General features: G+C 32.2%; 4 protein-coding genes and 1 long non-coding RNA gene across 7 annotated transcripts; 2 read left to right on the top strand and 3 right to left on the bottom strand.

The window, feature by feature from the left end:
- Nucleotides 1-6,377: 6,377 nt before the first annotated feature.
- LOC134720747 (D-aspartate oxidase-like) lies at nt 6,378-17,984 on the bottom strand. Its single transcript, XM_063583232.1, has 10 exons — nt 17,547-17,984; nt 16,399-16,519; nt 11,219-11,289; nt 10,566-10,631; nt 10,295-10,349; nt 9,252-9,353; nt 8,676-8,737; nt 7,682-7,799; nt 7,039-7,137; nt 6,378-6,589 (listed from the first exon to the last, which is right to left on the bottom strand). The coding sequence occupies exons 1-10, from the start codon at nt 17,750-17,752 to the stop codon at nt 6,464-6,466; spliced, it is 1,026 nt and encodes a 341-aa protein (XP_063439302.1). The 5' UTR covers nt 17,753-17,984; the 3' UTR covers nt 6,378-6,463.
- A 1,676-nt stretch (nt 17,985-19,660) lies between these two features.
- Nucleotides 19,661-50,175, top strand: LOC134720739 (mdm2-binding protein-like). Of its 2 annotated transcripts, none has more exons than XM_063583210.1 (20): nt 19,661-19,748; nt 23,185-23,288; nt 24,724-24,818; nt 25,253-25,311; nt 26,244-26,292; nt 30,712-30,922; nt 31,547-31,636; nt 32,738-32,838; nt 33,448-33,508; nt 35,003-35,126; nt 35,639-35,923; nt 38,710-38,868; nt 41,112-41,243; nt 42,315-42,406; nt 43,096-43,187; nt 43,672-44,094; nt 44,621-44,837; nt 45,367-45,480; nt 47,930-47,995; nt 50,065-50,175. In XM_063583210.1, exons 1-20 carry the CDS (start codon nt 19,715-19,717, stop codon nt 50,113-50,115), a joined length of 2,559 nt encoding a protein of 852 aa, XP_063439280.1. In that variant the 5' UTR covers nt 19,661-19,714; the 3' UTR covers nt 50,116-50,175. The 2 variants fall into 2 exon arrangements, with proteins under 2 accessions (XP_063439280.1, XP_063439279.1); XM_063583209.1 differs by having other exon boundaries at nt 25,250-25,311.
- A 2,207-nt stretch (nt 50,176-52,382) lies between these two features.
- LOC134720757 (uncharacterized) lies at nt 52,383-60,174 on the bottom strand. Of its 2 annotated transcripts, none has more exons than XR_010107787.1 (4): nt 60,069-60,174; nt 56,576-56,972; nt 55,075-55,187; nt 52,383-54,183 (listed from the first exon to the last, which is right to left on the bottom strand). It is a non-coding gene; the product is annotated as an uncharacterized LOC134720757 (long non-coding RNA). The 2 variants fall into 2 exon arrangements; XR_010107788.1 differs by having other exon boundaries at nt 52,383-54,174.
- A 17,058-nt stretch (nt 60,175-77,232) lies between these two features.
- Nucleotides 77,233-81,894, bottom strand: LOC134720753 (magnesium-dependent phosphatase 1-like). The gene is made up of 6 exons (XM_063583238.1): nt 81,808-81,894; nt 80,125-80,185; nt 79,037-79,147; nt 78,560-78,667; nt 78,084-78,169; nt 77,233-77,410 (listed from the first exon to the last, which is right to left on the bottom strand). The coding sequence occupies exons 1-6, from the start codon at nt 81,842-81,844 to the stop codon at nt 77,325-77,327; spliced, it is 489 nt and encodes a 162-aa protein (XP_063439308.1). The 5' UTR covers nt 81,845-81,894; the 3' UTR covers nt 77,233-77,324.
- Nucleotides 81,895-81,918: 24 nt separating this feature from the next.
- LOC134720742 (ankyrin and armadillo repeat-containing protein-like) lies at nt 81,919-112,925 on the top strand. The gene is made up of 7 exons (XM_063583212.1): nt 81,919-82,062; nt 87,206-88,824; nt 96,247-96,491; nt 103,895-104,051; nt 108,791-108,938; nt 109,358-109,477; nt 110,449-112,925. Exons 2-7 carry the CDS (start codon nt 87,243-87,245, stop codon nt 110,720-110,722), a joined length of 2,526 nt encoding a protein of 841 aa, XP_063439282.1. The 5' UTR covers nt 81,919-82,062; nt 87,206-87,242; the 3' UTR covers nt 110,723-112,925.
- The last annotated feature ends 3,019 nt before the right edge of the window (nt 112,926-115,944 follow it).

The raw sequence follows: 115,944 nt of genomic DNA, 5'->3' as shown, positions 1-115,944 counted from the left end.
GGTTGTGGTTGTTGTTGGTTGAATCGTTCATGTTTGTCATATTTGTTTTTCGTAAACTCTTTTGTTGTTAATTAGGCCTTTAGTTTTCTCAAGTGAATTATTTCGTATTTTCATGGTGAGTCCTTTCATAGCCGAACTTGCGGTATGGTTTTCTTATTATTGAAGGCCTTACGGTTGCCTTTAATTGTTTACATCCACTTCATTTGACTTCTGTTGATATATAGTTGTCTCATTGGCAATCATACCACGTCTCCTTATTGTTGATAATGAATAGAAAAGGAGAGAATAAAATATCTTTTATTTCCAAAAGAGGTACCCTTTAAGGGACAAAATGCATTTTCATATGACAATATAGAGTTACAATTACAAATACAATAAGGCAGAACAGCAAAAAAGTATAGTAAAGTTAGACATTTTCAATATTGCTAACAGTATCCCAAAGTTATATAATAAATGTTTACTCAAAGCAGGTGTTGTTATAAAATATTGTACAAACATATGGAAATCATCAAATACCATTTCAATTTTTTAGGATATCCTCAAACTCAATACCTATTCTCAAGCAAATACAAGAAAATGCCTGGAAAAAAAGATGAACTAGATGGTTATTTGCTTTTAATATGAATCAATAAAATAATCTTTATAATAGCAAATGTTAAACTGAAAACAAATTCCGAAGAAAAAACTATAACGTCTTTGAACAAAATTAACAAATATCTTTTTGATTTTTAACCAAATAATTAATGATTTTCGTTTTTTTTTTTTTAAGCCATTCCAATTAAAAAGTTTTTTGGATTACGACCAGAAAAGTACAGTTTGACATATGATGATGACGACCACATGGAACAGAAAAGTTAAACTGCAAAAAGAAATTAAAAAAAAATGTGCCGTCAAAAACAATTAAAACATGTCGATTATCAACAATGTTTATTTCAAAAAGTTTCAAAAACGTCAAGCATATTTTCGAAAGACAATCATACCGCATCCTCTTTTTTATACTATCTAATTTTGATGGGAAAAGATTTGGATTACATTAAGAGTTTTAAATATGCCTATATGGACATTTCAAAATATGATTAATTAAACTTTTCATTAATTATTAATAACAAATTTTGATATGTAAATAATGTTGTATTTTATCAAACAGTATGCCATTCTATTTAAAATAAAGTTTTATGATTTCATAAAAAAATTATGGAATGCCTGAAACAATCTTCCTCTTACAGAGAGTACATTTTATTATTTGTTGATGTCATTCAACAACCCTAACAAGTCTACATAATACATTTCTTCAAATTTCCTATTTTGTGAGCCGTATACGGAAATGGTGGTGGCATTTGTACCTGTCCCCTTCATGTGGTAGATCGTACTGGTCGCCTTGATGTGGTAGATCGTACTGCTCGCCTTGATGTTGAAGATCGTCTTGGTCCTCTTGGTGTGTTAGATCGTCTTGTTCCCCTCGATGTGGCAGATCAACAAGGTTCTTTTGTTTTTAGAAGCAGGTTGCTAATTTGGATCACTTTTTTGATTCCTTGGAATGTTAGTTCCACACATTTAATAAAAAGTATCTTTTTCATCTAAGACAGCAATCCCAACACAACTGACTGTTTTGACGCCACATCTTTATTTTGTCCCATTGGCGAATTAATAGACAATAACGGTTTATCAGAATGAGATAATAACTTTAGATATCAGCTGTGATTGTACGAGACTAAGAAACCCACATTACTCCTGTTTCGAGTCGAGTGCAAGCTGACTTAGTAGTTTCCCGAATTGAACTGCTTCCTCAAAAGCGAAAGAAATTCGTTCACCAAAACTTAATCTATTGTCCAATAGTGATCTCGGGCGGATCGTAACCCTTGTCTAGCGAAGATGTAGACGACCGTGCGTGCATCGCCAATTTCTTTTTATTTCTTGATCGATGAGACTTTTCCCATTTCTACTTTTTTTTTGTAGAAAACCAAACATAGACCTATTCTTCCGGTACGCATAAAAATGGGTGAGCTCGACTGGTTGGTGTTGCTATCACATTGAAGGAGTGAATGCTATATTTGTTACAGATGAACAGTGTGTGAGTCTCTATACCGGGCATCCTCTTTGGCGAGAACATGAGTATCTTCTAATCCCTTCACTGTTCTTACTCCTGCAATAAACAATGTATTAATTATTATTAAGATGGAAGATATAGTAGCAAAATAAAAATAAATAAAACTTGGCAACACACAAAAAAGAAAAAAAGAATGATTATGTTTCATTGAAAACAACCTCCCACATTTTTGTTTTATTTAACAAATATTTTCCATGTTAAACATATTCGGACACTGGGTAAGAGAGTTATTAACAATATTATATATTTACAGTAAGTTTGTAAATGCTTGCGATTTTTTTAGCCTACAATACAATCTTAAAAAAGTTTATGTTATCAATCTTATCGATTCTTTTTGAAAGTTCGCTTATGTTTCAATCATGCTACAAATCTGGTTTTAAACAATTATTTATGTCTAGTATTTTCTTTATTTATAGTTTTAACATACTTAACTAGTAAAGTAAAATATTTATTTACCAATACAAATAAATGGCCAAAAAAGACTTACCATTTCGCGTCTTTATTCCACAAATATTCGTTCCAATTCTAAAAACAAGTTTTCGCAGACTCTCCTTTATATGAAACGTTGACCACGTATGTGCCGTGTTTTTGCATTTATCAATTGTTAAGTGACAGGTTCACAATCAGTTTTGACATAAAATAACTACATGATGCATGGTCGGGTATTATTAATATGATAGACAGTGTTTATATGAAAATAGCTGTTGAATCAAAGGCTTGCACTTGACGGGTTTATGGACCACTTTTAATGTTATTCTTTCAGTTTGATATCTAAGAGAGACGCATTCATAGTTTTCATTTTTAATTATAGATCTCGGTTTACATATGGTGTCATTTATTCAAATTTAGAATATTAAATGTTGTTGCATTTTCATGTTTTGTCATATTCAAGATTTTGTGACCAAACTGACGTTTTTAGACGACCATGTGCATGTATATTTGATTGATTTTATCAAGGACGTATTTATAACTGATATACGTCCTAGATTTTATGAATCTCATTTAAAACTTGGAATCATGTATCTTATATATTGAATATTGATACATTGCTGCATTTTGCCTTCAAAGATTAACTTATTTTCTTTTATCTTTTATAGATATCAGTTCGAAATTCAATATATATTTCTTAAGAGCTCAAGATAATTTCTCTTATGGTGGTTTTTTTTTTTAAATTTACTGATATTTTTTACATGGTGTTAAAGACGTAATCACATGTTTGGTTAATGTTGATACTGTAATTTATTGCTTTAATAGACAAGTTTATTTTACACCATGTAAAAACATAATAGTATTCATTGCATAATTTTCCTCAAATCATAATTTTATAATAGCATATTCATCACATAAATGTGCTCGATCAAAGCTGTCTCGGGTGACATATTTTTGAAAGGTTATGTTATATGTTTTTATATATTGATGTTTTACAACAATACATTGCATAATTTCCTCAAGTTATGTAATTCACTAAAAAAATTGAAATGTCAAAATTTCGAGTTTTGAAAAAAAAAATTCAATGAATAATTTTAATATTACTATGCACCTATTACGCTTCTATAAAGATATGGGTCTATGGGTACATATTAATACAGTTTTTTTAAGTTATATTTTATGAGACACGTCTTGCTCGAAAGCTTATATTGTAACCCATCGGTATAAGTCATTATCTATCAACACAATCTATTTAAATTAAAGATCAGAGTTCCAATGTTCCAGCGGTGCACTTATTTAATTTTTTCCAAAGGTATAACTCGTTAAAAAAAGAACTTGTTCGAGATATTTCTGATATTAACCTATAGTATAAGTTTTATAAATATCTGGAAAGAATTGTACCCGTGAGAGCGTTAACGAGGCCATTTTCCATAAATTTAATATATATCTATATATGGGCGTTTTTCAATAAAAGCGTTATTTTCAGACCTAAAAAAAATGGAAAATCAACTTGTCTAAAATTCAATTTCAAGAGTTATTTTGAATACCTCTATAATAGACCTGTTTGTAAACAAAAAGTGCAATCTTAAATATTCTTTAAAATGATATTATTTTCATAATTTGTGTACTGTTTCGTAGGGGACAGTTGTCCCCTACGAAACTTCTTCTAAACACACATATTTTTGCAATTTTAAATGTTTCCTATAGACATTTCAGTTAGTTTACTTCAAATACTAGAAAACTCATTTTTTTCTGAATTGGAAAACCATTATTATCGATAAAGATTAGACAGTACTCCACATATGAAGGTTCAACTCATGTTACGTAGTGGACATTTCGATGCGTTTCGTAATGGACAAAACCGTTTCGTAGTGGACAAAAAATTTCGTAGTTGACATCAACCCTATTATATGTTAATTAAAACACATAATAAAAATTACATGAAACTAACCCTTGTTATTTGTTTTGCACGAATATAATTGAAAAAAGGTTAAAAAAAAGACTGCATGGTAGTGGTAGTGTCCACTACGAAACGTTTTTCTCCCATACTTGTTTCGTAGGGGACCCTTCGTAAGGGACGTATTCGCATGTTTTATTTTTTTCCCACAATCCCTATATTGCAATAGTAACAAGACTGATTGTATTCATCAAAGCATTTATCAAGCTATACACTGATATTTTTTTCATAATTTTAAAACCAGATACTGCAGGAGATTTGACCCGTTTCGTAGTGGACAATAACAAAAATACGGTATCACTCTGGTCCATTTGATGTGCTCAATTTTTCTTACCAACAATTTAATTGCCGTTATAAAAGCATCACTTCTTTTGTAAGACCCTAATGTTTATATCTCTTGCAAACAAAAATCACATTGATTTTATAAAATTGTTTATTGGCAAATTTTAATGACTTCGTTTCGTAGTGGACATTTTGTGAGGGACACACCTTCTGAAATTAAGAAACCTATATTGAAAGCTGTTTATTAAAATATGTTGGCTCTGAACATACTTTTGAATTATTAAAGAACTTATGTAAAGTAAAAAACCCATTTATTTCTTCCTTTTTTTTATTAAATTTTAGAGTATGAATGTTGAACAGGCGATTAAAGGACATGCCATTTTGGTTGTTTTGGACCATTCAAGAGTCAATATCTTATCAATCCCTCTAAAAAATAACTATTTCTTTCCTTAAAAATGTTAAATCTAATTCAATGTACTGACTACACAAAAAATTACTTGCAAAGATCAAACACATTTTTTTTAAAGTGGCTGGGACAAGAAAATACGTTTTTATTGAAAAACGCCATATACAAGGGACATAACTCTTTTTACAAAAAAAGAGTCAATCGAGTCAATCATCCACCTTGATATTAGAACTTGTCAGAGATACTGCAGCGGTGCTGATATTAATATATAATATAAGTTTTATAGAAATCTGGTAAGAATTGCACCCGAGAACGCCGGCTAACATGACCGGACGGACGGACACACGGACGACGTCCGGTATTGTCATGTCCCTTTTTGCAATTAGTTACGCGCAAGATGGTAGTCACTTTTTTTTATTTTGCTCACACCTTACCTTGAGTTTCAGGATTCAATATTTATATCACACTCTTATATGCCCTTATATTTGCAACTGTACGATGCAATTATAAAAAAAGTGTGCACAATATTTATACACATAAAGCGGAAGAATGTGGCAATATGGACCAAAAATCGTAGGATGATCTGAGGTAGTTAACTCATCCTGCTCCGATTTTTTTTAGTGATACCTCACGTTACTCAGGTTAAGTACTATAATTCCGTAATAGTCTCAAATGGTGAGTGTATGTTTCATGTTACAATGGTTGTTGAAATATAATTTTTTGATAAAATATTTTATAGGATGCTTATATTGGAAAATTGTCTTTTATCCTATAAAAGTCATTTATTTTCCCAAATCATTATGAAAACTTCTGGTCGAAGGGAGACAATTCATTTACAATCATACATCTTTAGCAAATGGTGCTAAATCTACTGGGTATTTTATCAGTAGGTGAGTGTTGTAGATCTATTGAGAACAATCTCCTTTAACTGTTCCAATTTTATTTTGAACATAATTTTTTATTTGTTGTTAAGGAATCATCTGCTGTGCATGTTTTAAAATGTTCAGCATCAAAACTAAGACCTAGCATGCCGGTATACTAGTTAGCTGTTATGTCATTTGTATTATACGTAGTACATGTATATAGACATATTTTTCAGGTAAAAAAAAATATTGTGGTGCATTGTGAGTATGCCTCATGTGAGCCTATATACTATAGTACATAACAATACAATAAATTATTTACATTGGGAAAAATCATTTTCACATGACTTTTTATAGAAACAAAAAATACATCTATCAACAGGTTATTTGTATAAAACATAGATTTGATTTGATTTAGTTTATAATTTTGATCTTGAGATTGCGTCATCTGAGTAAAGAATCTGTGCAACTAGTTTGGCAGCAGATATCGCACTCCCCCAACTCAGGGCGACACCATCTCCTCCGTGTCCGACATTGTGAACTACCTGTATCAAGAAATAAAATAATTAGTTAAGAAACATATGCTGAGGAAAATAAAAGTGCACACACGTTTTCGTTAGTATAATTTACGAGTTTGAAGAGAACTTTTGTTGACATCAAGTAACTGTGACAAATCAGAAAATTTAAATCCGCATCTGCGTTACAACTGTGTCAAACAGAAGTGTTTCTCGTTCTCATTTTTAGACTCTTGGTTTTCCTGTTTGAATGGTTTTACATTGATCATTTTTGGTGCCCTTTATAGCTTGCTGTTCGGTGTGAACCAAGGCTGCGAGATGAAGACCTATTAGATTAATGGTTTACTTTTGTGACTTGGATGTATAGAGTTGACTCATTGGCACTCATACCTCATGTTCTTATATATATCTATATCAAGAATGTATGAATGCACATCCGATTAAATCGATACTATTTTTTCTGTCTTTCTATAGTATACCTTCATGATATGACTTCCAACCTTTTTAAGTTCTATCTCCGTTCGGATTGATGTCCGATGTGGTCTTATTCCCACCCATTTTCTCACAATTGGAGCACTCTGTAAAAAAATAGATACTATTAATTTATACCGCGCTCGATACAAATAGACAGAGACAACAAATGTGTATCATCACTCCATTTATCTCACCAGAGATTCTCGTAATTTATTCTCGAAAAAAAAATAATGAAGTATTGGTAAAATGTTATGCTCATTCTGTGAAAATTTCATTGATTTTCTCTTCCAAATGGCATGTTTGCTGAAAAATATTAGGAGATGGATAGTATAACGACGTTCTTTGATAATTAACATATATTAATACATTCCATGGACGTTAACGATGCTTAACCAAAAATATTCGAAGAGACAAGAAACACAGAGACATGTACTGGCTCAGACAAGAAACACAGAGACATGTACTGGCTCTCTAAGAAACAATACAGATATATAATTGTATCCACTAATGAGTTCCTAAAGAAGGATAAATGTAATCAAAAATTGTAATTATAAATTAAACAAAATCAGGAGCAGATAAGCCATTTTAAAAAGGGGGACTCAACATTATGAAACGTTCACATACTATTCTTAGTAGTTCAGAACTTACCTTAAGACCTGGTAATATTTGACAACATCTGTGTAAGACGTCGTTAAATGTCTCTTCATTGTAATCTAAAGACTCCTCTCCTACATGTCTTGTCCCTCCTAACACAACATCGTCTTGTCTGCAGGGAAAATAAGGATATATGATGTTATTATCGTTATGTATATACATATACTAGTAAAGTGTTTTGCGGACGTCTATTCATAATGATGTCACTGCCAAAATAAATGAAGATTGATTGGTTGTTTTAAATCCAGATCAACCAATTCGGAAATATTCAGGAAGAGAACACATTAACAAAATAACAATGATAACAACTGAATAACGGGTGGACTGCATCAGGTCAAATACTCATGTCTGCGACGAGAGAGAAAAAAACAATGGCGCGATGGATACAGTAAGATACTAAATTAAAAAGCCTGGCAAATTGTTACCCATATAATATAATATGAAGAACACTCGTTGTGGTGTGGGTTCTTGTGTGAGTTTGGTATTTTCCAAAACGACCCAAGGTTGCATTTAGCAATTCAACTCTCTTCCAACAGGCATGACTGTATGTATATACTTCAAACAGCCAAAATGAATTCCCCTTGAGCATGACCGTAGTTTCAATCGAAAGAAGTCTATAGGTAGTCGAAAATAACAAAAGAAATACCCAACGGATTATTAAGTTTATGCATTTCTATACGGTACTGAAGTACGCGCAATTTAAAAGGAAAAGGAGACTTTGTTGACAGCGTTGTAATCTTTATGTGCTTGCTATTGTGTTAGTGTCTTTCTTTGAGTAATCAAATTGTTGTTAATATCGTGCAATTTGAAAATAATATAGTGCAAGTTGTAATCAAGGAAATACATAAGTTACAAGAAGGGAGAGAACAAAAATACTTAAGGACATGCAGGATTGTAAATTATTTGAAATATTCAAGAAATAAAGTGAAAATTGACCTCATTTTCCTTGTATTTTGATAATCTAAGTATGTATAAAAAAAATTCTTACCCGGGATATATGTATGTTGAGATGTCCGCAAAATAAGCATTCTTCACCCATGGTGCTTGTACCTGGTAAAACATATTTTTACATTTTAGGTTACAAAAATGCATCCACTTTCTCAACAGAAAATACACTGTTTTGTATAACATATAGAACTCGCATCAATATTTTATCGTTTCTCTGAAACATTAAACTGAGAATATGTGGTTCTTTTGTTTGATATTATTGTATATATCTTATTCTTTGCGGTTTTTTCAGAGCTTTGGTGTTATATGTGGAAATCACAGAGAGTTCCAACCAGTCTGCAATATTGATATTTGATACAATATATAAAACACTTTATCACACCGTAGAATGGCCTGTTCAAAGACTTTTAAAGGTGTCCATTCGGTATAGGATTGTCTCATTGTTGAAGGCCGTAAGGTGTCATAAAGTTGTTAATTTATGTGCCATTTTGTCTCATGTCAAGAGTTGTCTCATTGGCAATCATATCGCATCGTCTTTATACTCGTTTTAATTACTTTCAAATAAAATATATACAAACATCTAAACAATGTCTTAAAGAAAAGTATAATTGTTTACTCTTATGAGATGTCCTCTGACAGGAAACATTTCTTTGTCTTCAAACAATTCTCTGGCACCCAGTCCAAGACAGTTGACGTAAATATCGTACTGGTTTACAATCTGAAATCACATTGGTGTACATATATAGCTTCAAAAACATTACTGTTCAAACAATAACTTTGTTAACATAAATGTTCAAATAATTACTTTGTTAACATAAATGTTCAAAATGTTCAAACAATTACTTTGTTAACATGAATGATCATACAGCTACTTTGTTTACATGAATGTTCAAACAATTACTTTGTTAACATGAATGTTCAAACAATTACTTTGCCAAGTTAACATAAATATTCATACAGCTACTTTTTGTACTCTTTTCAACGAATACATATGGACCAAAATATTTTGAAAATTGAACTGAATTATGATCAATTATTCATGACTTAAGTATTTTTTTCATATCAAGATTTTGTTGTGAAAACATCTAAATGAGCCGATATATATTCTACTAACAGGTTTGCTACGAGGCTGGGAGGAGGAGGAGCAAACCTTAAGAAAATTCTAGAATACTTTTGAACGACACAGTACCCGGATTGATATGAACGAATCTGAGATTTGTTATATATAACCATGACACATTGTGCTGCTGTAGGAATAACAAAATGTAAACTGACTGACCAGAAAATTTAAAATCCTTGGCCCCATCCAGGCACATTTGGTCGGAATGGTTCAATACTCTGTAAAGGGAGAATTTCACGCACTCTTGTCTTTATTGCATACAAATGATACTGTTAGTTTAGACCGTCTTGAAAAAATACCACTTGCGTTGTCAGCAGATGCTAACTACAAATCATTTGTATGTAATATTTGCCACTGGACTTCAACGGCAACCAATAATCAATAAACAGTCTGATATAATTATGTTTCATATGTCTACAAATATTGAAAGTCTCCAAATATATATACTTCTACAGAGCTCTGATTTGTCGTTTTAATGAATATTCATCACGTACAGTATCTAAATATTCAAGACATACAGTATGAAACGGGAAGCTTACTTGTGAAAGGGACTCTATTTTCTCGACTCTTGTTTTTCCGCCATTTTTATGAAACCTGAAATGCAATGTTTATTTAGCACATACTCAATATCATGAAAACTGGTTAATAACTTTTATTTTTTAAATATAACTTAACATTAGAAGTGTAAAGTAGAAAGACAGTGTGAGATTATAGTGAAAAGAATTTCATTTCAAATTATAAACTGAAATTGAAAAAAAATGAATTTGCAAATAATCAATGCATGTAAAATGCAAAGGGAAGAAAACATACCATTGAAGTAACCATGGCAAATACCGTCGACATTCAATCATCAAGGTGTCACTAAAATATCCATATCTGAAAAAATAAACAAGGAACTTGACTATAATTTAATTCAGTATCATCCCTTTTTATAGTAGGACAACCATGATATAAGCTATGTTTTCCTTAGCATGTCGGTTGAGGTAACGTTTTACATTATGGTCAAGTGTATAAGATTGAGTCAAGGCTCCGTGTCGAAGGCCGTAATTTGACCTATGATGGTTTACTGTTACAAATTGTGACTTGGATGGAGAGTTGTCTCATTGGTACTTATTCCACATCTTCCTACATCTTTCTACTGAAAACATCTTATTTTTTAACATATATATTGTATTCAATTCGTAGATGTTGCCAACTTTCAACCTGTCCATTGTCGGATAGGGCGGATCCATCCATGTTTAAATTAAATATATGTCAAAATTCAAATGCCTTGATCGTAAAAAAGGGGGTCCTAACTCCGACGCCCTAGATCCGCCACTGTTTACCTGCAGCAATTATTAATTAAAATCAGCCAACGAAATCTATTGTCTCTGGTTTTATATCGATGCTAAACAAATACAGGCGATTGAAGTCTCTGTTTGTCTCTTAAACTGAATTACTTGTTGATATCCACAAATACGAACCTTGGGTCGCCTGTAAGACCGCTTAATTCATCTTTTGACAACTTTCTTGTCTCATAACAATACAAGGGTGTCTGTAAAATTGATTTAAAATTAACATGAGTGGTTACATTCTATACATATCGTCATTTTTATACTGTCCTTCCTTTTTGTGCCTATATATTTTACCGTTGTGCAAATCTTTAGACTGATATATATATATATATATATAAACGAGTCTAAATTGAAAACTACGTTCAAACCTATGACTGCGTTGGATAAAAACCGCAATTTTTATACGTGTGCATGTCAAACAAATTTCGTTGTAGAAGGGTCTAAAAACAGCACAAACAACATTTTCCAAAAGACCAAAAGCGTGAAAAAGTATATTTAAACAAAACGCATTTGACTAGCAGGTCGAACAACTGATGTTCTTTAACCCTGCTGACTGCCATTGACGATTGCCAAATAAAATTGATCACAAGATGTTAATATCAATTTAATACGTCACAGAAAAAAAAAATGTTAACTTGTGGACAGGATGTTGTGCCACAAACATTCGGTGTCAATATTTCTTTAGTACACCATATCCGGATTTCGACAATAAATGTCTCTTCAGTGATGTTAGGGATCGAAACGGTATTTGGAAGGCCATATAAAAAGTACCCTCATTTTTTAGAAAAAGTACCCTCATTTTTAGATTAACTCTTGAATTTTAAGAGTCAATATATAGGATGAACGGATCATATAAACCGGAGGGAAAATATGATACATGCCCAAACAAAAAATATAAACGAGTCTAAATTGAAAACTACGTTCAAACCTATGACTGCGTTGGATAAAAACCGCAATTTTTATACGTGTGCATGTCAAACAAATTTCGTTGTAGAAGGGTCTAAAAACAGCACAAACAACATTTTCCAAAAGACCAAAAGCGTGAAAAAGTATATTTAAACAAAACGCATTTGACTAGCAGGTCGAACAACTGATGTTCTTTAACCCTGCTGACTGCCATTGACGATTGCCAAATAAAATGTTAATATAAATTTAATACGTCACAGAAAAAAAAAATGTTAACTTGTGGACAGGATGTTGTGCCACAAACATTCGGTGTCAATATTTCTTTAGTACACCATATCCGGATTTCGACAATAAATGTCTCTTCAGTGATGTTAGGGATCGAAACGGTATTTGGAAGGCCATATAAAAAGTACCCTCATTTTTTAGAGAAAGTACCCTCATTTTTAGATTAACTCTTGAATTTTAAGAGTCAATATATAGGATGAACGGATCATATAAACCGGAGGGAAAATATGATACATGCCCAAACAAAAAATATAAACGAGTCTAAATTGAAAACTACGTTCAAACCTATGACTGCGTTGGATAAAAACCGCAATTTTTATACGTGTGCATGTCAAACAAATTTCGTTGTAGAAGGGTCTAAAAACAGCACAAACAACATTTTCCAAAAGACCAAAAGCGTGAAAAAGTATATTTAAACAAAACGCATTTGACTAGCAGGTCGAACAACTGATGTTCTTTAACCCTGCTGACTGCCATTGACGATTGCCAAATAAAATTGATCACAAGATGTTAATATAAATTTAATACGTCACAGAAAAAAAAAATGTTAACTTGTGGACAGGATGTTGTGCCACAAACATTCGGTGTCAATATTTCTTTAGTACACCATATCCGGATTTCGACAATAAATGTCTCTTCAGTGATGTTAGGGATCGAAACGGTATTTGGAAGGCCATATAAAAAGTACCCTCATTTTTAGATTAACTCTTGAATTTTAAGAGTCAATATATAGGATGAACGGATCATATAAACCGGAGGGAAAATATGATACATGCCCAAACAAAAAATATAAACGAGTCTAAATTGAAAACTACGTTCAAACCTATGACTGCGTTGGATAAAAACCGCAATTTTTATACGTGTGCATGTCAAACAAATTTCGTTGTAGAAGGGTCTAAAAACAGCACAAACAACATTTTCCAAAAGACCAAAAGCGTGAAAAAGTATATTTAAACAAAACGCATTTGACTAGCAGGTCGAACAACTGATGTTCTTTAACCCTGCTGACTGCCATTGACGATTGCCAAATAAAATTGATCACAAGATGTTAATATAAATTTAATACGTCACAGAAAGAAAAAAAATTTTAACTTGTGGACAGGATGTTGTGCCACAAACATTCGGTGTCAATATTTCTTTAGTACACCATATCCGGATTTCGACAATAAATGTCTCTTCAGTGATGTTAGGGATCGAAACGGTATTTGGAAGGCCATATAAAAAGTACCCTCATTTTTTAGAAAAAGTACCCTCATTTTTAGATTAACTCTTGAATTTTAAGAGTCAATATATAGGATGAACGGATCATATAAACCGGAGGGAAAATATGATACATGCCCAAACAAAAAATATAAACGAGTCTAAATTGAAAACTACGTTCAAACCTATGACTGCGTTGGATAAAAACCGCAATTTTTATACGTGTGCATGTCAAACAAATTTCGTTGTAGAAGGGTCTAAAAACAGCACAAACAACATTTTCCAAAAGACCAAAAGCGTGAAAAAGTATATTTAAACAAAACGCATTTGACTAGCAGGTCGAACAACTGATGTTCTTTAACCCTGCTGACTGCCATTGACGATTGCCAAATAAAATTGATCACAAGATGTTAATATAAATTTAATACGTCACAGAAAAAAAAAATGTTAACTTGTGGACAGGATGTTGTGCCACAAACATTCGGTGTCAATATTTCTTTAGTACACCATATCCGGATTTCGACAATAAATGTCTCTTCAGTGATGTTAGGGATCGAAACGGTATTTGGAAGGCCATATAAAAAGTACCCTCATTTTTTAGAGAAAGTACCCTCATTTTTAGATTAACTCTTGAATTTTAAGAGTCAATATATAGGATGAACGGATCATATAAACCGGAGGGAAAATATGATACATGCCCAAACAAAAAATATAAACGAGTCTAAATTGAAAACTACGTTCAAACCTATGACTGCGTTGGATAAAAACCGCAATTTTTATACGTGTGCATGTCAAACAAATTTCGTTGTAGAAGGGTCTAAAAACAGCACAAACAACATTTTCCAAAAGACCAAAAGCGTGAAAAAGTATATTTAAACAAAACGCATTTGACTAGCAGGTCGAACAACTGATGTTCTTTAACCCTGCTGACTGCCATTGACGATTGCCAAATAAAATTGATCACAAGATGTTAATATAAATTTAATACGTCACAGAAAAAAAAATGTTAACTTGTGGACAGGATGTTGTGCCACAAACATTCGGTGTCAATATTTCTTTAGTACACCATATCCGGATTTCGACAATAAATGTCTCTTCAGTGATGTTAGGGATCGAAACGGTATTTGGAAGGCCATATAAAAAGTACCCTCATTTTTAGATTAACTCTTGAATTTTAAGAGTCAATATATAGGATGAACGGATCATATAAACCGGAGGGAAAATATGATACATGCCCAAACAAAAAATATAAACGAGTCTAAATTGAAAACTACGTTCAAACCTATGACTGCGTTGGATAAAAACCGCAATTTTTATACGTGTGTATGTCAAACAAATTTCGTTGTAGAAGGGTCTAAAAACAGCACAAACAACATTTTCCAAAAGACCAAAAGCGTGAAAAAGTATATTTAAACAAAACGCATTTGACTAGCAGGTCGAACAACTGATGTTCTTTAACCCTGCTGACTGCCATTGACGATTGCCAAATAAAATTGATCACAAGATGTTAATATAAATTTAATACGTCACAGAAAAAAAAAAATGTTAACTTGTGGACAGGATGTTGTGCCACAAACATTCGGTGTCAATATTTCTTTAGTACACCATATCCGGATTTCGACAATAAATGTCTCTTCAGTGATGTTAGGGATCGAAACGGTATTTGGAAGGCCATATAAAAAGTACCCTCATTTTTTAGAGAAAGTACCCTCATTTTTATATTAACTCTTGAATTTTAAGAGTCAATATATAGGATGAACGGATCATATAAACCGGAGGGAAAATATGATACATGCCCAAACAAAAAATATAAACGAGTCTAAATTGAAAACTACGTTCAAACCTATGACTGCGTTGGATAAAAACCGCAATTTTTATACGTGTGCATGTCAAACAAATTTCGTTGTAGAAGGGTCTAAAAACAGCACAAACAACATTTTCCAAAAGACCAAAAGCGTGAAAAAGTATATTTAAACAAAACGCATTTGACTAGCAGGTCGAACAACTGATGTTCTTTAATCCTGCTGACTGCCATTGACGATTGCCAAATAAAATTGATCACAAGATGTTAATATAAATTTAATACGTCACAGAAAAAAAAATGTTAACTTGTGGACAGGATGTTGTGCCACAAACATTCGGTGTCAATATTTCTTTAGTACACCATATCCGGATTTCGACAATAAATGTCTCTTCAGTGATGTTAGGGATCGAAACGGTATTTGGAAGGCCATATAAAAAGTACCCTCATTTTTTAGAGAAAGTACCCTCATTTTTAGATTAACTCTTGAATTTTAAGAGTCAATATATAGGATGAACGGATCATATAAACCGGAGGGAAAATATGATACATGCCCAAACAAAAAATATAAACGAGTCTAAATTGAAAACTACGTTCAAACCTATGACTGCGTTGGATAAAAACCGCAATTTTTATACGTGTGCATGTCAAACAAATTTCGTTGTAGAAGGGTCTAAAAACAGCACAAACAACATTTTCCAAAAGACCAAAAGCGTGAAAAAGTATATTTAAACAAAACGCATTTGATATATATATATCCCATAGTAGTCTTTGGTTTTCGCTCAAAATAGTGATTCGTTTTCATGAACCATTTGCAACGAAAAATATCAGTCATTACTTAAAGAGAAAAAATAGGGAGGGAGATAGGGACAAAAACATTAAACATTTACACCCCTCTGTTGAGTCACGCAATAATGAAACAAAATCGATTGGTGTAGTATACCGTGAGTTGCTGTCACATCTCCTTTTATTAATATGGCATATATCCTTCTGTTTTTTAATCATATTCTAATGTAAAAGTGCAGCATCTCATATTATCAATTTCTAATATTGTCAACGGAAGTTATTTTTTTGCGTCCGTAAATATTTGATAAAAAGCTATGCAAAGTTTACTCACATGAGCCTCACATTCTTCTCTTCCATACACATATCCTCCAACACGATGCACTCCTGCCTTAGGAGCTTCCTCGGACTTCCAGATACTATGATACCATTTGAAAGAATCTTTACACCATTTCCTTTTTAAAAGAATGACAGAAGCTGAATTAAATTTGAAAACGTTAACAGAATGTGTTCTTCACAATTAAGTCGAAATTTGCTGTATAACATTGAAAAAGCAAGACGAATTTTAATTCAAGATGCGGATTAAGGGGTCAGGGAACGTGTCTCCAATTATGAAACTACATATTTGGTTAATGCATAGACTAGAAACATGTCCCACTCCAAATGTTGTCTAGTTTGCAACCCCCCCCCTTTTTTTTAAATCTTGGATCTGCATCTGAGATTGACGGCGGACTTTTTCATTGAATGGGTAGTAAGCAGACTACTGTTCAAATGTATTTAACATTTGTAAAACAATCTATTCACGTTGTGTTTGCACATCCACAGTTTACTCTATTGTCAGTGTTATTTAAGTGCACCTCATAAATAAAGAAGGCTTATCGCAAAAAGATTAATCTGACTCGAAAATAAACGGTTGAATAAAAAAAAAATGGAAATTGAATATAGATTTATAGTATTGATGTTCTGATTATTAAACCCCTACATTCAGATTTATGGTGGCGGTCTTTCTTTTCTTTTCATTTAAAAAAAAGGGGGGTATCCGTTTCAAATGCGCAGAATAAATAAAATTATCCTATTCCGAATCGTATCACGTATACATGTGTAAATTATCTAACAAATTAATGACATTTTTGGTTGGATTTATTTAGAGTGGAAATGTAAATACACTGAAAGCATATTAATTGAACCTGTGAGAACGATGCAATTGGAAGATGGTTCAAATGATGCTAAAACGTTGATTTTCTTTCCTATCCTTTTTACATAGTGTCACCTCAGCTCTGTCAATTATTGTAGTCCTACTCAAATTGAAAAATTTATGAAGATTAGCATCTGAAATCAACCTTGCACCTAGACCACGCATTAATCGTGTGCAGGTTATAAATATATGATATTGTTTTAGTTATATAATTAGACAAGAACGAGTGCAATGTTATATTGTCCTTGAATATTCTCTGCCAAAGTCAAAATAATTAATAAACCTACCTAATTATTGCCAAATCCCCATTAGTTTTGATACTGGTTGGTCTAAATATTCCTGCAGCCCCATCACTTGTCGTTTCATAATTGAATTTGTTAGCAATAATGGTCACCTCTGCCCGGGGGTAGAGTTTCTGTATATTGATCGCCGTAGACAAACCTACGACACCGGCTCCTAAAACAGCGATCGATTTTCTCTGATAGTTATCCATGTCTTCCTTTCAACGATAGAACATTAATCTTTTACACAGAGCAGATTTATCTCACTCACAAGGCGATCACATACAAAAGTACGTTCACCGTATCGTATATTTTAAGTTATGTAAACAAAGAAAGGGAAAAACGTTTATCCTATTGAAATAATCTCTAATGGTCAGATGTCATAGACTGGACATCGTCCATAAACAGGATCAGTTTTCATTTCCAATATAATTATCGTACTGTCGAAATGATGACAAAAATACAGTCAACATATATCATCTTATACTCGGCTCGTTATGCTGTTTGGCAGTTATTCTGACTCTCTCTTCGACGTGTCTTTTTCTTTCTCTCTTCGATGTGTATTTTTCTTTCTCTCTTCGGTGTGTCTTTTTCTTCTTTCTTCGGTGTGTCTTTTTCTTTCTCTCATTTCTGTGTGTCTTTTTCTTTCTCTCTTCTGTGTGTCTTAATTTTTCTTTCTCTCATCGGTGTGTCTTTTTCTTTCTTTCTCTCATTTCTGTGTGTCTTTTTCTTTCTCTCTTCGGTGTGTCTTTTTCTTTGTGTTGCTATCAAAGTCATTATCCTGAACATACAACAGTTACTATTCAGTGTTCTTAGTATTGTGTTGCATTTTATTTTATTTTTATTTCATTGTCATAACAAAAAGCATTCACGGTTCGATTTGTGCTATCAAAATACCGGGTCTAAAGACATTTATTTTTCTTATTGCCAAAAATTATACTTTTTCAGATATTGTCTCATATAAGCATATTTTAACCTGTATATATTATATTTAAATTTGATTGGACTTAATTCCAATTACAATTGTACAATATACAAACAAAGCAAGCAAGCTAGCCAAAGTCTTGCTTTACATGCATTATGAAATTAGCTGTAATAGTTCACTGAGTTTCAAATGCCTGTAAATCTTCGGTGATTGTCGATCCACCGACATTCGGGATGAAGCTGATTATACTAAAAAAGAAGAAGAAAGCACCTCAGTGCCAAGAGCGAATTCGAATATACGAATACGAATACGAAAGTTTTATTTTGATTCGATTAACATATAACAATACAAACATAAGCACACATGCAAAGATTTAAGGCATAATAGCATTTTAGAGTAACATCTAAAATATGAAAAAGCTTACATGTCTACATGCAGACCAACAACATTTTGAAACATTCCAAGACAGTATAAGGCTATGGTCAGGTAGTCTGTTCCACAGAGTAGCAGCTGCACGTCTAAAACGGTCGAACTCACATCCTCAGTTTTAAAAGGCTAGTCAGTGATGAACGAGTAACTTGAGTAGTTAGGTCATCCATGCACAACTAGAAGTGGGGCTTCTCTCTACAATGATTGAAAAAACAGACTAGAATATTATAATATGGAACCATCTTGTTTGGCCTGTATACAGAAATGCTCATGGCAAACCGTTTATATATATATCATGTCTCTGATTTTCATTTGCAAATGAAAAGATCTCCTAAAATTCACCAAACCTTCACTAATACTTAGATTTTCCAGTGAGACATGGAAAGATGTAACAAACAGTATGAATAAACTGTACTACGTACTGTGATTTACAGCTAATTTCTTGTAGAGGAAAACTTTGGTTAGATTGCTAGCTTTGTTTGTATAGTGTACAATTATATTGGGATATCATAATCAGATAATGTCCAGTTACATTTAAATACGGAGTGATATATACAAGTTTATAACTATGTCATATATATTGTTTGGAGATGTCAATCTTATTTACAAAGCTTAAATCAACAATTATACAATCAAAGCAAGCAAGCCACCAAATATTTTCTCTACAAGTATTAGGAAATTATCTGAAATAGAATTATAAATTTCTGTAGAAACTTTCTTTATCCATTTATCGTGACGGAATATATTCTGATCTTTCCCGTTATCGGATCAACATTCGGTTATCTCCCCTGTCTAACCCGCCAAATTCATAAATGTAAAGATGCCTTATTATTGCCTTTTCTTGATTTCTTCTGGTTAGTATACTGGTTTTGAATATTTTACACACATCAAACAAATGATATGCGCCATAAGGGACAAAGAAATGATGTAGTTGCATTGTATCAGAAGCTGAAAGTAGGCCCCAAAACTGGCAGAGGCTGAGAAGGACCTCACAATAAAAATTATTATAAACAAATATTAAAAAGGCACTGGCTACGGTTACATGGAAATGTAACAATAATAAAAATATTATTGTTACATTGGAGACTAATTGCCGGAATGCAAAGTTGGGTAAGGAACTGATTAATTACGAATGTAACAATAATTATTGAGGCTACAGTTACATTGCGTTATTGTTACATCAAAATATGACAGCAATGTACGCTAGATTTATTAAACTTAAATCTTCTATAGTTTTGTTGCTAAATTCTTTCATATGTACTAAAAATACTTTTCATAATCATGATAATGATAAATAATAAATATCATCATTCAACAATTTCGTTTCAAAATCAGATAGAGCTCACTTAAACCAAAGGTATTTTCCCCCCTTTTTTAACCAATATACCTATATACGAATATTGCTTGGAGTTGTTTCATCAACAATTTGTCAGACTTGAACATGCTCCAAAACCACTTCAATGACTGGATATGTAGAAACTGTCATTGTAAATAAAAAAAATCAAGAAATTGTATGTTCTTATTGTATATATAATATATAAAATAAATGTCTTTAACTTTTATTATCATTAGCACATATTACTAGCCCTATCGTGCATTGGCTATTTTTCAACATGAAACAATAACGCCATGTAACCATAGCCTCAATAATTTTTGTTGCATTCGTAATTAATCGGTTCCTTACCCAACTTTGCATTCCGGCAATTAGTCTCCAATGTAACAATAATATTTTTATTATTGTTACATTTCCATGTAACTGTAGCCAGTGCCTATTAAAAATAACTTTACTCTGTCAGATAATACAGAACTCTAGACAACACTGCAGCTGGAAAAATGATTTATTTTACCAGCTAACTTTGTTTTTATGCCCCACCTATGATAGAAGAGGGGCATTATGTTTTCTGGTCTGTGCCTGCGTGTGTCTGACTGTCGTTCTTCTTGAATCCAGGTCCGTTCGCGCCCATTCACGTTCGCACCCACTCATGTTCGCCCCCTTTCACTTTCGCACCCTACATGTTCGCACCCAAAGTCTGTTCGCACCCTACATGTTCGCGCCCAATTGTAAACTGGTTTTGTTTACTTTGTAATCAAGTTTTGGAAAGTGTATTCTTAATTATATTTGTTGTCATTGTCTCAAAATAAAGTGAGACAGCATTTTTTTTTGTGTTGAATAAATCTTAATCATGTTTTGGATAGTGTATTGTTAATTTTTTTTTTAATCCTTAATCTTAAAAGTGGGATTCTGTCAACGTTCTTTTTTGTGTTGAATAACTATTAATCATGTTTTGGTTTGTGCATTACTATAACTTTGTTTCATTGACTTGTGTCAAAATAAAGTGAGATTCTGACTACGTTTTCTTTTGTGTGTTGAATAATTTTTTTTTTTATTAGTTTTGGTTATTATAGTGTATTGCTATATTTTATTGCTTCAGATCAAAGGGACTACAATTAAGCTGTTAAAAACAATTATCTTTTATGTTTTTCATTTAAAACCTTGAATGTTTTACTTACACCAAAGCAATTTATAATAACAATCATGATTTTCCAATTATTCAACTGGAATTTGAATTAAAATTGGGCGCGAATGTGTACAGTGCGAACTGACCTTGGGTGCGAACGTGCGAGGTGCGAACGTGTAGGGTGCGAAAGTGTATTGGGCGCTAACGAACCTGATACCGTTCTTCTTTACGTCTGTTTATCCCACTTCAGGTTAAAGTTTTTGGTCAAGGTAGTTTTTGATGAAGTAGAAGTCCAATCAACTTTAAACTTAATACACATGTTCCCCATGATATTATCTTTCTAATTTTTTAATGCCAAATTAAAGTTTTTACCCCAATTTCACAGTCCTCTTAACATGGAAAATGATAGTGCAAGTTGGGCATCCATGTACTAAGGACACATTCTTGTTAAGGTTTAATACGGCTTGATATTGATATTGATATTTCAATTCTGAGATCATTAATATCCTACCATAGTCTTAAAATTGGTCATCTTGTTGGTTCGTTCAGTGCTTGTGTTTGAACTTATCACACAGGGCAGTGGTTAGGTGGGTAATTTTTACGTGTACGCCCGAACCTTGACGAGGGATATGAGGGGTGCCAACCGCTCAATGTTAAAGCACCTGCTGGTAGTGGGTTTGAAAGAGACGAAGCCCGGAAAGCTATCGAGAATGAGATACCGTAATGATTCCTGTCAGTAAAAAATAATTGATAGCAACATACATGTACTTTTGAATCGAAATGGTTTATTTGTTTTGGTTAAATTTGTAATATGTTAACTTTATATTCATCTTGTTAAACTGGAAGCTAGCCTAACATGCCTAATGGTCATTGGTTTTAGAGAAAATGTCCAAACCAATATTACTTTTATTAGTTTAAAGGGTGCCGTGAGTGAGCATACAATCGACAAAAGCACCTTTAATGAACACAGGTGCAATATTAAAAAATTCTGGAACACCTAGGATTTCTTCCCACAAAAAGTGAATAAATTTATCATTCCTTTAAAGGGATTTAAAAAAAATATAAAATTTTCTTTGATATTTTTTTCTTGATCTGGAATATTTCACGACAATCTATGAAGGTTTATAAATTGAGCATGTAAAACAATTAATTGCGTAAAGAAGAGTCTGACTATCTGTCTATCAGAAAAGAACAGAAAAATAAACAAAAACAAATGCTTTTAAAATTTTAGCTTTAGACATTAGTCATAGAAAAAGCTTCTTCAGCTGTTTTATGTTAAATACCTGTTAGTCATGAAATTCACAGATACTTATATCCTGGTAGCAGCAAGACAACATAATACACCATAAGCAATATTCAGCAAAACTGTAGACACTTTAACATATTCAAATATATTATATACACACAATGCCACATAATAAAATAATATCAGGGTGAACAGACTTAGGGTAAACAGGTATTAGGGCGAACCATCTCAGGCGAACAGACATGGATTCACAACATACATGTACCTTATAACAGTCAGGTTATTTTCGTAAAATATAAAATTTTGCGATTTTCTTTGAATAAGGTTTTAGAAAAAAACTTGTGGTTATCATTTTGGTGGATTCAAACTTTTATCAATACCTTTGCATGTGCCCTTTTAAATTGGTTGAATTTATTATGGCGATTTTTTCCTATCCTAAAAAATAGCAAAAATTTACACCCTGCCAAACTTACCCGTTGTATGGTATATATGGCATGTATGGAGTGCATTTTAACTGAAGAACATAAACATAATACAGTTATATTTTTTGGCAATAGATCATCGTTCAATTTGTTTTCATTGCAGAAGAATGTAGATTACTATATCCTCAAGTGAAAACTAAGATAAAAGATAGATTTAAAGATAGATGTAAGATTTGTTGCATTGAAGTAGAAAATTCAAATCAGCAGGTAAGTGCAGTGTATATTACAATGCTTATCAGGGTTCTCACTAAGGCGAGTTCATGACTCATCAAGATTTGATGTCTTGACCCATTTTTTTTCAAAACTTGGTGAGCCCAAAGATGCATCAAAATTGTAAAATATTTCATCAACTGATCACAAATATCATTTTATTACTAAATTAAAAAATAATCTAAATTTGATGTCATTTCCTTGCTAATGGAAACTATATTATATCATAAATCATTTCATTTTTTCACTGCTGGACTTTTGCCATAGCTGAATATGAGGAATCCCTGGACTATCCTTCAAAAATCCTTAGTGAGAACCTTGGCTTGTGCCTTTGTGGGGAACAGTACATCTTTTCCTAAGTAAAATTATTTTACATCAGCATAGGATGGACATTTCAATCCACCATGTCAAAAGTTTGACCAATCTGTCCCATGACTGAATGTGGTAGGTTAAAACATGTTTATCAATGCTCGACACTCCCCTAAACACTGACATTGCACATATAAAGACCAAACTTTAAATATTGTTTTTCACATCAGTCTGGTACTTAACATGCTAAAACAAAACAAAAATAACAAAAAGCCACTGTTTTACTGAAAACAATTGGTAATGCACACAATCTGAATTTACAGTAGTTTATAGAGGGACAGTAGATTCCTCAAAAATGAAGAATTTTTTTCCTGATCCAGAAAAATTATTTATAATTTCCTGAGACCCAATAAGAGTAAATCCCCAATATCCATGAAAACATCGACCCAATCCCAATTCCAGCAAAAAAAATTATAGGGCTTAATTCTGAAATCCCCCAAAAAGGTCCTTTGGTCCCTCTCTGTAGATGTGTGTATACTTATAAAACAAATACAACAGAGGTGATTTAGACAGTTTCCCAGGGGCCTTTTTGTTTGATTATAAGGTGAATCACTGAAGCATGACTGGAGCAGGTCCCCTTTAAGGCAGTCAGTTGTGCCAATAAAATAAAAAGTAAAATAAAATATGACATTAAGTATGAGAACATAGCTCTTAGAATGTACTTTTAAAAAACAAATAAAATTTGGGTCACATGATTGTTTTTCTATGTTCTTGCCACACAACTAAAAGGTTAGATTAAAAATTTCATTAACTGGTTTATTTCCACCTAGAACTGCAAAATTGAAAAAAATTGAACCAACCGAAAAAAAACTTTCATTTTTTAAAAAATAGTGCAAATAAAAGAAAACACATATATTTCTACATTAAGACGAAAGCCTAACAAAACAAAGAATTAAATTCTTCTCACAAAATTTGCAGTTTAATTAATGATGTCGATCAGTTATGGTCTGCTGTTTTACAATCCATGGAGGCAGAAGACAACCCAAACTGCTTTAATTCTGCAGGCAAAAATAATCTATAAAAAACCAACAGTTCTACTTAATGTTTTTTTGTTTATATCTAGCTATATGTCAAGGAAAACAGAGAGAAATTTGAATGGAACGATGTCCATGATGATGAAACTCCAAAATTCACTGAAACTGAGGATGAGGTTGAAAGGTTTGTGATAAAATTTGCATTAAACTTTATGTTAACTATAAACATATACAAAACAAACTCTTGTGTTAAAAAATAAACTTCTCAGGAATTTTCGCTACATTGAAGACCTGTTGGTGACCTTCTGCTGTTGTTTGTTCTATGGTCAGGTTGTTGTCTCTTTGACACATTCCCGATTTCCATTCTCAATTTTATTGTATAAAAATCAAATCACTTGTGTAATCCAGACACACAGTTTCTATCTAACTGTTTATGACTGTGTCCAGGTGAGTTAGAAACTCTGAATTAAATGTTCATTGAATGACATATTTTCTAAAGGATTGTACGCAGACTTCAGCAAATTCATGAAATTAAATATCCACAATCATGCAAGTTTCCTCAATCCATGAAAATAGCTACCTACCATAAGTAAATTATAAATTCTTACATTTCAGCAGACCACAAAGAACAGTATGTGATTTGTTACATGAACTGGCTGATTCCATGCCATTTGCAGGTAATGATATCATTACTACTTCTCACATTTCATATATGAGGGTGGTAATGGGGGTACCTTCATGATCAATAACGGTAAAAATTCTTGACAAATGACGTTAACGGTAATTTTTGATGCATGACGATAAAATATGCACTTTCTTTTAGACGATAAAAAAATCGAATGATTTTGACAAATCATGTTTTTTTTTCGTTCCAAAAATAACGATAATGATAATTGTTTTGAGACCTCTGACGAAAAATCACGATAAGGATATTATCAGGGTAAAATTTTAATCAATTTGACGCTAACAGTAGTGGAAAATAGCTGTTGGACTACTGACTGTAAAGGGCATTACTACCCTCATACATGTCAAAGTCACAACAACAAATTATTTGCAGGTAATGATATCATTACTACTTCTCACATTTCATATATGAGGGTGGTAATGGGTAATTAACTTTTTGAAAAACTACTTTTTATTGTCAAGTGCATTGCATCTGAATTGTAGCGTTAACTTATGTCTTGAATGTTCATTGAGTTTATAGTTATAAGATAAGTGTACTGTAAGTGTAATTATAAACAAGGATATGTGGTATTAGTGCCAATGAGACAACTTTCCATCCAAATCGTAATGTATACAAAGTCAACAATTATTCATAGGCCAAAGTATGGTCTTCAACATGGTGCATCAGCTGCTCCTGAATTTGTTATTGATAATGTTGAATGATTTGCAGTCCTATTTTTGTAATATCATCTTTCTTATTAACCCATCATGTGGTTAATAATTGATTGATTTAGTCAAAGATTTGCATGTTAAACCAAAGTTTTGGTCAACACTTAATTAATTCAAAAAGTACTTTTTGCGAAGAATTATTAATAATTACTTTTTAATTTTACTAGTGCTTTACCAATTTCTATAAAAAATATGTTTTTATATTTCCCCCATTTAGGTTGCATCATTGATATATTTGTTGATGTACCTGAAGAATTTGACAGCAGGTAAAATGCTTATCTTATGAAATATTATTGGCATATATAATTAAGGTGGTACCTTAAACTACAGGGAGATAACTCTGTAAAAATCAGCTAAACATTTAAACCACATTGTATTGTTAAGGAAATATTATGCTTGCTTCTTGAAGATCAAAATAAGTGTTTGTCAAACTGCTTTATAACCAATGAAATTTTTCTGATAAAAAGGTTGGTTCAATTTTTTTGAATTTTTATATTTTTGTCAAAAGGTCAAAGTTAACATTTTATAAAAAAATTATGGAAATTAAACAAGCCAAATTAAAATAGGTCAAGATGTTGGGTACCACCTTAAATGATATTTAGAGATCCTGTAATAGAAAAGAAATATGGGGTATCCATTTATAACACAAAATCACTACTAGACATAAGACAACCAACGACAGCTGTGTCTGGATGGAACAAAATTGTTTAACCATTTATTCAAAGAAGAGTCCAACAATTACAAGGCTTCCTAAGAACTAGATGCTTATAACATTTTTATACCCCATACAACGAAGTTGCAGCGGGTATAATGTTTTTGACCCGTCCATCCGTCAGTCCATCCGTCAGTCGGTCAGTCCTGTTTCTTGTAATCGCAACTCCTCTAAAACCACACAACAGAATTTCATGAAACTTTTTTAGATGAAAAGGACATATTATGTAGTTGTGCATATCGACACTTACAAATGTATTTGCTTTAAGGTACTACTTCAACAGTTTGTCATCTCATCTTCTCTGAAAACGCACAACAGAGTTTAATGAAACTTTGTTGATAAGAAGGACATACTATGTAGATGTGCATATCGATAGGATTAATATTTTTTTCGAGGAGTTATGCCCCTTTGAACTTATTTTCTTCAATGTACTTCTGCAACAGTTTGTCATCTCAACTCCTTCGAAACCACACAACAGAATTTATTCTGAGATCTAGCAAGGTTTTTTTAACTTGATCTTTTACAGTGATTATATTTGTAAATTGTTATCACATTATTACATGTATGTAAGTTTAAGAATACTTTTCCGTCTGTTATAAAAGAAAGAGGATATGATTTTTTTGTCAGATGAAGATAAAATATTTTAGGTCTCTCATAAAATATAATGTTCCACCAGCAATGGCATGTCGAGATGGAAACCTTTGAAATTACAACTAGGAGGGGAAACAGGAACTCAGAAAAGATTTATTGATTGATGTTTGCTTTATAATGCATCACCACAAAATATGAAAAAGAAGATGTGGTATGATTGCCAATGAGACAACTTTCCACTAAAAGGCATATATCATACAAATAGAAAATTTTGAGTTATGAACTTTTGTTGAGCCTGCGACAAATGTTGCAGAACAGCTTGACATAGGGATAGTGATCCAGCAGCGGCACAGCAACGTTAGCTCACTTCTTAAAAGGTTGAAGACCTGGATGCTTCATACTTTGTATAAAGATGCCTCATTTTACGAAGTCTGTCAGTCACATGGACCTCATTTTCATGGTTCAGTGACTACTTGAAAAAATGTTCAAATATTTTGTAATGTTAAGTTCTCTCTTATTATGAGTAATAGGATTACTATATTTGGTATGTGCATAAATTGCAAGGTCCTCATGCTCATCGGACAGTTTTCACTGGACCTCAACCTCATTTCATTGATCAGTGAACAAAGTTTTTGTGGTCAAGTCCATATCTCAGATATTATAAGCAACAACTGGCATGTGTCATAGGTTAACTATATTTGTTGTATGGAAGAATTGCTAGCTGTACATGCCTGTCTGGCACGGTTTATTTGACATTGACCTCATTTTTAGCTCACCTGGCCCGAAGGGCCAAGTAAGCTTTTCTCATCACTTGGCGTCCGTCGTCCGTCGTCGTCGTCGTCGTCCGTCGCCGTTAACTTTTACAAAAATCTTCTCCTCTGAAACTACTGGGCCAAATCAAACCAAACTTGGCCACAATCATCATTGGGGTATCTAGTTTAAAAAATGTGTGGCGTGACCCGGTCAACCAACCAAGATGGCCGCCACAGCTAAAAATAGAACATAGGGGTAAAATGCAGTTTTTGGCTTATAACTCAAAAACCAAAGCATTTAGAGCAAATCTGACATGGGGTAAAAATGTTTATCAGGTAAAGATCTATCTGCCCTGAAATTTTCAGATGAATCGGTCAATCTGTTGTTGGGTTGCTGCCCCTGAATTGGTAATTTTGAAGAAATTTTGCTGTTTTTGGTTATTATCTTGAATATTATTATAGTTAGAGATAAACTGTAAACAGCAATAATGTTCAGCAAAGTAAGATCTACAAATGAGTCAACATGACCAAAATGGTCAGTTGACCCGTTTAGGAGTTATTGCCCTTTATAGTCAATTTTTAACCATTTTTCGTTAATTAAAGTAATCTTTTACAAAAATCTTCTCCTCTGAAACTACTTGGCCAAATTAATCCAAACTTGGCCACAATCATCTTTGGGGTATCTAGTTTAAAAAATGTGTGGCGTGACCTGATCAACCAACCAAGATGGCCGCCACGGCTAAAAATAGAACAAAGGGGTAAAATGCAGTTTTTGGCTTATAACTCAAAAACCAAAGCATTTTGAGGAAATCTGACATTGGATAAAAATGTTTATCAGGTCAAGATCTATCTGCCCTAAAATTTTCAGATGAATCGGTCAATCGGTTGTTGGGTTGCTGCCTCTGAATTGGTAATTTTGAGGAAATTTTGCTGTTTTTGGTTATTATCTTGAATATTATTATAGATAGAGATAAACTGTAAACAGCAATAATGTTCAGCAAAGTAAGATCTACAAATAAGTCAACAGAACCAAAATGGTCAGTTGACCCGTTTAGGAGTTATTGCCCTTTATAGTCAATTTTTAACCATTTTTCGTAAATTAAAGTTATCTTTTACAAAAATCTTCTCCTCTGAAACTACTTGGCCAAATTAATCCAAACTTGGCCACAATCATCTTTGGGGTATCTAGTTTAAAAAATGTGTGGCGTGACCTGGTCAACCAACCAAGATGGCCGCCACCGCTAAAAATAGAACATAGGGGTAAAATGCAGTTTTTGGCTTATAACTCAAAAACCAAAGCATTTTGAGGAATTCTGACATGGGGGTAAAAATGTTTATCAGGTCAAGAACTATTTGCCCTGAAATTTTCAGATGAATCGGTCAATCGGTTGTTGGGTTGCTGCCCCTGAATTGGTAATTTTGAGGAAATTTTGCTGTTTTTGGTTATTATCTTGAATATTATTATAGATAGAGATAAATTGTAAACAGCAATAATGTTCAGCAAAGTAAGATCTACAAATAAGTCAACATGACCAAAATGGTCAGTTGACCCCTTTAGGAGTTATTGCCCTTTATAGTCAATCTTTAACCATTTTTCATAAATCTAAGTAATCTTTTACAAAATCTCCACTGAAACTACTAGGCCACAATCATCTTTGGGGTATCTAGTTTGAAAAATGTGTCCGATGACCTGGCCATTCAACCAAGATGGCCGCCACGGCTAAAAATAGAACATAGGGGTAAAATGCAGTTTTTTGCTTATAACTATGAAACCAAAGCATCTAGAGCAAATCTGACCAGAAGTTAAATTGTTAATCAAGTCAATATCTATCTGCCCTGAATTTTTCAGATGAATTGGACAACTGGTTGTTGGGTTGCTGCCCTCCAATTGGTAATTTTTAAAGAAATTTTGCCGTTTTTGGTTATCTTGAATACTATTATAGATAGCGATAAACTGTAAACAGCAATAATGTTCAGCAAAGTAAGATCTACAAATAAGTCAACATGACCTAAATGGTCAATTGACCCCTTAAGGAGTTATTGCCCTTTATAGTCAATTTTTAACAATTTTCATTAATTTGGTAAATTTATGTAAATTTTTACCAAATATAGTTCTCTGTTACTAATGGGCAAAGTTCATGATAGATATAATTGTAAGAAGCAAAATCGTTCAGTAAAGTAAGAACTTCAAACACATCACCATCACCAAAATACAATTTTGTCATGAATCCATTTGTGTCCTTTGTTTAATATGCACATAGACCAAGGTGAGCGACACAGGCTCTTTAGAGCCTCTAGTCATGGTTTATTGGTCAATGTTTCGTTTTCTTGGTTAATATTAAGTTTATGTGACAGTTGTAATAAAGCTTTATATTTAGGACTATCAACATAATATCAATGATAAGTAAAGAAAGCGAGACATTTCAGCATGTGCACTCTTGTTATTTGAGTAACTTGGAAGCGCAGAGACAAGAAAGTTGGAATATTTTACCCCTTCCTGAACAAGTGTGTTATTACATAAATATAAGATGATGTGGTATGAGACTACTGGTACTCTCAGTCTAAATCACAATTTGTAAAAGTAAAGCATTACTTGTATATTTGATCTGACAGTTGATTGTGTTTTACAGTTGTGAAGGCTTTCTTCCTTTGTATGGTGCGGTAAGAAGATTCAAAGATTGGCATAATACTGTTGTAACATCCATTCACCAGGGTGACAACACCTCCACTGACAATGAATTTACTGATATTATTCCTGGTATACAAGCATGTAGGATGGATGACCTTGACTTTCCTGATAAGGTCATATGGAGAGGGAAAATATCAGTTGTTGATAAAACTGTAGGTATTCACTTATAAAATAAGCTTATTGTGAACTGTTAAATGGGAGATAAAATGGAAAGAAAAACAATGTCTCATTGACTTGGAATAATTCAAATACAGTCAACTGTCATCATAGTCTGATTGAATTGATACGGAAAAATTTAGTTACTTATTAAAAATCTGGAATTATTGGTTTGTATATTATCAGTTTCATATTAAACTAGGAATTTATAAAAAAAAAAGATGTGGTATTATTGCCAATGAGACAACTATCCACAAAAGACCAAAATGACACAAATTTTAACAACATGATCCACTTAAAGAAGAAAGATCTACGGTGGATTCTTTAATTTCTTGGATAAAGAAAAACTTGCATGTTCGTGGATATTTAATTTCGTGGTTTTGCCGAGGACCTCATACAAGCCTTTAGACAATTTGTCATTTGTTGAACATTCAATTTTGTGGTTCACTAATACCCATGAAAATTGGTATCCCACAGTAAGTATTGGATTTGGGGTTGAGGTTGACGGCTATCATTTATTTTGGTCGTCAAATCCAATGAAAAAGTTTATTGGTTGTCCTATAAGTATTAGTTTTTTTAATTGCTTTCAAAAACATTTATTTATTGAACATTTATTTCAGGTGAATAAAGGATTTATTTTGCCTGGTTTAGAATTAAGAGAAAGCAGCATAAACAAAGACAGATCAGTAATTAGACATCCAAGATCACATGTGAGATAGCTTATGTTTTTAGGACTGTTTGGTGTTACATTGTTTGATGAATATCAAGACCTTCCCATTTTTAAAAGTTTGTCTGTTGTTTGGCGTTTGAAGCTTTTTTTCGAAACCTCAAACCAGTCAGCTTAAATATGAAAAATGTTTTTCTTTAAAAAAATACTGACTTTAACAACTTTTCTATTAAGCCTGAGTTAGATAACATACAACATAAAACCCATCTTTTCTTTTTGTATATTGAATAAATATTAAAAGATCAATGAAGCGTAAGTACACTTGTAGGCCACAGACCACAATTAATTCATCTATCAGTTCTTTATTACACTTTGTCTCATTTAAAAATTTGCACCATGCACTTTTGTCAAATTTTTTGTGTATGAAATGTATAGTACTAGTCCAAATATATATCCAAAATTAAGAAAGATTGAAGCAATCACTTTTTAGCCAATACACATCCATACCCCTACTGACAAGTCAAGAGATGTTCCAAAAAGTTAACACTACCTTTTTGCACTTGGCCTAATCACTCTTTTCTAATCAAAATCAGTTTAAATACAACATCCAAATATTTATTTCACCTCTTTTCTTTCATTTCCAACCAAACAAATCTAAGAAATGACTGAGGAAAGAGAAAGGAAAAAAAATAAGGAAAAATACACTCTAATTAAAAGGAACTATATTTGTGGACAACGAAAAGTTGGGTCATTTGTTGGGGTCTGGGGCCTGTACTCAAATTAGTCTGCTGTTACTTTAAAAAAACTCAGTTTCCACATAATTTGACATCACAATTTAAAACAGTCAGTCATAATAAAAGAGGAATTGTTGCATAGCAATAGAGGTTTATTTAGAGACAGATCATTGTTTTTTTTAAGCAATTTCAACTACGGTACATGTAAATACCTTAAAGTGTAAATATGTTATTTAAAACAAAATAAACAATTCCATACAGATTATAAACAAACTGGAGAAAAATAACATACGACTGCTTGAAAATTGAACAAAACCATGCATGAATGATTTGATGGAAATTTGTAGGATATTTAAACTTGTGTCTTTTATAAATTATGAATTTAATTTAAAAGACTAATTTCTCTGCAGGAAAATGAAGACATTGTTTTAGGCAGAATGTTGGAAGTTTTAGATGAGGTTGATGTTGAGACTATTCCACCTTATATGTTAACATCCAATGTATTTTGTCTGTATCCTTTATAAAATTTATATTGAGATGTTGATGAATTTACAGCAAGTTTTGTGTTAATAGAACAAAACATAAGTTTGATGTTGTCACCTTTAAAAAGTCAGAACCAACTTTGAACTATAGAATTTCTTATGATAATTGAAGAAAAGAATTGGTCATATTATATTGCTTTTTGATACACTCATTTAACTTATTTAGCTGCTAATATTGATATTATTCATGATTAAATATAAAAAAAAATAGAAAATGAGACAGCAATTAAAAATTGGTATATTTCCAGTCTTTTTAGTATTTTAAGATTTGTTAAAGTCAATCTTAACTGGAAAACATTTTAGTCACTGAAGGGTTAAGTTATCACAGTTTTTTCTGTTAAACTATTTAGGGGTATATTTAATAAATAATTGATGCAAGCTATACTTTATTGTAGTTTTAACATGGGTAGGCATTATTCATGATTATTTTTGCAAGGAAGTGAATATACGCATATGCCAAAAAAAATATTGGATTTCGAGCATGGGTTTATTTATAAAACGAAAGAAGCATGTCATATTAGAATTTCAATTGGCAGAGCAGAAAAGATTAATTTTGGCTATTTTTCTTAACACTTAAGAACACAGAGATACCAACATCCTCATGCCATGGTATTCATGGAACACATCAGAACTTCTCAGGTTTGTATTACTATAAAGGGTAAAATATAATGAGGATAAAACAATACATCTAGTAAAAGTATTTGGTTTTCCTGTTTGAATGGTTAAAACTAGTAATTATTTGGCCCTTTATAGCTTGCTGTTCAGTGTGAGCCAAAGCTCTATGTTGAAGGCTGTACCTTGACCTATATTGGTTCACTTTTATGAATTTTAATTTTGATGTAATTTTGATGGAGAGTTGTCTCATTAGCACTCATACCACATCTTCTTATATCTATTGCATTGATTTCAGAAATTGAATGATGTTCATATTTAATACGAATGGGTTTGTATGTATTGCAATACATTGCATGAAGAAGTCACATTCTGGTATCTGAAATATAAAATATCTGTATTAAGCTTTCTCTAGAAAGTCATACAACAATGGCAATATTAGATGCTCAAAACAGTTTTTGTAAGAACAGTATACTGAAAATACATTGGAATGTGAAATGCTTCAAATTGGTGTGTAGCAGTGTACATACAATTATTTCATGTGTGTCGTTTCTACGTTTCTCTTAAAGACATGAAATGATGATACAATATCATTAGTGAGACATATCAGAGCTAATGACCAGAGGATGAGAAAATACATCAGAAGTCAATCTTGTTCATATTGGAACATTCATGTTCTTTCTTCAAATACACATTTTTGGACTTTGTCATCAGAAATTAAGTGGGAGGTATGGAGGGGACAAAGATCATAGGTCATTTATGGTTTTAGGTCAATATGATGTATGCAAAATTCCTAAAAAAAAGAAATTCAAGTTTATTTATGTCCCTCCATAGGCAAACAAGTTTCTTGGCCATCCATCTGTCTTTCCATCCCTCTAGTTTATGTTTCTGCACTCTGACTTGAGTGTTCCTCATGCAATAAATATGAACTTGTACACAATGTTAAGAACTAAAACACAAATACAAAGTTTGAATTTGGATTGTGAGTAAATAACTGTTCTAGAGTTAAGCCCCTTTATCTATAAAAATGCCAAGTATGGGTGTAAGCATTTTGTGTCCTTAGACACGTGCCTTCTTCTTTTATTTTAAATAAACTCATCATAGATACTAGGACTAAATTTAGTATATACGCCAGATGCGCATTTCATCTACAAAAGACTCATCAGTGACACTCGAATCCAAAAAAAGTTTAAAAGGCCAAATAAAGACGCAGTTGAAGAGCATTGAGGACCAACATTCCTAAGTTTTGCCAAATACAGATAAGGTAATCTATGCCTGAGGTAGAAATATACTGAAATACTAGTTATAAAACTGACCTACCTTTCCACATCCATTTTAATAGCACAGCCCTCACTTATTTATGACAGGATAATTAGACACTAGAGTTATGTTACCTTATCCCTTTAAAATATATGTAGAGTGTAGACACAGCATCATTTGGATCAGGGTCAATTAATAGTTCAATGCAATGTCCGATATAACCATGGAGTACAATGTAGTAAAACTTGTTTGTAATTGTAGAGTGGAATTTTGATGAGACTTTTATGTTACCATGGTGATGTATTAGAGACATTATGTGGTGAGAAATACCTGAATACAACATCATGGAAAGAGAGTATAATAGCAGATATAACATTTATACAAGGTAATCATACCAAGCTGATGGAAACTTTGTAAAGTATATAGAAAAAAACATTATGTTTTACAGAATACTTAGATAATATTACATTCATTTAAAAATTCTATTTTGCTCTTTTAAAATGAATGTGTATGAGGAACTTATTTTTCACCATTTTTGCAATTCCTTCACGAGTATGAACAGTAGAAAATCTTACGTTATAAAATTATAAAATTGAATTGGAAACACATTACAACTTATTATTAGTGTTGAGCACTGTAGGAAAATTACTTTTTGTTAGGGCTGTTCCAAAATTATCAGATGGGGGATTGGAGACACTCAATTTAATTTACAATGCTTTGGCTCAATAATGTGTATCAGTGGGTGGTTGCATTTTCCTCAAAATTTTTAAGAATTATATGTAAAATGAAAATATATATTTAATGGGTGTTACAGGGTCTGAAAAAAGTTCATCCCAACACCCTCATGTGTTTTATTCTAGAACAGTCCTTTGTAATAAACTTAATTTTCCATCACAGAACCAGAAGAGGAACTACTTCCTGGACATGAATACATACATTTTATAGCATATTGTAAAGAGGACAGTCAAGACATTATCATGTGTCAACTTAGATCACCATATCAGTTAAATGGACAAGTGTTTGATCTTATTTACCATAACTCAGTGCTGCCACCTGATGAGCATGGACAAGACGACAATTTAGATTTTATATCAGAGTTACCATGTTTTTCTGAAGAAAACTGGAATCAAATGATGGTTTCGTTAAAGGATATACAAGTACAACTGCTTAAAGAATGGCTCAGTAAGTTTTTATGTCCCACCTAGGGGAATTATGTTTTTTCTGGTCTGTGCATTTGTCGATTTGTATGTTTGTCTGTCTGTCTGTTCTGCTTCAGGCTAAAGATCAAGAACATTTTGATGAAACTTTTTTGCTCTGCTGACTTCAGTGTTAATATTTACTCTGATGGACTTCTTTTTGGTAAAATTGATTCAAACTCATAATAAATTGCTGCATCTTAATTGCTTATTTTATATTCTAATTTTTCATTGGAGGGACCAGTACATTTTGTAATGGACATGCATGACATATAAACCATACGGCGTTTTGCATTTGCGCCGATTTTTACTTTCATTTGCGCCAATTTTTTTACAGGTGAATAAATGTTAGAAGATGAGGTATGAGTGCCAATGAGGGAACTCTCCATCCAAGTCATGCTATTTTTAGCTCACCTGGCCCGAAGGGCCAAGTGAGCTTTTCTCATCACTTTGCGTCCGGCGTCTGTCGTCGTCGTCCGGCGTCGTCGTCGTCCTGCGTCCGGCGTTAACTTTTACAAAAATCTTCTCCTCTGAAACTACTAGGCCAAATTAAACCAAACTTGGCCACAATCATCATTGGGGTATCTAGTTTAAAAATTGTGTCCGGTGACCCGGTCAACCAACCAAGATGGCCGCCATGGCTAAAAATAGAACATAGGGGTAAAATGCAGTTTTTGGCTTATAACTCAAAAACCAAAGCATTTAGAGCAATTCTGACATGGGGGTAAAATTGTTTATCAGGTCAAGATCTATCTGCCCTGAAAATTTCAGATGAATTGAACAACCTGTTGTTGGGTTGCTACCCCTAAATTGGTAATTTTAAGGAAATTTTGCTGTTTTTGGTTATTATCTTGAAAAATATTATAGATAGAGATAAACTGTAAACAGCAATAATGTTCAGCAAAATAAGATTTACAAATAAGTCAACATTACCGAAATGGTCAAATGACCCCTTTAGGAGTTATTGCCCTTTATAGTCAATTTTTAACCATTTTTCGTAAATCTTAGTTATCTTTTACAAAAATCTTCTCCTCTGAAACGACTGCGCCATATTAAACCAAACTTGGCCACAATCATCATTGGGGTATCTAGTTTAAAAATTGTGTCCGTTGACCTGGTCAACCTACCAAGATGGCTGCCATGGCTAAAAATAGAACATGGGATAAAATGCAGTTTTTGGCTTATAACTCAAAAACAAAAGCATTAAGAGCAAAACTGGCATGGGTTAAATTGTTTATCAGGTCAAGATCTATCTGCCCTGAAAATTTCAGACGAATCGATAGTCAATTTTTAACAATTTTCATAAAATTTGTAAATTTTTACTAACACTTTTAACTGAAACTACTGGGCCAATCATTATAGATGGGGATATATGTATGCAGCAAGAATGTTCAGTAAAGTTAGATCTACAAACAAATCACCATCACCAAAACACAATTTTGTCACGAATCTATCTGTGTCCTTTGTTGAATATTCACATATACAAATGTACCAAGGTGAGCGACACAGGCTCTTTAGAGCCTCTAGTTCATTTATCATTATAGACCTCTTCCGTTAGCTACTTGTACAAATTTTATGAATTATCAATCATAACATGTATATAACTGTTGTCCCCAACTCACGTTGGGGAAAAGGCCTACAAAATACAGCTCCAGACTTTTTCCTTGACCGTACCCGTAGTTTTTAAGCCTCTGTCTTTCGTAAATCTGCCACATGGTTATGCTCGTTCTGTATTTTGACAATAGAATCCGCGGTGACTCTGGCTTTACACGATTTTATGGTACATAAGTAAGATATGTTGTTATGTTTCAGGACACTGACATTCCGATATGTATGACCGTCGATGATTAAAGAATTGACTCCTCGCCTCTTTTCAGTGTGCAATATGTCCATCATGTTACAACAAAGTTCCAGAACAATGTGAATCAAAATTATCATAAATGAACAACATTTTTTACCAATGGTATTAGCACAGTACATTTACAAGTATTAACTTACCTGTAAATCTAATTAGGAGCAAATATAAAATCGGTGCAAATGAAAAAATGAAATCGGTGCAAATGAAAGAAAGAGTATTTTCAAAATCGGCGCAAATGTCATACGCCCAAACAGTCATCCTCAGATATCAATTGATCCAGCTCTTGCTGTTTTAAAAACTCTATTCATTTAAGTTTTTATAAATTTTCATGGATTGAGGAAAACTTACATGTTTGTGGATATTTAATTTTGTGGTTTTGGCAAAGTCTGTATTCACACCTTTAGAAAATGTGTAATTCGTTGGAGATTAAAATTTGTGGTTTCCCTATATCAACAAAATCCACGAAAATAGGTATCAACAAATATTAATGAATCCACAGTAAGTCATGATGTTTAAATTATTCAACCAGTTTAGATCAGCAATATTTTGCCAGGACCTTTTATACAATAATATGGCATAGATAGTAAGTCTTTGGAAAGCTTTAAGACTTCTGATTTTGCTGATTATTTTGACAAACAGGAATCTTGTACTCCGAAAGGAGTGAACATCCAGGCAAGATAGAAATTCACTTAATAAAGTCATTTACAACAGACAAAAATTAACAGGATTTTATTTCAAAATGATGGTCCCACACCTCTGAAATGTCTGAAAATAAAGTATTAAATAATGTACATAATTTCACTAAATACATCTGTACCAAGCAATAAAAGTCAGGTTTTTGTTCAAGAAAGACATAAGCCAAGTCACATTTTACTGTACTATATCATATGAAAGTATTTTGATTATTTATCCAGATGACAAAGAGCATTCAGGCGGCCATACTGTTGTAAAATTAGATGATCTTAATGCTTTCCTTTATGAAGTTCAAAAGACATTTCTAAACCAAGTTAAAGAAAAATTACCTGTCACTGGCATTCCAAGACAACATCTTCCAGATCTGCAGGCTTGTTCAGGTAATTAAGGCTTACAACCTCTCCCAGATCTACAGGCTTGTTCAGGTAATTAAGGCTAAGGCCTAAATTAAAATATTGTTTGTTTGCCCTTTTCCGACCCTATGTTTTGAAACAGGGTAGGTAGGTAGGTAAAATATTTTATTTTTTTCCCCAAAAAAATAACTTGGCTCGGTATATTATTTGTCATGGGTAGGCAGTAGGTAAAATATTTTATTTTATAGATACAAAATCTGCATAATGTCATTTTTTGTCCGTTTTGTTTTTGCAAATAAGTTTTCCGCTGGGACTATTAGTTTTGAAAAAAAAATATATAAGAGATAAATTTGTACTGGTAAGATAATGTCCGGGCAGACATATATTACTAGTAGAAAAAGTCCCTAGAGTGTTACAAATTTCGTGTGTGCCTTTTTTTCCAATAAAAATGCTATAAGACTTAAAACTCAATTGTCACGTATTTTGCATCACATTTATAAATGATCTGTATGGAAAACTTGGCGATTTTACTGCCAGATATTCTCCACTTTACAGGGTTTTGTCACTTTTGGTTCATGTCAGATATAAATAATTTAGCGGCATCGTTAACATAATCATTCTGATATGCGGATTACAAAAGGCCATCCCTACATAAAATACAACGTCCGTTTACAAATTAGTTTGTACACACGTTAATACTTTTGTATCAAACGAACTTTTTTGTAAATGAACCCTGCTCTTTAAGTTTAAAGGTACAGAGTAACGTACTTCATATCATGATTCCTTCAGAAAGCGTTCAACATCGATTTCAAACAGATGCTTTGAAACTTCAAATGCAAGTGTTCATGTCAAACGCTCAGGTGATACCAAACGGACTGGACCTTACACGTAAAGATAAAACCCGAGGATTCCGGTAAAAAAGTTTTGAGCGGGAAATACAAATATAAGATTTTTGGTAGGAACGAAAAAATAAAATAAAATAAAATCTTGCTGGTAAATACAAATAAAAGATTTTCAGGCGGAACGAATTGATAGGGTCGGTCGGTAAAGGGCAAACAAACAATATTTTAATTTAAGCCTAACAAGAGTTTTTGCAACTTACAAGAGCTATTGAAATTAAAAGAACAAAGCAGTGTGTACTGATATTATTTTTATGCCCCACCTAGATAGAAAAGGGGCATTATGTTTTTTGGTCTGTGCCTCCGTTCGTTCGTCCGTCTGTTCGTTCTTCTGTCCGTTCTTTAGTCCGTCTGTTCGTTCGTCCATCTGTCTGTTCGTTCGTCCGTCCGTCTGTCCCGCTTCAGGTTTAAGTTTTTGGTCAAGGTAATTTTTGATGAAGTTGAAGTCCAATCGACTTCAAACTTAGTACAAATGTTCCCTATGATATGATCTTTCCAATTTTAATGCCAAATTAGAGTTTTTACCCCAATTTCACGGTCCACTGAACATGGAAAATGATAGTGTGAGTGGGGCATTCGTGTACTGTGGACACATTCTTGTTTATAGCTATTTCACGAAAGTTTCCTTTGATCTTATTGAGTGATAGTTTCATTTCTCTGCACAGTCGAGTGATAATTTCCTTTCTCTGCACAGTCGAGTGATAGTTTCCTCTCTTTGCACAATAGAGTTATATGAAGAATTGTCGCTAGAAACTAAAGGTGCATCTGCCATTGTCAATGAAATTTATAATGTCGTCATAAGTAAAATAGGGATAAACAGATTATCATTGGTCATCTCAATTCGATTGCTTTCTATTTTTTGCCGTACCAGCTTAAGCAAGGAAATCAATCTAGTTGAGATGACCAAACGATAATCTATTAAGTGTTAACCGCATAAGGTTGGTTCTCTGAAGGTTATATTTATGAGGATTTTGATTTTTGTCAAACTTTTTGCAAATGACAAAATATTAAACTTGATCATTTATTTGTGAAATCATGCATGTGTCAGGATTATTTATTGTACAGATACTAAGCTACAACTATTTTACATTATGCAGCTCGTTTTGTTCACATACTGAGGATTTTTATTTTTCTCTTATTATACCCCCACTTAAAAAAATAAATGGGGTATACTGTTTTACTTCTGTCTATCTGTCAATCTAAAGGCACAATACTTTATGACTTCAATCATTACTACCATTTTTGGGGATAATATCAGTCGTTTTATCAAGTTTATGTCCATTTAAAACTTTTAAAATTAACTGTATTATTAGAAAATGAATTAAAATTCTACTCAACACTGTGTTAAATTATGCACATGGATTATTTCAGAGCTAGAGAAATCTCCATCATCTTGGTCAGAGAGATGTTTATTGGTATATCAAGAGTCTCAGAGAAAATCTTTTAACAGACTACAGTCAACAGATAGTATGGCCCTATCATCTCCTGTGCAATCGGAGGACAGTAAGTATAGATAAGATATAGTAGGATAGATAAAATCCTTTCGGAATTGATTTTGCGATTGCCAATTAACGGTGGCAACTCTTCAACTACAGTACTATTATTCCTTAAGTATGTTATTAATGGAATACATGTAGAAATCTTATTACATGTTATTATACCCCCGCTTTAAAAAAGGGGGGTATACTGTTTTACCTCTGTCTGTCCTTCCGTCTGTCAGTCCGTCTATCCGTCCCATGAATATTTTTCGTCGCATTTTTCTCAGGAACTACAATACAAGAATTTCTGAAATTTGCTTATCTAAGTCAGCTATACTGTGTGATGCGTTTTCAGATTGATCACTTGACAACTTCCTCTTAACCGAACACTTGTATGATTTTACACATGATAGCCAGGTTGAAAATTTTTGTCACATTTTTCTCAGGAACTACAATACAAGGATTTCTGAAATTTGGTTTCAGGATTTATATAAGTCAGCTATACCCTGTGATGCGTTTTCAGTTTCAACTTCCTATTTACCGAACACTTGCATATTTTTACAATATTAATATTATCAACTTGCGGCAGGGGTATCATCAGTGAGCAGTAGCTCGCAGTTTCACTTTACTTTAAAATTGTAAAAAAAATAACTTCAAATACTTGTGATATTGATATTAAGCAAAAGTAATATTGGAATAATTACAGTTGCTTGAAAGTTCAAAAGAAAAAAGACCTTTTTTAAAAGCAACAATAATATCCTTGTTATACAGCTGTATTACTGTGGATTCATTTATTTTCGTGGGTATCAATGTTCGTGGCTTAAAGAAAACTTACATTTTCATGGGAATTTGATTTAGTGGTTTTGTCTATCTCTGCATACAAAATCTATAAAAAAATGTTTTTCGTTGAACATTTGAATTCGTGGTTCACGTGTAACCATGTAATCCATGAAAGTTGGTATTCAACAAATAATAATGAATCCACAGTATAGGTAAATTGATTCTTTGAGTGAAATATTTAAGTGAAATTAGCTGACTGAAGCAAATAATGTATATTAGTAGTACTAAATTTGACACTGATTTATGTTTTTTACAGTGCCTTCTACCATAGACATTACTGGGTTTCTAAAACTTTTTCAACAAGATGGCAATCCAACAGCAACAAAGTTATCTCCTGTTAGAAAAAGGGTAAATATTTATCTATGTGATAATTAACAGTGTTTTTTGGTTATTTTATTTCTAAGTTATTCTGAATTTAATTCAGAATTTTTATGCTCCACCTTCATTACTGATTAGTAGAGGGGCATTATGTTTTCTGTGTCTGTTTGTCCGTCTGTCTGTCCAGCTTCAGGTTAAATTTTTTGGTCAAGGTAGTTTTTGATGAAGTGAAGTCCAATCAACTTGAAACTTAGTATGCAGGTTCTCTATGATATGATCTTTCAAATTTTAATGCCAAATTTGAGTTTTGACCTCAATTTCATGGTCCACTGAACATATGGACTATGGACACATTCTTGTTTTTCAAAGTCTTAATTACTGAAAAATTTTTGAAAGCACATTTTGCTTGCAGCATTTCATGAAAAAAAAACAATAATTAGTCATGAATTGTTGTCACTTGTTTAAATATTTCAATAATGTATGCATACACAAATTGTTGTCACTTGTTAAAACATTTCAATAATGTATGCATACACACATTTCTTAATGTACAGTTGTTGATTTCTTCTTTATTTAGGTGATATTAAATGTCTTTTAGTTTTGCAATAGAAAACAGGTTGATTTTAGAGGAAATTATTCTAACTACTAACTATGAATTTTAAAAAGAATGCTCTGTTTAATGTTGGCAAATATTTAACCTTAATTATAATCTCTTTTAGCATCCAAGTCGATCATTTAGACTACAAAATTCATCTGATATACAGAAATCATCCTGGCCAGATTGTCATTACATGCCCCATTTTGACATATAGTGAGTATGTTTGCAATTAGGGGGTACAGGTATTTAATAATTTTCAGTTATCAATTTGCATCCTGTTTGACAAACAGTGTTACATTTATGATATATGTAATTTTATGTAACTTCTAATTTGAATGTTCCTAAAGTCTGTTTAATTATATTTCAATCAGCTTAAAAAAAGCAGATATCAAATCCAAGGATGAAAAATACAAAAAATGGAATGTAACAATTGTTTAGATTTAACATACTTTGAATATAAGATTTATAAGCATTTTTTTAATGTTGGTGAAGCAAGAGGATTTACCAAAGAACATCTATTTTTGAGATATAATTTTTTTTTCTCCGTAAGTGCTGTCATATATAAAAGGTACACATTCAATTTATAAGAAATCTATTCCCCATTATTTTAAATCCTTTTGACTGGTAAATGTTCTCTAATATGTCAGACTGCAAATCATTAGTAATCATTGTTCACTAAGGTATCATTTTACTTCAGTTATAATATAGGTAAAAAGACAGAAAAGCTTGAAACTCAGAACTACAAATTGAGAGAAAAACATGTAAAAGCTGAAACCTTGACATCAGGTCCAACAACTGTGTTTAAATTACCAAAGAAGAAAAGTAATGATAGTTTGATTGGATTAGAACAAGTTTCAGCTGACCTGTTACCACGGAAATCTCCTAGAAAATCTTTTGTGAGCAAAGTTACACCTCCAAGAAAATGTGCAAAGGGAGCTTTGTTTTCCCCTCGGAAATCTGCAGGAAGAGGCTTGTTGTCACCAAGGAAACCATTGAAGAAGTCTGTTCTCTTATCTCCAAGACGAGGAGTTTCTAAGGCAAAACATATGCTGTCTCCAACTAGAAGGTCACCTAGGAAAAAGGTCAAAGGTGATCTTAATACAAGTTTACCCAGTACAAGGTAAGTTGCTTCTTCTGTTTCTGTTATGTTAAAGTTCATTGTGTTTTACATGTGTTTACTCCCATTGATATTTATAGTACAAGAGTTCATTTTTCAGATTATTTAAAAAGGTTGGAAATAGTGACTTTTAATAAAGGAAACACAACATAATTGTGCAAGTTATTGTTCTTGTGCAAATGATAATACATTTTACATGTATAATCATTGTATCAGCACAAACATATACATTCAATTTATTTTATGTTTAATTTACTTCCAATTCAGTTTACTGATATACTTACTTGTCATTATTGCCATGCATTGCCTTTTTTCAGTTTCTAATGATACTTCAGTGAATGTGGGTAAGATTTTTAGACAACCACCAAACTCACAATAAAACTTGAAAGAAATTTATAGGTCACTATACAAATGGCTTCTGATGGGTTTAAATACTTTTAAGTACTTAAAATTCAAACAAAAATAATCCACTTTTCAAGTTTCTGATTATTAGATAAAGAATAACATATGTAGCACTTTATTATTTCAGTTTTGCTAAGCCATCAACAGCTATAGATAAACTGAAGCTGTCAGAAGCTCAGGGGTCCAAGAGACGTCATTCTGTAGGTGATGCACACATCATAAAGAAAGGAAAAGAGAACAGTGGCAGACAGTCACTGTCGTCTGCTAATGATTCATTAAACATGTCAGCCAGTTTGGATGATTCACAAAGGCAAAAAGAATCAAGATCAGAAAGGCATAAAAGGGTATATATTTATATAAGAATGTAATAATTACTTGTATCTATTTTTGTTCTCTTATCTCAGTTTCCGTGGAAGTTGATTTACTCATGACCAAAATTCAATTGTAACAGGTAATTTTGTTAATAAGGCCACAACTTTTTGTCTAAACAAAGTTTTTGAAATTTTTGAAATATAGTTGAATTTCTTTTATGCAAGGGAAGGCATAATGTTTTGACTGACGTATCTTTAACAAGTGATTATTGATAATTTCATACTCCTCTCTGAGCAATATTTGCCTAACATTGGCTTCAATGAAAAAACATATGTTTCACATATCTTTCTGCTACATTTCAAAATTTTGTTGTATTTCTTTTTATCTTTGATACACTATTGTACATTTTCCCTATTTGAAGATGTTTCAACAACAAATAGAAGTCATCCAAAAACTAATAGCTATGAATTTCATTATTTATTGAGGTTCCAAAATTTGATTAAATACTATGAATTAACCAATTTTTGATCCATCTGAATGATTTTTATTTGTATTTTTTAGAGGCTAGAAGAAATAGTACATGGTGTTTTGAAACAACAAGGTGTAGATAAAGATAGCAGTCTTTACCAGGCGTGTTCTACAAAACTCTTCAAAGTTACCAAACTTTTTGTGATGGTATGTATAAAAATAGCAGTCTTTACCAGGCCTGTTCTACAAAACTCTTCAAAGTTACTAAACTTTTTGTCATGGTATGTATAAAGATAGCAGTCTTTACCAGGCCTGTTCAACAAAACTATTCAAAGTTACTAAACTTTTTGGCATGGTATGTATAAAGATAGTAGTCTTTACCAGGCGTGTTCTACAAAGCTCTTCAAAGTTACTAAACTTTTTGTGATGGTATGTATAAAGATAGCAGTCTTTACCAGGCGTGTTCTACAAAACTCTTCAAAGTTACTTAACTTTTTGTCATGGTATGTACAAAGAAAGCAGTCTTTACCAGGTGTGTTCTACAAAGCTCTTCAAAGTTACTAAACTCTTTGTGATGGTATGTATAAAGATAGCAATCTTTACCAGGCGTGTTCTACAAAACTCTTCAAAGTTACTAAACTTTTTGTCATGGTATGTACAAAGATAGCAGTCTTTACCAGGCCTGTTCTACAAAACTCTTCAAAGTTACTAAACTTTTTGTCATGGTATGTACAAAGATAGCAGTCTTTACCAGGCCTGTTCTACAAAGCTCTTTAAAGTTACTAAACTTTTTGTCATGGTATGTACAAAGATAGCAGTCTTTACCAGGCCTGTTCTACAAAACTCTTCAAAGTTACTAAACTTTTTGTGATGGTATGTATAAAGATAGCAGTCTTTACCAGGCCTGTTCTACAAAACTCTTCAAAGTTACTAAACTTTTTGTCATGGTATGTACAAAGATAGCAGTCTTTACCAGGCCTGTTCAACAAAACTATTCAAAGTTACTAAACTCTTTGTCATGGTATGTATAAAGATAGCAGTCTTTACCAGGCCTGTTCTACAAAACTCTTCAAAGTTACTAAACTTTTTGTGATGGTATGTATAAAAATAGCAGTCTTTACCAGGCCTGTTCTACAAAGCTCTTCAAAGTTACTAAACTTTTTGTCATGGTATGTATAAAAATAGCAATCTTTACCATGCCTGTTCTACAAAACTCTTCAAAGTTACTAAACTTTTTGTCATGGTATGTATAAAGATAGCAGTCTTTACCAGGCCTGTTCAACAAAACTCTTCAAAGTTACTAAACTGTTTGTGATGGTATGTACAAAGATAGCAGTCTTTACCAGGCGTGTTCTATAAAGCTCTTTAAAGTTACTAAACTGTTTGTCATGGTATGAATAAAGATAGCAGTCTTTACCAGGCCTGTTCTACAAAGCTCTTCAAAGTTACTAAACTTTTTGTGATGGTATGTATAAAAATAGCAGTCTTTACCAGGCCTGTTCTACAAAACTCTTCAAAGTTACTAAACTTTTTGTCATGGTATGAATAAAGATAGCAGTCTTTACCAGGCCTGTTCTACAAAGCTCTTCAAAGTTACTAAACTTTTTGTGATGGTATGTATAAAAATAGCAGTCTTTACCAGGCCTGTTCTACAAAGCTCTTCAAAGTTACTAAACTTTTTGTCATGGTATGTATAAAAATAGCAGTCTTTACCAGGCCTGTTCTACAAAGCTCTTCAAAGTTACTAAACTTTTTGTGATGGTATGTATAAAAATAGCAGTCTTTACCAGGCCTGTTCTACAAAGCTCTTCAAAGTTACTAAACTTTTTGTCATGGTATGTATAAAGATAGCAATCTTTACCATGCCTGTTCTACAAAACTCTTCAAAGTTACTAAACTTTTTGTCATGGTATGTATAAAGATAGCAGTCTTTACCAGGCCTGTTCAACAAAACTCTTCAAAGTTACTAAACTCTTTGTCATGGTATGTATAAAGATAGTAGTCTTTACCAGGCGTGTTCTATAAAGCTCTTTAAAGTTACTAAACTGTTTGTGATGGTAGGTATAAAGATAGCAGTCTTTATCAGGCGTGTTCTACAAAGCTCTTCAAAGTTACTAAACTTTTTGTGATGGCATGTATAATGAACCGTTTTGTAAGGTGACCCTTTTAATATCTGAACAATTTCTTTAGAAGCTGAAATGAAAATGCATATCATTAGCAAAATTGAAAAATGTAATTGTCCAGTTACTGTTTTGTTTGCCCTTACATCCTGTAGTAGGTATTTTTTTCATAATATATAAGGGACTATTTCAAATAAATAATGTTTATAAGCTCTGAATTTTTTCCTGTATTTGTATTATTGAGTTTTTGCAATAAAGAAGCAAATGATACCCGAGGGTTATTCAAAGTCACAATAACAATGGCATGGCTGAAAAAAAAAGACAAACAGACAAACAATAGTTAATCAAACACAACATAGTAAACTAAAGCCTTATAAACATGAACCCCACCAAAAACTCGGCAAATCCTGATCCACATGTGGCACCCACCCTTCTTGTTTGTCTGAAAACTAGATTTTTTATAATTAAATTTCCACGATTTTATGAATTTTTGTTCAAGGAAGTTTTTAACCTAATACATGCAAAAATATTTCCAGGATCTTCCAACATCTCAGAATTTAAAAGAAGAAATGAAGAACATTGCTGAAAGTCAGGTTCAACAGGTATGGGTTTTACAAACAAATATTACATGAATATGTATAGAAAATGGGAACAATTATTTAACTTTAAAAAGGGGGATATTGTTTTTTCCTTAAAAAAAATGTTCTAATCCTTTTTTTAATAAAGAAGACAAATTTGTATTTAAGAAATTAATGAATTCACAATAACAGTCATAAACAAGGCATAATATAACAGTTAATGATAAGGCATAACATTTGGTTTGTTCTAGGAGACTTCATGGATGCTGGTACATGTATTAGATATCAGTTTTTGCTTAATGTGTTTTTAGATTGCTGTTCCATTTAGAATCATCTGTTTTAAAAGCATGAAAGATAAATAAATAAAAAAGATTATGACAAAGGAGTAGGTTCAGTAAGACCCCTTTTTGGCCCCAAAATATAGCAGTTTTACAAAATTGTGAAATTTTAATCTTTTAGCTATTTATTGGAAAGTAGAATGCTTCTGCTTCATAAATATAGGCTGTGTTTGACAATACAGTTTACATATATCGGGTACTAGCATTAATAAGTCATGCTAAATTACTGAAATGTTCACAATTTTAGCATTTTAGTTAAACTTTAGACGGTGTCTGTCTTAAATGAAAGTGGACGCATTCGTGTTCATTCATAATATTGAAATGTAAGTTGTATTTGATGACAATACACAACATATATAAAGATTGAGGATGAACACGGATGTGGCCACTTTCATTTTTGACAAAAAAAAACCCTGAATAGTGACCGTTTTTGGCATATTTGATAGATTTTTCATATTTAAGCTTGAATCAGAGCGGTTTTTTTTTACTAAATCAGTTACAATCTTTCACAAAAACTAATCAAATCCATTGAAGTACCGGTAGACACTTTTAAAAGTGTTTAAAAAGTGTCCAACATCTTTTTTTTTAGATGAACCTGAAATTTGAGGCCAAAATAGGCCCTTACCTGACCTACTCCTTTAACATTTGAAGCTTCTAAATCTATATGAAATTGAGAATTGAAATGGGGAATGTGTCAAAGAGACAACAACCTGACCAAATAAAAAAACAGCAGCAGAAGGTCACCAACAGGTCTTCAATTTAGCGAGAAATTCCCTCACCCGGAGGCGTCCTTCAGCTGGCCCCTAAACAAATATATACTAGTTCAGTGATAATGAACGCCATACTTATTTCCAAATTGTACACAAGAAACTAAAATTGAAATAATACAAGACTAACAAAGGCCAGAGGCTCCTGACTTGGGACAGGCACAAAAATGCAGCAGGGTTAAACATGTTTGTGAGATCTCAACCCTTCCCCTATACCTCTAACCAATGTAGAAAAGTAAACGCATAACAATACGCACATTAAAATTCAGTTCAGTGATGCTGTTTTGCAGTGGGTAGATGGTCCTTTTCAGTAACCAATTCTATTGGACAGATCATTTTCACTACTGTATAAACATTAACTTTTGGTGGGGTTAAAATTTCGTGGTTTTGTATCCAAAAGTAAGTTCGTGGGGATTAATTTTCGAGGTTTTTAAGTTAAGAAAACAATTATGTTAATGTCAATTAATAATTGACCATACTCAATAAAACTGATCATAGTTGGAAAAATCAATAAATGCATTTCATAGTAACAGTGAGCACTAATCAAGTGTTGTAACCTCAGTGCACATGATAATTTGCTTTTACACACCTTTGAGGTTTTATCCAATGATTGTGTGATAAATGTATTGTGACTTGATGGCAGTACAGGCATAAGCCTGTTAAATACATTGATTGACAGTTCTTGATCATTACTAATTACTGTACAAACAAAGGATTTGGATTATCATCCAACTTGAAGAAAACCTTTGAATATCGATGTCTTATTAATTAAGCTATGATTTTCATTGTATGCATTTATGTTCATCTGTTATATAATATCAATAAGATTTTGTCAGATTATAAAATAATGTAAATCTACAGTTAAATTTTCATTGGGGTTTCAATTTCGTGTATAGTTCTTATCCACGAAATGAACGAAATTAAATCCCCCACGAAAATTTCTGCTTTTACAGTATGTCATTATATTTTTCTGGTTTTTTTTTGACAGGTTATTAATTTAGAAAGTAGAAGACAAAGTATTGGTGCTGCAAAAAAGTAGAAGACAAAAAGGGGTGCTGCAAAAAATTTGAAAGAGACTATTCATGTTTGTTAAGTGACAAATTTATACTAATTTATTACATTAAAAATAAATGTTAAATTGTCAAAAAGAATATTCTTATTCATATGACACATAAACTCAGATTAAAAACACATGATGGAAAAGAAAGGATGTGGTGTATTTTTCATCACACACACAATTAGCAAAAGCAAAGAAACTGGTTTTATTGGTGTTCTTCATCTTAATGTTGTGTGTTTGGGTTTTATGCCCCATCATTAACATTTATACAATTATACAAAAGGCAAAGTTGCATCATTTGAGAATTGGGAAAAACTTGTGGAATTTCTATGTTAAAATGAGTCTGTATGATAACTATACATTGAATATGGGTTCCTTTCAACCCCAACATGTCTGTCAGACAAGATTCACCTGACCTGACCTCATTTCATGGATCAGGGATCAAGGTTTATATGGCCTTGGCCTCATTTTGATGGTTAATAGGCAAATGTCAAGTTTCTGTGTTTTGTTCTTTTTTTCAAATACTATAAGCAATAAGTCAACGATATTTGGAATGAATGTAAGGTGTACAGTTGGTCTAGACCGTAGCCGGTATCATCTGACCTTGACCTCATTTTCATGGTCCATTGGTCAATATAAGGTTTTGTGTTTTGGTCTGTTTTCCAGATACTATAATCAACAGGTTAACTATATTTGGTGTTTTGCATGATTGTTAGGTGTACATGTCCGTCCGGCCTGGTTCATCTTACCATGACCTCATTATGATAGAACATTGACAATGTTAGGTTTAGTAAAACCTTCATATTACAGACTTTCAACATCAATTAAATGATAAGTAAAACAGGCAAGAATTTCAGCATGTGCACTCTAGTTAAAATTATCAACATGACTGGTGTTAATACTGGAGCAGAAACCACATTTGCATGTTGGAGCACCTACTGATTTACAATAAGGTATTTTATGGTAAATTCATGTTTTCTGTATAATATTGTTTTTCTCTATTCTTTTAGTCATGGTTTTGTTTGTTCTGTAATTTGTGATATTTATTGTTTCCTGTTTATCTTAGAAGCGTACCTGCCCCAACTATAACTAGCTTCTTTCGTCTGTCTTCCATTAATCAAAGAAAAAATCTTCTCTAAAACTACTTTGACTACTTAAACAAATTTGGCCACAATCATAATTGTACTGTCTATTTCAAAAACTGTACAATAAACCCTACTGCAAATTAACATGGTCAAAATGGCTTAAACTGGAACAGTGTAAAATGTAAGATTTTGTCTTGTGTCTTGAAAACCGCATCAGATGAAGAAATTCTGACAGGGCATTAAGGGTCTTCTTTCTGACCATTTACATCAAAACTGGATGTCAAATCCTAATTGCCCTTTATTAATGACAATTATCATTTTAATCCAATATCTTAATCAGATTTTAATTTCTTCGCTACCATGTGTTTATATACTGGTCACATTCCCAAGTTATGTCCTTATGAGATGAAACATAGAGATCACATCTTGTAACCAGTACGTAAACAAAGCAAAATATAAAATATCTATATATATTATATAATCTCCCTAAAAGAGTCCTGGTATGTGAAACAGCTGTAATTACAAAGAGCAACCTATAACTTGCAGTCATTCCATAGTAAACATCAAAACTCTGTGAAGAGGACAGACACCTCTATGGGCTGCGCCAAACAACCCTGGGAATTGAGATGGGAATTGTAACCAAACTAGAAATTGAATATAAACAAGAATGTGTCCAAAGTACACGGATGCCCCACTCGTCCTATCATTTTCCATTTTCAATGGACCTCGAAATTGGGTAAATAATCTACTTTGTTTAAATTAGAAAGATCATACCATAGGGAACATGTGTACTAAGTTTCAAGTTGATTGGACTTCAACTTCTTCAAAAACTACCTTGACCAAAAACTTTAACCTGAAACTCCCACTTTAATTTTCTATGACATTCAGTGGACCCTGAAATTGGAATCAAAAGCCTAATTTGGTCTTAAAATTAAAAAGATCATATCATAAGCAACAAATGTACTAAGTTTCAAGTTGATTGGACTTCAGCTTCATCAAATACTACCTTGACCAAAAACCTTAACCTGAAGCGGGACAGACGGATGGACGGACCGACAAATGGACGCACAGAGCAGAAAACATAATGCCCATCATAGGTGAAGCAGTGGGGCATAAAAAAACACATTCTAACAAATAAGAACGTTAATAATAATATAAATTTATTAACAAGCATCTGACTGACATGGTTGGTTATATATATATAGCATCATCATATAGTACAAATTATAACAACAAAAATAACAATTTATTAAAATAGAACATATAGTAACTTGAGGTCATTATGCACAAATATATAATACAGAGACTTTAAGTACTGATAGACTTTCATGAGCAATTCAAATTTCAGGACATGTAAAAGGGAAACAACTTTCTCAATCATTTACTTTTTACAATTTGATTAGATCAATTTTTTTTACCAAATGATTCTCTCCCTTTCAGATTGCATTTTTATACAAAATTATATTATTGTACAAAATCTTCCCCAGGAAAACTGTTGACAATTACTGTCTTCTAGAAATGCATATCAATTACAGACCTGCCAAACTTCAGGATTTATGGGGGATTTTCCCGATGAGAGGTGTTGAGTGTTGACCTGAATTTTGATTATTTTTTTTTTATATTTACTGAACACCTTAAAACAGGCATTCAAATAAGTTAAAAAAAGTTTTTAAGCACATGCATACTCGTTCATTCAATACAGGTGTAGATTTAAAATACTTGACAAGGACAATACTATGGATTCATTTATATTGGGTACTGTGGATTCATTATTATTCTTTGGATACCAATTTTCGTGGATTTTGTGGGAACAGTTGAACCACAAAATTAAATGTTCAACAAATGACAAATTTTCTCATGACTTGTATGCAGACTTCGGCAAAACCATGAAATCAAAAATCCATGAACATGTAAATTTCCTCAATCCACGAAAATTGATGCCCACGAAAATAAATGAATCCACAGTATCAATATTTGTGGTTTGAGAAAAACTTTGGTTTATATTTGAGTTTGCGGTTACAAAAGTTTGCATATGATCAGAGTAAATTTACAGTTGGTTGAACATTAAAATTTGTGGTTTTCCTCTATCTATGGAAGCCATGAAAATTGATATCCAGCAAATACTAATGAATACACAGCAGAAGAAGAGAATCCTTCTATATGCCTTCCTGAGCTCAAAATCACCCATGGAGATATGAAAAGGTTAGCAGATATATATTATTCATACCTTGTTTTAAATTCAGAAAGAAAAATACTGTCTAAATTACTGGGTTTGTTTTATATGATAGGCTGACTTGTAGTCCAACATTATGTAGATTTATATCATTGAATAAACATGATGCAAAGATTAAATAAAGATGAATTAGAGAATTGTTACTGAAAACAATTCTGTGATATGTACAATATAAACAAGATGATTGACTTATAGTCACTTTTCTAAAAGTGATGTTTCAGTAATTGCTAGAAAATGACATTTCAGGCATGCAAATCACTGAAATATCCCTGTTTATTTTTAAAATAGGTTATACAAGAATGGGTCCCAGATCAAATTCAACTACTGTAAATTCAGAAATTATTGTGATGTTTTTATTATTGCAAAAAATGCGACATGGTTATAATCGCAATAATTAAAACTTGCATTTTGAAATTTTTTATATGAATTAAACATGATTTTTCTCAATACCGCAAAAATGTAAATCACATTTTAGTCTAAAATGACACAGTCGAATTGATAAATGCATGCAATAATTTCTGAATTTACAGTATCAACCCCTATCACTCTGTTTCACAGAGGTTCTAATAACGCCACCAAGACTGATATTCAACCAAAGCATGTGTGTGCTGTAATACTGGTATATAGTTGAGATCAACATTTAAATGGAATTGAATAAATGTGTAGATCTTCGATCTGAGCCTGGTACTGTTTTGTTCCAACGAAGCTATTTATATGCACCATCTAAGAAATCTAAAAATAGAAAATAAATTTATTCAAGAACATTATTTTACAGCCTGCGTTCATTATCACTGAGCTAGTATATATTTGTTTAGGGGCCAGCTGAAGGACGCCTCCAGGTGAGGGAATTTCTTGTTACATTGAAGACTTGTTGGAGACCTTCTGCTGTTGTTTTTTCTATGGTCGGGTTGTTGTCTCTTTGTTACATTCCCCATTTCCATTCTCAATTTCATTACAAAAAAGTTATCAAGTGCCCCCTTAAATGACCATCAATTAAAATTACCAGTAAGTGAGTTCAAATGAGCTTTCCCCATTGTTATCATGTTTGAAAATGCTATAACACCTGAAATTAGATTCTAGATAAGGAAAATGGTTGATCAAGGTATAGCTATACATCTATGGTCAAAGTCAATGAGCACTTCTTTTTGGAATTAACAATTGACAGAGACAAGTATCAAGTATTTCTCTAGTAATACAATCTTACAAGAGTTTTTAGTCTCTTAATTAGCAAAATAATATTTGTCAATACAAAGTAAATGCAATTTTCATAAATTTTAACATTGCATGTTTGTATCAGACAACATAATAGAAGTGAGTGCACATTTGATGTATTGGTAGTATGGGTGTCGTTCGCCATCTTTGATAATGTAAATAACAGAGAACCTAAGGTCCAAGTTCAATCAAGCCTCCATTGAATTTTTCATTTAAGGGCAGATAAACTGCTTGTACCAAGTCAGGAAAGTGACAGTTGTTTTCCATTCGTTCAATTGGTTGACATAGTCTTAAATTAAATGTTTTAATTTGTCAGCTTTAATGGACCTTTTTTAATTTATCTTGGAATTCAGTACATTTTGAGTGCATTTTTTCTTAGTATTAAAAATATGTATATATGACAATACTTACTCTTGAGAACCAATGCTAGCTGCTGTGACGAGATGATGAAGGTCTAACTGTCATTTCATGGTCATGGTTCACTGGTTCCCAATCCATGGCGGCATTACTATATGCTGCTACACCTGTCAATGTAAATTCTTTGAATTAATTTCTATAATTCTGATTTATTCTTTCCCCGAATCGTTGATTCTTTATTTTATAATCAACAATGATCTCATTTCTTTATTTGACAAAATTCAATTACTTATTGTCATACATTATTATTCGTTGGACCAATTTCCGTGAATTTTGTTGGTACAGTTGAACTACAAAATTAAATGTTCAAAGAATAACAATCTCAGTAAAAGTACAAAAACATAAATATCCACGAACATGTAAGTTTTCTTTAATCCACATAATTTTGTACCCAAAAAATACATGAATCTACAGTAATTACAAGAAAATTTTAATAATCCATTTTTCAGTATTACAAAAAGAATATGCAAAGGCAACATTGAAAGTTATTACTATGTTTATGTTGAACCATCACTTCTCATTCTACAAGTACATACATTTTAAAATCTGATAGATGCATATCTGTATATTTTAGAGGGGTCCTGATCTTGAAATCCTGGGCTTAAAAAAACATGAAAGCCTGAGGTCCCAAAATTAAATAAATTAAAGTCATGACATCCCAAAAATTTGAAAAAAAAAGAATTCCCAGATCCTGAAAGAGTCAATCCCAAAATTTTGAGCTTAAAAACACCTGATCCCAAAGTCCTGATAAAGGTCCTATCACCCTCATTTTAGTCATCTTTAGGCTATTTAAAATCTTCGGAAATATAAACATAAAGAAAATAATTGATTGATTGGTGTTTAGCATAAAGATAAGGCTTGTTTGGTTAATTGGTGGGGGGTTAATTTAAAGATGAGGCTTGTTTGGTTAATTGGAGGGGGGTTAATGTAAAGATAAGGCTTGATTGCTTAATTGGTGGGGGGTTAATGTAAAGATAAGGCTTGATTGCTTAATTGGTGGGGGGTTAATGTAAAGATAAGGCTTGATTGGTTAATTGGTGGGGGTTAATGTAAAGATAAGGCTTGAATGGTTAATTGGTGGGTTTTAAATGTAAAGATAAGGCTTGTTTGGTTAATTGGTGGGGGGTTAATGTAAAGATAAGGCTTGATTGGTTAATTGGTGGGGGGTTAATGTAAAGATAAGGCTTGATTGGTTAATTGGTGGGAGGTTAATGTAAAGATAAGGCTTGAATGGTTAATTGGTGGGTTTTTAATGTAAAGATAAGGCTTGATTGGTTAATTGGTGGGTGTTTAATGTAAAGACAGGCTCTTTGTTATCTTTCGTCCCCCTTTTAAAGTTAATTTCTGTTGTTGGAAACAGTCATTGAAGTGAATCCACAGGAAATCAGCACAAATATTCTTAACTTTTTTACTTAAAATCATCAAATCTATTTGAAATCCATAGATTTTTCAGTTGTGTTCATACATTGAAGTGACTACATTGTTTATACTATACCTGTGCCCATAACTCCTGTAGATATAGTTGCAACAGGATTGAGTTCCCTCCCTTGTCTAGCCTGTCTTCTCTTTCTTATAGCTCTGACAAGCAACAAAATGGTTATAATTACAATAACAGATAATATGGCAACAGTTAAGGCAGCAATGGTATCTGTTGTTGATCGTCTATTTTCGTTGTCTAATGGTTGGTTTGGTCCGGGAGGTGGTTGGGTTGTTGAGGTAGTTGTGGACTGTGGTATGGTGCCAGGATCAATGCCACCGATTTCATTTACCATAACTCAATGAAGCAATGTTTTATCTTCGTTTTATAACTCATAATAGTCAAGAAGCTTGATATTCAGGTAACATTTGAATTTTACAAAAGTAATCATCTTCATTTAAAAATTTGAACAGTTCTGAAAAATGAAAAATTATTTTATGTTAATACACATGTACAATGTTTATCATTGAACTCATTAAGTTTGAGGATATTTAGATTCTTAATTTTGAAAAATACAATTAACAACAGGAAACTTTGATATCATATTCAAATGTTTAATCTCCTCAGTCATCTGTGTAAATCCTATAGAATTCTAAAAGTGTTTGTTTATCTCCCTTACTTTCAAAATTGAGTCATGTGTTCTAATTTTCATCTGTTTTTCTTTTTTCATTTTTAGCCAGGCGTTATCAGTTTATTTTTCGATTTATGAGTTTAACTGTCCCTCTGGTATCTTTCGTCCCTCTTTTGTTATGGCAAAGAATTTTTAAATTTTATTCAAAATCCAATTAAATTAAAAAAATTACAAATAAATTAAAGGAAGATGAGGCCTTTGTGTCAGTCAGACAGCAACCAAATATGTGTCAATCAGACAGCAACCAAACGTGTCAGTCGCACAGCAACCAAACATGTGTCAGTCAGACAGCAACCAAACATGTGTCAGTCAGACAGCAACCAAACAAGTGTCAGTCAGACAGCAACCAAACACGTGTCAATCAGACAGCAACCAAACATGTGTCAATCAGACAACAACCAAACATGTCTTAATCAGACAGCAACGCAACATGTTTTAATCAGACAGCAACCAAACATGTGTCAGTTAGACAGCAACCAAACATGTTTTAATCAGACAGCAACCAAACATGTGTCAGTCAGACAGCAACCAAACAAGTGTCAGTCAGACAGCAACCAAACATGTGTCAATCAGACAGCAACCAAACACGTGTCAATCAGACAGCAACCAAACATGTGTCAATCAGACAACAACCAAACATGTTTTAATCAGACAGCAACCAAACATGTGTCAGTCAGACAGCAACCAAACATGTTTTAATCAGACAGCAACCAAACATGTGTCAGTCAGACAGCAACCAAACATGTTTTAATCAGACAGCAACCAAACATGTGTCAATCAGACAGCAACAAAACATGTGTCAATCAGACAGCAACCAAACATGTGTCAGTCAGACAGCAACCAAGCATGTGTCAGTCAGACAGCAACCAAACACGTGTCAATCAGACAGCAACCAAACATGTTTTAATCAGACAGCAACCAAGCATGTGTCAGTCAGACAGCAACCAAACACGTGTCAATCAGACAGCAACCAAACATGTTTTAATCAGACAGCAACCAAGCATGTGTCAATCAGACAACAACCAAACATGTGTCAGTCAGACAACAACCAAACATGTTTTAATCAGACAGCAACCAAGCATGTGTCAGTCAGACAGCAACCAAACACGTGTCAATCAGACAGCAACCAAACATGTGTCAGTCAGACAGCAACCAAACATGTCAGTCAGACAGCAACCAAACATGTGTCAGTTAGACAGCAATCAAACATGTGTCTGTCAGACAGCAACCAAACATGTCTTAATCAGACAGCATCACAACATGTTTTAATCAGACAGCAACCAAACATGTGTCAATCAGACATCAACCAAACATGTGTCAATCAGACAGCAACCAAACATGTGTCAATCAGACAGCAACAAAACGTGTCAGTCAGACAGCAACCAAACATGTGTCAGTCAGACAGCAACCAAGCATGTGTCAGTCAGACAGCAACCAAACACGTGTCGATCAGACAGCAACCAAACATGTGTCAGTCAGACAGCAACCAAACATGTCAATCAGACAGCAACCAAACATGTGTCAATCAGACAGCAACCAAACATGTGTCAATCAGACAGCAACCAAACATGTCTTAATCAGACAGCAACCAAACATGTCAATCAGACAGCAACCAAACATGTTTTAATCAGACATTAACAAAACATGTTTTAATCAGACAGCAACCAAACATGTCTTAATCAGACAGCAACCAAACATGTGTCAATCAGACAGCAACCAAACATGTCTTAATCAGACAGCAAACAAAAATGTCAATCAGACAGCAACCAAACATGTTTTAATCAGACATTAACAAAACATGTTTTAATCAGACAGCAACCAAACATGTGTCAATCAGACAGCAACCAAACATGTGTCAATCAGACAGCAACCAAACATGTTTTAATCAGACATTAACAAAACATGTTTTAATCAGACAGCAACCAAACATGTCTTAATCAGACAGCAACCAAACATGTGTCAATCAGACAGCAACCAAACATGTCTTAATCAGACAGCAAACAAAAATGTCAATCAGACAGCAACCAAACATGTTTTAATCAGACATTAACAAAACATGTTTTAATCAGACAGCAACCAAACATGTGTCAATCAGACAGCAACCAAACATGTGTCAATCAGACAGCAACCAAACTTGTCTTAATCAGACAGCAACCAAACATGTGTCAATCAGACAGCAACCAAACATGTTTTAAATAGACATTAACAAAACATGTTTTAATCAGACAGCAACTTAACATGTGTCAGTCAGACAGCAACCAAACATGTTTTAAACAGACATAAACCAAACATGTGTCAATCAGACAGCAATCAAACATGTTTTAAACAGACAGCAACAAAACATGTGTCAGTCATTTTGGTTTCTTATTTATCTTAAGGGATATTTTACTGATAATTTGTAAGGTATATACATTTTTGAAACAAGAGTTTTAGGTCTTACAATCGTTATAAATTATAATTTTTATAAGAAATCTAACAGAATAAAAGGAAATGTGTTTTTTTATTTCATTTAATATAAAACATATCTTATGAAAAAAAAATCTTATACACACCTGTATTAAGTATAAAAATATAATTACCTGAAGATAGCTTATACAGAACTATGGTAATTAAAAATGTAATTGAGGTAATGTGTTACTTACAGAAAATATTTTCAATTACATGTGAAATGATGTAATTTGAAAGTAATGAATTACATTGTCGTTTCTCCGTTTGATTTTGAATTACTTTCAATTATAAACAGACATTGAGATAAAGGAGCAGTATATACATCTCTGATGTCATCAAGCTTTCTTTTGTGTCGTTTTTTTCCCTTTCCCTTTTTAAATATTTCCGAAATTATTTCAACAGATAAATATTATGTGAAATATCAAGTAATACCATGAACATGTTGTCATTTTCAAACAAAGATTTATGCCAACATATTCTTTCCACCTAAAAAACAACAACACCTGTGTTTTCGTACCTGTCTTTTCAGGTCAGTCCAATTTCCGGTTTACCTGAAGGTTGGTCCATTAACCAAATAGGTATTTAAATAATACTGGTATCAATATCACTGGACCAATTCGAAAACGTAGCCCAAAATAAAAAAAAATCTAAATACACGATTAGATTCAGAATATCAAATATACACAAAAAATTCAAGACTTTGAATAAAAACACCGCATTCAATTTGGCCAAAAATAAGCAATTTATGCGGTACAATTTTATTCGTTTTGAATTATAATTCAATTGAACAGTTAAACCAATGTTATATATTTAGATATATATGTTTTATATATGTGTAATTCAGTTTTATATGTTTTACGGAATTGTACAAGTGATGTCCGGAAACGCCTTTTTGTTTTACACTCTCTTTTATTAAATGTCGTCAACGTAAGACGTGTTTTTATTGCTTGAGCTAGTCCCAACCCAAAATCTATAATTACGACGAGGCGATATCGTTACATGGTGGAGTGACCCTAACAAAGAGTACATAGAGACGTTTTACTGAATTTTTAAGAACATTTATGCAGTTTTCGACACATATTTAATTATTTTCTGAAAATGTTACGTCCGTGTATATCATACATGTAGACCCCACACACGAGGACGACACACGTGGTTTGTTCGGCAATGTGATCAGGCAAGTAAAATTGAAAGATTCCTAGCCAGCACTGAATATTATCAATGGAAATATATCTAATATTACTTATATAGCTGTTGAACAAGCCCAATCCGATATGTGGCTTCATGAAAATCAGTTTGGACCCAAGGCAAAGACTAAATTGAATTCTCGACCTCCGCTGCAAAGTTAGACATTGAATTTTCTTTTTTCATTTGATTTGTTTTATGATTTGTCAAAATATTATCTTCATTTAATAATACTAGCATTAACGATTTACACTCGTTAGATTTATCTCATGAGTACGTGTGCCTGACAGCTGAAACGACCTGCAATTTCTTTAAAATATTTTATGGAACCTGTTCAAACGAAACTCGACGACATTGAATTGCAAGACCATATATATATTGATGAGGATTATCCCGATAGTATGCCTGTTAAAACTAACCCAAACAGCATTTATGACAATTTATTAGATGATATTTCCGTTTCCGAAAACACGAGCAACTCGGACAATATTTTATTTGTTCAAAATAACAAAGCTCTGTCTCGCCAGAAGTGCACCAAGAAATTACCGGCCAGGTCAAAATATCAAAAATTTATTAACTTTTGTGAAGTAAAGAGAACCAAAGTAAATTGTCCACCTCCGCGACATATTTAAACATTTTCTTTTCTTTATTTAGTGGATTGTATTTATTTCAGCATCTAATCAGGAGAATATTGTAAAAACAACATAACCTTCATTTATTTGGCTTCTACGATTTTTTATCAACTCGTTAGATTTATCTCATGAGTACGTGCGCATACAACTTTATCAGCTGTTAATATACATATATTGACAAGTTACTATTTGTCTGTGAGATTTATCTCATGACTATTTAATAAAGTAGCTATGTACAACCGTAACATTTCTCGAAATTTTGAACATTGACTCATAATATTAATAATTCGTCAAGGATCTGTGTGATATTGTTAGTGCCGTCTGTATTTTATTCTACCGCAAACTTATTTGTGAGATTTATCTCATAGTAAGATTTCCGGCAAATTGCAACTTCTGCTAAAGATGAACCATAGAGGCAAAAGAAAAGACTAATATGAACATTTATTGCTTGTTTCTCTATTATATTTTGTATAACTATGCATTTGTGTTTTTGATATATCATTCCGGCATCACTTACATTTGTATTACCTAAATATGATTATTGAAATATCGTATTTTGTATTGATTATTGATAACACGAATAATATTGTTTGATTGATTAACATGTTTTTGTTTTGTATTGAAGCTTTTATTAGACTTTAAGGGCAGTTAGCCTGAATTACTTTTGAAAGGCAAATTCATTGACATTAGAACATGTAGCTAGAAGATTTACTTGTTGTTTTTCACCCTCCGTTTTGAATTTAGAATTATGACTATCGTATTTGTATGTATAATTTTATAAGTTCGAAAGTTGCAAGGATTAGTTAAAGACTTAATCGAATTGTCAAAACTTTATAAAGGAAACTACACTTTATTTTATGAAATGAACATTGGTTTTTTTCTGTAGTGCTGACTGTTAATGAAATAAGTTTAATAACCCCAAAACATGGAAATTGGAAGAGCAAGGCATAGATAACCAAATGAGATTGTATGAATATCTGTCAGTGACTTTTATATGTTAATCACAAATAACCTGAGTAGTATTGCTGCGAATAGTATGGTTCACGAGAAATTCAGAGTGCATGAGAGTAGTATGAGCACTGAGTATGAGCTGGTCTTGTATTGTATTTTTGCGTGAGACTCTTTGAAAGTGTGCATATTTTATCACGTTTAGCATTTATCTACAAAATAAGAGTAAGGACTCTGGTGATTTCATAGCATTTTATATCATATGATATTTAACTGTCACGTTTATGACGAGCAAGATATTTTTATACATGTAGTACTCCGCAATGTGTTACAAGATGCTTATTCCACCAAGTTATCCATACCAGTTACTTGTTCGTTAAGATATATATATTGAAAGATCGAGAATTTTGAATATTTTGAAAGTTAGAAAGATCGTATTGTAATATTGATCATGTATTTTTATTTGATTGTGAATCTGAATTCCATATATGCAAAAATTCATTGGGAATTTTCTTTCTGCCGGGGGATGTTATATATTTAGATATATATGTTTTATATATGTGTAATTCAGTTTTATATGTTTTACGGAATTGTACAAGTGAAGTCCGGAAACGCCTTTTTGTTTTACACTCTCTTTTATTAAATGTCGTCAACGTAAGACGTGTTTTTATTGCTTGAGCTAGTCCCAACCCAAAATCTATAATTACGACGAGGCGATATCGTTACACCAATAATGTTTTAATTTTTGTCAATTTTTGCGTTTGCGTTGGTTTTTTACTAAATTCATCAGAAAAGTAATTTTTAAATACACGGCCGACACTTGGCTATAAACTGAGAGATTGGTCGGTTAATTTATATTAAGTATGCGGCTATATCAGCGGTTGGTCTGTTAATTGGGTTGGCTAAACGTCTGTTAAGAGTAAAACGCACAATTTAATGTTAAACTATATCAAATATTCAGTTTTTTTGGCATTTACATTACATTACATTATTTTGTTAAACCAATCATGGGCCCTTGTCAGGCAAGATACAAAAACATCATTATACAATGATTATATAAACATTAGTGAAATACACAATAAGTAATACACAATAATAAATTGATAATATGAGCAATGTAGGATATAATTATAGTAAGAGACATTGAGTGTAATGAGGCCGATTTAATATTAAAGGATATGATATTGAGTTTATTAATACGGAAACAAAAAAGGTAAAAAATAGAACCGGGAATATAGTATCTCATTCTGCAGTAGTTCTCCTCATGACCAGTGCACAGCAGTGAGGAACTTTTACATCACAACAATGCAAAGGTCATCAAGGGGAGATCCTTCCGAACTATCTACAGATACATGAGATTACTCCAATAGTGTTTATCCTCATGACTAATGCACAGCAGCAAGGGTTGACATTGCTACTGGGCAATATTCACCAAAGAACTCACTATGGAGAACATATAAAGTTCAAATTACAAGTATTACAGGGCGATAAATCCCATTAAAACTTTTCATATTTCTTAATGAACATGCATAATTGTGATAATAAATTCTCATTTTCATTATTCATTAACCATATCAGTTTTTGGTTAGGGTCAAGATGTTTAAAATTCTTAGAGCAATTATTTATCATTGTTATCATGTCTTTCCTTTGGTCTTATAAGAATCAAATCAAAAAAAGAAAAGTGTCTGACAATATGATATCTATCATAGAACATTTTCCACCTTTAAAAACATTTCATAGTCTGCGCAGTTTTCAGTAAAAGTAAAAATATGTAATATTTATGATTACACGCATAGCATTTTTTTTTTAATAAAAGGTAAAACAAACAATTTTAGATATCATTTAAAAGACACACAATACTACTTTGGTTCTTAAATATAAATTTACATTAGCAAATATTTCATAATTATAATATAACGTGAGTAATACCACGTTTTAGTGAAAATTATGGGAATAAAGTCTGTTTTGAAATTGTGTCAGTTAAGAGTTATTTAGCCACGAAAATATTTTTGCTACCTTTATATTTTCCCGTTGAAAAAGTTGAGAATGAGATGTTCTTTAGTAAAAAAAATTGATAATACGGCGCAACACTATCCTTCCAGTAAAACCATTTTTATCTTGACTTTCTTCGCATTTTATTGAAGAGTGTGTCACTTCAATATAGCGAGATCTGGGTTGGCCTCTGGAATATATTATGCATTAATTTATTATTAGCGATTTCAATCAGCCTTAATTTTTGTGTCTGCTAAAAGTAGCATGTTCTCAAATCCGACTGAACGTGTCTTTCTAATACAACACAGGGTATAAATAACGTGTTATCGTTCTCATATTCTCATATGCACATGATATTTGTCACTGGACGTTTAACCCTAATTCGTCAGCATCATCCAATTGGTTCTTTTCTTCTATTACTTACTCATCTGTTGTTTACAAATCATTCTAAAGAAGTAAATGGAAATGAGCGAATGCAGCTACATTTGGTTGTATTAAGTTTTAATTCTTTTTATTCCGTTTAGTTCCTTTTCTACGTATGTGCAGAGGAGAACAGTAAGGCGAACTGCAGTTGTCCACATATAAACTTCAAGCATTTATCACCAATATGAGTACATCGAAATCCGTTACTGTTTCACTGACAACCAGGGGGTTTCATGTCTTTATTCTTAAACAATTATTGGTTTTATTTCTCTCATTTTTAGGCATAGCAATGCATCACTCTCTACTGTCCTTTTCGTTTATTTATATTATGCATCTCCATCCAGATTCTCGTGTATACCATGAGAGTCCGGATTGCCGGGGGTGTTGTTTATTTCAGTATTCTTTAAATTGTTATGTTACTTTTCTCTACATTTTATTTATCTTACTCGTTATTCTTTCTCTATTCTTTATATTTAGGCATCCCAATATATTTTGCTTACTGATGTTTAGTTACATTACGACGTTAGTCTCCGATTTATATACTGGTTACCAATGTCGATGACAAATTGGTGTCATTCATGACAATTAAACAGAATCCACATGATATATGCGACCATTTTCGAATAAATCAATTTTACTTTAATTTAACACTTTTTGAAACCATTTTTATCAATTCTCAATATCCATTGCTTAAATTTTTAATTGTGTATGTGCTTTGTTTCCGTATTTTTTATATTCCACTGCTCATGTTTTGTTTCCTTATATATTTTATGTTCCATTGCTCAAGTGTTGTTTCCGTATATATGTTACAGTGAATTTGTATAATCAGTGATTAAGTAGAATCCCTGAAATTTTCAGGGATTATGTAGAATCACTGGCTAGTTTAGTGATTATGTAAAATCCCTGAAATTTTCAGAGATTATGTATAATCACTAGAAAAAACGTCAGGGATTCTACATAATAACTGAAATGAAGAAGTCGTTGTATTTATAAAGAAAGTTAATAAAAATAAAATAATTTATTCTATAAAATCACATAAAAACATCAGAATAAAGTATCTAAAATTGTAACAATATATCAAAATGATAAACCCATTTTTGTTTTAAAGTTAGGAATGTTAAACACAATATATTAAAATAATATGCTTCACATCTATTTTTACCACAATATCCACATTTTAAAAATCCTTTTCCTACAAATATCGAATCAGATTTTAACAACATGCCTAAGAGAAATAAAAAGTTCAGTAAAAACATACGAAGGTACCCCCCCCCCCCCCCCCCCCAAAAAAATGGGAATTTGCAACCTTGAACTGGTTCGAGCAAGAAAGATACCATTGTTTTGTGGTCAGGCAATATCCCTGTTTATACCTTTTTTTTTTTAGGAATTGCCATTATGGGTTTCCCTTTTCATTTTTATCCTGTCGAACTGCTATGAGAATATGCAAGCTTCCTCTTAAAGTTTGTTCTATTTGTCAATCCCAAGTTCTGCCTGTTTTTTTTTTTACATTTAGATGCCTATGTTCTCACAGTTTGAATTTCTTGCAAATTGTTCTTTGAACAAAAACAAACACACAAAACAGTTGTTCCATAATCTACTTCACCATTTGCTTTACATGTATCACAAATAACATGCTTGTGGATTTACAAATAGAGCATGAATATCCATTTGACGATGGCTTTTCATAAACAAACAATACACGTAATGCTATCGTTATAAAGGGAAGGATAATATTTTTAATTTTTGAGTCTTCAACTATATCTCGAAACCTTGTGTTGGTTATATCTTTTAGATCATCCTCTGTGTTTAAAAGCATAATTATTTCATCTGGCAACGAAAATGAAAGAAACTTAAATTTATAATTTGTCTATATTAATTTTGTTTATTAAAAAAGGACCATTAAGTTATTCATAATCTCTGAAATCATATTAGGGAATTTGTAGAATAATTATTAAAATGTTCAGTGATTATGTAAAATCACTGGTCATTTTCAGGGATTATATATAATTACTAATGATTTTAGTGATTCTACATATTCCCTGAAAAATCAGGGATTCTACATAATTCCTGATTATACAAATTCACTGTAACAGATATATATATATATTAGCCGCTCGTCTTGAGCCTACCAAATTAACACACCATAAAGTAATAAAATTATACTTTTATTGTCATTCATATCTCTTAACAGACCAATTAACAGACCGGGTTTTATACATCCGACCCATCTACAGACCAGATTTTAAATTAAGATTGATTTATGTCACCAAAATACAGATTTTCGTGTCGATTTTTCACACAACGGTATCAATTTGCTTAAGACACATAATGCCTGTCTTTTTTCGATGTTCAAAATATTGCATGCAAATAAATTCAAGTGACATTTTGTGTACATTGTGTGTGTGTAAAATGTGTATAAATGTATTGAGTAACTTGCCTTTTCATTTAATATATCGTCCATTGAAGCTAGAAAAATAATAATTACACCACTGGATTCAGTACATTGAATAGTTACTAACTATCAGATGACAGTTGTATGTTGTGCTATTTTAGATTGCAAGATATTGTATAGAGTCTTAAATAAAAATCAGTTTTACATGTCTTTAAATTCCTTTACCTAGGAATATGTGCATCGCATGGTGTTGTCCAAATTCATGATCTTCCATAATGTCGAAGGTATTTTTTTAACCTTTTTCATACCATTCAATACTCATTTGGGACCACCCCCAAATTTTTTTCTGGATCCGCCACTGCATGGTTAGTTAGACCAGAGACATATATACACATGTGTATATATGTCTCTGGTTAGACATACACATTTTTTTTTGATAAACATATATTTTAAAGGTTATACAATGAAACATGCTGAGTTTTCAATGATTTTCTCGAGAGCACCTGATAAACAGACTTAAGCCAACCCGATTAACAGACTAACCGCCGATATAGCCGCATACTCAATATATATTAACCGACCAATCTCTCGGTTAGCCGGGCGTCGGCCGTGAAATAGAAACTAAAATGACCAACAAGGTTTAATTTACAAACTAGAGGTTCTGTGCCTGTGTCGCTCACCTTGGTCTATGTGAATACAAAACAAAGGACACAGATGGATTCAAGACAAAATTGTGTTTTGGTGATGGTGATGTGTTTGTAGATCTTACTTTACTGAACATTCTTGCTGCTTACAATTATCTCTATCTATAATGAACTTCGCCCAGTAATAACAGTGGAAAATGATAGTAAAAAATTTACAAATTTTATGAAAATTGTTAAAATTTGGCTATATAGGGCAATAACTCCTTAGGGGGTCAATTGACCATTTTGTCATATTGACTTATTTTTAGGTCTTACTTTGATGTACATTATTGCAGTTTACAGTTTATCTCTATCTATAAAAATATTCAAAATAATAACCAAAAAAAGTCAAAATTTCCTAAAAATGGCAGCCATCTAACAACTGTTACCCGATTGGTCTGAAAATTTCAGGGCAGATAGATATTGACCTGATTATAACCATAATGATTGTGGGCAAGTTTGGTTTAATTTGGCCCAGCAGTTTCAGAGGAGAAGATTTTTGTAAAAAGATTACTAAGATTGACGAAAAATGGTTAAAAATTAACTATAAAGGGCAATAACTCCTTCAGGGGTCAAATGACCATATTGGTCACGTTGAATTATTTGTAAATCTTAAATTACTTTGCTGAACATTAATTATTGCTTTTTACAGTTTATCTCTATACCTATAATAATATTCAAGATAATGACCATATCAGCAAAAATACACCTTCTAAATGCTTTGGTTTTTGAGATATAAGCCAAAAACTGCATTTTACCCCTATGTTCTATTTTTAGACAAAGCGGCCATCTTGGTTAGTTGGCCGGGTCACCGGACACATTTTTATTAAACTAGATACCCCAATGATGATTGTGAGTCGTGACCAAGTCTGGTGTAATTTTGCCAAGTAGTTTAAGAGGAGAAGATTTTTATAAAAGTTTACGACGACGGGAGACGACGCCGGACGCCAAGTGATGAGATTTGCTCACTTGGCCCTTCGGACCAAGTGAGCTAAAAATGAACATATTTCAATTTGTGTATTTTGAAAAAAAGAAACTGCTTGTTCAATTGAAAGAAACGATTTTGTTTGCTTCACTTCTGCAACAAATATGAAGAAAATTGGATTCAAACTTTAAAAACTAGAGGCTCTCAAGAGCCCGTGTCGCTCACCTTGGTGCATATTAAACAATGGACATAGATACATTCATGACATAATTGTGTTTTGGTGATCGTGATGTGTTTGTAGAAATTACTTTACTGAACATTCTTGTTGCTACAACTATCTCTATCTATAATGAACTTGGCCCAGTTATTAGTAACAGTGGAAAATATTTTCTAAAAATTTACAAAAATTTACAAAATTTAAGAAAATTGTTAGAAAATTACTATAAAGGGCAATAACTCCTTAAGGGGTCAATTGACAATTTTGGTCATGTTGATTTATTTGTAGATCTTACTTTGCCGAACATTATTGCTGTTTACAGTTTATCTCTATAATAATATTCAACAAAAAACTGCAAAATTTCCTTAAAATGACTAATTATTGGGCAGCAAGCCAACAAAGGTTTGTCTGTTTTGTCTAAAAATTGCAGGGCAGACAGATCTTAACCTGATTTTCAATTTAACCCTGTCAGATTTGCTCTAAATGCTTTGGTTTCAGAGTTATAAGCCAAAAATCTACATTTTCCCCCTATGTTCTATAATTATCCATGGCTGCCATCTTGGTTGGTTGGCAGGATCACGCCACACATTTTTTAAACAAGATACCCCAATGATGACTGTGGCCAAGTTTGCTTAAATTAGGCCTGGTAGTTTCAGAGAAGAAGATTTTTTAAAAGAATACTAAAATTTTAGAAAAATGGTTAAAAATTGACTATAAAGAGCAATAACTCCTTAATGGGTCACAATTTTGGTCATGTTGATTAATTTGTAGATCTTACTTTGCTGAACATTATTGCTGTTTACAGTTGATCTCTATCTAAAATATTATTTAAGATAATAACCAAAAACTGCAAAATTTCCTTAAAATTTCTTATTTGGGGGCAGCAACGCAACAACGGGTTGTCCAAGTTGTCTGAAAATTTCAGGGCAGATAGATCGTGATCTAATTAACAATTTGAGCACACGTCAGAATTGCTCTGAACGCTTTGGTTTCAGAGTTATAAGCCAAAATCTACATTTTACCCCTATGTTCTATTTTAGCCATGGCTGCCATCTTGGTTGGTTGGCAGGGTCACAACACACATTTTTAGCTCACCTGGCCCATAGGGCCAAGTGAGCTTTTCTAATCAATTGGCGTCCGGCGTCCGGCGTTAGTTGTTTCAAAAATCTTCTCCTCTGAAACTACTGGGCCAAATCAAACCAAACTTGGCCACAATCATCATTGGGGTATCTAGTTTAAAAAATATGTGGCGTGACCTGTTCAACCAACCAAGATGGCCGCCACGGCTAAAAATAGAACATAGGGGTAAAATACAGTTTTTGGCTTATAACTAAAAAAGCAAAGCATTAAGAGCAAATCTGACATGGGGTAAAAATGTTTATCAGGTCAAGATCTATCTGCCCTGAAATTTTCAGATGAATCAGTCAATCGGTTGTTGGGTTGCTGCCCCTTAATTGATCATTTTGAGGAAATTATGCTGTTTTTTGTTATTATCTTGAATATTATTATAGACAGAGAGAAACTGTAAACAGCAATAATGTTCAGCAAAGTAAGATTTACAAATAAGTCAACATGACCAAAATGGTCAGTTGACCCGTTTAGGAGTTATTGCCCTTTATAGTCAATGTTTAACCATTTTTCGTAAATTAAAGTAATCTTTTACAAAAATCTTCTCCCCTGAAACCACTGGGCCAAATTAATCCAAACTTGGCCACAATCATCTTTGGTGTATCTAGTTTAAAAAAGTGTGGCGTGACCTGGTCAACTAACCAAGATGGCCGCCACGGCTAAAAATAGAACATAGGGGTAAAATGCAGTTTTTGGCTTATAACTCAAAAACCGAAACCATTTTGAAGAAATCTGACATGGGATAAAATGTTTATCAGGCCAAGATCTATCTGCCCTGAAATTTTCAGTTGAATCAGTCAACCCGTTGTTGGGTTGCTGCCCCTGAATTGGTAATTTTGAGGAAATTTTGCTGCTTTTGGTTATTATCTTGAATATTATTATAGATAGAGATAAACTGTAAACATCATTATAATGTTCAGCAAAGTTAGATTTACAAATAAGTCAACATGACCGAAATGGTCAGTTGACCCCTTTACGTGTTATTGCCCTTTATAGTCAATTTTTAACAATTTTTCATAAATCTAAGTAATCTTATACAAAATCTACACTGAAACTACTATCTTTGGGGTATTTAGTTTGAAAAATGTGTCCGATGACCTGGCCATTCAACCAAGATGGCCGCCACGGCTAAAAATAGAACATAGGGGTAAAATGTAGTTTTTGGCTTATAACTATGAAACCAAAGCATTTAGAGCTTGGAGAACTGGTTGTTGGGTTGCTGCCCTCCAATTGGTAATTTTTAAAGAAATTTTGCTGTTTTTGGTTATCTTGAATACTATTATAGATAGCGATAAACTGTAAACAGCAATAATGTTCAGCAAAGTAAGATCTACAAATAAGTCAACATGACCTAAATGGTCAATTGAACCCTTAAGGTTTTATAGTCAATTTTTAACAATTTTCATTAATTTGGTTAATTTATGTAAATTTTTACCAAATATAGTTCTCTGTTACTAATGGGCAAAGTTCTTTATAGATATAATTGTAAGAAGCAAAATCGTTCAGTAAAGTAAGAACTTCTAACACATCACCATCACCAAAATACAATTTTGTCATGAATCCATTTGTGTCCTTTGTTTAATATGCACATAGACCAAGGTGAGCGACACAGGCTCTTTAGAGCCTCTAGTTTAAACTAGATACCCCAATGATGATTGTGGCAAAGTTTGGTTAAATTTGGCGCAGTAGTTTCAGAGGAGAAGATTTTTTTTTTAAAGTTTACAGACGACGGACGCCAATTGATGAGAAAAGCTCACTTGACCTTTTAGGTGATCAGGTGAGCTAAAACAATCCACACGCTCTACCACTTTTCCATAATAGATGATGGTATCTTAGCCCTGTTGAGGCCCGGAGCTGGCATGTCAGTAACTACAGTCTGCTTATAGATATTGGCAATTGAATTTATCATTGTCATTTTGCTTTATAGTTTCTTTTGTTACCTATTCTGACATCGGGCTCGGAGTTCTTTGAAACTGAGCTTTGTGCGTATTGCTGTGTGTTTGTTTATTCTCCATTGGCTAGAGGTATAACAGGGGGATTGAGACTTTCCAAAACTTGTTTAACCTCGCCGCATTTTTCGCCTGTCCCTAGCCAGCAGCATCACTGGCCTTTGTAAGTCTTGTATGGTTTTATTAGTCCATTTATAAGATAAGATAAGATAATTTTTATTAACCAATCATGGTGCCCAAAATTTGAGCTATACAATCAAATGAATGAATTAAAAAATAAAGCACAGAAAATGATTAGAATGATTAAAGTACATTTAGACAACAACAAAAAACAAAAAACAAAAAAACACATGAATACACATTTACACTAATTAACCTGATATAAACCAAGTTATTGACAAAACATAGTTGTTATGGGTGCCACTGTGTTAATATGTTTCGGAGATTAGTGTGACGTCCGATTGCACTGATCTAGTGTGCACCTTTATGTTAAGGAGCCAGCTGATGGCTGTGTTGAGGACCTATTGGTGGCCTTGGACTGTTTTCTGCTCTGTGGTCGGTTTGTAGTCTCTTTGAAGCATTTCCCATTTCCATTCTTAATTTTAACTTGAATAGGACAGGAGCAACATACGAAAAACATGTTGAGTAATCAGTGTTTGTTTGGCACTGGACATGGAGATAATCGTTTTTAGTATAACAACTAAACACGAAATTATTGTGAAACCAATGCTATAGAGGGGAATTCGTTTGATTGTGCAGGATGTCTCATTAAGCATTCTTTCTTAAGGGAGACGTAAAATCTGATGGCTTGTGCTAGAAGAATACCACACACTCTGATATTTGTTTACTGTTATATATGTAGGTGGCATATTGAAAGGAAACACCTTAGTTCCTTTTAATACACCATACCTCCAACTTAAGAGGCAGTCTTAATTACTGATCGTTATCCATGTATCTATTGCAGAACTTATCTTTTTGATTTATTATCCATTTGTTCTCATTCAGCTTTTGTTCAGTGGCAAATATTTCATTTATATGAAGATCAGAATTATATTGCTCAGTGGCAAATATTTCATTAATATAGAGAACAGAATATTTGCCACTGAACCAAAAAAATACTATCATTAAGAAGTCATTCAAATATTTTCGTTTTTACATATTTTTTGTGGATCTTGTCAATAGATATAGGAAGATGTGGTGTGAGTGCCAATGAGACAACTCTCCATCCAAATAACAATTTAAAAATTAAACCATTATAGGTTAAAGTACGGCCTTCAACACGGAGCCTTGGCTCACACCGAACAACAAGCTATAAAGGGCCCCAAAATTACTAGTGTAAAACCATTCAAACGGGAAAACCAACGGTCTAATCTATATAAACAAAACGAGAAACGAGAAACACGTATATATTACATAAACAAATGACAACTACTGTACATCAGATTCCTGACTTAGGACAGGTGCAAACATTTGCAGCGGGATTAAACGTTTTAATGGGCCCAAACCTTCTCCCTTTTTCTGAAACAATAGCATAACATCACAACATATAAAAACATACGATAAAATATCAATTAGCAGACTTAACTCAATCAAAAAACGTTGTCAAGTTGATTATTTCTGCTCCTGTCAGCTTAGATAATAGGCAAAACTATCCATTAGTGGAAATAACTTATATATGGAGTCATTCCTTGGTTTCAGACACTTTTATCAAGCTATTGTTTACTTTTTCCCCTTACAATTTCTACCCATCTATTTTAGTTTTCAAGATAAAAGTCAATAACTGGAAAATTAGTATGATAAAATCGTCCATCCAGGGAAACAACTCCTATCGGATAATTTTGATGGGATAGAAAGGAGGTATATATCTGAGCTCATATCTTAACATTCTGGACATTTTTAAAACTAGATATCATGATATTTCCTAGAATAAATTTACAAATAAAATATTGTAAAATTATCGTATATAACATGTGACATGTAATCCAGAAGGGTTTTGGGACCTCAGTTATAATTTTTCAAGTATTTCTGATCCAGTAATTGTTTACAAGTATTACAGAGTTCTTACTTCTACACTGGTCATCTAGTCTAGTAATTGATGCCATTTTACTGGACTAAACTATTTATTACTGGACATGCCACATGCCTGACAGACTTTGGGAATGACTGTTACACATATCTAGACCACTTGAAATGTATAACTTAAAACAGGCACATAATAAAGAACATAGTGGGGTTCAATTTTTTTTGAGTGTTCAACCCTATCATAACCTGGAGTAGCATAGTATTAGCACAGCATAAGAACAAACAGTAAAAAATTCATAAACAGTCTGAAAAAAGCATGACTAGAAGTATTCATAACGGTATTGCAATATACATGTAGTTATATAAAAATAAGAAGATGAGTTATGATAGCCAAAGAGACAACTATCCATAAGAGACCAAAATGACACAGAAATTAACAAGTACAGGTCACTGCATGGCCTTAAACAATAAGAAAAACCTGTATTGTATAATCAGCTATAAAAGGCTCCAAAATGACAACTGTTAAACAATTCAAACTATGAACAGCCTGATGTATGTACAAAATAATAAACAAACAAAAACATGGCCATAGTACATCTGCACATTTTGCAATGCTGCATGCAGGATAACCTTATGAGTTTTGAATGGAAAGACAGTAAATAAATGAGCTTATTAATTCTGTATTGTTTTCCTCCATCTAAAATTTTGTTCAGTGGCAAATATTTCATTAATATAAAAATCTACTTCTCACTATTTTATCTTTTTTTTTCGATTCATTATTTTTCATGTGATACCAATTTTTGTAGACTTGGTGGATAAATTCAGCAAACATCTATTTAAAATATTTGAAGAATTACATATCTACATAGGCTTACATGAAAATTTTTGCAAAACAACGAAATCAAAGATCCACAAAAATGCAAGTTTTACTGAATCCATGAAAACTCATTACCACAAAAATAAATGATTCCCCAGTATATACTCATGACTTGAGAAATTTCTTCTGGTATACTGTGATCATATATAACCTGTCCTGCATTTTATTATTTTTCTTTTCTTGTCATTTTTAATACTCCTCCCATCATTGATACTTGGTTGTGTCTTTGTTATAGAAACTTCTTGTCAAGAGATGTCAATGTGTGTATTTTCCAGAGATGCTTGTATTAATGTCATCCATGTTTGTTCTAAGGCATGGGGGGGGGGGGGGGGGGGGGAGGATAAGTCCTGATCCGGAAATCCTGAGGTCCCAAATTTAAATAAATTTAAATCCAGACATCAAAGAATTAAAAAAATGCCCAGACCCCGAGAGGATCAATCTCGAAATCCCTAGCTTAAAAACACCTGATCCTGGAGTCCAAATAAAGGTCCTATCCCCCCATCAGCCTTTGCAAATTGAAGAAAATATTGACAAAAAAAAGTTGGCATAAGGCTAGCAGATACAGGTTTCCAATAAACCTATAAAAATAAAAACTTGTCATAAGAATATTAAAATCTGTGAGTTTATTTAGTCTGAAATCAGTATAAAAATGATAATAAATTATGTACTATTTACAGTCATAACAATGTTAAATACATGAAACAAGTTTAAAAATAAAATTATATTATCATATTTTTCATATAAATCAATAAAAATCTAGAAAAAAACATATTCCATCAATGCCTAGGAGGCATAAGCACGTAATTTATACACATCCCTTAAGTCCTTAACCAAATGATTCATTATTATTTGTTGGAAGACCTTTTTTCATTGGTTTTGTTGATACAATTGAACAATGAAATTCATTTTATCACTATGACACATTCACCATTTCTATCTTAATATTATTTCTAAGAAATTTCATTTCTTATGCCATTTTTCCAATGCTTAGGGTAAACTTTGATCCATACAAATGACAAGTATATTGTTTCCTAAAACCAAACATAAAGCTGTGAAGGCTTTTGAAGTGATACAAAACACTATGGCTAAAGCTAATTTAGCTTGTTTAATTTTCATAAAATTTGACAAATTATTAACTTTTACCCTTGACAAAAATATCAAAATTTAGAAAAAAATAAACTCATACTTTATCAGATTTTTTTTATTAAATATATAGAAGTTTAACATAAAAATTTGATAATTTAGAAGCTTAATATTACCTTCAAAATATAATGTGAATAAAAAATTGAACTAATTTTTACAGAGTTATCTCCCTGTAGTGTTATGTACCAACTTAATCATTATCAAGTTTATTGTTAGTTTTGTATCATTTGTTTTCTTTTTACAGTAACATGTCATGTATGTTTGTACACAACATCATCATACTTAAAATTTAAAACTGGAAATCCTGGATATGATTCAAGTTCCAGTCGTATTTGAATTTCACAAGTCTTGGTTTGTATGATGTATCACAAGAAAATAAATAAGAATGAATATACCTTTCAGAATCTAAAGGACTATAGGTAATCATCTTTGTTCATAACACCAAAATAAATATATTACATCATTGGTTGAATTTCCATTGTTTAGAGCGTATTAACATGTTTAAACCAATCACAATGTTTTGGTGTATGTTTTGAAAATATTACCCTGAATGCATTAGGTGCTGAAAAGGCAAATTGCATGGGTAGGAACTGTTTTTAGTTTTGTACACTCAAATTGAGAATGGAAATTGGGAATGACACTGAAAACTTTTTGATATAACATTATTCATGACCAGAAAAATTGTTTTGCTCCAAATGGAATAAAAAGGTTAAGTACAATTATATTTTGAGACAATTTGCTAACTTCATATAGGATTCTTTTTATTTATAAATTTTTGGAATGAACACTGTAATTTAGATAAAGTTAAGATGTACAAATAAAATTTAAATGCTCATTTATAATTATTTAATAATAAGAAAACAAAACGTCTACAGCAAAAAAAAAAGAAACACTGGGATTGAATATCTACTCAAAGATAAATAAAGATAGATTATTTTATTAATTGTTTTTAAAATCATAGTCGTAAACTACAATTCTAATAAATTAATAAATATTGAAGTCATGTAATCACTTTCTTATTATACATAACTTGTCACTTTTTTCCTGAGTCTCACTAAATCCATTTTTCCTTGGAATTTATTGGTATTTGATAATCCCAATATCAAATGATGCAAACAGCAAAATGCTTAATTCAGCGGTCTTTAATCATTACTAAATCCATTAAGACTATGTCAACATTTCTTCGTGGCAAAGGCAGCAAGTCCTTCATCTACAACAGATCTTGATACTCCATTATCGGCATGGATACAGGTAACACCTAGAAACACAACAATTCCAAAGTCAAATGCTACTTAAAATAATCCAGGGTTTTTTAAATCTCAAATATGTTTACTATTGTGTACATTAATCCATGGTCTAAATTCTGGTTATTTTTCACCAAAAATTACATTTCTGCAGTTTTAGTAAAAATGACATCATTAGAGCTTTTTTTGGGGTCTTTTTACAGGTTAAATGTGGGTTTTCTTTAAAAAGAAAAAAAAGATTAAAATTTCTGAGTACTACTTCAGTGATGTAAATATTAAATTTTAAAAGAATTTTCCTTATGAAAAATTTTCTCCAATGAAAGTATTTCATTCAGTTTTAATTTGAACAAAAGATCCACATAACCACTCAACAATCACAAGCCTGTCATCACTGTTGTTTTGAGTAAGAACATCTCCTTGTTGCAGGTGCCTTCATCTCTTATTATCCTAATTGACCAGGATTGTTAGGTGAGGTATTCTTTCTAGGTACTTTATTTGACTTCTATGATTTCGCCAATACTACTAACAGTGACATTAAACACCAACGATTAATCAAATCTTTCAAACAATTTAATGGGACCATTTGCATTATGGTATGAGCACTCACTTTCAAGTCTTATTGACTTGGACACAAAAATGTTTCCAAACCCTATGAAACGAATAATATATATTTGCATTGGTATTTACCTAGTGATCCCACATCTTTTATGTTTCTGTATTCATCATCAAAAAATAACATTTCAGTATATGGTAAACCACTCTGTTCATGAAATCTGGAAAAAAACATCCATAATATAATAAAACTGTGAACATCTTTAATAAATTTTAGGCCTTGCAAAATTAGGTAAAATTAGTTTTTTTCCAAAACATATTCAGTGACAAAAACGTTTAAGTTTCACTCTATATATTATCTGTTTTCAAATAAATAAAGAACTATGCTTTTTTTGCTGAAATAGAAATACCCAATCTTGCATATACATGTACGATCTGAGTTAATGGTGGTGTCGATTTCACATTATTGTGTAGGGACCAGCTAAATATATAGATATAAGAAAATGTGGTATGAGCGCCAATGAGACAACTCTTCATCCAAGTCATAATTCGTAAAAGAAAACAATTATAGGTCAAAGTACGGCTTCAAAAATATAGATACAATAACTTACTTCTTAAAATGATTGAGTTTACATCCTGGATATATTTCACTATAATTGAAATACTTTTCCCATTTAAATAACTTGACTAATTCTTTTGCTTCTTCAATGGATGATGTCCTGAAAGTAAAACAAGATGTACATAATACTACATACAATATTCAGACAGATGTCTTAAATAAATTAACTTTTTTAATTTCATTTTCCTATAAAGGTTGTGTTTTTTTCTTAATCATGTACAACTGTATTAGCCACAGAAAATTATGTGTTAACTGCTGGTGAATCTCTGTATATTTTCAAGTGATAAAGGATTAATTGCAGTATTATGCGTGCCCAAATTTTACATTTCTTGCTATTCAGAAATAACATAGACATGGGTGTTTATGATATCTATTCTTAAACAATTAACAGATCTGCCTAGCAGCCAATTTCTATTTAAAGATCTTTAAAGAATCTTTGAATACCGTAGACTATTTAAACCTTAAATACCTTGATGCAATACCTAGCTGAAATCCCTGTTGATTCAAGTCCTGAAGAATTTTTGGTACATCTTCAAAATATTTTACATGTGTTCCAGATCTGTCATACACTTTTCCATCACTAAATAAAAATAAATATATAATTTCTGAAAATGGTCTTTGATGGGCTTCTATAGCTCAAATAGCACAGATAATTGTCTCAAAATACTTTTTTTTTCATTTTAACATTTTCTGAGACAATTGCCTGTGGTATCTATGCATTATAATTTATATACTGTAAACCAACTTATTTTCGCAGATATTTTATTTCGCGTTTTACCATTTCTTTACCACTTCGCGACTATTTAATTTCTCGATTATCTGATTTACTTGATAAGGTTTATTAAGGAAAGATCAAACATTGACATATTCGCTACGATTTATATTCGCGTTATTTTTCTTCTCGCGAAAGTCGCGAAAATAAATCGCTCGCGAAAATAAGTTGGTTTACAGTATAAGCAATTAAAATACCAGCAAAAAGTAGATCAAACTGAGTGCAGCACAGGCCTCTGATACAGTAGTTAAACTTCTTTGTCAGACCACAAAGCTAATAGTTAAACAAAAAAACTTCTTGAAGTAAAAACTGACACTTTGAACCCTCTCCTATTGTAATCTAAAACAAATACAATGTATGCAAATTTCAAAATAATCTTAATTCTTTTAAAAGTGTTACCAAAAACACCTTGACTAAAATTAATTTGGATCATTTTCAAAATTTTCATTAATTTTGACAAAATATTTTCTTTGACCTTTCCACAAAAATTAAAAAAAACCTAAAAAAAACCAAACTGCACACTTTATTGGAAAATAAACCTTAGATATATAGCAGTTCAACCTTGAATAACTATTACAAAGAAGCTTTATATTAGAACGTTAGCAAAAAGTTCAGTTAATTTTTACAGAGTTATCTCCCTGTAGTGTTATGTACAGCCTAATGATTTATACTAGAATACAATAATAAACATGTTTCTTAATTTGCTGTATATTTATAATCAACATATATATCCAAGAAGCAATATATTCTCAAAGGCAAGTGTGTCATGGTGTATAAATAATTACCTGTTCATTTTAAAAGGAGGATCTACATGTGTATCAACCCAAAAAGGCCATAGTGTATAATCTGAAAAACAAGTCAGATAATATAACAAAGGGGGAAATTGTTGTTCCCCTCCACCCCCTATGTTTCTAATTTCATAAAGAATAAAGAAAACAAACCAAATTTCAAGCAATAATCAGCTAGACTAAATTGAATACAAAGAAAAAGCACTTATAAATAACGTTCACTTCAAGCAGGTAGTTTTTTCTGTATCAATATTTATATCATAATCCAATGTTTTACCTATATTGTTTAAACCATGAATTATTTAAATCTCTTTAAATTTCAAATTCTTGAAAATTGATAAGAAACAAATTTTTAAAACAAATCAAACTAAAGAGGGTTAGCCATGCGTGCATGGCTAAAGCGGGTTAGTGAGTTCATATTGAATTATCAGTGAAAGTAAAATTAACTTAAACCATGCACCCATATATTAATTTTTTCCTGTTACAATCACGCATTGGAATTTACTTAAATCAAATGGGTTGCTTTCCTCTGCACTCAGTATCTTAAGGGCATGCGAAACAGTTTTGATCCTGTATTTACAAGTTGATGAAAATTAGCATATAGGCTATTTTTTACATGATTAAATCAAATTTTTCCTAAAAATACTGATAATTCAATAGGAATACATAACTTTTTTGTTTTAAAAGATAAACACGATCTGCTTTTTGTTAAATTATTTGTAATTTATGTGTTTTATAAATATTGCACAAATTTGTACTTTTTATTTTTACCAAGGATTTGTATATTTAGATCTAACTATACAAATCCTTGTTTTTACAAATAACTCAAATTAATCAAATGATCATGATTGTAGGAAAAAAACTTCATTTTTTGCTGTATATTAATCAAATTTTAAAAAATTCTACTATATACGTTTACATGAAAATTGGCAAACATAATCTTCTTACGTAATCAAACCAAATGCCATTTTAAAAAAGAGGGTTGTTGAACTCGTTTTTAAGTTAAATCAGTTTGAATGATAAAAATCAGCCGAAAACTGCATCTTTTCCCAATAATTGTATATGTAAATCACTGTTTGACTTTGCGAAAATAACAATTTACATAAGCAACGGCATTACCTCCCCTGTATGCCCTTAAAAGAACATTTGACACCTATAGTTCTCTCCAATATTAAGGAACAAGGATAACCGTAGAAGTTATATATATATATGTTAATAGTTTAAACCAATCTTTCATTTAGGTGTCTTTTTTTGATACTATTCCTTTACTAAAATATTCATGACTGATGGAATACCATAAGAAGAACTATTTTATGTATTCTACAGTATATTTAATACAGTTTAAAAGTTCAATTAAAAATTTAAAACAAAAAAGAAGAAGTGTTAAAATGGATATCTTTCACTATATAATTATTTGCTTATAAATAAATCAAACTTTCCCCTCCCTTTTTCCAATAAAAATAAATAAAAAAAAAGATTATAAAATATTTGTTGCCGTTTTGACCAGGTGTCGAACCGACTAGATGTCGAATTGACCTCAATTCAACTTGTAAATTTTAAAATGTTCCTTTCCACTTTATTTTATCGACATCTCTCTGTGAAAGGTATCACACAATATCAGTGTTGTTGTCTTTTCGAAGATGACTTATAAGAATTCATCAACCAATTTAACTCTATTACCTAAATCAAAAACTATCAACTTCGGCGAATGTCCCATTTTTTGGCCTTTCGGACAATAAATTATTTTCGAGTTGTCGCCCTTATTCAATTAGTATTTCCGATTAACAAGTGCGCGCTTAGCAACCAATCGTATTGCAGTATTTTCTAGCACACGAAGCATGCAAGTAAAATGAATACTACACACCTACAGTGAATTATCATTTAAATTGTGGTGTTTGTCACACTTTGGAATGGATACATTACTTTCAATAAACGGTAAGGAGAAACAGAGTGTAAATAAACTTCAAACAAATAAGACTGTTAGAAATAATCAAAATAATTAAGCCTTGAAGGATACAATCTCAAGATGCATGTTTTAATTGGGACATTGTCATTGCACCAAGCATCTTCTATTTATATAAACAAATATTCTTTAACTCTCTGCTTTTAGAACCCTAGTGAAGCACAAAGAGAACTTTACTCAGGCTTGTCACAATAAAAATATTGACAACAATGGATATCTTCCAATTTACAAAATGTAATGAATGCAATGTCCAGTGGCAAATACATGTATTTTATGCATATTCAGGCAAAAAGAACAAATTTAGGATTTTCACAATAGATAGGTTCTGAAAGAAAGAATGGAAAATATGGATAGGACAGACATTTGCCTGATAACAGGTCACGATTCTATCATAGAGTTTAAGCAAGGTTCATTAACTTGTAATAAGCTCTGCACTCCCTGTGCAACAGATTTAATGTACACATTTCAACTGGTAGCCTATTTAAACCTCTATCTCATCTGTTTTTCATATAATTTATAGTTCTGTGTTGATTATTAGGTAACGATCAGTTACATGTACAAAATGTACTGTAAATTCAGAAGTTATTGCATGCTATTGTTATTGCGATTTTGTCATTTTAGAATGAATTTTTACAGTACTTATCGAGATAAACATGTTTTATACATTTAAATACAAATGTACAATTCATAAATTAATGCAAATTTAAATTTTTGCAATTAAAAACCCTGTCACATTTTTTGCAATGATAAAAATGTAGCAGTAATTTCTGAATTTACAGTAACTCTGATAAATAACAAATTCACATTCATGACTTTCTGATTCAGTCTTATTTTAGATCTGAAGTTTGAAGTTAACTGAAATGAGAAACTATTGAACGAATGCATACATTCATTTGTATATATGCTGAACTTGGTCTAGTCCTATAATATAAGACTCTGGAGGTTCATATCATTTACATTCAATGTTTTTATGGGGTTCAACATTGATAGTAAAAAAAAAATATCCGATAAAAACGTTGAATGTAAATGATATGAACCTCCAGAGTCTTATATTATAGGACTATACATTTATGAAGATTTTGATATGAATATAAAGGATTTTCTTTTACAAGAAAGTTCACATACACTTGTTTTATAGTAAAACTTAGCCATTTAAGTAATTAAACATATTAACTCTTTTCTTTAAAATTAAAATTCACAATCAACGTTCGCACTAAAGCAAGTCCATGAGTCCTAAACTCATCAAAATCTGTCTGGAATCACCTTTTTCATAACTGGTGAGTCAACAGATTCATCAATATTGAAATATTTTGTACATGTATATTAAACTCAACATGGTTAAACACAAATATCATCATTTTAAAGCAAAAGTTTAAAAGTAATCTGAATTTAATGTCATTCCATTGCTCTGTTAGGCCATGGAGACTTAAATATTACATTATATTGCAATGAAATATCTTCTCCTTGCTGTTGAGCTCACCATGGCCAAAAATGACATATTTCTCGCTACATTGAAGACCTGTTGGTGACCTTCTGCTGTTGTGTTTTTTATTTTGGTCGGGTTGTTGTCTCTTTGACACATTCCCCATTTCCATTCTCAATTTTATTTATATGACTTTATGTAGTTACATGTAACTTTATATATACTTTACCGAAACCAAAGGGAAAAGAAAATGGCCTTTCCATTTAATTTGGGAGTTTATATTTTTTATTTGAAGCTATGTAATAAATATTTATTTAAATAAAAAAAAACAAGCTCACAAGGTTTTTTTTCATGCATTAATTGAAAAGATGGAGGAAAAATGGTCAATAATTAAACAGGTTTTTGGAACAAACACATATGTGAATTCAAGGATTTGTCTACCGTCACATACAAATGTATGTATTATCGTGAAGAACAAAGGACATTTCCAGTATAATTCTTTTGAATTTCAAAGATTATATCACACAGGGTTTAAAATCAATTGTAAAACTGTATGGTATTTAAAAAGCAGCTGATTATTGTTCTAATGAATATGTACATGTTCAGAATTATACTTATTTAAAGCTTTGTTTAGATTTCTTCTTAACTAATATGTATATATCCCTTTGAAAGATTTATAACAAGGTGAATTGAAGATACATGTATGTTAAGTCTTTTCTCAAATATGATTTAATAAAGGTTCAAATTGTTCATCAAAATTGTGGGAATAAGAAGAAGAAAAAAGTTAGAATTTTGAAATGTTCACTCGAGTTTAAGGTAAACATTTTGAGAAAATGATTTCAAAAGGTCCATGGTTAATGTTTTGACAAAACACTTTACCGGTAGAATAAAGAGTAGTCCTATAACATAAACCTTCATACATGTAGGTTCATATCATTTGTGTTCAAGGTTTTTTATTGAAATTTTTTGTTATATCAATGCTTAACCACGAAAAATATCCAATAAAAAATGTGGATAGCCAAGGATATGAACCTACAAAGGCTTATGTTATACATGTATATTGGAATAGATTCAAGAGATGCATTTAAACAAGGTATAAACCATGCAAAAATATATTATATCAACATACTTCGAGCCCCCTGCTCAGTAAGGTCCACTTGTTCAACCACTGTTTCATAATATTGCATCCAATCTAAACTATGAAACTTCTGAATTGTATTCAGCCAAACTTATTTAATATTCTTACATGTACATGCATTCCTCTGTTATTTGTTAATTTTGTTTCTCTCATCAGATAAAATACAAAGAGTTTGGGGAAAAGGAATAGTTGACATCTATGGGTAAACTATCTTAAGCTTTGATAACTTAGATGATTAAGAATTATAGCATAAACATTGGCTGATCCAGGGGGGGTGTCCAGGAATTGGAACCCCCTTTTTTTGGGGGACGATCAATGCATTTAAATGGGAGCATATAGTTGGAACCCCCCCTTTTTTTGGGACGATCAATGCATTTGAATGGGAGCATATAGTTGGGGCCCCTTTTTACTCTGAGTTGGGAACCACACTTTTTAAATAGCTGGATCTGCTGCGTCTGATAAACTCCTAAAAAAAATATTTATTTTAAGCTACTAACAAATTTAATGAGCTTTATACAGATATTCTGATGATTATCATTTATTTATAATGTATAATGACTTTGAACTCTTGAAACAGAAACCTTATTATGTTAAACATTTAGTTCAAATTGTCTGACCACGGTGTTCTAAAAGATATTTACTGATCATGACATATTAATGAGAAAATCTGGAATTTTGCAAGGGGAGATAATTTTTGTAATAAATAATATGTTTGATCCAGCTGGATGAAATAGGGGTAAATTCAGTAAAAAATCTCCCATTGACTTTAATGCTAATCTATGTGTGGAAATAAATTTATACCTGATTTACCTTTAGAAATTAATATCTTTCATATATCATTCATGAAAGTACAAATGTAGCTATCTTTTGCAACATTAAAAACATAGGGTCATGCGGCATTTTTGGGCATTCACATGGCCTTGTTTACAAACAATGTAGATTCGCACTGAATTCCCATACTGACCCCCATTACTTTTCAATCTTGAAGGGAAAAAAAATAGTACATTCAGCATTTTTTTTTTTTTTTTTCAACTCTAGTTTTGATCTATCTACCAAAAAATACTTATTACAAACATTATCTGCCAATCAGAAGAGCATTAACTTCAGTGTTATACAGAAAGCTCTCCCCTAAATGGGCTGTCCCTGATGACGTATATTTATTTACTGAATTTACCCCTATACAATTGAGGTTATACAATTTGAAGTTACTGCAAATCATCCAAAATAACCTTATTTTGTGAAAAAAAGTTATACATGTAAGTTTCTTAAGATGAATTTTGTTTTTGCCAATACATGTATTAACATTGAATCCCTTCTAAGACCTCTGCATAAAATATATTTCCATTCTGAACCCCATATTCCTGGAATTATTAAAGTATGGCAACATGGTTTAAAAATACTTTGATTTATATGTCTACTTCTATTTTGAAGGTACTTATAGCCATTTATTACCAACTCTTATATTTTATAAACATGTAGTTGACATCTGTATACATGAGTGTACCTGTAATAAAATATCAACTATTTACTTTGATTGAGAAAATTAATAGTTCTTTTAAAAAAGTTGTTGGGCTGTTTTCTGCTCTATGGTCGAGTTGTCTCTTTGACTCAATCCCCTTTCCAATCTTAATTTTGTTAGCTTTGAACTTTTTCTTGTTTTATTTTACACTGATTCACATTATTGGAAATGATCAAATATAAGGAACTTGAAATTTTAGGTCATATTTAACAGTCAATTCTTATATTGTAAAATAATGTACGTCTCAAATTAATATTTATATGTCAGACTTCAATTCAACTAAATTTGATTTAAATTGTAAACATTAAGACTGGTCAAAATAAAATTCAATAAATTCAAATGTATTCCACCATATGGCATTATCTTTTTAAAGTTGTATGTATTGAATTATGATTGAAGAAAGTCAATTGGATTAGTTTTAGCCACAATGTAGATAATACATTTTGATAACCCAAAGTTAAAATCCCTTAAGCTTATCATTGAGTGAAAAGAAAATAAGGACATTTTGTATTAAAATTAAATTTTCTATAGTCATCAGAGTGAGATATTCTCTAATGCTTATAATAAATTTATACATGTAATAGACGTAGCATTATAACAGACTAGATCATACATGATTTATTTGTTACAAAGATATTCCTTATGTTACATACCATCACAGAATATCTAGCACTATTGTACACTGGTTGAAATAAATAAATAATCTCTTGCATCACATATAATTGATTACTGATAGTGCTGGCTACAAATATATATCATACAATATTTATTTGTTACAAAGATATTCCTTGTGACATAAATTTACATGTACCATCATAGGAAATCTTGCACAATTATATAAATATTAGATTAAGAAGATGAGTGCCAATGAGACAACTATCCAAGTCACAATTTGTAAAAGTAAACCATTATCATGATTAAAAGTCAGAGCATGGTCTTCAACACAGAGCCTTAACTCATACCGATCAGGAAGCTAAGGCCTGATAAATACTCTGGTTGAAATAAATAGATGTATATATAAATCTTTCGTTTCAGAATTATAGGACACAGTTGACAAAGCTAAGAAGAGAGAATGGCTGATGAGTTTGAATCCAATGGTTGGGCAGCAATCCATAATGCTGCCCACAGAGGTTTTCTCAAGTCAATAGATTTCTTCCTGAGTGAGGACCAAGAGTTCATAGAGTTAGAGACTAGAGATGAACTTCACATGACCCCATTTTTATGTTCCATTGACGGTAACAAAGTTGATGCTGTTGAGCATCTGATGAAAGCAGGAGCTAAGGTTGATACCATCAATGCTCATAATCATGGAGCTGTCGAACTATGTGCACTCAAACAGTACATAGAAATGCTAGAATTCCTGATCAAACTGGACCATCCTCAGATACCAGTTTGGAAAAATATCATAAGATTTTTGAGCTCTGAAAGTGAGGAAGAAGCAGAGTCTGCTGGAAAATGCCTGGAAATTTTAACCCTTGGTAGCAAAGCTGATGGTATTAATCCAAAATGGGAGCCATTTTATAACCATGGTGGTGTAACTACTATTGTCAAGGTTGCCAAAAGCTCCATTAGTGATGAAGCAAAGATACCAGCTTTCAGAACATTGCTGAATATCATAGAAAGGAATGAAGTCAAAGAACAGATAGCCAGTTCTGGTGGAATTCCAGTATTTATTAAATTACTTAAGTCAAACAACCATTTTGTTGTGCAGCTTGCAGCAGAAATTCTCAGAGAATTAGCCCCTATTCCCGCCTATGCTGAACCCATTACACAGAACAATGGAATACCAAGTCTTGTGAAAGTTTTACAAACAATTCACAACCCTGAAGTGTTGATTCCAGTTACGGATTGTCTTGGAAATTTAGCAGAAGCTGATAGCAAATATCAATCACAGATCGGTAATGCCCAAGGTTGTATGCAGCAGATCGTTACTCTTTTGGAAGAAAATCGAGAAAGAGAATTATTACATGCTCTAGCAAGAGCAGTTGGAAAAATTGCAAATGATGACCAAAACAATCAAAATATGTTTGTTAGTCTTGGAGTGACAGTTCATATTGTTACTCTTACACGACTTAAAAATAAAGACGTTCAAACAACTGCCGTGGAAGCTATTCATAAATTAGCAAATAACAACCCAGATACTCAAAAAATCATTGTTTCTGAAAAAATACCAGAACTTTTGTTAAAACTTTTAAAAGACAGTAGAGCAGAGCAGGTTCAGGAAAAAACTGCTCTTGCTTTGTGGGCATTGGCCGGAACAGAGTTTGACGTAAAGCGGTATATTGCTGAAAAAATTGGAGTTAATTTATTAGTGCAGTTTTGCAATACACTGTCAGACAATTTACATTACATGGGTTCAGAATGTCTTGGAATATTAGCTCAGGGACCATTAAATTTCCAATCTGAAATATCTGCTTCAAACGGCATTACTCCATTACGGAAGCATTTAGGATCTGACAAGGAGTACATAGTGTTGAGTGTTATCAGGACCATAAGATACTTGTGTTTAGGAGTAGGATATGTGACACACAAGAAAAATCAAAACATGATATTACAGCTGACCGGAATCAAATCTTTAGTAGCTTTAATGATTCATTCAAGATCTGAAGAGATTCAGATTGAATCAGCTTTGACCCTGGCAGCAGTATCATTAGGTGAGTTACCTTTGATTTTATAAATGAAGAATCAGGAAAAAAGTATGTCAGTTAATTATAAACCATGCAGTGCATATATATCCTTGTTTAAAACATTCTTCAAGAAACATTCAGTAACAATTTTTATGTTATAAGCAAAGTGCTATAAGCCTTGTTTCAGATTTATGGGTCTAACAGTCCTTCTCAACTCTCGAGTTCTGCAGTTGAAAACATTTTTACTTAATGCTTCAGGATAGTATTGTACAATTGAAAATTACCTGGAGACCATGAATTATAGCAAGGTAACTTATAGAAAATCAATGTTTTTTACATCAATGAGAGGGTGTTGCTCCACTACAATATCATTGAAGGGCAACAAGTGAACACTGCTATGAGATATAATGTAGCTGAGGAAACATCCTCGAGGTTGAAAGACCATTGATAATCTGTTTATCACTATATCACAGCTATCCAAGGCAACATCAATCTAGAAGGGTTGTATTAACGAAATACATTCTCTTTCTCCCTACTGAGAAAAACTCATATTATTGAGTAGGTTTATATGAAAAATATCCACAAAAAGAGCAAAAGTTTCAGAAAATAGCAATGATAGTGATTACACATGAATTTGATTAAATATTTTGCTTTCAATATAATGTGACCCCTTTTCATATAATATGTTTTAGCTGTGGTGGCAACAAAGACATAATAAAATCTACAATGTTATTTTCCAGTAAAGGTAAAAACTTAAAAGCATGGTTGGTGACAGATGCATTTTTTTGCACATGGGTTGAAATATCTGCATGTTTTTAGTAAAGAGATGGATTATTTCACACAAAAAATAAGCTCACTTTTACCGACTTGTCACCAAGGTGGAAGGAATGCACATCTCATGCCTTGAATTTAAACTTATGTTTATTTTTTAAAGTTTTGTAAAATAATGCTTGAAGTAATTTATTAAGTTATATTTGGTACATTCAGATTAAAGATGCTTTAAATAAATCATGTGTTAGAAAAGAACACTAATGAAATCCAAATTTGAACACTGGTTACCAAATATATTCTAAAATAATAACTCTAAATAGGATGAAGCATTCAATACAGAAACTAAAAGATTTTTTAAAGCATAAGTTACATGTAAATGTCGTTTAAAGACGTTTATATTTATTTGACAAATTGTAAAAGGTTGATGTGTCAGAACCGTAGCCCACATTTTATAATGTTCGTAATCAAATGATTTCATATTTTCTCTTTAAAGTTCAACCTGTCAACCTAAATTCAAAGCAAACTTTATCTTGGATTCAAACATATTAATCCATATAAATATTTCAATCAAGTGGGGTAGAAAATAATCAGAAGCTTTTGTATTAAATATGTTTCGACAAAGTTGATTCCATAAAAGTTTTGCACATCTTATCCCTTTAATATTTTACCTTTGACTCTTTCACCAATTTCATAGTGCCATTAGTATTTTGTTACCACATGCATTATTAAGGGCATTGTGGTTTATTAGTTTTTCTAGTCCATAGAGACATACCAGCTCTTGCCTTCAATGGAGAAATTAAGAAACAACCAATGTTACTCCTCAGATTAATGTAAAGTGCTATTGTCCCAGCATTTAATTCTCTGTCAAATGTTTTGCTACATTATTAGTGTTTCAATAACATAAAATATCATTTCTAGATAAATATAGAAAATTGTGTGTTTTATTATAATTACAGTTGTAATTTTGCAAAAACACTTTGCTTGTGTTTGATTAGATTTTTTCAAACTTTGACATATAAGGGGAGATAATACTGATAAAGTAATTTTTACAATAGAAAGTGTTATGAATTTACCTATTTCGATATGTAGCAAGAAAACAAGTTCGGTGACCCCATTTTTTCTTTTGCTTATCTGAAAGCATGTTATAAGAGCAATATTCTCACATTTTATCTTAAAGTTCTCATACATGTAGTAATTTTTCGTTTTATCACACAAAATTTGATTTTCCATGAATAATCTATACAAAATCTGACAATTTTGCGCAACCGGTAGCATGAAAAAAGTCTGGTGATCCATACTTTTTAATACAGTTTTGATAAAAGCATGATAAAAGCTTCATTTTGACAAGTTATAAATAAATTCTGTTAGTTTTAATTAAGAAGCCCCAGCCATCTTAAACTGGAATTATCCAATCACAGCGCAGTTTTTTCACTGACCAAGTATTTGATAAAAAAAAAATTGATTGTGACAATGTTCAGTTAAATTGGACCAAGTTTACCTGATCAAAGAAAACTTTAGCCAAGTTAACTTTTGAATTACAACAGGGTTTTATAGGCTTTTGTTGGTGTAAGGACTGTAAGTGTACTAAGGTTAACAGACAGACCAAAATAAATTGATGCACAAGTGGCGGATCCACGATAGGGGGAGCGTTGATTCCTGGGTATTGGACAATCAATTCATTTGAATGGGAACATATGGTTGGAACCCTTCTTTCTCCTGGGTTGAGAAGCAACCCCTATTAAAAATGGCTGGGTCCACCCCTGTACATTATAATAAAGAAAAAAGGTTGAAATGTCTTAAAGCCAGGATAAGTTTCTATCAGTTTTTGCTGTGTTACCTTTTTGTTCTCTCACATGTACAATGTAATGTATGGAAAGTAATTTGCTTTGGTAGGTTGTTTAGTATGCTTGGTTTACTTGGAGCAAACAAAGTTTACACATAAATGCACATTGACATAATACCATTTCAATAAACATTTCAATTTCTTTATAAAATAAATTCACATTCTACAGGCCTAATTATTTAGAAATTATTTAATTCATTTTATACTCAGCTCAATTTAAAAGCTGCATGAGAAATTCAATATTTTTATGCAGAAGCATAATTTATAAAAATTTGGCTTTTATCTCAACTTTAATAAATCTTTCTGTATACTGTCATTTTACTGAGAGAAGGTTAAAAGGACTTGAACATTTGAACACTTTCTTTGATAACCTTTGTAAATCATTTTCAATTACAATTTTAACCAGGTTTGTAAAGTGATTGTCAGTAAGTTGAGCAACATCCAAAAGTGTATTGATCTTGAGAAAGTCAATATTGATAGTATATAAATTTGTATTTTATGTGCAACATTGGTCTCATGCTGTGGGGAAAGAATTTTTATTGCATGCAATTTTATGCAGTTTAAAAATCATATATACTTTATAAAGAATTTATAGAGGCTGATTAAATGTGTTGTCAGACAGTATTGATAATAGATATATTCCCATAAATCTTTCCTAAAATCGTCTTATTAACTGAAATTTGACAAGACAATAGTCCACAAGAAAACAGATAGCTCTTACATCACCCAAAATGGTTTATCCTTAGTGGAGAAGCAACAAACACCCAAAATGGTTTATTTTTAGTGGAGAAGCAACAAACACCCAAAATGGTTTATCCTTAATGGAGAAGCAACAAACACCCAAAATGGTTTATCCTTAGTGGAGAAGCAACAAACACCCAAACTGGTTTATCCTTAGTGGAGAAGCAACAAACACCCGAAATGGTTTATCCTTAGTGGAGAAGCAACAAACACCCGAAATGGTTTATCCTTAGTGGAGAAGCAACAAACACCCGAAATGGTTTATCCTTAGTGGAGAAGCAACAAACACCCGAAATGGTTTATCCTTAGTGGAGAAGCAACAAACACCCGAAATGGTTTATCCTTAGTGGAGAAGCAACAAACACCCAAACTGGTTTATCCTTAGTGGAGAAGCAACAAACACCCAAAATGGTTTATCCTTAATGGAGAAGCAACAAACACCCAAAATGGTTTATCCTTAGTGGAGAAGCAACAAACACCCAAACTGGTTTATCCTTAGTGGAGAAGCAACAAACACCCGAAATGGTTTATCCTTAGTGGAGAAGCAACAAACACCCGAAATGGTTTATCCTTAGTGGAGAAGCAACAAACACCCGAAATGGTTTATTCTTAGTGGAGAAGCAACAAACACCCAAAATGGTTTATCCTTAGTGGAGAAGCAACAAACACCCGAAATGGTTTATCCTTAGTGGAGAAGCAACAAACACCCGAAATGGTTTATCCTTAGTGGAGAAGCTACAAACACCAAAATTGGTTTATCCTTAGTGGAGAAGCAACAAACACCCAAAATGGTTTATCCTTAGTGGAGAAGCAAAAAACACCCGAAATGGTTTATTCTTAGTGGAGAAGCAACAAACACCCAAAATGGTTTATCCTTAGTGGAGAAGCAACAAACACCCGAAATGGTTTATCCTTAGTGGAGAAGCAACAAACACCCGAAATGGTTTATCCTTAGTGGAGAAGCAACAAACACCCGAAATGGTTTATCCTTAGTGGAGAAGCAACAAACACCCGAAATGGTTTATTCTTAGTGGAGAAGCAACAAACACCCAAAATGGTTTATCCTTAGTGGAGAAGCTACAAACACCCAAAATGGTTTATCCTTAGTAGAGAAGCAACAAACACCCGAAATGGTTTATTCTTAGTGGAGAAGCAACAAACACCCAAAATGGTTTATTCTTAGTGGAGAAGCAACAAACACCCGAAATGGTTTATCCTTAGTGGAGAAGCAACAAACACCCGAAATGGTTTATCCTTAGTGGAGAAGCAACAAACACCCGAAATGGTTTATCCTTAGTGGAGAAGCTACAAACACCCGAAATGGTTTATCCTTAATGGAGAAGCAACAAACACCCAAAATGGTTTATCCTTAGTGGAGAAGCAACAAACACCCAAACTGGTTTATCCTTAGTGGAGAAGCAACAAACACCCAAAATGGTTTATCCTTAGTGGAGAAGCAACAAACACCCGAAATGGTTTATCCTTAGTGGAGAAGCTACAAACACCCGAAATGGTTTATTCTTAGTGGAGAAGCTACAAACACCCAAAATGGTTTATCCTTAGTGGAGAAGCAACAAACACCCGAAATGGTTTATCCTTAGTGGAGAAGCAACAAACACCGGAAATGGTTTATCCTTAGTGGAGAAGCTACAAACACCCAAAATGGTTTATCCTTAGTGGAGAAGCAACAAACACCAATTTACAAATCTTTGCATGGTTGGTTCCAGCCTAAGAATAAAACCACTGAGAAGTTAAACTTCATAGTCTATATTTGTAGTTAGAATAATGCATGCAGGAAGGGTTATTTGACTTCCTGTGGAACTTTATCTTGTGAACAAACATCATTAAAAATCCAGCACAGCTTGTCAGTCTATAACAAAGCCGGCTTATGTTCATATATATCTGGCAACATGTTCTTGTCCTTAATAAGATTTTTTTTGCCACTTTGACATACATACATGTCATACATCCAATCATAAATATGTGAACATTACTACATTGTTGAAGGCCTTACGGTGACCCATATACTGTGTATTCATTTATTGTTGAGCCTTCGACTTTAGTTGAAAATGCGAGACTAAGCGATCCTACTTTCCGTCGGTGTTGTCGTCGTCTGCGACGTCCACATATATTCACTCTGAGGTTAAAGTTTTTGAAATTTTAATAATTTTCTTGAACTATACTGGATTTCTACCAAACTTGGACAGAAGCTTGTTTATGATCATAAGATAGTATCCAGAAGTAAATTTTGTAAAAATAAAATTCCATTTTTTCCGTTTTTTACTTATAAATGGACTTAGTTTTTTCTGCGGGGAAACATAACATTCACTCTGTGGTTTAGGTTTTTAAAATTTTAATAACTTTCTTAAACTATCCTGGGTTTGTACCATAATTGGACAGAAGCTTATTTCTGATCATAAGATGGTATCCAGAAGTAAATTTTGTAAAAAAATAAATCCATTTTTTCCGTATTTTACTTTTAAATGGACTTAGTTTTTCTGTGGGGAAACATAACATTCACTCTGTGGTTAAAGTTTTTAAATTTTTAAAAACTTTCTTTAACTATCCCATGTTTGTACCAAACTTGGACAGAAGCTTATTTATGATCATAAATAAGATAGTATCCAGAAGTAAATTTTGTAAAAAAATAAATCCATTTTTTCTGTATTTTACTTTTTAATGGACTTAGTTTTTTAACCGGATTTTTGTGACAAAAATGTCGGTTATTGATTTGGGGATGCTCGGCGGCCGGGGGGGGGGCAGCAATCAAATGTTGTCCGTGCATTAACTCATGAACCATTCAACCAAAGCTTTTAAAATTTTAATATGTTGTTACTGGCAACTAAATGAAGGTCAAGTTCAATAATGGCGATTTTGACTTTTACCGTTCAGGAGTTATGGTTCTTGAAAGATTGAAAAATGGCGTTTCCAGTCGTGTCCGTGCATTTACGCATGAACTGTTCTACCAAAGCTTCCCAAATTTTAATATGTTGTTACTGGTGACAAAATGAAGGTCAAGTTCAATAATGACGATTTTGACTTTTACCGTTCAGGAGTTATATGGTTCTTGAAAGATTGAAAAATGGCGTTTCCAGTCGTGTCCGTGCATTTACACATGAACTGTTCTTCCAAAGCTTCCCAAATTTTAATATGTTGTTACTGGTGACAAAATGGAGGTCAAGTTCAATAATGACGATTTTGACTTTTACCGTTCAGGAGTTATGGTTCTTGAAAGATCGATGGTTGATACTGATGACAAAATAGAGGTCAAATTTGATATTGACAATTTTCACTTTCACCAATCATCAGTAATGGTTCTTGTGATATTGCCAGGATACAAATAAATGCTAATTAATCCGGTTTGCTGTCGTTGTGACAGCCTCTTGTCTTCCAGTTAACATTACATACAGTCTGCAGTTAAGTTTTAGATTCATTAACTATCCTAGATTTTTGCAAAACTTGAACAGAAGCTTCTTACAATCAAAAGATAGTATCAAGAGGAATATTTTTATTGATTTTTTTCCTCAAATTTTGTTGAGCCTGCGATTTACAGCAAAAATAGGCGAGACAGTGGATTCCGCGGAACCCTAACAATTTTTTTTCCTGGGTATCAATTTTCTTGGATTTCGGAAAACCAGCATTTTCGTGGATATTTGATTTGGTGGTTTTGTCAATCTCTACATACAAAGCCTATAGAATATGTGTTATTCGTTGAACAGTCGAATTTCACTTGTACCCACGAAAACCACAAAAATTGGTATCCAACGAATTATAATGAATCCACAGTAGTTGTTAATGTCTGTGTCATGTTGGTCTTTTGTGGATAGTTGTCTCATTGGCAATCATACCACATTTTCGTTTTTATAATTACAGATCACCCTACAGCTTTCATATTTTATTGTACATGCATGTATTGCTAAAGTTTGCATATATATACAAGCCTATAGAAAATTTCTACCTCATCAATTTGTGTTTATTGTCCTTTACCCTTAAAATACAAAAAAAATGGTATCCCAATTGAATAATGAATCCACTACTAGTTTAATAGTAAAGTATAGGTACTTTTCTAAATGTTGGTAAATTTTATTATTTAGGAAATCAGCCAGTGCTAGATGAAATAAAAAAGTACCCCGAGTTTAGTTATGTCAGGATCCTCAAGTTGATGTACTCCTCTGAACCAATGGTACGACTGTTAGCAGGGCTAGCTCTTGCCACGTTTGCCTACAATAACATTGCTGAACAGAAGGAGATAGCAGATCAGGGTGGTGTTAGATTTAACTGTTTTGCACCATTTTTACAGTCGAATGATGAGATGTACAGATGTCTAGCAGCATTTCAGGTATAGATTGATATCACACCATTGAGTTATCTCCCTTCATCAAATTTTCACATGTCCCGTAGAGACAATTACTTTGTCAAATTGATGCTCTTTATTTTCTGATGTAAATAAAAGGGCTAGTTCACTAAATACACACATTTTTTTTCTTAGTTATATCCCTAAAAGTCATAAGAAACCTCAAATTTATTAAAAAAAATATACATATGTTTTTTAAAACTTAATGGATAGTTTTCATATACAACTTATGTACACATGCTTTTTTCTGAGTAAAATTCTTTAATTTGTCCACATTTAGAAGAAGTAAACTTATTTTTAATTGATTGCTTCCAGGAAGCAATTCACCAACATGTTTTCCGTATGCATAGTGACCTGAGCGTAACTCTTGTCGTAAAAATCTGGTAATAAACACATGGATCTGTCATTAAAATAAACAATTATCTGATTATACATTTTAAACACATGCTCAATACCCATGCTTTTTGTTATTTGTTTACTATAAGGTGACAATCAGTAAACTATGGCTTCAAATCACGGCATTTAATCAGCAGCCATATTTGTTAAATCATAACACACAGAGAGATAAAAAATGAGAAAATCGTGCACAGAAGACTCAGTTTATGATATAAACATGCATTGGTTCAAGAATTGGATAAACATTATTTTTCACCACTCACTCGTTTCATATGACTTTAAAACAGAAAAATGTCTGTTATTTCAGTTTCAGTTGGAAATGAAAAAAGTGTGAGTTATGTCCCTTGAATACTGAAAAAATGTGTTTCTTCAGTTGCAGTGGGAATGGTTAAAAAGCTAGGTTAATTTTATCAATATGATTGAAATATATCACAACTTTTCAAGTGTTAAACCTTAAAACTGTATTCAACTCAATTTTCCTGTTAGCTTCTTTTCTAAAGTTCTGTTGCTAAAATCCAAGTACAGTTTGTAGATGTACAAAATCTGTCGAAAAAAAGATTAATTTGAAACAACCAATTTTATCATTTAGAATTAATGACAATTTTATTTCTTTGATATCCTAATTACTTATTGACAAAACTGTCAGTAATTGATTCAGTACAGGAAATGTTTTATTGTTTCTATTGATTAGCAATACTTTTCTCAATATTATTAAGGTCCTCATTATAGTTTTTATCTTATTAGGGCTTATATCTATTGTATCCAAAGTTTTGTTATGTCTTCTTTGATTAAAATTAATTAAAAAAATAAAAACTGACAAAATTCATCAGATTGATAAAACTGAAAGCAAGTTATTAAAAGAATTTATACCACAAAGTTTCTCCATGAAGGTACACTATAAATAACTACGTTGTGACATAGTTAAGGACTCATTGATTACCGTCTGTAGGTTACAACTGGTATACACTTGTAATTGACCTTAATGACCTGTACCAAGTCTGTAATTAAGTGGCTGGTGGTGCTATAACAGAGATAAAATGCCTGACTGAAACGAATACATTTCAACAGAGAAAAACTGACAAATATAAAAGATATATAAATTTATTACAAAAAATAAAATTATATAAGTATTGCCCTTGGGAAATCATCTCAGCTAATTTTGAAAATATTTTTGCTAATTATGAAAATATTTTCCCGTCGAATTCCCTGAATCCTGAGCTGTTGTAAAGCGTAGTTTGCGCGAACTATTGATGCTTGCGAAACAGTGGTTGACAGGAAATTCGACGTGACTTGTCCTATCAACTGTAGTATAACTAATGAAATGTGAGTTGTAAGTTGATAGAACTTGGGGGATAAAAAATTGTCATTTAAAAGACTGACCAGTGATAAAAAATGCAATGAATGGCCATTGCTCAGATTATATGAAAAATTATATTAAAATAAATATATGAGCTGAGAAATCCCCCAAGTGGTAAGATTTTTAGTGAGGTGGAATTCAAAAGGGGGTATAAAGGGAGCCTTCAAGTCGCATGTGCTGAAAAAGTATTAGAGAGAGAGAGAGAGAGAAACAAAATGAATATATACAAATATGATGCACAAAACATAACTGTAAAGTTTGAATGTATCTAGAAAAATAAAACAGCAACTCGTCACATGGCTGAATATTAAGAAAATTATAAGGTTCACATGTGTTTCTTTTCACATTCCAAGCAGGCTCTAAATTGAAATACGCGTTTTTTGGCAAAAAACTCAATGACACAAGTTCTGTAAACACAGTGAAATATAAATCCAACATGTATCAGGTGAAAACAGCAACTCTTCGAACGGCTGAATATTCTATGAAATCGGTAAATTCGAATTCAAATAATTCAAATAAATATAGATAAGACTTAAAGTTAAAATACATTGTTTCTTCTGCTAAACGTACAAATATAAGTCCAAGTGTATCGCAAGACAAACAGCAACTCTTCGTATGGCTGAATACTTCATAACAAGTATAGTAATTCGCATAAAAGTTCTGTAATGATCAACAAGTTCACATTAAAGTTCATTGTCCTTGGTAATCCATTCAAGTTCGATAATGTCCACATATCAAATATCACTCAGGTATTTTTAGACAATGTCAAAGACTTCTGTGCTTTTCGAATAGTGTCATTGGAAATACGAATATAACGACAATAACTGTCTGATGTCCACCGACCAAGTGTTTTGATAAGATGATCTTGAATATTAACTGATCCTGCCGATGTACTGGCACCAATTCTAAAGGAATGACCATTGTATAAGCTTGAGTTGTACCCACAAATATCTAGTACATGTCTTAGACTTCTGATGAAAAAGTCCCGGTCTAAAGCGTTACCATTCTCTTTGACAAACAATGGATCTGAAAAACAAAAAGATGCTTCTCTACCCTTCCTGATTGCAATATACTTTTGGACAGCAGAGAAAGGACAAATGGTATGATCGGATTTGTGAAGCTGTATACTGACACCTTTACGAAAAGGATCTGTTTTTGAAGTTTTAAGGTGTAAAATAGCATAAGAATCGAGAATCTCAATATCCGTTACACTTAGATTTACAGTAGAATCAAAATGTTTTGAAACTGTAAATTCACCACATCTAAGAAATCCAAAAAAGGCTACTGTACAGGCCGTTTCTAACATACAATCAGTAAAGGTAGAGAAAACACCTGCTCTAAGAGAATTGCAAATTCTCCCAAGTACCTGAAAAGTAATAGGAAGACGTGGTTTTGAATTATGCTCTCCTTGTATACGTTTGATGGCGCGCATTATCATATTGAGTCTAAGGAGTGTCTATTCATTTGTATAATCAAATGGATGGTCACAGTTACTTTGGATATAATAAAACCGAATTCCACATAAATACAATTTAATGGTTGTATGTAAAAGTCTCAAGTTTTTGTAACAATGTGCGACAAAATAAATCAAAATATCCTCAGAAATCGGAGGCATAGGTTTACCTAACCAGACAACTCCGTTATTAGCCAGAAAAGCAGTATAAGCTCGATATCCAACTTTATACGTCTGAGATGTTCTAGTTGATAACACATGTCGCCATAAATCCGATACTGTAGACTTTAATGCCACATTACTCGTGAGACTGGCGGGCACTTGTGAGGTACTTTGTCCGCTAAAGGTGCAAGTATCTTGAACCGCTCTAGCTGTAAACGAGAAAGAGAGTCACTGATATTATTCTGAACTCCAGGAACGTGTTCGGCACGAAAACAAAAATTATTTATACAGGCATACAAAGTAAGAGTTCTCATAAGTTTCATTATCAATAAACATCTGGATCGGCCTTTATTAACAATATGTACGGTGGCTTCATTGTCACATCGAAATAAGATTCTTTTAGTTGTCCATGAATGACCCCATAAGATGGCTGCAACGACTATAGGATAGAGTTCTAGAAAAGCCATGGAAAATTTCTTTTCGCATGGAGAATTTAAATCATCCGGCCAAGGAGAACAAAACCATTTTCCCTTGAAATAGCCACCATAACCAATGGTAGAAGCCGCATCTGTATATAGTTCGATATCCCTAACACTAGTATAGTCAGAATCATAAAACATATTAATGCCATTCCAGTTTACCAAAAACGAGTACCAAAAACGCAAATCGGTACGACATTCATCGGTCAAATATATTTTGTCTTTGAGATCCTTGACAGTTGTTGATAAAGATATTAGGTATGAGACAAAAGAACGACCCGGAATTATAACCCGCATAGCAAAATTTAAATGCCCTAACTATTGTAGAAGTTCACGTTTAGTACAAGATTGTCTGTTTAAAAACTTCTTGATAAATTCACTTATGCGACTTGTTTTATCTAAAGGCAAGCGGGTCTCCATCTTTTCCGTATCAAGTATAATACCCAAATATTCGATAACTGTACAAGGGCCTACAACCTTGTGTTTAGCCAGTGGAATATTAAGTCTTTTAAAAAGAGTAGTCATTAATGCCATAGTTCTCTCTGCGCAAGAATCAGGTTTATCTATAGTCAAGAAATCGTCTAAAAGATGAAATATATATTCAATTTTGTAGATATTAGTAGCAATCCAACAAATCGCTCTGGATAAGTTATCGAAAATAATTGGCGAGCTTCTACAACCAAACGCTAGTCTATTAAAGAAAAAGTATTCTTTACACCATTTAATGCAAAATAAATGCCACTGGTCCTTTCTTATACCTAATTGTTTGAAAGCGGCCTCTATATCGAACTTTGAACACACTGAAAAACGACCTAATTTTCGTATAACTTTGATCGCATCATCTATTCTGACATACGTCATTGAACAATCTTCCTTACTGATCAAGTCGTTAATACTACAATTATCATCATCGTCATGTGGGGCTGATAAATCCAATATAAGACGCTTTTTCCCGGAGTACTTTCCGACAGCAAGTCCCAAAGGGCTGACTCGATAATAGTTAAACGGTGGAATTTTATACGGACCTGACAAGAAACCTTTTTCACATTCTTTGTTAATAAGTTCCCGCACAGATATAGGTTGAGAGCGAGCAGAAAAGTTATTCTTACATTCAAGTGTCGGTAAATCAGTACATTTAATCAGTGTCAAAACCCTCGTTAATACCGCTACAAAGATAATTAACAAAATTTATATCTGGATGCGTTTGCAATAAATCACGTAACAAGTTAACATTGATAGGTGAATTTTCGATAACAGGAATTGTTACTAGTCATTTTGTATTTTCGTTGATTGTAGTCGACCCTCTAGAAGATTTGTTCCTTTGAGTATCTTTGTTGCAGTTAAAGGCGGAATGAAAAGCGAAACAAGAACTGCAAATATGAGTTAAAGAACAACCCGGTCTGGCACACCCCCTTGCCGTGTTATAGTTATTGCAGACCTCTTTCCCATCGTGCAAAACTCGTGTTCTGCCCCTCCTATCGACGCGATCGGAAGATGGTCTATTCCTCGGATAAGTACTACGTTCTACTGATTGAGAAGAAAGAGGGCAAAAATTTGTTCCGTGATCAATAGCGTAACAAAGTCTACAAACTTCTGTCCTTGCATGAGGTGCTAAAAGCGTAAGAATGTCATTGTCTTTAACTCCCCAGTCAAATTTAACTTTGAAATCGCGAAGTGCAGTTGCAGCTTTGGCAGCAAAAAGCTTATGATATTCGTAAAATTTTTCACCGTAGCTAGATTCAATTTGTAAAATGTTAGCTAAGTAACAATCTAATTCTTCATTGCGTTGAGGAAAAACCCTACACATGACGCGTTTATATTTGCCAAAAGCGCAAACGAACTCTTTAATAGTGAGTGTTCTATGTAGCCGGATATCCTTTTTTCCTGGCAAATTAATTTCAAGACCACTGCTAGTAAGTAAAGTACTAGCTGCCTGAACGGATTCGTAATCTTTCATGAGTAATCCGGCTAAATTAACGTCCCTACCTTCAATAATTTGCTTTTTAAGCGCTGGTGAAATTATATCCAAAAAAGGAACAGATGATGACGGCACTCCGTTAATAGTAGCTGTAGATGTGTTAAGGGTGGGATTTATCCCGCAATCGCTTTCACTAGGAGAAACACCGTACCATTGGTATAATGAAAACACATGCTCATCTGCTGTGTGCGCTTGTTGAAATCTATTTCGTCTTGTATCTTGTATATTCCCGGAAAAATTCGCTGATAAAGAAGTATTAGAATTATTCCTATTGGTGTTAGAATTCATTGAATCCCTTAATCCTATAACAACTTCTGTCAAATTTCCGATCAAAAGTGGAAGCTCATTAGACGAATTACTGGTCACAGGTAAAGTTGGCGAGACTTCCTGGTCTTCATTTGACAATTGTTCAGGTTCGGAAACTGATTTGAGATTATCAAAATAAATTTGTTGTAACACTGTTTTACTTAATTTTGAAGTAATGTTTATTCCAATATGTGTCAGTTCTTCCTTGAACTTCTTAACTGTCCAAGACGAACAGTCACTTTCTTGTCTGCTGATTTCAATTGAATCCGGAGAAAACCGACTTGTAGATTTCCTTTTTCTCCGAGAAGCCATAATGTTAAGTAATCCGTAAAAACATTCAAGAGTTAAAAACTAAACTTTGCATATATTTTTTGGTAAGACAAGAACTGCTAACGAAACTGATCAAAAGAAGAAGACAGCGTTATCTATCAAAATAATTTCAATAATGATTATTTTAACGCCTATGGTCTGACCGCTATCTGACTGCTAGGCTATAAAATCTCGACGAGACACAGAAACAAAAACAATCACCCGAAAGTTGTTATGGATCATTAAGAGAAGAACTTCTCAAACAAGCAATAAAATGCAGCTGTCGAAACAATTATAAACCAAATTATATGCTATATATTCAAATAATTTAACACTTATTGATCTTTTCTTCTCTTTAAAATAAAAAAAGATTGATTAATAATATAAGGAAATTTGATTTGATATCAGAAGGATAACAAAAACCGTTTTCATTGATTCTGATACTTACTAGGATAATACTTCTTGGAAGAATGGATACAGGTTATTATCGTGTATGTGAAAAGTTGTTTCATCTCTTGATGAAAATAACATGCATAAAAAGTATTGATTATGCCTAAAATCAATTCTTGTACAATTATGCAAATGAAGTGCAGGGTGTATGGCTGTATGCCCACTTTACAACAGGATTTGACACTCTGTTGTGGGTTCTGTTGCTATGAACAAATTTAGGAATAAGAGCAAATATAAAAATGAAGATGTGGTATGATTGCCAATGAGACAACTCTCCAAAAGAGACCAAAATGACACAGAAATAAGCAACTATAGGACAACGTACGGCCTTCAACAATGAGCAAAGCCCATACCGCTAAGTCAGCTATAAAAGGCCCCAAAAATAAAGACTTGCAGACCCAGAGTCCAAATAATGTGTCTAGGTAAGGTGACAAATCTTCCTGTAGGCAGTTATCTATCACCATCTTTATAGTTATTATTAAACAAATATATTTTCAGGTTGTAGTATTAGCAAGAATTATACCAGATGAAGAACAGGCCCTGTCATCTGCTGCCGGAATCAAACTTATAGTAGATATACTTCAAGATTCCTTGTCCAATGAGACAATATCACTAGCATGTGATTGCATTGCTAGATTAGCACACACAAGAGCAGGTAACTGATATACAATTTGACTGGATTTTTTTTTAAACATAATTTTGAGGTTATCATGCAATTTGTTTCGTGGATGAGGGGTGAATTTAAGATATATAGGGTTGAAGTTGAACATGTGAATTTTTATAGTGAATGCATGAAATGTAAAGTTATATAAGTGAATTAGATAAATGGATGTGCATGCAAATGAGACATATAAGTAACAGTTTGGTATCAAATTTTTACTTGCAAAATAGACAGTAGTCAAAATAAAATGAATAGAAATATTCCACGATTTACAATGCAATTTGTTAAAAAATAATAAAGTTTTGGAAAGGTGTCTTTGTTCTTAAAAAGTTTTTCCATGCATTGCATTCTATTGCAAACTTTTCAGTGAAAGTGATTCCCTATAGTATTTTGCGATCAATATTTTCTGATAGTAGCACAACAAACTTGTAGAATTATGAAAAGTTCATGATCAAATTTTCTTTACTATGTCTAAGGTGAAAATTTTGGCATTTTTTCAAAGCATTTATAACCTGTACTACAATTTTATATAATGGATTATCCTTAGTTTGTTAAGAATTATTTAGCTGCAGACAGATTATCTTTTTAAATTGTTATAATCTGTTTTGTTGGTAACATTTTAATTGTTCATAATATTCTAGTTGGAATAAGATTCCTCTTTTTAAATAGTTTGTGTATTTATCAATTCCTATAAGCTTGTGATTATAAATTTGTGGTGTATTCCCTGTTAAAAAAATGCCAAAAAATTTAAGTAAAATAAAGACTCTTATATGCTGTAAACTCAAAGTTATGGACATTTATGAAATATAAAAATAAACGCTTTTCATTGATTTATCTGTTTACATATCATAAATGTCAAATTTGCTCCAACAGTTATTAATAAATTGTAAACACAATGTTGATATTGATGAAATATTGATGAAGCAGGAAAATCTCTCTTTTTCTTCTGAAAAAGATGACAAATGAATAAAAAATGTTTTTATTTGATTTGTCATTTTAGAGTTACAGGTCTCTAATTGTAAAATAGGGTGTAGTGCCAGTGATCGGATCCAGAGGGGAGGGGAGAGGGGTTGGAACCCCCCTTTTTTCCTGTAATCTGGGTTGGGAACCCCCTTTTTAAAAAGGATGGACCCCCCCCCCCCCTGAGTGCTATATGAAAATCCACAACAGATTTGGTTACAATAATTTGGCAATCAATTAAAATAAATTGTTTAGCCCCTTTTCCCATGATAGACCCCCCTCCCTTTTTCACCAGTTGCAGACTTAAGTCTTTCAAATTTTGTATTTTTTCTTTTTCATCTACATTTAATTTTACCTACAAGAACTATAGAGATAGAGTCTTTTTTTTTTAGAATATGAGAGGGGTATGTTTTGAAATATACAAATTACATGTAATCATATAACAATTTCAATATTTTATATTTTTACTATTTTTGACAAGCTTTTCATGACTTAATGGTTTTTTTAAATTATGGAAACATTGAAAAAATTTAGTTAGGTTCAGGCTAATATGCCCTCAATTTCTTATTTACCCTGAATCAGCCCAAGATGGTTACTTAAATTGCTAATGAACATTTCACAAATTTTATTTGAAAGCATGAAAAAGTGAAAAATAATTCATCAGTATGATAAAACAAATATTTATTCATTTTTTCTTCAAAATCACGCTTTAGTTATCATACTAGCAATGCTTATCTTGTGTAGCTTTATAACTATGAATAAAGCTTTAGATACCACTGTTAACTATTAGCTATAGATTCAAATGCCTTTTCAAATATTTAAACAGAATTGTAACAATTCTTAAAAGGCTTCATTGATTTTAATAGTTATTCCTTAATTACTACCTATACATTTGGTATTTGCGTGTAACATTTTTTGCCTGAATACATTAAATTTTAACAATACATTCAATTACATTCTCATTCATAAATTTAATCAACTTGGGTGCTTTGTATTAAGTTTTTATGAGATATCCAGCCGGTCACAAATCAATGTTTAAAATTTACCTCATGGAATAAATGGTTAGTCGTGCATCAACTGCTGATAAATCCTAAAACTATTTACATATTTAGAAATTTTCAAAAGAATAGCTTTATAGAGGCAGATTCTCAGACTAGTCCTTTTTTCTCTTATTGTATGCCTTAATATAAAGAGGGGGAGGGATATTTATAAGAAAATTCTTGAGGTAAGATCAAATTAAGATGGTACATAACACTACAGGGAGATAACTCTGTAAAAATCAGCTAAATGGCCCAAGACCACAATTAATGACCCCGCTTTTCGTTGTTCACGAATATAGTTCCCTTTAATTATAGTGTATTTTTTCTTTATTTTTTTTCTTTCCCTTTCTCATTCATTTCTTAGCTTTTCTGGGGTGGGAATGAAAGAAGAGAGCTGAAATAAACTTTTGGATGTTTTATTTTAACTGATTTTAATAAGGAAAGAGTGATTAGGCCAGGTGCAAAAAGGTTATATTTACACTTTTCGGAACATCTCTTGACTTGCCTATAGGGGTATGGATGTGTATTGGCCAAATTTGTATGATGTAAACATGCAATTTTTCTGAAAATTGCATATGTTTTGGGACTTGAACTGTACATTACTCACACAAAAAATTAGACAAAAAGAACAGTTGAATTTTTTTTAATGCGACAAAACGTTATAAAGAAATGATAGAAGAATTAATTGTGGTCTCGGGCCAAATGTTTTAACCACATTTTATTTTTGAGGAAACATTCAGTTTCTCAATGATCAAAATTGGTGTTAGTCAAACTGCTATTTATCCAATGAAATTTTTCTGATAAAGTGTGTGGTTCAGTTCAAAAAAAAAATAATTGTCAAAGGTTGAAAGGAAATATTTTGTCAAAATTTCCCCAAAACTTAACAAGCCAAATTAATGTTAGTCAAAAAGTTTGGTACCACATTAAAGTCTGACATTCTGGTTAAATTAAATTTTGAGTCTGTTTGTGCATTGACCAACAGTCTTCATGTAGTTCTAGTATTTTTTGTTTGCTTTAGCCTTTAATGCATTAGATAGAAGTATGCACATATCAGTCATAGTTGATTTACTTTGTTGTGTTGTCTTTTAAGTCTCAGTACTTGTAGTTCACTTAATTGGTTGCATTGGACATTTGAATTGAACATCAGCAGTCATATGTAATTTAAATAATGTACCATTTTGATCAAAATTGGCTATCTTGACTAATATATTTTAAATCAAAATGGAAGATACTCTGTCATTGAAGTCCCAAAAGAATTGTCTAATTACATCTACTTAATAATTGAATTTTATTGATAACTACCTAGTAAACAAAACATTATTCCTATTTTTTTCAAATTTGTTGCAATTTTTTACAAGCAAATTGTTGGCAATACCAAATATGTGAAACAGTACATGTGAAAAAAGAATGTATACAGTATTCATGCTGTTCTTGGAAACTAAGGCACCTGCCAATTTGCCTTAAGCAAAGTAATTTCAAAATTGAGATTCAGAATATATTCATTTATATAAACATATCTGTAAGATATAAACAGTGATTATTTATGCTTATAGAATTGTATTTATTTTGGCTTATTTCACATATATAAATTTTCTTATATATATACAAAGCATTTGTATTTAATTTTACTTTAGAAATGGTTATCAACATTTTTTTTATTAGATCCTGCCCATGTAAATATTTAATCACTGAAACCATTGAATAACTGATAAAAACATTGTGAAATTGAAATATTTAGACAGCCATCAGTTTGATTGAATTTCTTATCTTTATGTCCGATTTTCAAAATAAAACCATTGTGGTGTATATCTCTGATATTATAGGGTTATTGCATGAATATTGGGGAATATTGTTCCGGGTAGAATTTTATTTTGCACGAGCTTGTGAGTGCAATATATGTTCTACGAGAGACAATATTCCCCGATATTCATACAATAATCCTTTTATTGTATAGCAATATAATATTTGAAAGTAAAACATTGGTTTAAACTAAGATTTTGAAGTTGATGACGTCATGAATTTTGAAGATTTATTGCACTAGTGCAATATTGGAATTTATTGCGCGCTAACTTTTGGTTACTTTCTCTGGGAAATATTATATTGCTATACAATAAACTGATTTATAAGTTCTCTCTGTATTCAGGACATTTTTACTGTGTTTGGGCAACCATTTTATGCTTGGAATGCTTTCTTTAAAAGAGGTCCATTTCTTTTAAAATAAAGATTATCAAGAACAATCAATCTTTCTACGTAGTCCCAACAAAAATTAATAATATTTGGAACTAGCTTTTCATTTTAACTACCTTAATAAATTTTGCTGGTAGGTCTTGAACTATTATCATTTAGAGAGGTATATTCTCTGATGATATATTAACATATCATTGCTCTTTTATAGTGTATTTACATTTATGATGAAAAATTAAAATAAAACATTTTTTATTTATTTTACTCACAATTTTTTTTATAATAGTTCTTCATTTTAAAAGGATACTCTTGACAAATATATATCCCATCATTGAGTGACATCCATTTTCACTGAACTTATATACATTTTTGTTTACAGGAATGCTGACTCAGAATATTTATGCTTTGTTGAAGACCTTGGGCTGCTCTTTTTGCTCCTTGTTTGGGTTGTTGTCTCTTTGACACATATTCATCATTTCCATTCTCAATTTTATGGATAAGGCTTACTTTTTGTGTCACTTGTACTTAAATTTTTAATTACATTTTCAGGAGTACCAGCTGCCATTGTTTCTATAGATGCTGTAAATCTCCTCTGTCAACAGCTTCTGTCTCCTGCTGAACAAATCAGAGGATGTGCTTCCATAGCATTGGGATATCTTTCTTTTAACCACTCTGGAGAAAGACAAATTTTGAATAGGTAGGATAGCTTACATAATTTTGGATATCTCATTTAATTATGATGGGGAAAGAAAAATTTGACCAGGTAAAAGAGCTACTGATACTTTGAACAACCAATGCAACAGAAAGACAAATTTAGAATTGGAAGTCAACCAATGCAGCAGAAAGACAAATTTAGAATCGGAAGTATACTTGCCTAAGCTTTGGAAATATTTCACATACAATCATACAGCAGAAAGACAAATTCTGAGCAGGTATGCATTCCATAGCCTTGGAATATCTCTCTGACATTTATGCTAGGAAACAAAATATATGAATATAAAATAAAAATTAAAATATATTAAGGTATATAGAATTATTTTTTTTCTGAGACAAGTGCCTGTGTGAAATAGTATTGTAGTTTTCCTTTTAAATATGTTATCTATTATTTTTCTCTAGATGTAGAGCAGATCCATATCTGATGAGAGTATTACTGCATTATACCAAGAACTGTAAAATTAGTCCTGATTTCCTCAAGGGATGGCAACATTACAAGAAAGTTGGCCTCCCTCCTGTACAGTAAGTAAATTAAAAAAAAAAAAAAAAATTTAAAAGAAAATGTTTAAGTATACATATTTGTTTATGTAATTTATACGTGTTTCTCATTTCTGTTTTTTTTTTAATATATATTAGATCGTTGGTTTTCCCGTTTGGATGGTTTTACACTAGTAATTTTGGGGCCCTGTATAGCTTGTTGTTCGGTGTGAGCCAAGGCTCCGTGTTGAAAACCGTACATTGACCTATAATGGTTTACTTTTTTTAAATTGTTATTTGGATGGAGAGTTGTCTCATTGGCACTCACACCACATCTTCCTATATCTATGTATTTAACTTTGTGATTTTGGGATGAAGAACAGCAATAAAAGGACTGTTCCTTTGCTTTTTGTGTTTGCGTTTTGTTGTGCATGTACTGATTTTCTGTCATGGATATATGTTACAAATTCTTCGATAATCTATATCATTATACTTGAGTACATTTATATTAAAGATCAGTAAAGGGCAGTAAAAATTAGACATGAAAAAAACCCAGTTAAAGTCAGAATTCCAATTTCGAAAGTACTGCCAGAACTGCAATTAAATCTTTTGTCAGTACAGGAACACAAAATACTGTGTATACTTATTTTCATGGTTTTGTGAAAATTTGCATATTTGAGTATATTTTAAAATTTCATGGTTATGACAAAGTTTGTAAACATTCCTTAAGAAAATTTGTAATTCGTTAAACATTTTAATTTGTGGTTCCCCTTCACCCACAAAATCAATGAAAATTAGTATCCAACAAATAAAAATGAATCCACTGTAGTCAATGTTTTAATGCTTTGGCTAAGATAGTCCAGAGACATATGTTAGCAGGTCTGTTTATCTGTCCACAATCAAGTTAAAGCTTTTGGTCAAAGTTGTTGACAATGATTTACTTGATAGATCATCATCTTGAAACTAAAGTTTCTTTGGAGATGTTTTGTATAATTGATAAATGAATATTTTTTCAGGGATGGTAGGCCAAATCTTGTTGGATTTATACCACCTGATGGTCCTGGTATATCTATAGACACAATTTCTAATACACCATCATCATCTTCCAATACAAATGCTGATGAAGGTCGAATAGGGGATCAGGGGTCAACATCTAGGACAATCTCTCGACATGACACAGGTAGTAGGACTGATGGAACTCCAATCCAAGCAGAAACTCCAATCAACGCCAGCCAGATTTCCCTAGATTCAAGCCAATCACCACAACTTCAAGAAATTGCTGCTGAATGAAATTCACAATACACAAAATATTTAAAGTTGATATGATAGAGAGGACAATTGTCTTTTAGATAAAAAAAAAAAAAAGATGACACATTTGCTCTATTGAACAAAAGACATAGATATTCATTTAATCTTGTCAATTTTCATTCCATACTGTGTTTATGTAATCCTATTCAGTCTGTAGGCCAGAGGCCTGCTATTTCACATCAGGACCTGTTAGAACCCTCCTCTTATCTGTGGGATCCTTACACCGAAAAATAGGTCTTATCAAAATTTCATTTGCCTGAAAATTTGCCATGACAGTGTGTTTGTATGATGCATATATATATTTACATAATATTTGAAATCTGAAGAAGTAGCAAAAAAAATAATTGATGTATTTCTGATTGATGAAATGAAAAGGGGAGATAACCTGATAATTTCTCTTTACTTTTGTAGTGGTTTAATTAGTTAATGAGTATTTACTGAAAAAAATGTGATAGGAATTTTATGCATGACATTACAAATTTTATATTTTTTAAAAGTATTAATTCAGAAATTATTGCAAGGTTTTTATTGATGTGAATAATGTGACTTGGTGAATATTGTAATAATAAGAAGTTGCATGTTGATATCTGATACATATATCTGTATGCATATTTTCCTGATATCACAATAGTGAATCTTTCATTTTTTACATTCTTCAAAAAATGCGATGATAAAAACACACAATAATTTCTGAATTAACAGGAGTAAACTAAGGAAGATTTATTTTATTTTGTGGAGTTTTAAATTATCATAGATTTCAGTGGTACATGTTACCCACAAATTTTAGTATTCAACAAAACACAAATTTCCTATATTTGCATACATTGAAATTCAAATTCAATATTCCTTCATTTGATAAAATTGGTTGCCAAGGAAATAAATGAAATCCATGAAAATTGGTATCCAACGAATATTAATGAATCTACAGTAAGCAATTTTGTTTACTAACCTTAGGACTCCAGTCTTTTCTAAAATGTTTTATTTCTGAATTAAAGAGTGCTTGTTATCGTTTATTTTTTTTATATTTTCTAACTATTGTAGCTCATATATTTTATTCTACTAAATGCCTCTAATTATTTTATATATTCTTGTTATACATTTTTTTTTACCTAAATGGGACTTTTATATATTTTTGTATTTGTTAATGTTATGCAATATTTGCATTTTTTGTATCATTTCATTGTTTAAGCTACTTCCTTCTTCTACCAAGTTTGTATTCATCATTTTTATTTTGGATATAAAAATGACTTTACATCAAGCAAAAAAAAGAGTTGAACTTTTTAAGATACATGAAATAACATATAATGGTACTTATTTTTATACAAATTTGTGGTTTTTTTTCCCCATGAATTATTCTATCATTCCTAAAGTTTTGCTAAAAGCAAAATTAAGCAGAATTACCAAATTTATTTACTTACCTCATCTTTGTGTTAACTTTCCAAAATGGCATTCTTGAATGAATCACAATGTTTTTGTGTACGATTTAGAAAATATTTCCCAGAATGCATTGGATTCTGAAACGGCAAAGTTAGTTATTACAATAAAATCAACCTCAAATCATGTCGCATCAAAATTTATCCAGGGTTATATAAATGAAAATGTAATAATTTCTGTTTACAAAAATGACATCACCCATGACCTTTCACATTTTCTATGCAGTATAACTTAACTGAGACTGATTTTATTTCTGCAAATCAAATTTACTATGAAAGTTTATTTTGTTTTGAAATAAAAAGTTTGAATAATGGTTCATATTAATAAATCTGTGATGTGTTTGATAAATCCAAATTTGCACATTCGGCTTAGCTACATGCACACTATTCTTTGAAACATTGTGCAGAATTAAAGGCATAACAAGATCATTACTTTGCCATTTGAATTGTATTCTTTTTTACCATACTATCTCTATAAAATAAAGTTGAGAATGGAAATGGGGAATGTGTCAAAGAGACAGCAACCCGACCATAGAAAAAACAACAGCAGAAGGTCACCAACAGGTCTTCAATGTAGGGAGAAATTCCTGCACCCTATCTCTATAACTATGTCAGGTATGAATTAATGTATATGTATATCATTTATGTTTTAACATGGATACTAACCTAAGTCTTTGTAAGACTTCAAACTTAAAAAAAGCATTTAATTATTTTTATTGTTGATGAAATGTGTAATAAAGAATCGTTATAATCTTATGTGTTTTGAGGCCAAAATAAAAAAAAAGACGAGACAAATTGTACAGAAACATCACAATATTAAACCACAACATTAAATCACACAACATTAAACCACAACATTAAATCACAACATTAAATCACAACATTAAACCACAACATTAAACCACAACATTAAATCACAACATTAAACCACAACATTAAATCACAACATTAAATCACAACATTAAACCACAACATTAAATCACAGCATTAAATCACAACATTAAACCACAACATTAAATCACACAACATTAAATCACAACATTAAACCACAACATTAAATCACACAACATTAAATCACAACATTAAACCACAACATTAAATCACAACATAAAATCACAACATTAAACCACAACATTAAATCACAGCATTTAACCACAGCATTAAACCACAACATTAAATCAAAACATTAAACCACATCATTAAATATAAAATATTAAACCCAAACCTTCAATATGAAAATATTAAACCACAAACTTATGAAATAGAAGAAAAGGACAAGAATATATAATAAAAGAGAGGTCAAAGATCAAGGTCTCAGCAGCTATTAAATGACAGAAAAATTGGTCAAATTTTGGTTTCAAGATGTTATATATATTGAGTAATATGTCCAACCTTTTACCAAAATTGTTCAATAAAACTGCATGGAGTGAAGAAGATTCTAAATAAATCTTTGAGTTATCTCCCTGTAGTGTTATGTACCACCTATTGATTTTGGTGTTAATGTCTACAGACAAGGTCAGAGCAGCTAGAATTTTGGCATATTTTGATTTCTGGATGCTTGTTTTAAGGTGGTACAAAACACCGTCACTAAAATTGATTTGGCTCATTTAATTTACATAAAATTTTGACAAAATATTTTAATTTGACCCATTGACAATTATAGAAAAAAAAATTAAAAAAACTTGAAACACACTTATAAACACTAATTTTGAAAAGTTAAATATTTTTCTAACAATTGATGAGGGGGGATAGGACCTTTATCAGGACTCTGGGATCGGGTGTTTTAAGCTCTGGATTTCGGGATTGACCCTTTCGTGATCCGGGAATTCTATTTTCGAATTTCGGGACCTTGGGATTTCGTGTTTTTAAGCCCGGGATTTCGGAATCAGGACCCCTCCTACCCTCCCTCATTGATTGTGATTAAAATGTTCAGCTGATTTTTACAGAGTTATCTCCCTGTAGTGTTATGTACCACCTTAAACCATTAGTCCAACTTTTACTTAATTTCGTTTGGTAATACCTTATTGGATTGGAAAGAGTCCAAATGATTCTGAAGTAAATGGATTATAGGGCCTAGGTCACAGCAGCTAGATGTTATCTTTTGAGCTAGAAGTCTAGCTATTTTCCAAATTTGAAGAATGTTTGTCTCCTTTAAGAAGGAAATCTTTGTTATTTTTGGGTCAACAAGTCAAATATCAAGGACGACAGCAGCTATTTAAAGAACGAAATCTTGACAAAGATTTGGCTGCCATTTGTCTTTTAACAAATGCTCAACTTTAACAAATGATTTAATTTGAAACTTATGCAGAGAGTATAAGTGTTGTTTATTCAGATGGAACGGTTTCTTCCATGAATGGGGCAATTATGCCCAATGAGATGAAAAACACTCTTGAGTCTGAAGTCACTATGTCAACGGTTAATGTTACATCAACATTTACATGTCACGTTTTCTTTGTAGTAATATTTCAAATCATATCTTCAACTTAAGCATAACTGTGTACAACTATTACCAACTGTTGGTCAATAATACTGAAATAAAGTGACAGACTTTTCATTTAGGGGTCAATAAGTTAAGTTCAGGTCACAAAAGTCATTCATATAATAAATGTTTGGTAAAAAAAAATGGTTTCTATGGGTTTTTTTAACTATATGTCCAACAGCTGAAAAATGTCACTTGGATGAAGGAGATACTGTAATGTTTTAGTCATGGTGTCAAAGGGTCAATATCAAAGATCCTATAATATATTTTCACTTATGGGAAAGCTTTATTTGGTATGATATCTTTTGAGCCCCAACATATTTTCCTGCGTATCTGGTGAACAATGCACTTTAGGGCGAAAATGCCCCTTTTGGTTTTTAACTCAAGATCAATGTTACATCGTGTTAGGGCTTCCGAATTGCCCCCTTGTCATTTGACATAAATTTTCAACAGACTTTACTTTACAGTCGTCAATGCACATGACACAAAGATAAAGAACTAGGTTTATGCTGAACTATACGAGGTCGAATCATAATATGAGGTCAAATGCTAAGGTTAAGAGGGTATATACAAATATACCAAAGGAAGCAGATTACGATGTGTCTATATATTTGCAAGTATCACTCGACAGTTTTTACCAGGATATAATGCTGTTCGCGGCCAAATATGTAGAATTATAGTATATGTGTCTAACAAAATCTAGATCATTGGTCTTAGAATTATGAATTATGTGAAATCCGCTGGGCAGATTACGTCTTACTAGTCTAACTAGTTGCTTGTTTGTCAATTGTACTATTTCAGAATACATCCTCACGGTTTATGTTTGTCAAAATTAAATATGTGTGTGTTCCAATAACTTGCCATTGCATGTAAATACTGCAATGAAGAATTTATTGGTTTATTCGTTTACTAGCCGTAGAATGAATGTGAACCATTTAAACCACTGAGATTGGTACAAAGTACAGAAACGAAAAAACAAAAAGACGAAAGATACAAGTTACACTGAAATCTAACATTAACTAGCAGATACTAAAATCAAGTTCAAAGCTGAATTTTAACTAGCAAACAAACTACATTTTCACAAACATCTTGGATTTTGATCAGTGCACATCCAACGGATTTAGTGTAAGGACGTCCGAAACACTCCAAGAAAAAGCGCGATCTAATGCCAATGTGCTTCACACTGCCGTGGCCGAATACGAGTCTATTGCATCTGCAATGAAAGTTAAAGTTAAAGGTATAGTAGTTGTGACCAGTATTCGAAATTAAGCTATATAGAAAACACATTAAAA

Source organism: Mytilus trossulus, chromosome 6, assembly GCF_036588685.1.
Source record: "Mytilus trossulus isolate FHL-02 chromosome 6, PNRI_Mtr1.1.1.hap1, whole genome shotgun sequence".
NCBI classification, from domain to species: domain Eukaryota; kingdom Metazoa; phylum Mollusca; class Bivalvia; order Mytilida; family Mytilidae; genus Mytilus; species Mytilus trossulus.
This window is presented reverse-complemented; position numbering and strand designations above follow the sequence as displayed.

What these genes read in the sequence shown, in the direction of transcription:
- LOC134720742 (XM_063583212.1), top strand. Translation starts at nt 87,243, where the DNA reads ATGGCTGATGAGTTTGAATCCAATGGTTGGGCAGCAATCCATAATGCT. An exon ending in CCTGGCAGCAGTATCATTAG is followed by an intron (nt 88,825 to 96,246) that starts GTGAGTTACCTT and finishes TTTATTATTTAG; the next exon opens with GAAATCAGCCAGTGCTAGAT. An exon ending in ATTAGCACACACAAGAGCAG is followed by an intron (nt 104,052 to 108,790) that starts GTAACTGATATA and finishes TTACATTTTCAG; the next exon opens with GAGTACCAGCTGCCATTGTT.
- LOC134720739 (XM_063583209.1), top strand. Translation starts at nt 19,715, where the DNA reads ATGCCTTATTATTGCCTTTTCTTGATTTCTTCTG. An exon ending in ACTGCTTAAAGAATGGCTCA is followed by an intron (nt 35,924 to 38,709) that starts GTAAGTTTTTAT and finishes TTATTTATCCAG; the next exon opens with ATGACAAAGAGCATTCAGGC. An exon ending in GATCAGAAAGGCATAAAAGG is followed by an intron (nt 44,838 to 45,366) that starts GTATATATTTAT and finishes TGTATTTTTTAG; the next exon opens with AGGCTAGAAGAAATAGTACA.
- LOC134720753 (XM_063583238.1), bottom strand. Translation starts at nt 81,844, where the DNA reads ATGGGACATTCGCCGAAGTTGATAGTTTTTGATTTAG. An exon ending in GTTGATAGTTTTTGATTTAG is followed by an intron (nt 80,186 to 81,807) that starts GTAATAGAGTTA and finishes CTTGTTTTTCAG; the next exon opens with ATTATACACTATGGCCTTTT. An exon ending in CCTCCTTTTAAAATGAACAG is followed by an intron (nt 79,148 to 80,124) that starts GTAATTATTTAT and finishes ATTTTTATTTAG; the next exon opens with TGATGGAAAAGTGTATGACA.
- LOC134720747 (XM_063583232.1), bottom strand. Translation starts at nt 17,752, where the DNA reads ATGGATAACTATCAGAGAAAATCGATCGCTGTTTTAGGAGCCGGTGTC. An exon ending in GAGAAGAATGTGAGGCTCAT is followed by an intron (nt 11,290 to 16,398) that starts GTGAGTAAACTT and finishes TCAATTTTACAG; the next exon opens with ACACCCTTGTATTGTTATGA. An exon ending in TTGCCATGGTTACTTCAATG is followed by an intron (nt 10,350 to 10,565) that starts GTATGTTTTCTT and finishes ATTGCATTTCAG; the next exon opens with GTTTCATAAAAATGGCGGAA.